At 55.5% G+C, this 105,625-nt stretch overlaps 9 protein-coding genes and 1 long non-coding RNA gene across 22 annotated transcripts; 5 read left to right on the top strand and 5 right to left on the bottom strand.

Moving 5' to 3' along the window:
* Positions 1-542: 542 nt before the first annotated feature.
* On the bottom strand, positions 543-3,296 carry LOC127389667 (uncharacterized). The gene is made up of 2 exons (XR_007890693.1): positions 3,117-3,296; positions 543-2,724 (listed from the first exon to the last, which is right to left on the bottom strand). It is a non-coding gene; the product is annotated as an uncharacterized LOC127389667 (long non-coding RNA).
* Positions 3,297-3,360: 64 nt separating this feature from the next.
* IGBP1 (immunoglobulin binding protein 1) lies at positions 3,361-11,619 on the top strand. Of its 2 annotated transcripts, none has more exons than XM_051630475.1 (6): positions 3,361-3,554; positions 4,066-4,368; positions 7,316-7,511; positions 9,249-9,334; positions 10,727-10,836; positions 11,098-11,619. In XM_051630475.1, exons 1-6 carry the CDS (start codon positions 3,373-3,375, stop codon positions 11,244-11,246), a joined length of 1,026 nt encoding a protein of 341 aa, XP_051486435.1. In that variant the 5' UTR covers positions 3,361-3,372; the 3' UTR covers positions 11,247-11,619. The 2 variants fall into 2 exon arrangements, with proteins under 2 accessions (XP_051486435.1, XP_051486434.1); XM_051630474.1 differs by having other exon boundaries at positions 11,095-11,619.
* A 1,690-nt stretch (positions 11,620-13,309) lies between these two features.
* Positions 13,310-18,379, top strand: LOC127389651 (diacylglycerol O-acyltransferase 2-like). Of its 7 annotated transcripts, none has more exons than XM_051630341.1 (8): positions 13,310-13,405; positions 15,082-15,210; positions 15,284-15,391; positions 15,651-15,721; positions 15,810-16,014; positions 17,047-17,221; positions 17,299-17,501; positions 17,663-18,379. In XM_051630341.1, exons 1-8 carry the CDS (start codon positions 13,366-13,368, stop codon positions 17,815-17,817), a joined length of 1,086 nt encoding a protein of 361 aa, XP_051486301.1. In that variant the 5' UTR covers positions 13,310-13,365; the 3' UTR covers positions 17,818-18,379. The 7 variants fall into 7 exon arrangements, with proteins under 7 accessions (XP_051486301.1, XP_051486305.1, XP_051486307.1 ...); XM_051630345.1 differs by lacking the exons at positions 17,047-17,221; positions 17,299-17,501; positions 17,663-18,379 and adding exons at positions 16,342-16,482; positions 16,546-16,629; positions 16,696-17,040 and having other exon boundaries at positions 15,810-16,054; XM_051630347.1 differs by lacking the exon at positions 17,047-17,221 and having other exon boundaries at positions 15,839-16,014.
* Positions 18,380-19,120: 741 nt separating this feature from the next.
* Positions 19,121-24,581, bottom strand: P2RY4 (pyrimidinergic receptor P2Y4). 2 transcript variants are annotated; one of them, XM_051630339.1, is made up of 2 exons: positions 24,449-24,581; positions 19,121-20,789 (listed from the first exon to the last, which is right to left on the bottom strand). In XM_051630339.1, the coding sequence occupies exon 2, from the start codon at positions 20,771-20,773 to the stop codon at positions 19,649-19,651; it is 1,125 nt and encodes a 374-aa protein (XP_051486299.1). In that variant the 5' UTR covers positions 20,774-20,789; positions 24,449-24,581; the 3' UTR covers positions 19,121-19,648. The 2 variants fall into 2 exon arrangements, 1 of the variants encoding a protein (XP_051486299.1); XR_007890690.1 differs by lacking the exon at positions 19,121-20,789 and adding an exon at positions 22,872-23,335.
* Positions 24,582-26,565: 1,984 nt separating this feature from the next.
* INPPL1 (inositol polyphosphate phosphatase like 1) lies at positions 26,566-36,011 on the bottom strand. Its single transcript, XM_051630632.1, is given in 28 exon segments — positions 26,566-26,676; positions 26,928-27,179; positions 27,181-27,448; positions 27,576-27,657; positions 27,773-27,928; positions 28,099-28,186; positions 28,353-28,441; positions 28,525-28,641; positions 28,741-28,830; positions 28,933-29,014; positions 29,262-29,350; positions 29,692-29,791; positions 29,881-30,019; positions 30,180-30,276; positions 30,384-30,501; positions 30,817-31,013; positions 31,426-31,528; positions 31,723-31,829; positions 32,003-32,117; positions 32,207-32,314; positions 32,535-32,621; positions 32,930-33,017; positions 33,154-33,294; positions 33,372-33,504; positions 33,687-33,708; positions 33,710-33,826; positions 34,731-34,794; positions 35,702-36,011. Coding segments are annotated over 28 exon segments (3,297 nt in total). The 5' UTR covers positions 35,839-36,011.
* A 3,971-nt stretch (positions 36,012-39,982) lies between these two features.
* Positions 39,983-47,391, top strand: ARR3 (arrestin 3). Its single transcript, XM_051630478.1, has 17 exons — positions 39,983-40,178; positions 40,546-40,565; positions 41,554-41,596; positions 42,086-42,116; positions 42,461-42,521; positions 42,901-42,945; positions 43,484-43,683; positions 43,794-43,853; positions 44,104-44,171; positions 44,474-44,609; positions 44,710-44,794; positions 44,923-44,995; positions 45,904-46,041; positions 46,507-46,590; positions 46,864-46,887; positions 46,968-47,020; positions 47,359-47,391. Exons 3-17 carry the CDS (start codon positions 41,583-41,585, stop codon positions 47,370-47,372), a joined length of 1,086 nt encoding a protein of 361 aa, XP_051486438.1. The 5' UTR covers positions 39,983-40,178; positions 40,546-40,565; positions 41,554-41,582; the 3' UTR covers positions 47,373-47,391.
* Positions 47,392-49,127: 1,736 nt separating this feature from the next.
* RAB41 (RAB41, member RAS oncogene family) lies at positions 49,128-65,774 on the top strand. 4 transcript variants are annotated; one of them, XM_051630166.1, is made up of 9 exons: positions 49,206-49,303; positions 50,853-50,911; positions 52,131-52,184; positions 54,237-54,342; positions 57,978-58,083; positions 58,364-58,475; positions 61,127-61,220; positions 62,968-63,034; positions 63,724-65,774. In XM_051630166.1, the coding sequence occupies exons 2-9, from the start codon at positions 50,886-50,888 to the stop codon at positions 63,786-63,788; spliced, it is 630 nt and encodes a 209-aa protein (XP_051486126.1). In that variant the 5' UTR covers positions 49,206-49,303; positions 50,853-50,885; the 3' UTR covers positions 63,789-65,774. The 4 variants fall into 4 exon arrangements, with proteins under 4 accessions (XP_051486123.1, XP_051486122.1, XP_051486126.1 ...); XM_051630165.1 differs by having other exon boundaries at positions 57,975-58,083; XM_051630163.1 differs by lacking the exon at positions 54,237-54,342 and having other exon boundaries at positions 49,128-49,303.
* A 2,301-nt stretch (positions 65,775-68,075) lies between these two features.
* Positions 68,076-71,342, bottom strand: PDZD11 (PDZ domain containing 11). The gene is made up of 6 exons (XM_051630634.1): positions 71,237-71,342; positions 71,037-71,120; positions 70,160-70,216; positions 69,750-69,848; positions 69,558-69,618; positions 68,076-68,804 (listed from the first exon to the last, which is right to left on the bottom strand). Exons 1-6 carry the CDS (start codon positions 71,321-71,323, stop codon positions 68,770-68,772), a joined length of 423 nt encoding a protein of 140 aa, XP_051486594.1. The 5' UTR covers positions 71,324-71,342; the 3' UTR covers positions 68,076-68,769.
* Positions 71,343-72,210: 868 nt separating this feature from the next.
* On the top strand, positions 72,211-94,350 carry KIF4A (kinesin family member 4A). 2 transcript variants are annotated; one of them, XM_051630668.1, is made up of 30 exons: positions 72,211-72,336; positions 72,428-72,542; positions 73,758-73,948; positions 74,243-74,335; positions 75,439-75,605; positions 75,847-75,941; positions 76,133-76,252; positions 77,413-77,588; positions 78,049-78,110; positions 78,772-78,904; positions 79,406-79,464; positions 80,347-80,452; positions 81,035-81,100; positions 81,402-81,587; positions 82,194-82,297; positions 82,565-82,709; positions 83,183-83,293; positions 84,016-84,099; positions 84,661-84,774; positions 85,161-85,316; positions 85,542-85,636; positions 86,052-86,181; positions 87,021-87,191; positions 87,585-87,692; positions 88,601-88,678; positions 88,768-88,869; positions 90,164-90,325; positions 91,607-91,726; positions 92,940-93,062; positions 93,598-94,350. In XM_051630668.1, the coding sequence occupies exons 1-30, from the start codon at positions 72,214-72,216 to the stop codon at positions 93,781-93,783; spliced, it is 3,681 nt and encodes a 1,226-aa protein (XP_051486628.1). In that variant the 5' UTR covers positions 72,211-72,213; the 3' UTR covers positions 93,784-94,350. The 2 variants fall into 2 exon arrangements, with proteins under 2 accessions (XP_051486628.1, XP_051486627.1); XM_051630667.1 differs by having other exon boundaries at positions 78,769-78,904.
* Positions 94,351-95,251: 901 nt separating this feature from the next.
* Positions 95,252-99,897, bottom strand: TAF9B (TATA-box binding protein associated factor 9b). Its single transcript, XM_051630704.1, has 7 exons — positions 99,816-99,897; positions 99,654-99,735; positions 99,341-99,501; positions 98,492-98,626; positions 97,692-97,773; positions 96,463-96,576; positions 95,252-96,148 (listed from the first exon to the last, which is right to left on the bottom strand). The coding sequence occupies exons 1-7, from the start codon at positions 99,864-99,866 to the stop codon at positions 95,982-95,984; spliced, it is 792 nt and encodes a 263-aa protein (XP_051486664.1). The 5' UTR covers positions 99,867-99,897; the 3' UTR covers positions 95,252-95,981.
* Between the last annotated feature and the right edge of the window lie 5,728 nt (positions 99,898-105,625).

Here is a 105,625-nt window from a genome sequence, read left to right as displayed (position 1 = left end):
CACCTCCATAACAACTGTGGCTTTGCAGCCCTTCAGACACTTCCCCACGCCTTTCCCTTGCCCCACTCTCCCGAGGGGTGCTCCCCAGACTGTGGCAGCCTTGCTGTCACTACCCTCTGCCTCCCCAGCCCTCACCAGGCCTGCTGCTAATGTGACAGATCTACCTCTTTGACTTCCCTGTCATTAGCCATTTTCCCCCCGGGTCTTGTGGCTTTTTGTTGATCTGTCTCTCTGGAAACAAGACTCCCTGGAGCTGAACTCTCCGTGGCCGTGGCCAGAAGTCTTTCCCTTTCTGGTGCTGTGAGCAGACCTGGGAGACACAGCTCTGAAAATGGCTTGTGCCCAGAAGAAAACCATCCCTCTGTGTGAAATGTGGTGAGAAGCAGGCAAAGGTTTCGCTCTGAAAAGCCTCCTCTCAGATCCTGCTTGATTTTAATTTAGGTTTGAAAGGAGAAAGGCTGGTATGAATGTGATGGATCCCTGCTGGTCATGCTTGTGCAGACAATGAAGTCTGGAAAAAGAAGAGAAATTTTCATGGACTCTTTTGACTTGGTTGCTAAAGCATGGGTTGATTTTATTATTTTTTTTTCCTCTTTATTCATTGAGGGATGCTGCATAACTTATTCCAGAAGCTGTTGGCAACCAGGGAAGCATTTTGGAGGAAGAAGGACTCTGTGTTCAAGAACATTCTGGGTTGTTTCTTCCCTCCAGCCCTGGACTGGGGGGCAGGACCTGTGTCCAGTTCTGGTGCCCTCAGCACAAGAATGATCTAGAGACAGTCCAGAGGAGGCCACAGGGATGATCCAGGGGCTGGAGCAGCTCTGCTCTGGAGCCAGGCTGGGAGAGTTGGGGTGTTCAGCCTGGAGAAGAGAAGGCTCCAGGGAGACCTTAGAGCAGCTTCCAGTGCCTGAAGGGGCTCCAGGAAAGCTGGGGAGGGGCTTTTCATCAGAGAAGACAGTGATAGGACAAGGGGTGATGGTTTTAAACTGAGAGAGGGGAGATTTAGGTTGGATATTAGGAAGAAATTCTTCACTCTCAGGGTGGTGAGGAACTGGAATGGGTTGCCCAGGGAGGCTGTTGATGCCCCATCCCTGGAGGTTTTTAAGGCCAGGCTGGATGAGGTTTTGTGCAGCCTGGTCTAGTGGTTCCCTGCTCATGGCAGGGGGGCTGGAACTTGATGGTCTTGAAGGTCCCTCCCAACCTTAATGATTCTAGGACCTCCACATACTTTTTGCTTGTGCTCTCCACAGAGAAAGCTGAGCCAGGAGACATGGGATGGGGCTGCTGCCTTTGGGCTCAGCTGCTGATCAACATCTGCACTGCAGTGAGTATTTTGGGGGATGTTGCTTTGACCTTTGGGACAGCTGGTGTCAACATGAGGGCACCACAAGACACTGACATGAGGAAACACTTGTTCTCCAGGAAAAACCCTTGCATCTCTGTTCTTTATTTCTGTGGTGTTCAGCAATGTCACGATGCCCTAAGGATGACAAATAGTAATTAGGGATTGTCCTTATGGGGATCTTCAGCTGAGGGGCAGGGAAAAGGCAGCAGAGGTAACAGCCCTAAGATGGGAGGGGGAGCTGGGCTGCAGACTGAGGGTCCTTGGGCACAGAATCATGGAATCCCAGACTGGTTGAGGTTGGAAGGCACCTTAAAGATCATCTCATTCCAACCCCCCTGCATGGTTCCCACCCCACATGCAATGCCAGACTAGACCAGGTTGCTGATTCCTGTTGTGAACCCTTCCAAAGCTCTTCACACAAACGCTTGGAAGCAGGGAGGGAGCTGCAGAACACAGAGCAGAAGCTGATGTGGGCCCACCAGCCACCCTGGGGCTGCCATCCTGCTGGGCTTTTCCAGGAGCATCCTCCCACCAGCCCAGGACTGGGGCTGTGCAGATTTTGAGGACTCTGTCAGCTGTGAGCACTGTGTCCCTGCTGTGGAGCAAAGGGTTGCCAGGCAGGCTTCCCCCTGGCTGGAGCAGCACTTGTGTGCTGGAGGACAACCTGCAGAAGCTCTGAGACCTTCCAGGAAGGCTGAACATGGGTGTGATGTGCTGGGAAGCACAGGACAGGCCTCCTGGATCTGCACAGTCAGATGTTCCACACGTGTGCTGAGTGCAAGACACCACGAGGGTGGGAGTGGGAATGCAAGAACCCTCCTGAAGCTGAGGAGGATCCCTAGACTTTATGCTGAAAACCTACAGAACAGAGACACTGGACAGAACTGGGAGACACTGGGATAGGTTGATCCCCCGTTGGCCAAAGCCTGGGAGCTCCCCCTTTTCACATGCAGTGGGACTAATCACAGCAACTAGTCCTGGAGTCTCCAGCTTGAGGCTCCTTGTGGTGTAAACTGGGGCTTGCTGGGTATTTATGCCCTCCAACATTGCCTCTCTGGTGAGAAGGGGCAGCCCAAAAAGCCAGGCAGGAAGAGAACACACATGGGCACGTGCAGGTTGATATCCTGGAGCTGATGAGCAGACTGTGGGTGATCCTGCCCACTACCACTGATTTCATGCTCCCACAGTGTCAGTGAAACCTACTCTTGACCAGCTGAGACAGCAGATTTAAAACAAGGCTCATTCACGTCTAGGAAGGAGATTCAGGAGCTTCCAAGCAGCTAACCCACTTGTCTCTTAGAGGCAAAGCTTTCTGCAGCTCAAAACCAAGAGGGCCTCATCTGGATTTCCCCATCTCCTGGTCTAGTTTGCCTGGTGACCTGGGATAATCACAGAACAGGACAATGAGATCGTTTTGGCTGGGAAAGACCTTTAAGGTCACCAAGACCAACTGTTCCCCCAGCCCTGCCAAGGCCACCACTAACCCGTGTCCCTCCACATACTTGGAGAGACATCTCAGCTCCACACCTCAAGGGCTTTTAAACACATCCAGGGATGGGGACTCCCCGCCTGCCCTGGGCAGCCTGGGCCAGGGCCTGACAGCCCTTTTGGGGAAGAGATTTCTCCCAAGATATCCAACCTCAACCTCCCCTGGCAACAACCTGAGCCCGTTTCCTCTCGTCCTTCCGCCTGTTCCTGGGGAGCAGAGCCCGGCCTCCCCTCACCCCCAGCCCCCCTCAGGCCGGGGCAGCGCCAGCAGCTCTCCCCTCACCTGGGTGGCGGGACCCCCGCAGCTCCCTCAGCCGCTCGGCGCTCTCCAGCCCCCGCAGGGCCGTCCCGGCGGTGTGGGGGGTGCTGCAGGGACCGGCTGCCGCCGGGTTTCCCCACCCCAGGGCCCGGCGGGACGCGCGGGAAGCGCCGAGGCCGCCGCTCGCCCGCCCCGCCAAGATGGCGGCTGGGGGGGGAGGTGGGTCCGCGTCACTTCCGGCCGCCCCGGCGGCGCTTCCGGCGGCGCGTGCCGGCCCAGCATGGCGGCGGGGCCCGGGCCGCGGCTGCCCGAGCTGCTGGCGGCGGGACGGCGGCTCTGCGAGGAGCTGGAGGCCGGCCACGAGCCCTCCTCGGGGGCCCCGGCCGTGCAGGAGAAGGTGCGGCAGGGGCTGGACGCCTTGCGGCGAGCGGCCGCCATGGTGGCGGAGCTGGACCTGTTCAGGTGAGGGACGGGGCCTGGGCCTGGGCCGGGGCAGGCCCAGAGAGGGTCCCCTGGGTGTGGGGAGGGTCCCGTGGGTGTTGGGAGGCCCAGAGAGGGTCCCCCCGGGAGTGGGGAGGGCTCAGAGAGGGTCCCCTGGGAACGGGGAGGCCCAGCGAGGGTCCCCCCGGGAATGGGGAGGCCCAGAGAGGGTCCCTTGGGAATGGGGAGGGCTCAGAGAGGGTCCCCTGGGTGTGGGGAGGGTCCCTTGGGAATGGGGAGGGCCCAGCGAGGGTCCCCCCGGGAATGGGGAGGCCCAGAGAGGGTCCCTTGTGAATGGGGAGGGTCCCCCCTGGTGTGGAGAGGCCCAGAGAGGGTCCCCCCGGGAGTGGGGAGGCCCAGAGAGGGTCCCCCGGGCGTGGGGAGGGTCCCCCCGGGCCTTCCCCGCCTCCAGACACGCCGCGGCAGGGCGGGCCGGGTCTGGCCGGAGCGGAGCAGGAACGGGAGGGCTCGGTCTGGTCTCTCCCCCTGGCAGCGAGAACGAGGAGCTGGAGGAGATCGCCTCCACCGACCTGCAGTACCTGGTGCTGCCCGCTCTGCTGGGCGCCCTGACGCTGAAGCAGGTGGACCTGAGCAAGAGGCTGGAGCACCTGGAGAGCGCCCGGGCCCATTTCTGGGCCTTCCTGAAGCTCTGCAAGAGCTACGGGCTGGGCAGCTTCCAGCTGCCCCCTGCCAGCCCCAGCCCCCCGGGAGAGGAAGGTGCTGGCAGCCAGACCCCCCGGGGACCCCAGGCCAGCCTGGTGGCCATGGCCTCCAGCAGGCAGGCCAAGATCGAGAGGTGAGTGCTGCCTTCATCTCTCAACTATACAGCTTTAAGAACTTTATCTTCCTTTCCAAGGAAACCTCAACCCGGGTGCTTAGCACTCTTGTGTCCTAACAAAAACCAGGTGTAGGCATGGTTTGAAATCCACCAACTTCCAAACCTTTCACCAAAAACAATAATAAATGAAAAAAAAACCCACCAGAAGGTAAACAGTGCTTGGAAGGTTTTGTGGTTCATGAACAAAACACTGCATGATGCACATCACCATATCCCTTTTCAAACCCTGAAGAGCAGCCACACAAGTTAACTGAGAGAATGGAAATAACCTTTAAAGTTTGAAAAATCCACTTGCAGAAGCCAGTGGAACTAATCAGGTGTAGGAACTTTCTACCTGGAAGTCCCAGCTGGAATAATCACAGGAATATGGCCCTGATGGAAGTTCCATAAAGTATCCTCATTCTTGCAGAGAAATGCTGACAAAGCCCCACTTGCTTTGTAATTCCAAATTTGTGTTTCCAAAATTCATTGCAGATCTGAGAAACCAAAATGGAAATAAATTACCACAGTCTGACACCAGCTCCTTCATCCCAGGAATTCCAGATGTCAGTTTAAAAGCCATTACTTGACTTGCACGTGATCATTTACAGACTCTTTTACACAGTAATTTTGATCCAAGAAAAGATGCATTTTCCTTTTATAATTATCTTGTGTCCAAGTCTTTAACCTGTTCACCTGAAAAGCTAGAGCTGGTTTCCTTCTGGAAAGGCATTCCCAGAGCTCTGCCCACCAGGAAGGCTGGATGTCACCAGACATTGAGTCTCCATTGATTTGTATAAATTATGGAAAGCAAGTAGCATTTGTGCCCTGCTGTCCTGGGTGTGAGGAAAGGGGAGACCCTCAGGCAGCACCAGGTGGGACAGACAAGGACTGGCAGGAAAGTCCTGGTTCCCTGGGCAGTGGAATAATCAGGAGCTGTTCCTTTTAAGACAGGTGCCAGATTTTTTTAGTGGCACTGCACACAGGTTGGGGAGATTTAGTTTCTGGTCTTTGAAGAGCTACAGAAAAGCTCTTAGGATGGGTTCTTTAATCACCACTAGCAGTGTAAAGCCACCCAGGATGGAGGTTTCCTACCCACCTGCTTATTAGATCTTCAAAACAAAGAGGTAGTTGGTGCCTCTTTTTGCCCTGCTTTAGTTGGGGGGGTTTAACAATCAAGTTGTTGCTTGTGGTAGCACTGGGAGGCCCAAACTGGGCTGAAGAGCTGTTTAAATGGTGTTTGGGGTTTGTGTTTCAGTGAGTAACCCAGCTGAGAGGGGTTTGGGATAAGAGGAGACAGCAGGGCCTGGGGTTTCAGCACAGCAAAGCCTCTGCAGCCCGGGCTGGGCTCAGGGCTGCACATCATCTGGGGGTGGGCACTGAGGGCCTGTCAGCTCCTCTCACAGGGGCTCCTGCCTGTGCCCCCTCCCCAGCTGCTGCCCCCTCCCCAAGCTCCTGCCCCCTCCCCAGCTGCTGCCCCCTCCCCCAGCTCCTGCCCCCTCCCCCAGCTCCTGCCCCCTCCCCAGCTGCTGCCCCCTCCCCCAGCTCCTGCCCCCTCCCCCAGCTCCTGCCCCCTCCCCCAGCTGCTGCCCCCTTCCCCAGCTCCTGCCCCCTCCCCAGCTCCTGCCCCCTCCCCAGCTGCTGCCCCCTCCCCAGCTGCTGCTCCCTCCCCCAGCTGCTGCCCCCTCCCCCAGCTGCTGCCCCCTCCCCAGCTGCTGCCCCCTCCCCAGCTCCTGCCCCCTCCCCAGCTCCTGCTCCCTCCCCCAGCTCCTGCCCCCTCCCCAGCTGCTGCCTGTGCCCCCTCCCCAGCTGCTGCCCCCTCCCCAGCTCCTGCCCCAGGCAGACAGAAGGACCTGCCTGGTGAGCTCTGTCACCAACAGGTTAGGACTTGACCAGGACCAGACTTTGCAGTTACATTTGCTGTCATGGATTGCAAGAACAAACTTGTGGGTGGGGTTGTTTTTCAGAACAGCTCTTGTATGGTCCTTGTCCTTTCAGCTCCCATAGGTTTCTGTTCCTTGGCTCTTCCTCTGTGTCCCTCAGCTAGCACTGCAGCTGAAGGAAGTGGGACACCAGGATTTAGCCTGCAGGTTGTGCTGCTTCAATAACTGATTCCTGAAAAGGGGGAAAAAAAAACAGCCAGAAAACCAAAATTCTATTAAAGAACAACCCACCCACCCACACTAAACCACCTGAGGTGGAAACTGAAGAGTGTTTGAATCCACCTTATAAGCAGCTTCATGGGTATCTTTGTGTCATATAGAAGCAGCACAAAATCAGTATTTTTCCAGTGAAGGAGCCAGTGAGATGAAGTCCTGTTTTCTCCAGGAGATTAATTTTGCCAGGCTTGCCTAATTTTCCCTGGGAGGCTTCATTCCCAAGGACTGCTCAACTTTTAGGAGAAGGAAAAACTCATGGAGAGGGGCGCCTATAAATTTAACCTGTTTCAAGGCTGCTTTTAGCAGTCAGGAGATAACTTCCATTACAGCAGGAAACCATCACAACCTCCCTTTTTTTGTACCATTTTCTTCTGAAATGCAGAAGATCCTGTTCAAGCTGTTAAGAGCAGTAAAGGTTCTGAGTGGTGTCTGAACTGGAGTTGACAGGTGGAAGTGATGGGGAAGGTGAGAGGAAGAGATGTTGGTGTTGCTTGTTGTGTGAATAACTGCATTTCCAAAGCCTTCTTGAAGCAGATTGGGATTCTTCTGGGAAAAGAGGATTGGGATAAGGAGGTGGTTTGATGGTATTTCATGGAATGGTGGAGGTTGGAAGGGACCTTGAAGATCATCAGGTTCCAACCCCCCTGCCACGAGCAGGGGCACCTCCCATTAGGAAAGAGGGAATTGTTTACTTCAGGTGACACTGTATCTGAGCTGTGTTGGAGGAAGGTGCCTGAAATGGTCTCGTGTTGTTCTGTTTGAGACAGATACAAGCAGAGGAAGGAGCTGGAGAACAGGTTGGCCTCCATGAGAACCTGCGTGGAGAGCGGGCAAGCGGACGAGGCCCAGACACGGGAGTTTTACATCCTGCAAACCCAGAGATGGATCAGCACCAGCCTGGAGGAGATTGAGAGCATTGACCAAGAGATGGTCATCCTGAGGAGCAGAGGTACAGCCAAGCAGGTACGAGAGCTTTTCTGCACTGCAGGTGCTGTGGGTAGTTAGAGGCAGTGATAGACATTGTTGTGGGTAAACAGACCTCAGAGGAGTTCAACAGCAGTTTCAGAAGCTTTATTCTGTGAGTTGTTGGTTGAAATTGAGCTCAATGGCTTCAAGCTACACCAGGGCAGGTTCAGACTGGACATTAGGAAGGATTTTTTCACAGCAAGAGTGGTCAGACACTGGAACAGGCTGCCCAGGGAGGTGGTGGAGTCACCATCCCTGGGTGTGCTGAAGGGTGGTTTGGATGTGGTGTTGGTGGATGTGGCTTAGGGGAGACCTTTGTAGAGCAGGGATGATGGTTGGACTGGGTGATCCCAAGGGGCTTCTCCAACCTGAATGGTTCTGTGACTCAATCACAGCACAAGTGGGTGGGATTTGGTCTAAACCTGACCAGGCAGTGGGGTGGTTTTTGTCTGGTGCTGGCAGATGTTCTAGAGACAGTGGTGGCTTGTGAGGTGCAGAGTGCTGAGCCTTGGAGCTGAACCAGTCTGCCTGCAGTGCCTTTCCTCCACTTGGCTGGCTTCTGCCAGACCCTTCACTCTGAAGAACTAAGGACATTTTTAAATTGAATTTGGAAACCTCAATACAAGAAGGACATCGAGGTGCTGGAGTGGGTGCAGAGAAGAGCAACTAGGCTGGTGAGAGGCCTGGAGCACAAGTCTTATGAGGAGCAGCTGAGGGAGCTGGGGCTGTTTAGTCTGAGGAGCAAGAGGCTGAGGGGAGACCTCATTGCCCTCTGTAAGTGCCTGAAAGGATGTTGCAGAGAAGTGGGTGCTGGTCTCTTCTCATAGCTAAGTAGTGATAGGACAAGAGGGAACAGCCTGAAGCTCCACCAGGGGAAGTTTAGGCTGGACATTAGGAAAAATACTTTCTCTAGAGGGTTTGTCAGACATTGGAACAAGCTGCCCAGGAAGGTGGTTGAACCACCAGCCCTGGGTGTGTTTAAAAGTTGTCTAGATGTGGTGCTTGGGGATACAGTTTAATGGTGAACGTGGTAGAGTAGGGCTGAAGGTTGGACTTGATGATCTTAAAGGTCTTTTCCAACCTAAATGATTCTGTGGTTAAAAGATCCTGGTGATTTCTTCCAAGCCTGTGCAAGTCTGCAAAATGTCCAGATGTTACCAAAGCAATGCCAGTTCTGAATGCTGAAAGCTTCTCCTAGACCTGCAATTCCCATGTAGAATAGTTTTTTTTCCTGGGCTTTATGTTACTCACAGAAAGCATCTGTCTAAAAATAAAAGCTCATGATGTGCTGACACAAACCACAGTCCAGCTTTGTTGGCACAGCTGGTTTGTGCAGCTCATTACTGGTGTTGCAGAACTGTGCTCTTCTGAAGTGCCCTGGGTGATCTCATCAGGACTGATGAGCTCTACTTGCTTCAGAATGGACTGGTTTGATCCCGGGGAAAAATGAGCCATATTTCATGCTTTGATCTGAGCTGATCTGGTTTAGCTCTGGCAGCTTTCTGCTCTGAGCAGGGTGGGTGTAACAAAGGCACAAAGAGAAGTGATTTGTCGAAACTCCCAGATGGAGCCCGTGATTTAAACTGGATTAAGGCCTGAATTGTCCATCTTGGGGTGTTGCTCTGACAGCAGAGGCATTTCTCTTTGGCGAGACCTTTCGTGACTTGTGTGTGGGGTGGGAAGGGGGGGCTCTCACCCACACGATTCTCTGGTGACTGTTGTTTGCATCTCCAGCCTCCAGCTCCACCCCACGGCGCTGCTCGGCCAGCCAGGCCCCCACTGAAACCTTTCCTCCTTACCCGGGATGCTGCTCAGGCCAAGTATGTTGCTTTGTGATGATTTTAGACACAGTGTGAGGCTGTGCTCTGTTCTCAGGTCAAGCCTGAAAACTCTTCAAATGCAGAAAGCCAGTTCTTACCTTCAGGCAGCAGGTTGCATCAAGGTGGGACCTGCTGTGCATCTGGGCAGGGGATGGGGGAGCATCTGGTGCATTTCACAGGAACACAGAATGTTTGGAGTTGGAAGGGACTTTAAAGACCATGGGGTTCCAACCCCCCTGCATGGGCAGGGACACCTCCCACTAGAACAGGCTGCTCAGAGCCCCGTCCAACCTGCCCTGGAACATCTCCAGGGATGGAGCCCCCACATCATCTCTGGGCAGCCTGTTCCAGTGTCTCACCACCCTCACGCTGAAGAATTTACACCTGATCTCTAACCTAAATCTCTCTTCTTTCAGTTTAAAACCATTCCCCCTCGTCCTCTCACTGCAAGCCCCTGTAAAAAGTCCTTCCCCAGCTTTCCTGTAGGCCCCCTTAGTTTCTCCCACTTTTCCTGATCTTCTCCATCCCTAGCATGCTGCAGTGCCCTCCCTAACCCTTTTTCCTCCTGTCAGGATGGCAGAAGAGGAGACTGTATTAAGCAAATACCCCTGTGTTAGTTCCCAGGCCACGTGCTTGCTGGTTGGTAAGCTGTGGAGAGGCTTATCTGCCCCTCCAACCTCTCTGTGATACAACAGGGTTGTCCTTCACTGTTAAAACAAAGAGCCTGGTGCTGAAAAAGAGCATGTGGGCTTTTAATCTCATGTACACTCAGGAAGATTTCAGTGAATTCAAGTCAGTGATCCCTGGGGAGATGCCATACCTGCTGGAGAGTCACCAGTCACAGCAATACAGGTTTGAACTGTAAGGCTTTCCCCAGGGTATCCAGGTCTTGACACCTGAGGGCACCATGAGATTCTTGCAAGGAGCATGGCAGCTAAAGCACAAAATGGGATAGAAAACAGGTTTCTTGTCATGCTTTTGGCATGATTTGCCCTCAGCCTGTCATGTATCTGGGCAAGCTGTGCCTCGTTCAGTTCCCAGGGCTCTCCTTGGCAAGCTGTGTGAGCACAGTGTTCCCCTTTGGGCTGGGGAAGTGATCCAGGGTCTTTGGACTAGAGCAGTCCTCTAAACAAGCAGGATGAACTCTTCAGAGCCCTTGTGGCTGGTGTGCCAGGCTGTAGATCCAGCTTTGCTCCCAAGCCCCCCTTGATGCTCCAGGGGAGCACAGAGGTTCTGTGTGAGGCTCGTGGCTGAGCATCGTCCTGGGGAGCAGGTGAGAGGTCTGACTCCATGATCTTTAAGGTCCTTCCCAACCAAAGCAATGAATGGTTCTGTGTTTCTGCTCATCCATAGCCATGTTGAAGTGCTTTGACTGTCTCTGCCTCCCCACAGAGTGTTTGGTGTGGGATACCCTGGGCTGCCCACCATGACAGTGGATGACTGGTACGAGCAGCGCAGGAGGCAAGGACTGTCTGAGCAGAGCACAGCACAGAGGGCACCAGGTACTGAGAGGGAAGGCAAAGACTAGGGCAGGGAATTGGGGAAGCCTCTCCAGGGGGAGGGTGAACGGGGCTGTTCTCAGGGTGTAAAACACCCACTGACTGGGGAAAGGTAAGAACAGACTTAATGAGGCTGTGGGAATATCTGGGTTGCTCGAGAAAGTTCCAGCTTTGTCTCCCAGCCAGCTCCTGGCAGGGCTTCACTTCTGAGAACTTGCCTTCACTGTCTCACTGCCCCTCACTCCTCTTCTTGACCTTCAGCAGGTGTAGCTGATGAAGAGCAGCAAAAGCAGGAGCAGGAGAAAAAAGAAGAGGAGGATGATGATGAGGAAGCTCTTCAGAAAGCTCGGAGCTGGGATGACTGGAAAGACACACACCCCAGAGGCTACGGCAACCGGCAGAACATGGGCTGATGCCCCCACTGCAGAGGGAGTGGAAATCCTGTAAGAGTTGCCTGTGTCCTGGAGATACAGGAATAAATACACTGTACATATGCAGAGGGATCCATGGCTTCTCTGGGAGACACTGGAGTCCAAGGAGGAAACGTGACAGCTTGCTTTGGTGTACATTAAATGTCAGCTGAGGGCACTGGTTGTGTACAGTGACAGCACAGAGCTCCTGGTCAGTGGAGCTCTTTCTGAGGGGTCTGACTGCCTCTGCTCTCCCTGGCAGAGGAGGTCCTTGAAAGAAAAGTACATTGATTTGGAAACTGCTCTTTGTATTGTGGGTGGATGTATTTATTTTTTCTCTATCTTTTAAGCAAAATAAAATCTCTTGTGCTGCCTAGTTCCTGAAAATCCCTGGCTCCTTGTTGTGGGCTCTGCCAGAGCAAGTCTTTGCAGAAACCCAGGCTGGTCACCAGGGCGCTGGGGATGGGAAGCAGGCAGTGTCAGACTTTTTCAGCCACAGCTTCCCAGCTCACAGCACAGCCTGGGCAGGGAGGTCTGTGTGCAGCTGGGTGTCCAGTGGCCTTTCCACAGGCTCATCCCACCGCTCCTCCCCGAGCGGGCAGCCTGAAGTGCTTGGGATATTTGCTTTATTAAGTAGATCAGATGTTTGGAGGGTGAAGTCTTGAAAGGCTGATGCTACACATAGTACAAATTCCTTAGTGGAAATGTTTGTGCTTTTGCTCAGTGTGATGTGTCTGTGGGGCTGTAGCACACCTGACTTGGTGCCCGACCTGTGTGCCCACAGGGGCCAACGTGGACAAATGGTGCCACGTTCAAAAGCAAAGCAGTGTCCTGGTTGTCACTGTGCTTTGAAATCTCCTTACAGAATAACCCTGAAGGGGTGAAAGCCTTGTCTGGATTCTTCTGAAGGTGAGGAGTTGTTGGCACTAATCCTGCAGAGGAGAGGGCATGACTGCCCTGCTGTACCTGGCACTGATCTGGAGCAGGGCAGGCACATTCCTGGGCAGGAAAGCGCGGAGCCTGGAAGCTCTGGAGTCACCCAGCATGGCTGTAGTTGTTCAAATGTTGGGATAAAAAAACAAGCCAAGCATGGCTGCTGCTTGCACACGGGCAATGTGCCACCTGCAGCAGGGCAGGAGGCACTGACTGTGATTTGGTGCAGTTGGGCCCATCAGCAGAGAGCTCCCTTACCTTGGAGGACAGCAGGATTCTGAATTAATCCGGGGTTTTGCCTTCCCACTGGCACGACTCGAGCACCCCTGAGGGGCCAGCAAAGCTGTGGAAGAGCTTTGATGTTTTCTCTGTAGCAGTCTCAGCTCCTCTCAGCTAATCTACCCCTGTGGATGCTGCTGCACCCTTTTTTCCAGGTAGTCTCTACAAAAGCAGATGATGGGTTTTTGTGAGTTCCTGGGTTCCAAACCTCTCTCCTGAAACGTATTTCTTGCTTCCACACCACCTGAAATCTGCTACATATGTTTATCCCTTTCCTACACTTGATGTTACCTGGCTTCTCCTGGCAGGGGCTTCTGGAGAGGCAGATCCTAAGCAGTAGCTCCTCAGCTGCTTTTGTTTCTTCTTTTTTCCCCGAGATCTGTCCAGGCAGCACCAGCCTCCCTGGGCTGGCAGGCAGCGCTTGGCCGGCCCCGCAGCAGAGCAGGGGATGGAGCTGGAGGCTGGGGCTGAGGGTCAGGGCCTGTCTGGTGGGCCCTGTTCCCATGTTGTGGAGCAGGATGACGTTTTTGGGTGGCCCTGGAGGGGTCACAGCAGTGGAGCATGGCAGTGGTTTGTGAAATACCCAGCACAGGAAGGTACCATTCCCGGGGGCCGGCGGCCGGGACCGGCACCTTCCCGAGGAGCGGAGACTTCCCGAGGAGCAGCACCTGCCTTTCCCCACAGCAGCTCCTCACTGCTCAGCAGGACTCCTCATCCTCCCAAGGACCACCAGGTCTTCTCCTCACCCCACAAGCCATGGCTGGAGTGGGTCTGCTCCCCTCTGCAGCGCGGGGTTTACCTTGGGTCAGCTGGTTAAATCAGCTGGACACACAATCAATCGCCCTTCGGTATTTCCCAACTCACCTTCTAACCTGCAGGACCAGGCTCTGGAGTGGGACACCCTGCCACCATGAAAACCATCATTGCAGCCTGTTCCCAAAACCTGAGTGGTAAGAGACTTCCAAAGTGTGCTGGAATGGTTTGGGATGCCAAGGCAAGGAGCTGGTCAGGCAACTGGTGTTTCTTGTCACCGTTGCCTCTTTGCTTTAGGCAGCCTGGGGGGAAAGGGAGGTGTTTGGGGCAGTTTGGGGTTGACAGCACCAGGGGAAACAGGGGGTTGCTCCACAGGAATGACATTTCTGACAGTGCATTTGGTAAAGTTACTGCTGCAAGATGCTCCTGCAAATTCCCTTTTGACTTTCCTCGCTGCTCTGAGCTTTGGAACCCAAATTTCTGGGTTTGAAGAGAATTCTGTCACCGTGGATGGGGTTGTCAGTGGAGCCTGTGGGGTTTCCCCTTTTTCTGTCTGTAGTCTGGACATTCACGGAGTGTTTTGGGGGAGAAGGTAGAAAAAGGAACTAAAAAAAAAGCAACGGTTTGGTAGCCACGGGTTTTCTTGGCAGAGCTTTGCATCTTCCCTGGAAAAAAAGCCAAGGGCTTTGGGAAGCTCTGCAGTGACAGGGCTGGGGGAGTGGGGGAGATTGCTCAAAGCATGGCAGCCTGCTCGGGGGGAGGGGAAGAACCCTCCATGCTGGTGGTGGCTCCAGTGTTTGACATTTCAGTTGTCCTGGTCGTGGTTTGGGTTGAGCTGGGAAGAGCTGAACCACTACCAGCCACCCAGGCTGGGGTTTGGTTGTTCTCCTCCAACCCAAGGGTCTCTTGGCTGGGGTGTCACGGGGACAGATCTGCTGTTGTCTGAGCATCTCTAGCTGACCAGCATGCTGAATTTGGATTGTTTTCCCAAGAAAACAAGGCTTTTGTGACACAGGAGCTGATGGGGTCTGTTTGGCTTTATCAGTGTTGGGGAAAAAACTTCATCTCCTGATCTAACTGAAGATGTCCCTGCTCACTGCAGCAGGGTCAGACTGGATAACCTCTAGAGGTCTCTGCCAACCCAAACCATTCCATGATTCTATAGCTCACAGTTGTGGCCAGACCAGGTGGTCTCAGCCACAGCAGACCTTTGGCCAGGAGCAGTGTGCTGGAAGGACTCCTGCCCCTGTTTTGGGCAGGAGGGATGGGGCTGCACATGGAGTTTGGATCCTGGCACCCAGCCCGGGGTGGTTAATGGTTGGCCAGGGTTGGCTGGAAGGGGTGGGGGGGGGGAGTGGAGTGGCTGCTGGACTGTCCCCCGTGGGAGACAAGGCTCAATGTGGGCAGCCACCCTGCCTGCTGGCTTTGGGGGGTGGCTGGGGTGTGGGTCAAGGCAGCTTGCTGGCTGAGGAAGCCCTGAATCCTCTTCTGAGCCTGAGCATCCCAAGGAGGGCACAGGAGAGGCCTGGGATGTGTCACTGTGCTCAGCTCCACTGGTGCACACAGGCTCAGGGATGTGTTTGGGCTGGGGATGCCCAGCCTGCCAGCTGCCCCTGCCTGGGGCCGCCCAGGGTCACCTCCTGGCACGGTCCAGAGCTCCCTGGGGCTGAGCACCCCCCATCCCACCCCATCCATCCCTTCCTCACCCAAACTGCTTCATCCTTCCCATCCTCCCTTCCCACCTCACCTCTGTACCCCAACCCGAGCAGCCGTGGGTCCCACCAGACCCCAGACCCCACCAGCTTGCTGGGAAGGGGTCTGTGCACCCCGTGGTGGCTTTGGGCTGGGTGTCATGTCCCCCCCCCCCGAACAGGCAGCCGTGCCAGCATCCAGACCGCCCTGCGCACCCTGCTGGTGTCCCCCTGGCCCTCGCGGTGGGACGTCCGCTCCTGGCTCCAGCTCCTCTCCGTCCTGCAGTGGGTGCTCAGCTTCCTGCTGCTGGGTGAGCTTGGGGGGACTTTGGGGGGGTCCTGGTGGGGCAGGGGGACAGCCGCTCACCCCCTCTGATGCCACAGGAGCCGTCAGCCTGCTGCTCCTCATCTACCTGGTGTTCACCAGCTTCTGGCCCATCTCTGCGCTCTACCTGGCCTGGATCATCTTTGACTGGGACACGCCAGAGAAAGGTGGGGATGGGCAGAATCCCCCCCTCTCCCCCCCCAGCTCTTCAGAGGGACGTGGGGCAGGGGGTTGCCCCTTTCTCTGGGTCCATCCCAGGGCAACTGGGGGGCCCCACATCCCGCCTGCTCTTTCCCTCCTCTCCCTGCCCCATCATCACCCCGGCGGGAGCAGGGACAGGGCGGGTCCCCCGGGGCAGCGTTTCCCGTGGGTCCCGCTGCCCGGGGGGGTGCCCGTCCCCTCCTGCCAGCCCTCCTTGCTCCGCAGGTGGCAGGAGGCTGCCGTGCCTGCGGCGATGGCCCGTCTGGCGGCACTTTCGGGATTATTTCCCCGTGAAGGTAGAGCGCGGCGGGCCGGGCTGCGGGGCTGTTGGCTCGGGTGGTGGTACCGCACAAACGGACCTGCCCCCCCCTGACGTCCCCGCAGCTGGTGAAGACGCACGACCTGTCCCCCAGCCACAACTACATCATCGGCTCCCACCCCCACGGCATCCTCTGCGTCGGCGCCTTCTGCAACTTCATCACCGGCTCCACGGGCTTCGGGGGGATGTTCCCGGGCATCCGGCCCTACCTCACCACCCTGGCCGGCAACTTCCGCCTGCCCGTCTTCAGGGAGTACCTGATGAGCGGGGGTGAGAGGCTGCGGGCGCTGCCTGCACCCTGCCCTGCACCCTGCCCTGCCCTGCACCCTGCACCCTGCACCTGCACCCTGCCTGCACCCTGCCTGCACCCTGCACCCTGCCCTGCACCCTGCACTGCTCTGCACCCTGCCTGCACCCTGCACTGCACCCTGCACTGCTCTGCACCCTGCCTGCACCCTGCCTGCACCCTGCCCGCTGCCTGCACCCTGCCTGCACCCTGCACCTGCACCCTGCACTGCACTGCACCCTGCCCTGCACTGCACCCTGCCTGCACCCTGCACTGCTCTGCACTGCTCTGCACTGCTCTGCACCCTGCACCTGCACCCTGCCTGCACCCTGCCTGCACCCTGCACTGCTCTGCCCTGCACTGCACCCTGCACCTGCACCCTGCCTGCACCCTGCCTGCACCCTGCCTGCACCCTGCACCTGCACCCTGCACCTGCACCCTGCACCCTGCACCTGCACCCTGCACCCTGCACTGCACCCTGCCTGCACCCTGCACCTGCACCCTGCACCCTGCACTGCACCCTGCCCTGCACCCTGCACTGCACTGGCCCCTGCACTGCTCCCTGCCTGCACTGCCCCTACACTGCACCCTCACCCTGCCTGAACTGCACCCTCACCCTGCTACCACCCTGCCCACACCCTGTCTGCACCCTGCCTGCACACTACCTGCACTGCACCCTCACCCTGCCAGCACCCTAACTCTATCCTCACCCTGCCCACGCCCTGCCTGCCCCCTGCCTGAACTGCACCCTCACTTTGCTAGCACCCAGTCTGCACCCTGCCTGTGCCCCACCTGCACCCTTGCCTGATCTCCACCCTCCCCCTGCCAGCTCCCTGCCCACGCCCTGTCTGCGCCCTGCCTGATCTCCACCCTCCCCCTGCCAGCTCCCTGCCCGCACCTCCTCTGCTCCCTCCCTGCACCCCACTCTGTCCCTTGCATGGACCCCCAGGCCCGGTCCCACGGGGGGTCCCTGGGTGTCCCCTGCCCCCTGGCACAGACGGTGTGTCCCGCCGCAGGCCTGTGCCCGGTGACACGCCGTGCCATCGGGTACCTGCTCTCCAAGAACGGCACCGGCAACGCGGTGGCCATCGTCATCGGCGGCGCGGCCGAGTCGCTCTCCTGCCGTCCTGGTGTCACCACCCTCGTCCTCAGGAAGCGCAAGGGCTTCGTCCGCATGGCCCTGCAGCACGGGTGGGTCCCCGGCCCTGCCGCCGCGGGGGTCTCGGGGTCCCGGTGCCCCATCTCCACTCGCTGTGTCCTCTCCGCAGGGCACACCTGGTCCCCTCCTTCTCCTTCGGGGAGAACGACCTCTTTCGCCAGGTGGTCTTTGAGGAGGGCAGCTGGATGAGGAGCATCCAACAGCGCTTCCAGAAGATTATGGGCTTTGCTCCTTGTGTCTTCTACGGCCGGGGTCTCACCTCCGTCCAGTCCTGGGGCTTCCTCCCCTACCCCAGACCCATCACCACCGTGGGTGAGTATCCGCTGGGGCAGCAGGGACCTCTAGGAGGTGGAGGAGTGGAGGAAGAGGACAACCCGTGGTGGATGGCATTGGAAGGCGATGCTCAGCTCTTGTTCCTGATGAGCTGAGCACGTCTCCACACCACCAGCCTGACCTTCCTCCCCTCCTGGCAGTGGGGGAGCCAGTGATGGTGCCCAAGATCGAGAACCCAAGCCCTGAGGTGGTGGACATGTACCATGAGATGTACATCAGCTCCCTGCTCAAGCTCTTCCACGAGAACAAGACCAAGTACGGGCTGTCAGAGACGGACGAGCTGCACATCCTCTGAGCACGGCCGGCGCCAGCAGCCAGATCCTGACTCACAGGGCTGGCTGGCTCCTGGGGGTGGGGGTTCTGGCTGGCTTGGCCCAAGAGACACCTGGGGGACAGTCCCCGCTCTGGCCCTCTGCTCCTCTGGCCAACAACCTGAGCAGGAGGTGGGAGGAGAGGAGGACGTGAAGGGGAGGTTGAGAAAGGGTCCGCCTTGAAAGGGATTCAGGGGGGCTACAGGTGACGCAGCCATCCCCCAAGGACATGGGGCTGATGTGGGGGGGGTGGCATGAGGCTGGGGGGCCAGGGGTGGGTGCAGTCCCACCAAGAAAACCAGGAGACCATGAGCTGAGGGAGGAGGGAATGGGACGGACTCTTTGGGGTGGCATCCTGATGCCAAGTGGGATCAGGCTGGGGACACATTCCCCAGGGGCGGGGGGGGACACTCTCCTGGACTTGGGGACCCTTGGAAGTGGCCTCAGCTGGGACCATGGAGCTCTGGGTGGGGGTGGGTGCTGCCCTGGCCCCAGGTGGGCTTTTCCCCCCACCTCTGTACCCAATACAGATTTCCAACTCCCCCACTGCTGCCTGTGTGTGCTGGGGGGCTGGATGGGCTGTGCCCCTCAGCTCCCTGCCTGGGGGACATGCCACCCACCTGTGTCCTCTCCTTGTCAGTCCCATCTCTGGGGCCATGCTTGGTGGGGACCTTTGCATCACTCAGGTGCAACCAAGCAGCTCCCGGCTCCTCCTGGGCCAGGTGGGATATAATGGGATCTCACTGGGTTAACTGGGCTGAGGAGGGATGTCTTTCCTCTGCTCTAGGCTCAGCAGTGAGTGAGGGTGTCTGGTGGGATGGGGACATGGGGCTGGGACATGGCAGCCCTGGGGTCCTCTCCCTCCCCAGGTCACCTGGGCAGCTCCTGGTGGGATGTGACTGTGTGGGGTCACTGGCTGGGGGGGACACCCCGATGATGTTGTGTCCTTCCCTTCCCTAGGGAGGGGCTGGCAGGACCTGTTGGGGACAACGGGTCCAGCCCCTCCTGGGGCTGCTGGTGGGGAGGGCAGCCCTGTCCCATCCCTGCCCGGGGTGACGTGGGAGTGGTGACATTGCTGATAGGCATCTCTGCTCCTCTCTGCGCAGGCACTTGGGCAAACACCAGGGCTGGGTAAACATTTGGAAAGCAAACACCCACCAGGGCAGATTCCCCAGGACTCTCCCGTCACCGCGGGTGCCACCGACGTGGCCACTGGCCTTTCTCTGCTCTCCAGGGCTGTCTGGGGTGGGCGCCTCGTCCCCCCTGCTGTGGGGAGAAAGAGGTCTGTTTGTACAGAAAGGGGAAGGGGCTTTATTGGGGGGGGTGATGGGCAGCGGGTGCCCCGTGCTGAGTCCCTCCCCACCTCTCCCAAGGCCAGCAGTGTGATGGGGACATCTCTGAGGGCTTCTGCCAGGCACACACGGGGCCTGGTGTCACCTCTGTGCCTGGGTTCAGTCCAGTCCCCTCAGGTGGCTGCTGAGAGGGCAGTGCCTGGGGAGTGTCCCTCCTCTGTAGTGACCTGCCAGCCCCCAGGTGTCCCCAGGGAGCACCCCGGGATGGGACGTGTGCTGCGGGCCAGCCTGCTATCCCAGGGCGGCTTTCTCAGTGTCCTTCCCACTCCCATGGGAAGGTGGCTGTCCTGCCCCGGCACTACTGACACCCTTCTCCCACGGCAGGGCTGGAACAAGACCCACAGCCACCCATCCTCAGCCCCACGGTGCCTGCCCTGCCAGGGACAGGTTTGGGGGTGCCGCGACAAGGGGGTGCACTGATGGAGACCAGGGGTGAGGTTCCTGTAACCCCTCTGTGGGCCCCTCAGCAGCCACCTCTGCTCCGTGCCGTCCCTGTCCCTCGGGTGTCACTGGCAGTGTGGCTGCCTCCCGTGACATTGTCTGTAGAGGGGGACACCAGGGCCAGGTCGTAGGTGGGCACGGGCCGGAGCCGATGGGCCGGCCCCCGGCGCAGCCGCCCCCGGTACTTGTCCCCGGCAATGAAGTACAAGATGGGGTCGAGGCAGCTGTTGATGCTGGCCAGGGGCCTCGTGATCTTGTAGCTGAAGTTGATGATGTTGAGGGTCTGGCAGTTGGCTTGGAAGTAGCGGGAGGTGTAGTAGATGGTCCGGGTGACGTGGAAGGGCACGAAGCAGACGGCAAAGACGGCGAGCACGATGACGATCATCTTGACGGAGCGCTTCTTGTAGGAGGGCATTCGGGAGACGGGGCTGGAGAAGCTGGACTTGCAAAGCCTCTTGGCCATCAGGCAGTAGCACAGGACGATGACCAGGAAGGGGACCCCGAAGAGGAGGGCCATGACAGAAGAGCTGTAGTGCACGTAATGGTCAAACTCCTCGGGCTTGGTGGTGTCATGGCACAGGGTGCTGTTGTCCTTGGAGCTGGTGGTGACAAAGATGAGGTTGGGGATGAGGCAGATGGTGACAACGAGCCAGGCGCCCACGCAGATGATGCGGGCTTTCTTGGTCTTCACCCACTTGAGGGAGCGGATGGGGTGGCAGATGCCCATGTAGCGGTGAACGCTGATGCAGGTGAGGAGGAGGATGCTGCTGTAGAGGTTGGCGTAGAAGAGGAAGCGCACGAACTTGCAGAGCCCTTTCCCGAAGGGCCAGTTGTTGCGGTCGGCGTAATAGTAGACCAGGGTGGGGAGGGAGAGGACGTAGAGCGTGTCGGAGACCGCCAGGTTGAACATGTAGATGGTGGTGGCGTTCCAGGGCCTCATCCTGCAGGTGAACATCCACAGGGCCCAGGAGTTGAGGGGCAGCCCCACCACGAAGACGATGCCGTAGGACACGGGCAGCAGGATGAACTTGAACTCCTCGTCAAAGACGCACTTCTCCTCTGGCGCCCCGGTGGTGTTTCCTCCCGGCCAGGGCGCCGGCGTCGGTGCCCACAGGCCGAGGGGGAAGGTCCTCACTGAAGTGGCCATGTTCTCCCAGCCAGATCTAGGGGAGCAGTTAACAGAAGCGCGTTAGTCGCCGATCCCGAGCGTTGCGGGGCGCAAAGCCTGGGAAGGAGCCAAAGATGCCAGGTTTTTTGCCCTCCCTCCCCCCCCAGCTCAGGGAGCTCGGGCCACTCTGACTGCTCTCTGCTTTTCCTCAGCTGGCGCGCTGGGGCCTGGCGGGGAGCCCAGGGGGGCTTGGCGAGTCCTCCCCCTGGCCAGCCCCCGCAGCGACACCCGTTAATCACCCCTCGGAGCCCCGCGCGGGGACTCCAGCGCCGCGTGGAGCCAGGAAGCGTGCCTGGGACACAGGGCCGTGCCGGCCCCGCCGGGCAGCAGCCCCACGGCGCGCCGAACAATGAGGCCTTGATGAGCAACAGCAGCCCCGGCCGGTGCCAGCCCAGCCTCTTGGAAGCCAGCTCAGCCTAATTGGCACCATCCTGACAATGCTGCTCGTCCCAGAGGGGCTCCTTGACAGAAGAAAGGCAGGAGGAGAAGAAAGGCTTGTCTGGGGGAATATTATGGCCCAGAGAAATCCTTGGGGGGCTGTTAAAGGAGCAACTGGGAGAGAGTGTCCCTGGACGGCAAGGGGCCTCCAGCTGCCGGGTATTCTCCGTAGGAGAGGGATGAGCTAAGCCCCATGGAGAGGAGCTGAGCCAGAGCCAAGTCCCAGCCCAAGACCGTGCAAGTTCACAAGGCAGGCAGGACATATCCCCCCCCCCTGCAGCGTTTGGGATGAAAGGCTGGGATCTGCATCCTCCTGGACAACCGGGCTCCAGGGCTGAGGCGTGAGGGCCAGCTGGAAAAGGGTTGTGTTTGCCTCTCAGGGTGCCCGAAGCTCAGAGCCCACTCCTCCAAAAGGAAGAAGGAGCTTCTGCCACCATCATGGAGTCCAGCAAAGGACCGGTGAAGGCTGCCCATGCCCTCGCCCCTCCACACCTGGCAGAGAGATTTCAGAGCAGCTTCTGCTGGCCAGGAATAGATGCTGGGATGAGTAACCTGGGAGCAGGAGCACCTGCCATGCTGCCAGCAGAGATAAGGGCATAGCCAAAACTGTATGTGACGGAGGGAAAGCTGCGGCATCTCCAGTTGCTCTTGGTCCAAAACTCATTCAGGCCAGAGGAGGACTCAGGGAGATGATGCACACTGGTGGGATACTGGTGTTGGTGGCACGAGGTGGAAGGCAGAGTCCTCCCAGGCTCCTTGGCTGCCTCCCCATCCATCTCCCATTCGCCCCTCGCCAGCGAGCCACGCAGCCTGGCGTGGTGTGTACGTGGCTGTGCTGCCTGCCCAGGGGCTGAGCTGAGCTCTGATGCATCTTCTCCCTGCAAAGCTTCACCAGGAGAGACACCTCCGAGTTTACAGGGATGATCATAAACGCAGCAGCAGGCAGATGGGCTGCAGGACTGGCCCCTCGGGGCTGCCTGTTTGAGTTGTGGGCTGAGCTGCAGCCTGGGGCTCCCATCAAACACCCTGCAAACACCCTGCCTGCCCGCAGCGCCTGGCACGGGCAGCTGCCTGGCTTTATTGCAAGGATGAGTTCAGAGAGCAACAGGCAGGTCCTGATCAAACATTAACAGTGGGAAGAACTTGCTCTGTTTTTCCCAGAACCGGGAGGGAAAACCAGCTGGTAACCTCGGGGTGCTGGTGCCAGCTGTAGTCCCAAGGGCTGCTGGTCGTGCTGGTCCCAGCCCAGCAGCTGCATCTCCCCAAGCCACCACGCTGCTGAGGACACGAGGCACCAGGAGATTTGTTTTCCTCTTCTAACCTCTGAGTGCAAACGAGCATGAAGCCTTGAGCTCGGTCGGACTGGAGGTGCTGCCAGGTTCAGTGACCAAAGCCAGTGCCTGTGATATATGTCAACAGACAACCAAGATAGGATGAAGTCAATAAATAAAAAGTAATAACCTGGTTTGAGAAAGAGATAAGGAAGAAGCCTGAGCAGCTGAATGGTGCTGGGCTGCTCAGAGGAGAGTGCAGGTACTTGGCTTCTGGCAGCTGCTTCTGCTCAGCAGCAGGATTTAACTGCTCCATTGCAAGGTTCCTTTGGGGGGGAACCACCAAAAAATCAGAACACAGAAGGTGATGGTGTTTGGCAGGTTTTATCTCAACAGCTTCTCTGCTTCCTCATCTGTAGTCAAGATCAAAATCAGTGGCTTAAGTTACTGATTCACGTCAGTCCACCCCGAGGACACGTCACCATCAGGCCTGTTCCTGCTCCTTGCTGCTGTCTCCAGCAAGGCTCTCCCTGGCCATGGCCTCTCCAGCACGGGCTTCTCAAGGAGGCACTGATCACAGCTCTGGTGAGGTCTGAGCCAAGTGGTCAGGCTTGCTGCTGGAGTTGGAGACAGAAGGAATCTCCCACCTTTTCCCATTGCAGCAAAAGGGTTGGAGCTGGGGAGGTGATGCCTGCTCCTGCCCTGCCCGTTTTCTGGGTGCACAAGGGCTGTGATGCTGGAAAATCTCTTGCTCATGGCAAGAACATCCCTCTGGAATGGGCCAGTGTCCCGGGAAGCAGCGAGGGGTCCTGCAAATCACTCTCATGACCACCTGCCAGCGGAAAGGGACAGAGACTGGACCGTGCATCGGGGGGCAGGTGCTGCCCTTGGCCCTTTGCTGCAGGATCAGGAGCTCTGAACCAGCCTGAACGCATCCTTCAGCTCCAGTGGCCGCCCCCAGCCCCAGGTGACCCCAACGTGGGGTATCCCAGCAGCTGGCCAAGGCTTCCTGCCTTGGGGATTTACAGGAGAGCTGGAAAGATGCCGCTGAATGAATGAGTGGGGCAGCACTGCAGGCAGACTCTGCCCAGGCGCCAAAGTCCTGCCTGCTGGCGGGATGGGACTCAGGGATCCTGGTGGAGCAGGTAGGACCTTCAGAGAGGGGATGGGAGAGCAGATATCCGAGGGGAGCCAAGGGATGTGGGGCTGGGTGAGCCTGGAGCACGGGGAAAAATGAGGCTTTTCTTCTCGCCTAAGCTTTTGGGTATTGCAAAACAAGGGGAAGTTATGCAAAAACATCCTGCAGAAGGACCCTTGTCCCTAATCACCACTTGGTTTGTGCAGCCAAAGCCCCGGCACAAGGGGAGCTTGACCTCATTTCTTTCCAATCCTTCCCTTTGACTGCAAGAGCAGCCAAAGCACGATCTGCCAGCGCTGCCCGGGCACTGGTGCCTCCTCCCTGGGGACACTGGTGGGGTCGGGTGCTGCCCTGCTCTGAGGTGACCCCCTTCCTCAGCGGGGTGGGAGGTGAGGGTTTTCTTTCACCTTGGGTAGGCTTTCCCTGTCCCTCCAGCTCCCTGGGTGAAGTTGCAGGAGCTCGAGGGCAGCTTTGCCCTGCGAGGAGACAGAGATGTAGGGGATAAGGAGCAAAATGAAGGAGAGGAGGTGGCCACATTGGGAAGGATGAAGGCCCTTGGTGATGGAGGAAGGCAGTGGCATGATGGGGAGGAGGATGCATGGAGGGATTTGGGGATGGGGGAGAACTGGTTGACCCCCCCACACACACACCCCCATCCAGCCCTGGGGGGTCCCACCTCTGTCCTACATGAGGCCAGCCCCAGAGCCCAGCTGGGTTGGTGGGGTGGTCGTGGGTTGGTGGGGCTGTCCCTGCTGGGGGGGTGTCCCTGCTGCTGCTCTCCACCAAGCGTGGGCTGTCCCGGCTCACCTGCAGTTCCTGGGCTGGGGTCTCAGGAGCAGGGCACCCTCGGGGCACCCCTGTCCCCCGCGGGGCTGGTGGCCATGCTGGCGGGGCTGGTGGCTGCGTGTCACCGCGCTGAGCTGTGCGTGCCCGCTCCCGCTCTCCCAGGGCTGGGAGCAAAGTGCCCCGGAGAGGCAGGGCTGGAGGCGGGCAGAGGCGTGGGCAGGAACCCGCAGCATTCCTGCCCGGTCCCTGCCCGCGTTCCTGCACATGTCCCTGCCCGCCCCAGGGGCTGCCCACGGGGCTCAGCCCCGTTCTGCTCCCGTCCCGTCCCGTCCATCACCCTGGCAGGCTCTGGGCTCCCTGCGGTCCCCGCAGCAGCCCCCAGACGTGCGGGGTCTCACCCGTGGTCCCTCAGCCCTTTCCCCGTGGGGGGACACAGACATGGTGACCACCGCCCCTCACTCACACGGACCACGGCCCCTCGACCACGGGGGTCACAGCCTTTTCCCCGTGGGCACCGCAGCAACACCCCTCGCCCACCCCGGGGGATCCTCCCCGCCCCAGCGGGAGCAGGCGGGTCCCGGCGGTGCCGCCCCCCGGGGTGCTGCCCTGCTGGCACCCCAACCCTGCGGGCAGTCCTGGGGACAAAGGGGGCCACTGCCACCTTGAGGCCAGCCTGGGCGTAGTGTCCCCAAAACCGGGGCCACCGCGGCTGCCGCAGAGGCCGGGGTCCTGCGGGCTGCGGGTGTTCTGGGGGGCAGCCCGCGCCCACCAGCCCCGCAGCTGCTCCGGGGGGACTGAACGCGTTTGGGGGTGCGCAGGGGGGTGGGGGGTGCTGTGAGAACGGGGGTGCCCCGAGATGCGGGGACTGTGGCCAAGAGCGGGCGGTTCGGGGGGAGCTGGGTGCGGGGGCACCTGGGGACGCTCGGCTGCACAGGGCGAGCGCGGGGGGGTTCCCCGGGGTGCGGGGCCGGGGTGTGCGGGGGGAGCCGTGTCACCGCGGGCACCCGCGGAGGGCAGAGCCAGCACCGCCCCTGTGCGGGAGAGGACTGCAGGGTTGGGAATGTGCAGGGTCCCCGGTTAAACCGGGGGGCAGCGCCCCGGGAGCAGCAGGCGCTCTCCCCGCCCTGGCCCGGCTCAGCAGGGACCCTCCTTGCCATGCGGGCACTGCAGACGCACCTTCCAGGGTCCCTGAGACTTTATTCTGGATGGGGACAGCAAGGGGCAGCTCGGAAGGGAAGGGTGCTACAGCCTCGGGAGCTGGAGGAGAAACCCACTGGGAATGTCGCCCGACCCTGGGGAGCAGGGAGGGGCCACTGAGGCCGAAGGTACGAGGGTGTGCAGGGCTGGGCTGGCCATGGATGCCCCTGTGCCCTCACAGGCTGCACGGTGGCCACCTCGAGGGGTTGAGCCTAGAGGTCCAAAGCACCTGGCAGTCCCTGCTTCCCAAGCGGCCTCCCACCTCCCCTGTTCCCTGTCCCTCCTCGCTGGTGGGGCTCAGCCTGGTTCTTCCTGGGAAGGGAGGATGGAGACAGGCAGCCAAACCCAGGCAGTGTCCACCTCAATGGACACAGGAGCTCCCTGAGACTTTCCAACTGAGCTGCTTGCTGGTGAGGTCAGAGAAGTTGGGAGTGTGGCCAGTATGTCCAGCCACGGGTGCCTGCCTGCTTGGTCCTCATCAGCAACTCTCTGCCCATCCTGGGAGCTCCATAGAGGTGAGCACACGTGGGTGCTGGGGTGGCAGTGGTCCAGGCTAGGTGCTGGGTCTGAGGCTGGGTCTCCATGGCAGGCTCACCGTGGTGTCCTCACCAAGCCTGCTGGGGATGAGCTGGGGATGGATTGGGCTGAGCACCCCGGATTCCAGCAGGTCCCTCTCCGTGATGTCTCTGTGTGTTGGACAAGGAGGAAAAAGTGCTGAGGGAGTCACCAAGAGGGAGTGGGGATCTGGCATGGCCCTGGGGCACCCATGGAGATGTAGGGACTTGATGTCCTCCTGCCTTTGCCTTGCCATATCCCCAACCCAGGGCTCACCTCTCCTCCCACCTGGGGCACACAGCTCTACCAGGGACCCTGGGGCCACAGGAGCTGGCTTGCATAGTGCCTCCCTCTCCGAGCTCTAGGACCTGAGGGTACCTGAAGACCTACAGGTGGTCCCAGCCATGCTCCTGCAGCCCTTTTGCCTCCTGCTGCAAGCCCAGATGACCCAGGCGTTCACTGACACCATGGGACTGCTCACCCCTGTCACAAGACCACTGGGGAAAGAACAAGGACACATGCCAGCTGTGTCACACCAGGACCATGAAGTCCCCACCATCACTTCCTCACCCCACATGAACTGGGAGCATTGCTGCTCCTCCACCTTTCTCCATACCCCACTCCCTGTCCTGCAATGACTCCACCAGGTAGACCACTGCTGTGGGGATGGAACATCAACGGGTCCCCTCCCTGATCTCCCCAAGCCCCTCAGCTGAGCTCCAGAGCCCTGTGGGGACCACAGTGGTACCTCTCCAGGGTGGCCATGCTGGTGAGCATCCTGTGTGCACCTCGGCACCTCCCGGCAGGGCCGTGGGGGCAGCTCCATGGTGCTGTGGGTCTGGTGCAGCAGGGTCCTCTGGCTGTCCCCTCTGCACTCGGGGGACAGCTGGTCCAGCTGGCTCAGGCAGGTGGCCATATGCAGTGCTGTCAGCGAGCAGTCACCCAGCCCTGCTGTGTCCCTGGCCAGGACAGCTGATTTGGGTCTCTTCTGCTGGCCCAGGCTGGGGGGGGCTGAGTGGGTGCCCAGGGGATGGACCCCTCGGCGTGCAGTGGGACCGGCCACCCCGCTGCTCCTCCTCGGAGGGAGAAGGGACCCATGTCCTGAGGGGGCTCCAGTGCTGCTGACCCTGCTCTGGACTCTCTGCCTGCTTCTCATGGGCTTCACCAGCACTGGGGGCTGGTACCCATGTGTTGGGAACCCCCTCGAAGATGAAGTAGGCTGGGTTGGTGTAGCTGGCAGCTGGCTCTGGGAAGCTGTGGGGCCGGCTCCTGCTGAGCAGAGAGGAGAGGGCTCAGCATCCCCCAAGGGGGAGGGCTCAGCATCACCCCACAGGAGAAGCTTCAGCATCACCCCAGGGCTGGGGCTTCTGGTGGGGCTGAGCCTAGTGAGGGTTACCTGAGGCACTGTGGGGGCGGCTTGGGGCACACCTCGGTGTCTGCCCCTGGCTCAGCATCCTCCTCCTCGAAGCTGATCCACTCTGCAAAGGCACCAAAGTCTGGTCTCTCCCCACTGGGCACCGTGGGTAGAGGCAGCTCTCAAGCAGGCTGAGCCCCGAGCCCCCTGCCCAGGGTGACAGGGGGGCTGGCACCTACCGTAGAGCCTCTCCCGGGTGCTGCGCCTGTCCTTGGGAACCTGGACCTTCATCCAGCCCCTCATGGAGCCCGTCTCCTCTCCACGGTGGAAGAGGAAGGTCTCAAACTGCTGGGCTGTGCTGCTGATCAAGGGCCTCAAGGCGATGCAGCACTCTCCTGCGGGCGCCGCGCACGTCAGCGTGGGCCCCTCCATGGCAGGTGAGCCCCCCGAATGCAGCAGCACCCCAGAGCGGGGTGGGTGTCGGGCTCCCTCCTGCCAAGTTCCAGCTACAAAACCTCTACGCCCGAGCCCTGCAGGGGACATGGTGCCACCCTCCCCTACGCACCGTAGGACTCACAGCTCTCCACACCCTTGACGCTGAGGAGCAGATGTTGGTCCCCCAGGTACTCCAGGTCCGGCAGGATGGGGCTCAGCTGCAGGTGGAGAGAGGGGTGCTGAGGGGAATGCCAGGGGGAAAGGTGGCAGCCCCTGGTGCCTCTTGGGGCTGAGGGTGCAGGGCTGGTGGGAGGGATGGGGAAGAGGAGGGAGGAGGATGCTCGAGGGCTGGGGGGCAGGCTGTGCCCCCTCCCCAGTGCGTACCACTGGCAGATTCTTGGCAGCCCAGCCCAGCTTGAGGAAGCCAGGGCTGTCGCAGCTCTGGGAGGTGTTCTCCCCGCTCCACTGGGCCTCTGCCAAGGGACAGCAGGGACACAGCTCCAGCAGGGCTAGCTCGACCCCCTCGCCCACCCCCGCCCCCTCCAGGCCACCTCACCCTCCAGGCAGTAGGAGTGAAACTCGATGTAGCACTTGCTGCGGCTGGAGGTTTTGATGATCACCTCGATGCTCTCCCACTCGATGCAGGCCAGGGCCTCGGGGACAGACCCGGGTGCTGGGGGCAGGCACCAGCAGGTCAGTGTGTGCCAGCTGAGCACCCGCAGCCAGGGCTCACCCCAAACTGGGGAAGGGGGGATAGACCCAAACCCCTTACCCCTCTTGGGCACAAACTGCGACGTCACTCCCACCTCGAAGGTGGCAAAGACAGGCGAGTGGTCACTGGTCACGATGTCATCTGTGCAGCCTGGGTGATGGGAGAGGGCAGTGATGGTCCCTGAGCCACAGGGTTCTGGGCAGTGCTGACCTCCATGGGGTGTCCCCCCCCCAGCCCCAGGGTCTCACTCACCATAGGATTTACAGACCACATGGGTCTCTGGGTGTGACTTCCACAGGATGCGATCACACCAGGAGGGGACATTGATCCGCACCTAAAAACGGAGCAAGCAGGTGGCTTCAGTGTCCCCACAGGTCTGGCCCTCCCCCCACCCCCCAGAAAATCATCCCTGCACCCCAAAAAGTGAGCTCCCTCCTGCCCAAACCCCCCTTTGGGTATGGAAAGGGCTGGCAGAGGTGTGGGTGCTGAGCATCACAACACAGCATCCCCCAGCACCACCCGAGCCCGCTGTCCCCAACCCCCGATGATGTCCACCTTGGCAGGAGGCTCTGGAAACTCACCCCCGTGGGCTTGAACTTCTGCCACACGTAGCTGTCCCGGGAGCCCCGCTCATACCGGTACGTGGGTGGGAAGGAGATGTCACCCTCACCTGGGAACCAAGACACAGAGGTGACACGGGGTCCGTGTCCCTGTCCCCACAGCTGCAACTGGCCAGGGAGAGTCCCCATGGGGTGTCACGGTCCCCATCTGGGGCTCACACTGACAGCACCCCTGGCCCTTCTGACTGTCCCCATGCTTGCAGGCTCTCAGGACACAGGTCCCAGGGACCTGCCGTGGAGGGGCAGGTTGCACGTTGATGTCCCCCCAGCGTTGGCACCTCAAGTGGAGCTGTGCTGGGACGGGGCAGCGTCGTGTGCCAGAGCTCTGTGGGGACACTGGGGGACATTATCTTGGTATGGGGGGGAGCAACACCCTTGCCCCCTCACTCACTGAATCGCAGGAACACCTTGTTCTTCTCCCGCTCCAGGTTGAGCTGGTCGACAGCCAGCAGGGTTTCAAACTCCCTCTTGGTGACGTGAGCCAGGACGTCCTGCTCCGTGGGAGGAAGGCACAGTGAGCCCCCCAGCTCCTCTCACCCCTGCTCCAGCACCACCACCATCCCCCGCCACGAGGTCCCACCTGCACGTCCATGTCCAGGCGGTAGTTGAGGTCCCCGAACCAGAAGAGGTGGGTGAAGCGCAGGGTGAGGTCGAAGGCGCTGAGCCGCTTGTCGCCCAGCGCCAGGGAGCGCAGGATGTCGCTGTAGCTCTGGTTGCGCCTGCAGAGGGGACGGCAGCACCGCATCAGCTTCCCCGGGGACACCTCAGCCTCATCCTTCCCCTGCCAGGTGGGGACAGGGGCAGTGTCACAGCTCCTCCAGCCCCCTGAGACACCCACCTGCCCCCAAGCAGCCCCATTCCCCTGCACCCCTTGGTCACCTCTGGGTCTTCTCACTGCCGGAGGCCAGGTGGCAGTTGACGAAGCCAAAGGAGGTCCCGTTGAAAAGGAAGGAGACACCCACAGCTCCCTTGTTCCCTGCAGGGACGTGCCAGGCACTGAGCTCTGGGGCAGGGGGGGGGTGTGTGGTGGCAGAGGTCCTGGGATGGTCCCTGGGGAACCCTCCACCCCATCCCCATCCCTACCCAGCGTGTTGGCGATCCCAGTCTTCACGCTGGAGGTGTGGACGTGGCTGATGCGCCGCTCGTGCTCCGGCTTCACCAGCACCACCATCTTGATGCTCCAGAGGCACTGCAGGGCCACCTGTGAGGGGCACAGGGGGGTGAGCCTGCCCGCTCCCCCCCACACTGCCCCACAGCCGAGTGGTGGGGACAGAGAAGCAGCAAGGTCAGCCAAGCCAGCCCTGAAAGGGGGCTCCTGGGGAGGACACTCCCTGCCTGGGATCCGTGGGGTGTAGGAGGTTCCCTGTGTTGCATGCGGGGTGGGAGGAGGACCCTGTGCATGGGGGGTAAGAGCCCTGGGATGATGGCTACTGGAAACCAGTTCCCTTTAGCCTGCTCAGCACTGGGTGCCCCCCCAGGCAGGGCCAGAGGGGGCCAGGCTGTGCCCGGCCGTTACCAAGCGGTAGTCGATGGCCATCAGGGTCTTCAGAGAGGTGCGGAGGAACTCGACCCACTCGCGGTCACCCAGGGAGTTCTCCTGGGTACCAATCACATAGATGTCGTGGGGGATGCAGGCGGTGGTCTCATCCTGGGTGTGCCCCAAGCCCCTGGAGGTCAGCCAGGAGGCCAGGGAGCGGGGTGGTGGCGTGCTGCCTGTGGGCAGGGGACAGCTGGTCAGCGGGGAAGGACACAGCATGCCGTTCTCCTCCAGCTCCTCTCCAACCCCAGGCCCTCCCTTCCGGAGCCACCAGTGCTGGGAAGCATCATGCCAGCCCCATGGCTCACATCCTAGACTGATGCTGGGATTTACTGCTGCCTCCCGAAAGCACCCCAGTACCCCAGCTCCTCCATTTTCCTGGCAGCCACCAGGTGAGTGGATCACGAAGGGACAGCCATACCCAGAAGCAGCTAGGTCGGGGTCTTCTCCAGCCTCCTCTTCCCACTAAAGACCAGCTCAGGTTTCCTGGGTTAGCTCCCTGCAGCCCTCACCTCCCAAAACCCACCCAAGCTGATGATGAGCCGTGACAACCTCGCAGGACAATGCCACCTTGTCCTGGCCCCTTACCCATGTTCCATGTCCCAACGTACACCGAGATGAGGTCAGGCTCATCCAGGTTGGAGTGTTGGATCTTCATCAGCTGCAGCAGCTGGCAAAAGGCCTCTCGCTTCTGCAGGATGATACAGGTGCCTCAGGGTCCCAGAGGGGAGCTGGGAGCCACAGCACCCCAGAAGATGCTGGTGGTGGGCTCAGGGGGACATCACCCCCAGATGTAGGAGCTGGTTTGCAGGGGTGGTCTCAGGGTTGAGACCCTGGTGCTGCCTCACTAGGTAACAGCTTTCCCCCCCACCACAGGGAGCTTACCCGTGCGCTGGGGAAGACAAAGTCTCTGCTCAGGCTCTTCTGCAGCTCCTTGTCATACACCAGCCTCACCTTGCTCTGCACGCTCAGGTACTTGATCAGCTGCAGGACTGAACAGGCGTGAGGGCAGCTATGGTGGTACCCACACCCATGGGAACTGCAGGCAGCATGGGGTGGGGGCTTGGGGTGTGACAGGGGTCTGCAGCCCATCACCCCGGCGTCAGGTGGGGAGTCCTACAGCCCCGCAGTGCTGCAGGGGGTGGGGGGGTCAGCAGCCCCTTACTTCTGTCCTGTGGGATGGTCTCCTCCGGGGATCCACTGCCCCTCTTGGTGATGGTGACCGTGCCCAGCTCCACGTCCACCGTCAGCACCGCCCGCTGTGACTTGCCCACCTTCACCTGCAGATGGGGACACGGCTCCTGGTCAGCCCCGTGCCTGCCCTGCCCCAGCAGTGATGCCGGGGTCCCACCCTGCCCCCCGCCCTCACCTCAAAGCTCTGCACGGCCAGGGGCTTGGCAGCCATCGGGGGGGCTGCCACCAAGCTGGGCAGTGCCAGGTTGTGCCTTGACACCCTCTCCTTCAGCGACTTCAGCACCTGCCGGGGAGATGGGCACTGGACTGGGGGCACTGGGCTGACTGGGAGCCCTGGGCACCCTGCACCAGCGCATCCCCCCCCAAGGGGCACCCTGGGGCTGTGCCACCCCTGCCAGCTTGCTTGCTGGAGGGTTTAATTTGGGTGAAGGCTTTGCTGGAGCAGAGAGGGGTTAGCAGCAGCCACGCTTCCCCAGCCTGGCATGGTGGGGCAGAGCAGGCACCTTCTTCTCCAGGGAAGAGAGGAGGTGGTTGACGGTTGATATCTTGTTGAGGAGCAGCTCAAGGTCTGGATCGCTGGTCAGGAGACTCTGAGGGGAGGGATGGACACGTTTGGAGCAGTGCAGTGGCACAGGACTGCTGCATTCCTACCCGTAGGTTTAGGCTGCACCCCAAGATGTGGAGGTCCCTGGGGTCTGAGGGCAGAAGCAGCTTTCCCCCCCCCCCCGCTGCATCCTGGATCAGGTACAGGAATGAGTCCCTGCTTGTCCCCAGGCCACGGGCAGCCAGGTCGCTCAGCAGGCTGTGGGCACCCTGGCACACACAGCACCCAGAGACCATCAGCAGCACCCCGGGGCAGGCAGGCTGGGGGCTGGGGTAGCCCAGGAAAGGGGCTCACCTGCTCCCTGGCGGGGCTGCGAGGGGATGTGGGGGGGTCAAACACCCCGGCCAGCATCTCCAGACCTGCCAGCGTGAAGTCGATCTCACTGCAGAGGAGAGGAGCGGGTGAGAGCCAGCTCTGGCACCTCCCGAGCTCGGGTGGTGACCCTCAGCCCCCACGGGGAGGCTGGGGCCGGGCGGGTGTCCCCAGGGCCCAGGGAGGGGACCCGCGGGGCCACTCGCCTGTGCAGCGCCCGGCAGGCAGTGGCGAGCGCCGTGCTGAGGTGGCGGAGCTGCGGGTGCCCGTGGCGAAGGGCTTCCAGGTCCAGCTGCAGGTGGTGGTTCAGATACTCGGCCATGAAGCCCGTGAAGTCGCTGGCCGGGCTGCAAGGGTGGGTGGTCTCGGGTGAGCTCCCTCCCGCCAAGGCGGGTCCCCGTGGGGAGGGAGGGGTGGTCGTTACCTGCTGTGGACCTGCTCCTGCAGCCTCTGCTGGAGCCGCTGCGAGATGTGGGTGCGGGCGGCGATGGCAGCGCTGGGTCCGGCCCCCCCGGGCCCCCCGGCCCCGAGCCCACCGCCCCAGCCCTCCTCCCCATCTGCGGGCACAGGGCGGGCAGCTCAGCAACCCGCGTCCCTGCCCCGCGGCCGGGGGGGGGGGGGCGGGGATGGGAACGGGATGAGCCTTAAGGTCCCTTCCCACCCAAAACGTCGGGTCAGTCCGTGACCCCCTCCCCACGCACAGCCCGGTGCGGCCCCCGCCGCCCCCTCCCCAGCTCACCCGAGTCCTCGTCGGGCCCCCCCCCTGTGCCGGGGCACGGGGTAGAGCAGGGGTGTCACCAGCCCGTGGTTGGGGTGCTGGTAGGCAGCGATCAGGGCAGGGAGGGTGCGGAAGCACTTGGCCTGGATGCCCTGGATGGTCTGGGGAGGCAGAGGGGGGGCAAGGGCTGTCACATCCCCCCCTCTGCCAGCTCCGTGTCAAGTGGGTCTGTCCCCCAAAACGTGGCTGTGGCCAGCTGGACACCAGCCCCATGGGGAGCTCAGCCTGGCCCCGGGCAGGGCAGCAGAGAGAGGAGCAGGGCACGGAGACATTGGCCTGGGGCAGCAGATGGGGATGCCCCCCGGGGAATCTTGGGGTGCTCTTTTTAAGGTGTTAGAAAGGGGGGCTGCAGAGAGCCAGGGACGGGAGAAGCTGTAAAGTGACACTCTGAGGGTGGTGAGAGCCTGGCCCAGGTTGCCCAGGGAAGCTGTGGCTGCCCCATCCCTGGCAGTGTTGAAGGGCAGGTTGGATGGGGCTTGGAGCAGCCTGGGCTGGTGGGAGGTGTCCCTGCCCATGGCAGGAGGCTGGACTGGGTGATCTTTAAGGTCCCTTCCAACCCAAACCAGCTGGGGATGCTGTGACTCCAAAGAGGTAAAGCGAGGCCAAGCTGGGTGGCCAGGACAGACATAATGGGAAACGGGGCTGCATGGCCAGGCTGGGGCAGGGGACAGTGGCAGGAAGAGAAGTGTTTTGCTGTGCTGTGGGGAAGCAACCTTCAAAGTGGTGGCTGCAAAGCAGTCACATCCTGCCCTGCGCTGCAGACACCTCGTGCAAAAACCAAACCGCACCGATCGCTCACTGTGCCGGGGAGCACGGGCAGGGCAGGCAGGGCAGGGCAGGTAGGGCAGGGCAGGCAGGGTAGGCAGGCAGCACCTCTGCGGGTGAGGCAGCAAGCACCCCACCCCTTCCCGCCAGCATCCTGCCCGCAGCCCAGCTCGCAGCGGGTGACCCCCTGGCACGGCACCCTGCAGCATCCAGCCTCTGAGCACCCACTGCTGCACCCACCTGGACAGAGAGCCGCCCCTCGTCATCGGGGAGGATGCGGTAGGTGTGGACGTGCCGCTGGAACCTGGCAGAGAGCAGACAAGGGTCCCCCACGGTGCCCCCCAAGCGCACCAGGGGCATGTGGCAGAGCTGGGGGGTGCCTGGCACCCAGCCCGGCTGCAGAGAGGGGAACTGAGCTGCTGCTTCTGGAAAACAAAGCACCACCTGCAGCTCTGCACATGCACCCGTTGGCGGGGGGTGTGCAGAGCACCCAAACAGCTGCCCAGCCAGGGGTGCAGCGGCTGGGACCCCAGCGTGCCCTGGGACCCCAGCACCCTGGGTTTGCAATTTATCCAGCCAGGCTGGCTGTCAGGAAGGGGGTGGCGTTCGGCCAAAGCCACCAGGAACCCACCCTGCGTGCTCCCCAATGGAGACGTGTCACTGGGGCGCAGGCAGGGCGCAGGCAGGGCACAGGCAGGGCGCAGGCAGTGCTCAGAGGGGCTGCAAGCACCATCCCAGGCCTGGGGATGGCAAGAGGCCCCATGGGGGGCAGGGGAGGCAGCCCACAAGCCCCGGCATCGGAGACATTAACGTCATGGTCCGGATGCGGCTGCTTTGCGGGTTGGAGGGAGAGGGAATGTTTGTTCCTGCAGCCTGTCCTGCTCCTGCATGTGGGGCCAGGCCAGTGGGCAGATCCAAAGGGCTCAGGGTGCCCTGGATTTTGGGTCGTGCCTTCAGCAACCGTGTCACAGCAGGGCGCTGCTGGCCCAGGCTTCTGCCTGCTCCCCAGGACGCGGGTTTTCCCCCTGGTCTGACTTGGGGATCACCCAAAAAAAAACCCCGTGCCAGAGGGAGGTGGCACCACCCCAGCATCCCTGCAGAAGGCTTTTCCATCAGGTTTTTGGCCGTGCCAGGAGCAACGTGCCCGGAGTGGGGAGAGTGACAAAGGGACAAGAGAGAAGCCACAAGCAGAAGCCGGGCAGGATACTCACAGGAGGCACAGGGCGTACGCCCCCGAGACAGACTCACTGTCCCGCACCAGGAAGGAGCCGTCCCGCCCCGCCTTGGCCAGCAGCTCCTCTGCCACCACCCGGCTGATGTCCCGGTGGTACCAGCTCGCTGCCGCCATCCTCTGAAGCGGTGGGACACCAGCTGTGCTGTGTCCCTGTGGCAGCTCCTCATCGGGGCTCAGCAGCAGATGCTGGCCATCGGCTTGTCCTCAGGGCGGGCTGGTGAAGCTGAAGGTGAAGGTGGGGGTGAGGGACCAGCTCCCAGAACCCCAGCGAGTTGCTGGCGGTGCCAGTGGGTGCCAGTCAGACACCGAGGGGATGCTCGCAGGGATGGGGTGCCCCGTGGCCAGGCAGCCCGGCAGGAGCAGGGCTGGGGGGGCAGCTGGGGGAGGCTTGGGGGTCCAGACGCTCCTCACCGTGGGGGTCTCCAGCCTGCGGGGTGCAGGGAGGCAGAGAGAGGCAGATCAGTGAACAGACCCCCCTGTGCTGCTGCTGCCGCCCCAGCCCCGGAGCCACCATCCCGCCCCAGTTGCTCAGGGAGGACAGGCCACGCCAGCATCCTGGCAGCACACGGGGCGCCCAGACCTTGCCCCCCACACTCACCCTCCCTCGCAGACGCGGCGCGGGGCTCCTGCACCTCTCGCGGGGTGCTGGGGGCAGCGAGCTGAGCTGGCGGGGTGCAGCCCAAGCTGGAGCGGAGCCGCGACGATGCACCGGCCGCCCCGGGGCCCCTCCAGCGGGGGTCCCGGCACACGCCGCGGGGGTCTGAGGGTCCGGCAGCCCCACTTGCCCCCCGCTTCCCGTCCCCCCAGGCTGGGCCCGCTCGCTCGCTCCGCGGCAGCGCCTGCCCTGCTCTTCCTCCTTCTCGGCTCCGCTCTCCCCGCTGCCGGGACCAGCCTCCTCGCTCCTCCTCCCGCTGCGGCGGGAGCCCGTGCGGGGCTGAGCGGGCAGGCTGCGGGCAGCAGCGGGGCTCTGCCTGCACCCCCCGCCGCCCCTTCTCCCCAGGGGTGATGATGGGGGAGGGAGGGAACTGAACCTCGTGCAGGACGCCGAGAAAGGGCTGGTGTGGGGCAGCAGCTGCCCCTGAAACGTGCGCGGGGTGGTGGGCAAGTGGGCAGCCTGCGGGTGGTGACGGGGCTGCCTGCTCGCAAAGGTTTGCTGCCTGCTCCCGAGGGTTTGCTGCCTGCTCCCGAGGGTTTGCTGCCTGCACCAGGGATGAGATTTGCTGCCCACTGCCTGGAGAGGGAGATGCTGCAGGTGTGGGGCAGCTGAGCGAGCTGGGCACCCCTAATCCCATTCATGTCAGCCCATCCGTGGGTGCCCTGCCATCGGGCAGAGGGGACGCGGGGTCCAGGGACTCCCAGGAAGGGTTTGGGAGGTTTGTTTTTTTTTTTCCAGGCTGCAAATAGCAGCAGGGTTCCTGCAGCTCCCGGGTGCAGACCCAGAGGTTTTGCTCCTGGTGGCAAGCAGCGAGATGGCCGTGCATGTGCCCATGGCTCCCGGGGCAAGTGGCTGCCCTAGGGTGGCTAGCACCGAGTAATGATAGCCACCATCTGCTGCTGCAGTGCCCGGGAGCACCAGAGCTGCTCTGGAGGCAGATGAGACAGCGGGTTGCTGCCAGAGGAGGATGAGGACAGAGAGCCATCCTAAGCCTTCTGCTGCCCTTGGCATCATGAAGTTGTCTCCTGCAGCCATGAGCCCGAGGCAAAGGGACAGACCCCACACTGCCTCCCCAGCCCCCTGGCACAGATGTGCCAGAAGCCCCTTCCCAGACTTCTCCCTGGGCCCCTGGCCTCGAGAGGAACCTGTGGCCGAGCTCACCAAGAAGTCAAACAGCCTGCTTGATTTTGGGCTGGCAGCTCCAGGCCACACAACATCTCTCACCCGTGCCCACCACGGGACCACATAGTAATGAGGGGCTCTGGAAACCCTCATCCTGCCAGAGCCCCCCTCTCACCGGCGCTGCTCCTTCCTGTTACTTAAGAGGCAGCAGTAATTCCCCGCGGCCGCAGAGGCGCCTGCCTTCAGATTAGCGCCGTCCGCGACGCTTAATCCAGATCAGAGGAGGAAGACCTGGAGCTCCGAGGGGCTTTGAGCCATCAGTGGCACTGGCTGCTGCTGTTTACATAAGGCTGTGGTGCCTGGTGCCAGGGGCTGAGCTAGGACAGTGCCAGGACAACTGGTACCAGCACTCAGGGAGCTCTACCAGCACCCGGGACTGCTGCGTTTGGGGAGGTGATGTGGGGTCACCAGTGCCTGCTGGCTGGGTGGCTCCAGCTCTACCTGGGGCTCCTTTTGGAGGGGAGACCCCACAGGTGAGGGCACCAAAGCCCTGCAGGCATCCCCCAGGGCTCTGTCCCAGTGCCAGCACCAGCCAGGGATGAATCCAGGCCCCCACGCTCTCTGCCAGCCCCACATCTGCAGAGGTTTCTCCAGCACGTCCTGCCCTGCTGGAAGGGGCTGACTGAGCTGTGCCTCACACAGCACAAGGGCCTGGAGGGTTGGGTGGGATGTGTCAGATGAGAGGAGCCTTTGGCCATTTATTAAACAGGAAAAAGGAAGAAACCCTCTCTCATTTCCCTATTATTTTTAACACAGTGCTGCATCCCCCAGCTTCCTTCCCCAGCACTTGGTTGACAACACAGCTTGAGTGCGGGAAAGGATGTGGTCTCTCCATCTCACCACTGTTTTGAGGGGGAAATATCTGCTCCCCTACTTGGGAAAGGTCTCCCAGGCTGAATCCACCCAACTGGGATTAAACTGAGTTGAAGCTACACGTAATGAATCTGCTCTCCATCCTTGCCTTGGATCCTTGTGAATGGCACTAGTCTCAGAGGCCTCATTAAGAGCCTAATGAAGAACCACAAACAGAGAGCTTGGGATTAGGTCTCCTGGGCATGGCACTGGAGGTGGCTGCTCTGCCATCCCCCCTGACTGGGCAGTGGGTATCCAGGTGGGACTACATCCTCCTCTTCTGCCCTCCAGAGGGAAGGTCACAGTTCACGTGTCCCCCCCAACCCTGGCAGAAATAGCACCAGCTAATCTGCAAACTAATCAGCTCCCCCGGGTGCAATTAAAGAGATCACAAGTCCAAGGCAACACGTGCTGCCAGCTAAAGCCCTGGGCAGCAGGGCTGGTGGGGCTGTGGTGGCTCCCAGAGGCCCACGGGCACAGGTGGGCTGCATTTGGGAGGGGTTGGTACCCAGGTGATAAAGGTGGTTGAGCTGATTGAGGATGCTGGGTTGATGCTGCTGGCAGCTCTGGGATGGAGGTGCAGCAGTGAGCAGGGACATCCCACCCTTGGTGCTCAGCCAGAACCAAGTGTGTGCTCAAAGCAAAGGGTCTGGTGAGCACATGAGGGCTTGAGGGATGCTGGAGGTGAGAAGGGTGAGTGGGGCCTTACTGGAGCAGCTTGCCCTGGGCTGTCCTTGGGGTCTGTGCCCTGCTCCCAGGGGCAGCACCCATGGGAGCATCCCCAGCCACTCCTGCAGAATGGGATCCCACACTCCAGCTGCTGCCTAGAAGGACAGCAGTAGGGAGTGCTTCTCTCCCACCAGCCATAAGGCAAATCCACTCTGTGCTTTCAACAGTTTTCTATTTGCAGCAGCAAACCTTGAATTAATGATGTGCTAACCAGGTCAGGTGAGGCCAGCCAGTGGTGTTATGAAATGAGGTGGGGCTGAGCAGATTGCCCAGCGGTGCTGAGGGACAGTGGCAGGCCAGTGTCCCACCACCAAGGGGTGGCCAGCCCTTCCTTGCTGCTTCAGGAGGAGTGAAGCTTGATGTGGGACCTGCTGCTGCAGCCCCAATTCTTGCCTGCACCTTTGCCCCCCTGTCTTGTACATCAGCATCCCTGTGGCAAGGGTGTCTCCTGGGCCACAGCAGGTCACCTCGAGGTGACCAGCCAGCTGGGCACCTTGGCTGTGCAAGGAGCTGCCTGCACCTCCTGCCCGTCTGTTGACCACCCAGCAAAGTGTGTAAGGGAGGGACAAAACCCAGCAGGTCCCTCTCTCTCTCCTCTGCCATCTCCATCCAGCTCCCCTTGCCACGGGAGCCGCTGCTGAGAGCCCCCGCGGGAGCCCACCCTGCCGCCCGTGCCCCTGCCCACCCAGCACTAGAGCTTCCACCTCAATTACCATCACCTCGCCCCTAAGCCTGCTTTGCCAATCTCCTTAAGCTGCTTTCTCAGGGTTCCAGCAGCAGCCTTATTTATAGCTCACTCTTACTCCTGAAGCGTCTCCCCAGTTAATAAACTAAGAGGATTCCTCCCGCAAGCGCCTCTCCCGCGGCGCCCACTGCCCAGCCCAGCCCTGCCTGCCAGAGCAGATCCCAGGGGAGGGACCACTGGTGGGGGGTATAAGAAGCTACAGGTCTGGGAGCAACCCTGTAGTGACTGGGTGGCACTGGGAGGTGCTGGGAGAGGAAGAAGAGAGTGTCTGTCTGTCCGTCCAGCTGCCAGGTGAGTGCTGCCTGCTCTGCCGCCTGGGTCCTGCCAGTGCCTTGGGACACGGGTTCTGCTGTTCTGTGGGACACTCGGGATGTTGGTGCCAGGCAGTGGGTGGAGGGAGGGTGGCTGGGGGCTGGAAGGGGAAAGATGTGGCCAGAAGGATTTCAGCATGGCTAAGCCAGAGGGCAGGGCTGGAGGGCCTGGGGAGCTTAGCCAAGCCAGGAGGGGTCCAAGTCCCTTCTCTGGGCCTTGGGAGACCCAGAGGAGGGGTCCAGCTTTTCTCCACCTTCCACTGTCTTGTCTCCAATTCCTGGGCTGTGGAGAGGGACAAGCCTGCAGCACTGCTCTGCTCCTATTCCCTTTGCACCTTCTCTTGCAGCTGCCCAAGAAACCCTGCAGGTGAGGATGCCTGAGCTCCACATCCCACAGCACCTGAAGGCACCAAAGATCTTGTGCTCGGGACTAATCCCTTGTTTTTCTGTGGGGAAGAGGATCATCTCCTCCCCCTGTGGCAATTTTTTCTTTCTCCCCAGCATCCCTGTTGCATGAAGAGGCAACTCTGCCCCACGTGCACCTGGGGCTTAAAATCCTGCCTGGGCTTAAGCTCTGCTTATATCAGAGCTGCCTAAATTTAAGAAGCTGAGCTCATCCCATCTAATCTCCCTGTGAATCAGATGATGATCAGCGTGATATTTACCGTTTAATTCTGGACTCCAAGGCTTGGGGAAGCAAAACACAGGCAGCATGGTTGGGCAGGGCTGGGCAGCCCTGGCTGGGCTCTGGGGGTGAGGAACCCAGTGATGGGGATGGAGGGGCCATGGGCTGGGGCCATGCACCCCAAACCCCCCTGCCCACAGAGCAGTTCAGCTGCCCTCGACCTTTCTACGTGTGGTTTCTTCACTCTTCCATGGAGGATGGGACAAAATGAGCCCATTTCTGCCATTAAGCCATGACAGCCCATTTCCTGCAGGCAAGAAAAAGTCATTAATTGAAATTCCATAAGCCCTTTTGTTCATTTTCTCACCTTTCCCAGCCTTCAACTCACTTCCTTGGGAGCCACCCCTATTTAAGCCTGCTTACCTGGGGCATCACTCTCCCTTTTTCCCTTCCTCCTCCTCTTCACCACATTTTCAGCCAGGGCTGAGGGCTTTACAGGGCTTGGCTGTTCCACCAGGTCTCCAGCCACCACTGTGTCCCTTCTGTGTGTCCAGGAGCTGGGCAGCCCCAGCTGGACCCCAAGCACCTGAGCTCAGCAGCACCAAATCCTGTGGGCTCTGCAGTTCCTTGGGATGAATCCAGAGGGATTCTGTCACACTGGCTGGAAATGGCCACAGCTGCCCCTTCCCCACCACCTCACTCAGCACCTCCCCTTCATCTCTTCCCACAGATCCTTGCCTGCGTGGCCGCTGACTTAAAATGGCAGAAGGAAAGTAAGTGGCCTTTTCTCCCTATTTTTATTCCTTTCTCTTTGGTTGGGATGGAGCAGGGGGCTGTGAGGCAGAGCCCTGCAGCTCCCCCCACCTGCTGCCCCCACGGGAGGGTTGATGTGCCCACTGCAGCCACCACAGGGCCAGCAAAGCACCTTCTCTTTTCTTCTGCATGTTGTTGCTTTCTCACTTGCCCACGAGACACAGCTGCCAGTGCACACCCTCCTCCATGGTCACACGCTGAGCTCAGGATCATGGCACCCCCTGGGGCTCACCAGGGCAGGTCCAGGCTCCCAGTTTGCAGGACACTGAATTCCCCAAGGCCAGGACACCCTGTGCACACTCTGGCGTAGCTGTTGGAGATGCATCGTGGTCACAAGGAAGCCCTCACCTCCTTGCCCCTTCTCTCCCTCCCTGCCCTGGGAGCTGACTGTGCCCCATCCAGCCTCACCCAGGGCGTTCCCAACCCACCTATCTGTGTTTCCTCCACAGGGTGTTCAAGAAGACCAGCCCCAATGGCAAGGTAAGTCCATGCCCGCAGAGACAGGACCGCGCGCCCCGTCCCCATGGTGTGGGCTGTGCTGGGGCTTCAATGTGGTGGCTCTGCCCACGGGATGGGACACAGGCTGGGTTTTCCTTCCCTTTGGCATCTCCTGCTTGACTCCTGCCACGCCACTGTAGGGCTTACGTTTCAGAAACAGAAATAAACCACACCCTACCTGAACCCTCCAGCGCGGCGCCTTGCCCGACGCACCAGCGGCAGGATTAACGAGCCCCACCACACCCCCCAGCCTTGAAAGCTCTGGTGGGTCCAGTGGCAAAGTCTAACCCATCCCCTTCTCTCCTTTTGCTATGTGCTGCCTCCAGCTATCCCTTTACCTGGGGAAAAGGGATTTTGTGGATCATGTGGACAAGGTGGACTCTGTAGGTGAGTGGGGTCATGCCATGGAAGCAAGAGCAGCAAGTGGCACGGGAGACCTGTCCCTGTGCCAGTGGTTGCCTACCTCTGCTTCCTGCTGGAGCTGGAGGAGCAAGGGCAGCTCTAGAGGAGCAAATCCCCTGTTTTCCTGCAAATACCCTTACAGAAAAATGGTGGGGAAAGGGACAAAGCCCCTTTTGCAAAATGAGCTGGCCGTGCTGCTGGTGGGGATGCTGGAGGAGGCATCACCATCCCCCTGACCAGCAGTTTCCCTTGGTCGTCTCCCCAGCTGATGAGCATCCTATTTGACTTTAAAAAGCTCTGCATTTTTACAAGGATCTTCCCAGGCAGCCAAGCTCACCAGCCCTTCTTCTCTGGTTCTTTGCAGATGGCATCTGCCTGATCGACCCGGAGTACCTAGAGGACAGAAAAGGTATTAAGACACAAACCCCCACGTTATGAGGGGAAGGGATGGAAACCAGTGCAAAGCTCACAAGCAACCTGGGCCTGTAGTCAGGTTAAACCTGCAGTGGGTCATCTACAGCTCGGTGTACATCAGGGCCACAGCAGCTGACCTGGAGGGGAAGGCTGTTTCTTTCTTCTCATCTCTTCTGCCTGGGGCACCAGCTCTCAAGCTCCCTGTGCCTTGCAGAAAGCAGTGATGGATCTTGTTGACTTTATACTTAGTGTTTGAGGTCCAGGCCCTGGTAACAGAGTCATACTTCTCCTAAAGTGTTACTAGTTTGTCATTGAATTGTTTTGGTTGGAAAAGACCTTTAAGACCATCACGTCCAACCGTTCCTCCAGCCCTGCCAAGGCCACCACTAACCTGTGTCCCTCAGCACCACATCTTTGAAATCCCTTCAAGGATGGTGACTCCACCTTCTTTCCTTCCTCCTCATGCAACCCTTTCCCACCTCTGCCTTCCCTTCCCCTCACCCTTCCCCTCACCCCACCCCTCTCCCTTCCAGTATACGTGACGCTGACTTGCGCCTTTCGCTACGGCCGGGACGACCTCGACGTTATCGGCTTGTCCTTCAGGAAGGACATCTATGTTGTGACCACCCAGCTCTACCCACCAGTGCCGGACCAGACACCCAAAACCCTCACTCCCTTGCAGGATAAGCTGATGAAGAAGCTTGGGGAGAATGCCTACCCTTTCACTTTTGAGGTAGGGGCTGCTCAGCCTTTCCCAGCCGCGCACCTCCACGGCGTGCACCAGGGCTCGGCTCTGGGCACTCTCTTTATCCACATTTTCCTCTCTTTCCCTCTTCTACCCAGATTGCCACCAACCTGCCCTGCTCAGTCACCCTCCAGCCAGGACCAGATGATGTGGGAAAGGTGAGCTGCTGTCCCCAGCCCACGTCCCCTGGGTCCATTCCCCCTGGCAGGGGGTTAAGTTGTGGGGTGCCAGAACCACGAGCAGCTTCTCTTTCATGGGGACGTGGCTACGGGGTGAGGGCTGGGGAGGAAGGATGGTTGGAGTTGGGACCAGGATCTCTGCGGATGCACTGGAGGAAGAAGGGGAATGAATTTAAACCTCAGGCAGCTCTGAGCCCCTCCTGTTTAGTGACCATGCATGTACCCCCAGGCCTGCGGCGTGGACTTCGAGGTGAAAGGATTTTGTGCTGAAAATCTGGAGGAGAAAATTCACAAGAGGTACTTGCTGGGGATCTCCTTCCTGCCCCCAGGCCCTAAAACTGAACCACCAGATGGTTTTGGGGTGGCCAGCTCAGGGGGCAGGCTGAGGATCTGCTGTCAGCCTGGGCCGTGCTTGGAGGGGGTACTTTGCCCAAGGACAGGCAGCTGTCCCATGTCAGTCCCCACCACCTCCTGCAGCTTGCATCCCTTGGCTGGAGACACCATGATGTCCCCAGAGACAGCCAGTGTGTCCCCCTGGAAGGCCATGACGACACCTCCCTGCTGGGGAGGGCCGGGGGTGACAGCTTCTCACCCCACAGGAACTCGGTGCGTCTCATCATCCGCAAGATCCAGTTTGCACCCGTGACCACGGGGCCAGGCCCCAAGGCAGAGACCACCCGGCAGTTCATGATGTCTGACAAGCCCCTGCACCTCGAAGCCTCCCTGGAGAAAGAGGTGAGCGTGGAGGCTGCGCCCTGCCTTGTGCCACCAGGTGCATCCCCAGGGACGGTGACCGGGATGCCCGCTCATCTAACCCAGCCTCTGCCCCCTGCAGATCTTCTACCACGGAGACCCCATCAACGTGAACGTCAACATCAACAACACCACCAACAAGATCGTGAAAAAGGTGAAGATTTCAGGTGAGAAGGGGGCAGGAGGGACACGCCCTGGGGGCCACCGCATCCCAGCCTCCCTGGCAGGGGTGGGGATGGCGTGTCTGTGGCTCTGCTGCCTCACCAACGCTGCTCCCCCCCTGGTCTCTCCTCAGTTGAGCAGACCACAGACGTGGTCCTCTATTCGCTGGATAAATATGCAAAGACCGTGTGCGTCGAGGAGTTCATGTGAGCAAAGAGGGGCTGGGGGAGGTGCGGGACGGCGGCGAGAGGGAGGAAGAGAAAGGAGGAGGAGGGGGAGAAGGGGTGAGGAAGACGGTTTTACAGCAGGCAGCAAAAATAGCAGAAGAGCAGATGCAAAGGAAGCAGAAGAGAGGGAAGGTTGTGGACACCGTCGTCGTCCCCCCCGGGTGCAAACCGGTGTCTGCTGGGGAAGCCCCTGGGGAAGGTGCAGAGCGGCCCCAGCTGCCTGCTCGCCTCGCTTTGCATCTCTGAGGCTCTGCCCTGAGGGCGGAGGCGGGGGCAGAAAAAAGAAGTGGTTGTAGATGGGAATGAAAGGAGGAAACGAGCCCAGGCAGCTGTGAGGAGAGGGCCGGGGTCGCTGGTGTGGTGCTGAGCATCCCCGGAGGGGTCTGAGCATCCCTGGAGGGGGCTGAGCCATCCCCAGAGGGGGCTGAGCATCCCCGGAGGGGTCTGAGCATCCCCGGAGGGGTCTGAGCATCCCTGGAGGGGGCTGAGCCATCCCCAGAGGGGGCTGAGCATCCCCGGAGGGGTCTGAGCATCCCCGGAAGGGTCTGAGCATCCCCGGAGGGGTCTGAGCCATCCCCAGAGGGGTCTGAGCATCCCCAGAGGGGGCTGAGCCATCCCCAGAGGGGGCTGAGCCATCCCCGGAGGGGGCTGAGCCATCCCCGGAGGGGTCTGAGCATCCCCGGAGGGGGCTGAGCCATCCCCAGAGGGGTCTGAGCATCCCCGGAGGGGTCTGAGCATCCCCGGAGGGGGCTGAGCATCCCCGGAGGGGGCTGAGCATCCCCAGAGGGGGCTGAGCATTCCCGGAGGGGGCTGAGCCATCCCCGGAGGGAGCTGAGCGCCCACCAGGCTGGTGCTGCCTCTGAGCTCTCCTCTCCCACCCCTTCCAGTGAGAACGTGCCAGCCAACTCCACCTTCTCCAAAACATACTCCGTCACCCCCCTGCTCTCAGCCAACCGTGAGAAGCGAGGCCTGGCTCTGGATGGCAAGCTGAAGCACGAGGACACCAACCTGGCCTCTACCACCGTGTAAGAGCTGGGCAGGCTTCCCCACCACAGCCAGATCCAGACCTTCCTCCCTCTCCCACAGCACAGGGTGCTCTGGGTTCCTGTGCCTGAGCCCACCCTATCCAGCTGGAAAACGTAGGGGTTTTGTGACACGGGCACAGAGCCACCTCTCCACCTGGTAGGATCCGTAGCTTCCCAGTCCCAACCACCACCAAAGCCTCAGCATCCCCCTGCAGAGCTGCACTGGGCCGTGCCTGGGGAGCCAATCCCACCTCAGGCTGCTCCAGTGGCCTCCAAAAACTGCTCCACGGCTTCAGCCAAGCATCCTGCCCTCCCCCCTCTCTCACTGGCACGTCGTGTTGTCCTCTCCTGCCAACCCCCAGTCTGCCCCCCATGAAAAGGGGGCCTGGAGACAGCCCTGGGTGCAGCAGTGGGGTCTGCCAGCAGCACTGCCCACCCCACCACTCCCCTCTGCCTTTCTCCTAGGCTGAGACCCGGCATGGACAAGGAGGTGCTGGGCATCCTGGTGTCCTACAAAGTGAAGGTCAACCTGATGGTGTCCCGAGGAGGGTGAGGCTCTGTGGGCATTATGGGGCAGGGACCACCCCCTGGGGCTGTGCTGTGGGATCCCCTACCAGAGGGGAGGTGATGAAGGGACTCAGCCCACAGACCCCTCATCCCTGCCCCCAGGCTGTGGGGCAGCCAGGCTGCTCTCTGCCTCCTCCCACCCCATCACCCTTCATCCCTATTATAAATCATCTTCTACCTTCTTAGAAAGCAAAGTCTAACACCTCCCCTCCTCTGCCTTGGCTGATTTCTGTCCCTTCTCTCCCTCTGCTGCAGCATCCTGGGGGATCTCACTGCCAGGTAAGGGGGGAGCTGGCCAGGGAGCTGAGCCCCTACGGGGGGCAGGGTGGGTGTGTTGAGATAAGTGCTCTTCCTTCCAGTGACGTTGGCGTGGAGATGCCTGTCACCCTGATGCACCCGAAGCCTCCAGAAGGTGAGTAGCACCTGGGATGATGGCAAAATGTTGGGAGGGGAACTGGTAAAACAAGGCTTGTGCAGCCACCTCCCTGCAAAGGGCCCTGCTCTGCCCAGGACCAGCATGGGGGCAGCTCTCCCCCCCCACAGCACCCCAGCTGCTGCCTGTCCCAACATCTCCTTCTGGGAAAAACATCTGAGCATGAATCACAGAATCATAGAATGGTTTGGGTGGGAAGGGACCTTAAAGGTCATTAAGAGGAGCTGTTGTTTGCAGTATCCTTTCTGTACTAACCTACACGTCTGTCTCTCTCCCCATCCTTGCCTCCCTGTGCTCTGCTTATCAATGGACTCCAGACAAGGCCAGGTAAAGAGACATTTCCTTCTAGTTCCAGCCAGCGCTTCCTCTTAACACATAAACCCCACAGCTCCATGGGGGATGGATGTGACAGATCCATCACGGGTGGACGTGATGCCCCATTCCAGCCCGAGGTTACCTCCTCAGATTAAATCCCCCAGGCCTCAAAGTCCTGAGCCCCTGTGTGGCACCCCCAGAGTGGCACGGGCAGCAGGAGCACCATCCCGGGCTGGGAGGACTCCAGTGCTTGGCTCAGCACGTGCTCTGCAAGCTTCCAGGCCTGCGTTTTACAACTCCCCTTGCTGCAGGGCCAGCTGCTCCCAGACCTCTCCTTGTCCCTCAGCCACAGCCAGCAGTCTCTGTCTCCCAGCCACAAGTCACTGCTGGACATCATGTCCCCTTGGCCCCGTGCTGAGGTCCCTCAGTCACCAGAAGCCCCTGCCCCCGTTGCCTCTTCTGCTCCCACCACACGAGCTCCTTCCAGCTGAAGCCACAGTTGGAATTGCTTCCCTCTGGGAAGCCTCAGCCTGTCAAACCCATGCCTGGCAGCCCTGCCTGGCAGCCCTGGGTGGTTTGGTGTGGGTTACACCCTGCAACAGGACACGAGCACCTGGATTTGGAGCCTGGAACCTCAGGCTGCAACTGCAGAGCTTTCCCACCCCAGCCCATCAGGTTCCTAGCTCAGCAATGATCTTTAAACTTCCAGAGGAGGAAATCTCTTGGCCCACCCCCACCCCTTCTCCCTGTAGGTTTCACCAAGTCGTTTCACATCCACAGGCTTTTGGCAGCAGTTTTGCTGACTCTTTTCCATTTTCTTCCCCCATTTTTCATTTGGTGCCTCTCCCTTGATGCCATCTACTCCTCGCCTTTTGCAACAAGGTAACTAATCTCATTGTCTCCACTGTAAGGTCCTTTCCTTGTTGTTTTGTTTTTTCCCCCTTGACAAGGCAAAGCATTGTCTTACCAAACAAAAAAAATAATAATAGGCTGGAAGTTGCAGTTGGGTTTGGTCAGACACACATTAGCAACTGGGCTGGCTCTGTCCCAGATTTGTGTGCTCAGAGGGACCCTGGGCTGGGCAGGGGTGACCCCTGGCTTGTCGTCCCCCAGGGGGAGGAGGGTTTGGGTGTCTCTTTGCATGCCAGGGCGGGTTCCTCACCTGGCTCCTCTCCCCCTCTCCAGCGCGGAGGATATTGTCATCGAGGAATTCGCTCGCCATAAACTCAAGGGAGGCAAAGATGACGAAGAAAAGGAGGAGGAGGGTGACAAATAGAGCTAATCTGCTGCCTGCTCACCGGGGAACATCCCCCCCCGCTCCCCCACGGCCCGGGTTGGGCCGTAGATGCCCGTAGCTGTGCTTCCCACCCACACAGACACCTCAGGACCCATCCCCGTAGCTACACCCTCCACCCCCGGGGGCTCCTGGCACCGACTGGCGCTGGAAAGCCGGGCAACAACGCAACCTACAAGACGGTGCCCTCCCACCTCCCTGGCACCCAACGCGAGGACGGGGCGGGGGGGGGATAAGGCCTGGGGAGGGGTCGCCACGGGAGCGCCATTGCTCTGTGATCAATAAAGACGCGCCAGTGGGACCGCTGAAGGCTGCGTGTCGTGGTGAGGGGGTTGGGAGAAGCGCTGGAGGACCCGTTGGCGGCCGCTCCCCCCCGCCCCGGGTCGGGCCTACCTGTCGGTAACAGGCCTGTACAGGGGGGTAGGCCCAACCCGGGGCGGGGGGGAGCGGCCGGTTGCCGTGGCAACGCGCCGCCCCGGCGGAAGTGACGCAGCGGCGCCGTTGTGCGCGCGCGCGCGCGGCGGCGTCTCCTCCTTCTCCCTCAGTCACGGCTCGGCCTCCCCGCGCCGCCATGTCCGGCCCCGGCAGCGGCAGCGGCGAGTTCGGGAACCCGCTCAGGAAATTCAAGCTCGTCTTCCTGGGCGAGCAGAGCGGTGAGAGGGACCGAGCGGCGGCGGGGGGCGCGATGAGGAGGGGTGCGGGGGGGTGGGGGGGGGGGGTGTGCGGGTGAGGGGCCGTCGCGGGCCTCTCGCTGAGGCGGGGGCCCTGAGGAGACGAGGAGGGGTTTTTCCTCCCCCCGCCCCAGGCTGGGTTGTCCGCCCTGCGGGTATGAGGTGGTGGGAGACGCGGGCTTGGCCTAAGCCGTGCCAGGCCCCGCTGCCAGGGCCTCCTCCCGGGGTCCGGGCCTTGCTCGGCGCCTGGAGCAGCGCGGTGGTTCTGGGGCTGCTGCTCCGCCCTGCGTCTGCTGGCTGCGGCCGTGCCCGCACCGAGCCCTCGGCATCTTCCACCCCATAAGGAGGAAATTCTTCCCTGCGAGGGTGGGGAGAGCCTGGCCCAGGTTGCCCAGGGAAGCTGTGGCTGCCCCATCCCTGGCAGTGTTGAAGGGCAGGTTGGATGGGGCTTGGAGCAGCCTGGGCTGGTGGGAGGTGTCCCTGTCCATGCAGGGGGGTTGGAACTAGATGATCTTTAAGGTCCCTTCCCACCCAAACCATTCCATGATTTTCTGATACACTGGAGAGAGAAAATGAATGGGAAAGCAGTGCTGGTTGTGTGGTGTGGCTGGTGCCTGCCTTACCTCTTTGTTTTCTTGTTTTGCCTGGAAGCTGCCTCCCTCTTCTACCCCTTCCCTCATTCTGAATGGATGAGTTGTGTCTTTTTTCTTGAGATTGTGGTGTTCCTGGCTGGATTACTCTCTTACTGCTTAGCTCCACCTCAATCCCAGAACTGTGGGTCTTGAAGGGATTTCCAGAAGTTATCTAATTCCCCTGCCTTACCACAGCAGGGTCAGTGTTGCTGCTGACAGACATTTGTTTAACCTGGTTTTACTCTTCACAATTTCACAGTCTCTCTAAGCAGCATATGCCTTTTCCCTCTTCTCTTCCATCCACACCCTTTGAATTTTCCTTGGCTTCCTCCAGCTTCCTGAGAGAGAATCAAAGACCTTATCTTTGCTTCTTATCACTGAGTTTCTTGACAAGATTTGCAAACCTTAGGGTTTTTAAGCAAGCCACCCGAGTTTACTCTGTATCTAAAATCTTGGTGTGAGGAAAGGATGGAAGTCTTGAATGTTGCTCATCTCTCCATCCAGAGGCAGCCACACAGCACCCAGGACATCACTGTGGCTTGTTTTGGTGTTTGTGTCTAGAAGTCCAAACCTTGGTGATTACATAAGTAGCAAATTACGAGTAATAAAGCAGATTTATTGCCTGCTTAAAGCAAACAAATTAATAATCCTTTGTCATCTCCATCACAGTGTGCCGAATTTTCAGGCCTGGTTTTCACTGTGATTAATTTTTGACCTACTGAGATGGATTTGGCTTAACATCCCTTGGTCATTTGGTAAATGAGTTCCTTAGCTGTCTTTTTGCTGGGAAATATCCTTAGGTTGGCAACTTCCTTCTGATCCTGTCACTCTCAAAGCAGCAGTTACTTTGGTTTTTTTCCCCACTGCTGCTTGAAAGTTATTTTTCTCTTCTTTTATAGTTGGGAAGACCTCTCTGATCACCAGGTTTATGTATGACAGTTTTGACAATACTTACCAGGTATGTGGTAGTGGGTTTTATTTTTAATATATATATGTATCTGGGTAAATCTGTTCCCTGCTGCTACGTTTCTCCAGGAGGTGTCAGGTCAATATCATGTGTGAGGTTGTCCAGGAGCCTTGCAGTGGAGATGAGACTTCATGGTGAAGCCCAACATCTGGTGTGATGTCAGGAATTAAGAGTATACAGGAAAGAAGCCAGGTTTAGATCCTGCCTGGGTACGTGAGGAGCTTCAAGGAATGGGAAGAGATATTGGTTTATGGTGTTGGCTGCCAGAGAAAGGTGATGATCAGGATGGGCATGGAAGTCTCAAGAAAGAAAGAATAAGACCTGAACATACTTGTGGTAGTTCTTGGTCTCTACCATCTGAGTCCAGAGTGTATAGGTGGATCTGCAAGAAGTCACCATGGTTTATTCTCTCAAGTAATTTGGTTTAGTACTATTTTTTATTTAAAGCAAAAGGCTAGAAAAAGCCAGGGAAATCTTGGCAGGGACAGAGTAGGGTAGGGATGAAGAAGCTGCAGATGGGAAGCTGAAGATGTGCAGGAGGCCTGAAGATAGCAGGAGGAGCTAGGTGCCTCAAAAGCACTTAGCAGTATTCCAAGGGAATATCTGCTTAAGGAAGATGAGATTGTGGTGTTCTCTTTGAATTCAGGCCAGAAAGAGATACTGGTTTCTTCTGGAGTAATTTTAAGCTGGAAAAGAAAGAGAAGAAATTGCTGTCCAGGAGTGGAAAGAGGCTGAGAGAAAGAACTGCCTGGACATGAAGCTTCTGCTTGTCACTGGAGAGGGAACACACTCTGGAATGAAAGCCCCGAATACAAACATGGCTTTTTAGCTTTCAGCACAATTGCCTGTCATCTGTATTTGTAGTTTGCTCCACCTCTCATTATTTCTAATGAGGTAACTCCTACCAGAGGGAGTTGCAGTAGACCAGGAGGAGATGCCTGTTCAGATAGGATCTGTGTTGGGATGTGGGAATGCCTGAGGGTAGAATCCAGACTCCAGGTTCTTGTGCAGTTGAGCAGTGTGGGAAGAGCTCTGTGAAACCAAGGCGGTGCAGATACAGACTGCTTTGCTTTTATCGGCTGCATTGGAGGCAAAAGTCTTCAACAGCTTAACTCTAAGTTTCTGAGAGCTTGTGGAGAAAGGTCTGATGTGCAGGTGCTGGAAGGGGGGGGGGGAGGGTTGCAGTTACTGATGCTTTTCTTCTTTCCAGGCGACCATTGGAATTGATTTCCTGTCCAAAACGATGTATCTTGAAGACCGCACGGTAAGTGAGGCAGCTGCGTGGTGGTGTGTCAGCTGCAGGGGGGAGCACTGCCTGCTCCTGCCCCTGCCTCCTCCAGTGGCTGCTGCAATCCCACAGGATTGGAATCAAACCACTGACCCACTCTCCTGTTTCTGGTGCTTCTTAAGATCTGGTACCTATCTGGTGGAATGAAGTCAAAATCTTTTCATTCCAGACTGGGGCAAGCTAATGTCTGTATGCCAGGCAGTGCCTGCTCTGTGTACTCTAGGCATGGTTTGCTCCCAGAATTTGCAGCTCTGCCTTTGGGATTGTCAGTATAAATGGGTCTGAGCAGACTGCATGTATTTCCAACCCTTGAAGTTATTCACAGTTACCACTGGTGCCATAGATCCTCCCCATAGAGAGGCTCCTCTAGTAACACAGGTCTCTTAAGAAAGCAGTTTTGCATTTAGCTTGCATGGGATTCCTTTTCTACATAAAGAGATCCCTCTCATCCCTCTCCTGTCTTTCAATATTTGTCTTTTCATTAGTTCACATACTGCTACTGCTTGCCTTTTTGCTAGTTTTACTGCTGGTTGAGGAGTGTGAAACTGCTGGGGGCAGGAAGGGGCCAGAGGCACGATGGAAATCCTTTGTGTTGCTTTGGGTCTGGTGCTTCTGAAGAAGTCTCAGCCCAGTGTGTGTGCTGAGTTTCCTGAGTGCTTCTCTGCCATCTCAGCAGTGATTCACTGTTAGAAAAGACATGGCTTAGTCTTTGGGAGAAACTACTAGGATAAAATTCTTCAGTAGTGCTGGCAGAGGCAGAAGGAGAGAAAAGTCTTGGGAATGCAGGTTGACACCTGTGAAGGCAGGTTGGAGTGCCTGGGTGCTGTTTTCAGCAGTGGTGTCTTGATTTCTTGTGATCGTGTGGGTCAGGATGTCCTTCACCTGCTGGCCTGCTATCCAGAAGACACCATTTTCCTTCCCGTGCTGGATATACTGTTAGCTCTCCTGGTTATCTAAGTGGTCCACAAAGCCCATGAAGCCTGTTTAAATAACAGAGAGGTGTTTGATGTGGGTAAAGGGAAGGAGAAGTACAAGCACATGAGCTCAGAAAACTCAGGCAGAATTTCTCAGCTATAGCCAATGCTGTGTTTTGCAGCAGCTTTGACTGCTGAGCCTCTCACTGCAGTTTGTGCTTTGGAATATGTGACATGTCCTTACACCAGATGATAGATCCTGAAGTTATATCTGTGCCAGGTCACTCCGCTCTAAACGTGGTCTGGGTAGCACGCAGTAGCCAGCAGAAGGCACAAACACACATGGAGTTATGTTCTTCAGAACCATCTCCAGTGGCCTCCCACAGAGGGCAGCTGAGGGTGGGTAATTTCCAGCATGTTGCCCTCACACTGGGAGCTGTGGCACTACCTGAGCTGGAGCCACCAGAAGCCCCATCCTTGTTCCCACCCACCAGGCTGACAGTCCTGTACAGTGACAGCCCCATTCTTGAAAGACCCATGAGTATTTCCATAACTATGTCTAGGTACCTTCCCAGGCTTGGAATTTAAGCCCAGGATAAGCCAGTCTGGAGGGTGCCTGCTGCTGTGGCTTGGTGCCTGACACCAGTGGGTCCCCAGGAGCAGGGTGATGTCCTTGGGGTCAGGAGTGGGCACTCCCAGCTAGCTGGAGGCTGCAGGGGCTTGTGTGGTTGTTCCAGCCAGAGGCCCCAGGCAGGATGCTCAGCTGTGTGTGCTTATTGCCCTGCTTAGCAGGTGGTGTGGGAAGGTTTTTTTAAGTATGTCTTGGTTTTATGGTTAAATGGAAGAAAATGTTCCTGTGTGAGAGGTCCTGAGGGGTCTGTGGTGGGAGGAAGGTCTTTCAGAGGTGCTGGGCTGAGGTTACAAGAACACCAGTGCTGTTGGCTCTTTGCCCATTTCTGTTCCATTTCAAGTTTCCTTTTGTTGCGTTGTTTGTTTTTTTTTTCCCCTGCGATATATTTTCTTTTAATTTTCATTTCACTTGAGTTTTGGTTTTGTTCTCCATTTTCCTGCTCTCCCCTTTTCCCCTCTTCCCCTACACTTCTCCATTTCCCAGATCAGGCTGCAGCTGTGGGACACAGCCGGCCAGGAGAGGTTCCGCAGCCTCATTCCCAGCTACATCCGTGACTCTGCTGTGGCTGTCATTGTCTTTGACATCACAAGTAGGTATTGAGCCCAAGGGTCTGCAGGGACCTTGCCTTTAACACATCCCTTTTGTGCACTGGGAGAGGTGGTGGTGTGTGAAAGAAGTCCTGTCAGCCTGAGGACTGTGGGTGTGCTGTGGGCAGAGGTGGAGTAGCCGAGCATCTTCCCCCACAACCAGTGGTAGCTCCATCCCATAATTCAGAAATTGGGGGAATTTTTTAACCCTGGTCTACTCAAAGCTCCAACAATGGAAGTGGTACACAGAGGGGTTGGCAGGTAGGTGACAGGGGTGGTGCCTTCCCGTGTGCCTGTGCTGGTTGCAGTGAGAGGTGATTGGTTGCCTTTGGAAAGCATTTTACTTTGTCTGGTTTGGGTGGGTTTTTTGTTTTTTCTTAAAACCTCAACATGAAATTTTTCTCTCTGCATAACTAGAGGGATAATACTAGTAACAGCTTCAGATGTCAAAACAAAGGAACACTGTCAGGGTAGGTGAAACAATCCAACACCCATGTAAATAAAACCTCTGTAGGAATTTGTGTGGAATCAAGACTTCTGTTTCACTGAAGGTGAGAGCTGGTGGTTCATGTGAGAGAGCTTTTGAAAGAGGAGAGGTACCACTACCATCATTTCTAAAGAATGAACAAGTTTATGGGGAAATTCTCTACAACTTGGCATAAATATTTTAGTATAAGATACAAATGCAATTATTTCATTGTAAATCCTTATTATTGGTTCCTTTTTAACGAAGCTACAGCATCAGCAAAGATATCTAGGCAGGATTTATACCAGAGAGCCAGCACCATGTGGACAAAGTCTGAGTAAAGAATGTAGCACAGATGAAGAACCTCTTGCCCACCTTTTATTCTGTCACAAAGTCTGGATTATAGTGAAGCTTTGTGGACTATGGATTTTTTTGCTTTGGTTCACTGAAGTGCTTAAGAAATAGTAGAGTTCTGTTATGATTTATCCTAAGTGTTAAGGGCAAGCAATTACCTGGTCTTTCCTGTAGCAGAAGTAGCTGACTCTGGGAGGATTTCTGGTTTGGTGCAAACAGGTATAAAGCTGAAGTGATCTGTTTGGTGTTTGAGGAGTGCTGAGATGTGCAGGTGATGGGCACACAGCTGGGTGAGGCAGCCTGGCCAGGCTCCATAGTTTGTCATCTCTTCTCCCCCATGTTGTGGAAGGTACAGGACACTGATTATCCAGGCAGGTGGAAGAGTCTTGCCACATTCTAGGATATTCTTAATAGCTTCCAGATGTGTAAAAAATAGTTGAGCAATAGCTGATGTCATCATGCCTTGGTAAGGGTCTGATCTTTTCAGGTAATTTCATTTTTTCTTGCTGTTGTTCCTAGTAACTGAAAGACTTTTGGTTTCCTTGTGTTATTGAAGCAACATGCCCATGTACTTCTGAGAGCACGGTGGTGAGCACTGGTTCCTTTACCACTCTGAAGAGCTGCATATTTGTGTTATCTTCAGTGGTAACTGTGTTTGGGAACCTCAGATGGTCTCCTGTAAGTTAATGCTGCTCATTGTAGTGTAAAATAGGGACAGTCCCATAGGACATATTTAAGTACCAGCCAAGATGCTCTTAAACTAGTAGAGGAAAAACTGTTAGCTAATGTGTGGGGAGCTGAGAAGAGCAAGAGAAATTGCTCAGTTATTGTTACCTGCTGGGCAAGAAATGCAAGTGGCCTGTGGAGAGATCTATGGTGACAGTCCCTACTGCAACTCAGGGCCCTCTCTGAACAAGTTACCCCGTTTCTGAGGCAGGCTGGGTTAGTGTTTGGTTGAGGACCTTTCTCTGCAGACCAGTTGGGTCATGAGCCTGCTCTCATGTTTGAGTGGGTTATTTATATTCCCTCTTCCCCTCCAAAATGGGCACACACAGACTGGGATTTGTATAAAGGAGAAGCCTCAGGAACACATTCCTGTGTGATCTGCCCCAGGTGTTGCTGCTGCAGCGGGGGGGGGTTGGACTTGATGATCTTCAGAGGTCTCTTCTAACCCCTATGATTCCATGAACACTGCAGCTGGCTCCCTCAGCTCACTTCAGGGGTGCCTGCACGTGGTGCCCACACACTAGCTGAAACCTTCCCTCAATTCGTGTCACACTTCACTACAATAAGCTTAGTGGGACCAGTTCTTTCCCCAGACTGTGGTGCTTCCTTTAGTTATCTTTTGGATGGTGAGTCTGAAAGTTGGAGTGTTTGAATCACCACCCTGGTAAAATTCCTGGTGTAGCAGCAATGTCTTGGGGACCATGTGGAAGCTTGTTGTGAAGTCCAACAGCAAGAGCCCAAACCTGTCATTATCAATCTGACCTGCTGGCACCAGAGGGATATTGTCCAGGTGCTTGGAGTTTTATCACCCTGAGTTTCCTGGGGTAATGGGGAGCCCTGACTTTTGCTGCTGTACTCAAGGCTGCCTTCAGAACGAACCAGGAGCTAATTGCTTTGACTGTAAGCCCTAATCTTCCTTAAGCCTCAGGGCATCAGATCTACGTAGGCTGATGCAGATATGATGTTGTTTTGAATCTGCCTGTAACAAGGCACTCTGCAGACCTGTGCTCTGTCCAGCTCCTGTTCCTCTTCTAAACAAGCCAATTACTGGTCCTTCTGCAGCTGCTTTCTGCCTTGCAGCCAGTCTCCTGCAAGCTGCCTTATTAACTGCTGCTCTGTGCACCAACAACTGCTCTCCCTGCCTGCTGAGCAAGTGGCTTTGTGAGCACAGCTAACCAATTCATGTCCTTGGGCTGGGAACCAGTCTGTGCCCTCCTGTGACACTCGTGCCTGCTGGGAATGCCAGTTGGCATCCTGTTTTCTGGCAGTGCAGCACTGCTTGTACCACTCACCGCATGGGGCAGGAGCTTGGAAAGAAACGGGGTCACTCCCAGTTGTGAAGAGCTTTTCTTTGGTGTTCACTGGGGTAGCTGGGCATGTTTTTGAATTGCTATTTCAAACAGACAGGTCCCAGACCTTGGAGCTGTCACATAAAATAGGTCAGTTTGTGTTAGGGCACAGTTCTGGAGATCACACTGTACCTCATGTGCTTCTTTCTGACTCTTGTTTTTCTGAAGGAGGGAACCTGCTGCCCTGTGTCACGTGAAGCCCACAGGTGCAGCATTTGCTTTTGTTTCTGCTGGAGCTTGTTACTGATTGCTTTAATCTTGCCTAGAAATCCCCATTCCTATCTTCTGGATGCTTGGTGCTGGAGAGTGAAAGCTGTTTTACTACCTGGGCTGGGGGAATTGAATGTCTGTCACATGGGAATTGCCCAGAAAGCTTTGATCTGAGATGCTCTAGGCCAGGAGTCCTGCAGAGGGCCCCATGCAGAGTGCTGAGTAGACCAGGAAGACCAGTTCTGTGTGACTTGTGAGCTACTGCTGGGAGCAGTGATGTAGGAGCCAGAACCCAGAGCTGTTGGGAGCAGCAGGATCTCTGGTCAGGCAGAGGAGGTGACCAAGGCGCAGTACCTAGAGTGGGAAGAACCGTCATCTGTGGTGTGGGGCGAGTTTACAGTTAACCTCAGCTTCTCAGACTGAGCTGCACACAGTTCATTGTAGAAATGGCCTTTTCTCTAAAGGACAGTTTCCTCCTGTTTTCTCTCTCTTGCTCTCTCCCCCTCTGCTCTCCCTGGCCTGGTACCAGCAGGTTCGGCTGCAGCTCTGGGACACAGCCGGCCAGGAGCGGTTCCGCAGCCTCATTCCCAGCTACATCCGCGACTCCACTATTGCTGTGGTGGTCTATGACATTACAAGTGAGTGCTGCTTTGCTGTCTCCTTATTTGAAACCTTACATGTCAGCAGAACTAATAAGTTGCAACCAGAAGTTCTGCAAAAAAAAAGATGATTAACATTAGAAATGTTTTTGTTTTTTGCCCCTGCCTTGTTTTTCTGTGTGAGCAGAAAACAGTTTATGGGTTGTTTTTTTACGTGGTGTGGGAGATTTGGAGAAGCACCTGAGTACAAGCATAGCATTATTCCTCTCTCTGAAAAGAAGCTTTGTCCTGAGCACTCCCATTTGCTTCTTCCCCACAGACTTGAATTCTTTCCAGCAAACCTCCAAGTGGATTGATGATGTCCGGACAGAGAGAGGAAGCGATGTCATCATCATGTTGGTGGGGAACAAAACTGACCTGGCAGACAAGAGGTAATGGAGGGGACCTGGTGGCCTTGCTGCCCTGACCAGTCAAAGCAGGGGACAGGCTGACTAGTCTGTCTTCAGAACAATCCTTGGCTTTAAATGAAGCATAAATAGCTTGTCAAGAAAATCACATTTCTGTTTCAGTATATGCAAAGTTACTCCCCTTTGCTAGTCTACGAATAGTTTCAGATAAAGCAAATGCCCCTAAAAGAATTCCTGTTACTTAAGTATCCCTGGACCATGTTTCTCAATAGTGTATTGTCTGATTTTTCCTTTTGTGCTGAGATAAAGCCACAAATATGTCCTGCAAAAGCAAGGAAATCTGCCTTCTTATTATTCTTATTATTTACATGACTCTTGCTGCATGTGCAAGTAAGTTCATAGTAAAGTTTCCTCTTGTTACAAGATGCAGCATGAGATTTTACAGCATCAGCCAATCCTTACAGTGCCAATACTTGAAACTGAAACATCTTCACAGACACCAGGCATTCTAAACTGTGCTCTCTGTGTGTCATGGCACATGTGGAGTATTGAAGTGATGGGGAATTTGTATCTGATGCAAAAGGAAGCATCTCGGAAGGGCAGAACTGGGAAGCACCTGGATCTCACAGCAAAATGAGGTGTTATCAAACCCTTATCCTTTAGCAGTTCATAAGACACTTCTGATCAGAAGGTAACAGCTTGACAAGCCTAACAGGTAGAACATAATGTTTTCTCAGAAAATCTTCTCCTGATAACTAAACTGCCTGTAGTTTGCTCTGTTTCTTGGGATGATGTGCCTGGTAGGGATCTGACTGTTTCACTGTTGGATGCTCTCCCATTTGAAATTCTAAACCTTGCTTTACTCACTCCTGCAGTGTACATGTGAATGTTTTGTGAAGTGGTTTCTCCTTGTGGCTTTGGTGTTGTCCAGATGCTCATGTGAGACAAGAGCCAGTATCCCTGGCTGCACAGACTGGTGTCAGGAGATCCTTTTTGCCCTTTGTCCCTGTAGAAGTCTGTTAGTTCTTATTTGTCATGCCTGGCAGGAAAAGCACAGACAGTTCTAATACCAGCAGGTGGTTTGAGTCAGTGGACAAAAGGATCAAGTCAGGCACCAGCTGGTGCTGTGTGGGTTTTATGCTGATGGTTCTCACAGAAATGTGTTCTGTGTCCTCCACACAGACAACCTTTCAACAGGAGGCCATTCTAAGTGTCCTGTGCCTTGCTCTTTGGAAAAGTTGGTAAAACTTGGTGGTCAGAGCTCCAGAAATATGATAAAAATGTGTATAGCTGATTTGGATTAAGAATTCCAGGTGGCAGGACCTCAGATCAGACTGGTCTCTAAAATCAGCTTACAAAAGCAACTGAGCAAAATCCGAGATGTTCTGCTTGAGCCAGTTCTGGATGTTGAGTATTTTTACACCCTCCTGGGAGCTAGAAATAACTGCAGCTCCCTGACTGAACAACCTGGTGTTTAGATTTGAGGCTTTCTGATTTCTATCAAAATCCAATTTCATGTGGAACTGGGAAGCTCAATGGGATGATTTCTGCCTTGGATTATTTCCTGATAGTGCATAGGGAAAGTGCAGAGTATGTGTGCAGGACAGCTCACCCAGCACTGCCATAAAAGTTAAAAATACTAGAAAGATGTTTGAAACAGGGCTACAGCTGAAGTTCATGTAGGAACCAGAAATTCTTATTTTAGAAGTGACAGTTGTCCTGGTCAAGGCTAGAATTTGGAATGATGATGTTACCCAGGTAGCAGTAAAAGAAGCTGCCTTGCCTTTCTTCTGAAGGGAAGTTAGATCTTTGTGAGGCTGGACAAAGCCACAGTGTCACTGTGAGCTGGGTCACATTTTTTGAAATATAACACAGCCATTCATCCTGTGGGAAAAAAAACAAGTGATGCTGCAAGTTAAGTTCTGAGGCCAAAAAACTGAACTAAAAATAGCATTTTTCTTATTTGCTGCAGGTTTTATTTTCTGTTAATGTTGCTTCAGTTGGTGGATGGGGTTTTTTTTCTTTTTTTTTTTTCTTTTGATCATTTTTTGTCTATTTTTCTTTGTGTTGGTTTTTCTTTTCTGTGATTTGTTCTCATTGCTGTAGACAGGTTTCTATAGAGGAGGGTGAGAGAAAAGCCCAAGAACTGAATATGATGTATATTGAAACCAGTGCTAAAGCAGGATGTAATGTGAAACAGGTATGTACAGGGTGTTGATCAGAGGTGCATTTGCAGGTGCTCACTCACAGGCAGCAGCCTGGCCCTTGCTGCTGGGTTGCACTTGCTGCTGGAGCCTTTCTGGAATCTTCCTATAACCTTCTGGTGGCTTTGGGGAAACTGCTTTTTGGAGCAGGTGCAGCATGTGGGGATTCTTCCCTTGAGGATGCTGTGAGTGAGGCTCAGCTGTAAAACTTCATCCTGTGCTGATCATCTGTTAATAGCCATAAGTTCAAGTGTTCCCTGGGGAACTTCCTTGGGGATATTTTGTTCTTAGCTGGAGGACCTGGGGGTCTGAAAGACTGAGAGGTCCTGAGGTCTCCATTGATGGACTCTGCACTCTTGTAGGGGGTGGTGAAGTGACCCGCTGCTGAAGAGCATCTCACTCACAGACACCTCTAACTCCCTGTCTATTCTTCCTTTCTGTCTTTCTGCTTCTGTTTGCATCTTTGTGCAGGCAAATCACCACGGAAGAAGGTGAACAGAGAGCCAAAGAGCTGAATGTGATGTTCATTGAGACCAGCGCAAAGACTGGATACAATGTGAAACAGGTAGATACGTGTTCTGTTCCAGAGGCAGGAAATCTGAACTGTGCTGCCTTGTGTGTCTATGCTTCTGCCTGGGGTTCATGTTCCATCATGGATTTGCTTGTGTGGTTTAATGTCACCCCCTGAAATGCTTCTTGCCCAGTGGTCACTGCTGCTTTATCTAGGGGGAGCTTCTTTCCTGTCGAGCCTTCTTAAAGCTAAGCAAACCCTTAGCCTGAAAGAGCAGAGAATCTAAAACCAGAATGTGCTGAGGGGTAGGAATCCAAATATTTCGTGCAGCCAAAAAAGAAAATCCCTTTGCCACAATCAATTAACACAGTTTTCTCAAATCAGTGTTGACGTTCATTGGGGTGATGGGATATGCTCATGCACTAGAGCAGAATTCCTGCAGAGGCAGGAATAGTTGAGGTTGGAAGGGATCTCTGGAGATCATCTAGTCAAGCCCTTGTGCTCAGAGCAGGCTGCCCAGAACTGACTCCAGTTGGGCTTTGATTATCTTAAAGGATAGAGACCCCATCTCCCCAGGGCACTGTCCATGCAGTAAAAACAAATTTCAAACATTTTTTCTTACATTTAAACAGAACATCTTGTATTTCAGCTTGTGCCTGTTGCCTCTTGCAGTAAAGCTTGTGGTTCCTCTCTGCACTAGTCCAGGAATAATTCTGAAGCATGGCAGAGCTTGGGGATTAAGGCAGCTGTGTAAGGTCCAGGGCTTTGCAGGGAGCATGAGGACTGGGACATGTCAGCTGGGAAACACAGCAACTTACTGCACACCAGCTGGTTTGGAGAACCTCCCGATGGGATTAGGAGATTTTGGCTTTGTTTCTTTTGACTATTATGGATTGAATCCACTTCAGTCCTTGGTTCTAACTAACTTGCTTCATTTGCCAAGCGGGTGTTGGCAGTGAGAGCTCCTGTGACAATCAGGATGCTATAGCCACCTAGCTGCTCCCTCAGTGCCTTGATTTTCCAAGGAACACAACTGGGAGGGGTGGGGAGAAGTCCTTGCCAAGATACTGAGAAAGAAATCCATCTTTGGTGACTCTTCTAGTTCTTGGTGCAGCAGTTCCCCCTGCCTGGCAGTGTCTGTGTTGTGTCAGCAGCTGCATCAGTGTCAGCAGGAGGAGCTCTAAGCATTCATTTGGACAATTACACAAAACCATTTTCTGATTTTTTTTTTTTTTTTTTAATGGGGATATGATAGTCCTTCCCAGCTCTAGCACATATTTAATGCAGCTCACTTGAGTCAGCTGCTTAGCTGAGAAATGGTTGTTTTGCAGCAGGGCTGAACTGAAAGAACAGGCTGTAAAACCTCAGTTATTCCATAGACTTTTTAAACCTTTGGTCTCTTGGGAGGTCACTCCTAAGTCCTGAGTTGTGTGCTGAAACATTGCTGTGTGCCAGGGTAGTTGAGGCTGGAAATGGTGGGTGATGTGTACTGGGTGCAGGAGGGAATTGATCTGTGTATCCTGGAAGAACTGTAACTAATTAATTCCATGTTCTGTTCAAGTAGAAACGGGTAAAATGAAGCTGCCTGTTTTGTGGGTAGTCAGTAACTTCTTTTAATAAAACTTGTTACATTTCTTAGGTAAAATTCTTTTGGAATTTGTTGATAATTGCTCTGTTTGCTAAAGCATCCCCATAACTAGTTTCTGCGATGTGGACTCAGAAGATCTGCTGTAAATCAGGGGTTTTTACCCTGCATTTTTTTCCTGACAAGCCTTCAGCTTTACCTGTTGCTGCTTTTCAGCTTTTCCGCCGCGTGGCTGCTGCCTTACCTGGGATGGACAGCACACCAGAGAAGAGCAAAGAAGACAGTATCCTTGCTTTCTCATCAGTAACTTGTCCTGTTCTCACAGAATTTGGCCATTCTCATGCTAGGTTGGGTTTCCTGATGTCTGGGCACCTTGTGGGGATGGGTCTTGTGGGGCTTTGCAGAGACAGGGCTGGACCAGTCAGTGTAGCGTGGTGCTTGCCTAGGGTGTCAATTGAGGACCCTGCTTGTGGGTTGTGTATAAATGTGCCCAGCTCCTTACAATGACAATCACAAGTTTTGCTTCCTCTGCTTAAGCTTATGATAAAATTTGCCTAGTTTAAAAATACCATACTGCTTTCCTCTTTAGCACAGGGTGCCTTGTGTGCAGACCTGTCTGACTGGGCTCTGTCCTCTAAGTGGTCTTGATCCAGGGAAGCTGTGGCTGCCCCACCCCTGGCAGTGTTGAAGGGCAGGTTGGATGGGGCTTGGAGCAACCTGGGCTGGTGGGAGGTGTCCCTGCCCATGGGTTTGGAACTGGATGATTTTTAAGGGGCCTTCCAGCCCAAACCAGTCTATGATTCTATGATACACCAAGTCCCCTGGTGTTGCAGTTCATCCTGCTCATGCAGAGTATGCTCTGCCAACACACCTGCCCCTCTCAAGAAGGGACTCTTCAGATCCTGATCCCATTCTGGGCTTCCTCCTTGTTTTCCCTTCAGCCAGGTGATCTCCTTAACTTGTCTCCTGCAGTGATCGACATCAAACTAGAGAAGCCTCCTGAGCAGCCAGTCACGGAGAGCGGGTGCTCTTGCTAACAGGCCTGTTCTCTAGCAGCACATTCCCAACCCGGCCAGTCTCACTGAAGAACATCACAGCTCATTGGCTAGGCAACCCTACTTTGGGGGCTGAACAACCAATCTACTAAGCGAGCAAACTCCCTGTTTACGGGTGGGGAGCAGCCCCTCTTACTGCATGGTATGAGCCCTGAGTGCAGAATGAGTGTCCTGTCTTTTCTTTTTTTATGTTGTTGCACTTTGGCACTGTGGTGGTGCCCTTTACACTCTCTCTCTTCCTCTCCTCCTCCCCCTCTTCCCTACCTGGAGCCTGTCCTCTCAGATGTATCTTGTGAATGCAATGGAAAAGCCACCAAGTTAGGGAAGACAAAAAAAATTAAGCTTGGGGGTGGGCTTTCCACCTTTCTTACTGCCTTGCATCTTAACTAGTTCCCTGTCCACTCCAGCCCTGTCTTTGTCCTGCATCCCCACTTTCTCTGTGGAAAGGCTGCTCCTTTTGAACCAGTCAGTTTGACTCGGCCTTGCCTTTTTTGGACAATACAGGTTATCTGTTTCTAAGCTTTTGCTTCCTGCAGGGCACACACAATATTAGCTCTTCAATTTCTCCTCTCTGTGGATGATCTTGGCTAATTCTTGCTCACGACTTCTGAGTTTTGCCCCCTCGTGTTACACACAGCACTTGGAAACCCCCAAACTCTGATAGCTTTGGCCTTGTTGCTCCCATTTGTGTAGCAGAGACATCCAACAGACTGCTCTCCTCAATTGGAATACCTTCCCATCCAGAGGGTGTTGGTGCTGGGTGAGGGGTGCCTGTCAGCTCTGGGGAAGGAAGAGGGCACAGAGGCTTTGCAGCATGAACCTGGGTGGGGAGAGACCCTCAGGGTGGTTTGTAGGCCTGGGTCCTATCAACAGGAAAAGCAAGCAGTTCCCTGGAATCCATCATCACTACGGGGCAATCCCTGCCCTGGGAGTCAGGGATGCTGTGCAGGCTCTTCTCCCAGTCACTGTTCTCCTGGTCCTTGTCACGTAGACTGGGAGCTTCTTCACAAGGAGCAGGGGAGCTTCAGCAGGTGGCAGGGCAGTGAGTGCAGCTCTGCTCTCCTGCCTAGGTTGCTGCTGCATGAAATTGTACCCAGCTGCTTCTGCCTCTCTAGGAGACTTCTGGGGGATGGAGCTGGGAGCCATTTCACTTTTGGGGTAGTTTCAGCATTGCCAAAGCAGAGATGAGCAGTGCAGGAATTTGTCAGACCTGGGTAGAGGAGAAACAGCTGAAGTGACTCCTGGTGTCACTTCCTCACCTCGCTAGCTGGGCACTGTCCTCTGCCCCTGGGTCCTGATGACATCAGTAGAGCTTCTCAGAGACTTGCTGGGGGTTGTTCATCCATCTGTGCTAACCAGAAGTCTGCAGGCTTGTTGAGAGCAAGGGGAATAAAGCCATGGATGGCTCCAAGCCCCTCACTGCTCTGTTCATCACCTGGCCTGTGTCTCGCTGGCGGGCAGGAGCATGACTGACCGTGGTGTGACAGGTGGGGACAACAGTGTCTGGTGGTGGGTGACACCCCTGGCAGGATGGCTGTGGTCACTGGCACAGCCTGTAGGTGTCGAGGGTGGGAAGGGGCAGCCAAGGGCCGGGAGCTGGCAGTCCCCCAGGGAGCTGGCAGTCCCCTGGCAGCAAGTCACCCATCTGCTGGTGACTGACCTTTTGTTCCCCAGAGCCCTGCCCCTTCCCCTCGGGCCGAGCTGGCCTGCAGGAGGAAGCAGGGATGTTGTTGCCCATTTCACTCTGGAGTGTCCCCCCTTTTCCTACAGTCCCAGCTGGCAGAGCTGGGTCCCAGTGCCAGCAGGAAGCTCAGCCCCCTCCTCTGTACATAGCCCTGTTGTGTGGGAATTGCTGATGTTTGTCGGTGTGTCCGTGTCTGCTGTAGAACAGGTTTTGCTGTCCCCTTCTCACAGGCAGGTGTGAGCTGCTCTGCTGTCGTGTTGTTCTGAGTCACGGACCGGGGGGGAGGGAGGGGGGAGACCCTAAGTAATGGGGGGGGAGGGGGGGTAACTAGTGAAATAAAATAGTTCACTTCCCACTGTCTTCTCTATGGATGTGTATAATATTGAGTGTGTGTCTGGCCCTGCTGTCTCCTAGCTGTTAGCAGAGTGTGACTATTACTATGAGTATGGACTGTCTGACCACAGCTGTGTATCACACTAAATAAAGTTATTTCACCAACACCTCTGCTGTCCTGCTGCCCAGAGGGTCCTGGGGCTGCCTGTGCTTCTTTTTCTTCTAGTCTGTCCTGCACAGGGTGGGGTTGGGCCCCAAGGGTGATGGGGGGGCCAGGCCAGGCCCACCTCCCCATGGCGCTGGCCTTCCTTGGCAGTGCTGTCCTGCTCCTGCAGGCTGAGGGATGTCACCACCCTGGTGGCCCTACTGTGTGAGGTGCTGTGACAGGAGCCCCTTCCTCCCCTGGGGATGTGAGGCATTTTAAAGGTGGTGTCCAGCCTTGCTGGGTGCAGGTTTTGGGGTGCAGAGCCTGTCCTTGGCCACCAGTGCTCCCCACAGTGCCACATCCTGGCTGTGCTGGTGCAGGGATGTAGGATGAGTTGCACAACATCCAGGATTGAGGGAGGTGGGACACTGACATCATCCACATGCATGACATCACCTGGCTGGGGACAAGGCTGAGGTGGGCTACTGCACCTGTGGGGGACAGGGGGTGAGACTGACACCCAAGTCCTGGCTTGTGTCAGAGGGGCACCTTATTTGCAGCAGTATCAGCTTCATCCAACACCTGGGGAGCGAGCATGCTGGGCTAGGAGACCCTCCTGTTGAGATCTCAGGGGCTGGAGGGTCTTGTTAGGGGCAAAACGCTGCCCTAGGGCTGGTCAGCTGCAGGAGTCAGGGCCAGTCCCTTGGGCAGGACGTGGTGCTGGCTCCCTTACAGCTGAGGTGCAGGCAGTGCCAGCCTCCAGAGTGCAGCAGCCTGTCCAGACAGCAAAACCCTCCAGTGCCTGGGATAACTGGAATGCCAGAGCCCACGGCATCCTGGAGCTCAGGAGCTTTAGGAGATTCCAAGCTGAGTGGCAGAGCTGTGCTGGAGGGGTCTTTGGTGTCTGAGTGGAACGAGGACAAAGGGTTTCAATAGAGGAAGTTTATTTTCACAGTCCTGGCACCACCAGGAGATCTGGGCAAAGAGAAGATGGTCCCAAGGAGTTAAATCAACCTCCTGCCTTTCTCTCTGAGGGGCCCTGAGCCCCTTCTTCAGCAGCCAGAAGAGAAATGGAGTAGGTGTTAGTGGTGGTTAGATGAGAAATGAGACCTTCCTAAGTTTCCATGATTGCTTCCCTGCTCCTGATGAGATGTTGAAGGACCCAGGCAAGGACCTGGCAGCAGCAGCACCAGGCACTCACAGATCCCTGGGTGGATCCCTGGGTGGATCCCTGGCTGTGCCCCCAGCAGAACCAGCTTCCCCTCCTGGTGCTGCAGCCAACTGCTCCTGGCTGGAGCCAAGGACAGAGGACACGACACTGGGGGTATCACTGCAGGGGGGCAGGGTCCTCAGTGGGTTACAGTAAGGGGGTGGAAAGGGGCTTTTAAAGACAATCTCAGGGTTTGAAGCCTTTTCTCTCAGGAGGTGACTGTGTGGATCCAAGCACACCAGCTGGTGGTGGCCCAGGCCTGGGGTGAGCTGTGCTCAGTCACCTGCCAGTGTCACCTGCTGTGCCTCACACAGTTGGCTCTGGAGCTGTTACCATCACTCCAAAAGGCCAAGTTTCCTGCACCACCCCTGCCAGTCTGCTTCCCCAGCCAGGGAGCTTCTCATTGGCAAACCACAGCTGCTCCAATGCTCCTGACTCTTGGCCTTTTTGCAAGGTGCTAAAAAAAAATTAATCCAATGTTGCTGGACCTTTCCCAGCTGGAATTGGTAACCACCCCTGTTTGTCCTTTCAGTTCTGAAGGATGGACTGTGGTGGCCAGTAAAAACCCTGGCAATTAAAATACCCAAGACATGAATGTGGGTTGGGGAAAGAATCCTCTCTTTCCTGTTATCCCAGAGCCAGTGTCAGCACGATGGCTGCCAAGGCTCCCACTAATTACCTGAGTCATGGCAGGGAGGCAGCTGCCCTCAGCAGGAACATCTTCCTGGAGCTCCTGCAGGAGGAAGACTGAACGTTGGGTTCCACACTTCCCACCCTGCAAAGACAACTGGAGCCAAGGCCTGTCCCAGCCACCCGCCCAGCCCGTCCTCAGGGCAGTGCTGAGGTGGTGACGAACAACCCTCCCCAGAGACTCCCTGAGTGGGAACACGATGCAGGCTGGTTGCTGTGCTCCTTTATTGTTTCATTTGTTACAGAGAAGCAGAAAACAGGGCCCAGAGCCCAGAGCAAGGGCTGTCCTGGTGCCACTGCCAATGTCGTTGAGCAGCAAGAGGGACACGCACGGCTCGGCAAGACTAGAGGCTGGAGATGTGCACAGAGTGTGGGTGGGTGTCACCCCTGTCCCCCCAGACCCCAGCACACCCAGCACTGCAGAGCAGAGGTAGGACAGCAGACAAGGAGAGAATGTCAAGTCACCAGAGAACTGAACAGGTCGATGTCTTGGCAGAACCAAGGCTGTGCTCTGCTCAAGCACGTTCAGACCCTCCTGGCCTTACATCTGGCAACAAGGTTGGGTCCAGCACCAAAGCACTCATTTAAGTCCTACAAGAACAGAAGCACAGACCTTGCTGGAGAAGATGCTCTCCAGGACCCACTTCCACATCAGCACCCTCAGGTTGTTTCAACACCCAGTTCAAGGAGTACAGACTAAAGCCCCATCCATCTTCCAGCTAAAGAAGACTCTACTGGTGTCCCTCCAGGCAGGAAGCAGAGCTGATGCTGTGCAGCCAACAGGACAGTGGTACCTCCAGTGACAGCTGAAACTTGGTGTGTCATCTCACGTGTTGAGGAGAAGTAGTAGAGAGTTTTTGGCGAGGATGGCCACTCTGGAGACCTGGCAGAGAGCTGCTGACTAGTGAACAGTTCGTTCCTTCTGCCTCTGGTAATCTGGGAAGGAAAGGGAAGGCCAGGCTGAAAGGGCAGGAATGGCAGTGGTTGATGACAAGGGGGAATGAGCCACAATATTAAAGGGAAACATGTTCTGTTCATACCTCACTAAGCAGGGGCAGTGTTTGCTGCCATCCTGAGTAGCAGCTGCCCATAAAACAGCACCTTTGCACCCCGGGTGGTCATTTGAAGTTATTTCAGGCCATTTAGAACAGATGTTTGTTTAAAGTTCTCTCTTCCCCTCGTTCCTATTTTCCTTCTTTCTTCACTTGTGAAAAATTTCATTTTATGAGGAATCCTTGTCTGGCCTGATTTGACCTCCATTTACCCCCTACTTATACCTATTAACTTTATGGGTGCAGAAACTGAGAGTTAATACAATCTTTACCCTCACTCAGAATTTAAACCTTCTTGGGGAGGGATAAACACCATGGGAACAGGCCCACGAGTGACAGAACTAATTCCTGTGTTATTCAAGGATAAGTAGCATCTTCTACAGCTCTGAAGTTAGCACTTCCACCCAACAATCATTTAGCACCCTGTTGCTAAACCCTGCACTACAAGTTTTTCTTTGTGGACAGCTGAAGCCAGTCCTTGCTGTTTTGACTTGGTAGCTGTCCTGATCTCAACTCAAAGCCCAGTGTGAAGCTCCTAACTGCTAAGCTCAGCTGGAACCAGCAGGGATGCAGAGCAGTTTGCTTCCCAAGGAGAAAAGCTGCCAGGTGACTGGGCTGGGAGCTGGTGGGCACTTACTGTAGGGGAAGTAACGCACACGCATGGTGATTTCACGGGCTGTCTTCAGGATCTCCACAGCCTGCAAGCAGAAAGAGCTGCTGAGGGACCAGGCTGGGCTGGAGGACAGGACAGAGGAATGCCTCAGTCACAGGAGGCTGGAAGGAGATGGTGTTTGTAGGGACTCACTGTCCTCACCACGGACGTGCTCACCTTGCTGTGCTCAATGTCCTGGAAATCCACGTCATTCACCGAGAGCACCTGGTCCCCTTCCTGCAGCCCAGCTCTGTGAGCATCTGAGTCAGGGATCACCTGGGGAGGCAGGAGCAGGGAGAGGAGCCCTGTGCTGCTGCTGCAGCTCTGCTCCCGCAGCCCAGCCCCACAGCCCCCCAGAGAGGATGGGGAGCAGGGACTGCAGCACACAGCAACGCTCCCTGGGCTGGCAGGGAGCACGAGGTGGTGTGGGACTGTCTGATGGCTGCTTGGTGCCTGGTGAACGACAGTGGTGAGGGGGGAGACACGTCCAAGCGAGCACACGAGTCTCCTTGCACACCCAGCTGGCTCAGCAGCACCCAAGGGAACAGGCAGAGCACAGGGAGGGAATGGCAGGAGGACAAACACACCTTGGAGATGAAGATCCCCAGCTGCGAGGCTTTTCCTCCCCGGATGTTGAAGCCCAGCTGTGAGAGGAACCAGCAGGGAAATGCAGTCACTTCGGGTCCTCCAGCCCAGGACCCTCCCCACTGGATACATGTATCTTCCCGATGGAGCAAAGCTGTTGGTGCTGCCGTGTTCAGCCAGGCAGCAGCAAGCTCCAGTGCCCCTCTGCTATCTTCCCTGGCCATCTCACCTTGGACGCCCCAGGGGCTCCTTGTCCTTTATCAGTTCCACATCACGTTGGACTTCACCCACAAAGATTTCTTCTCCCTCCGTGGCACAGCCCTTCCCGGCAGGGCAGGAGCAGTGCCTCCCTTCTCCCCACCCATCCTCCCAAGACCCTGCCAGAGGGAAGCACCAGGAACCTGTCTGGCCTCCAGCCCAGCACCTTATCTTGCTGGGAAGTATCTTCCCCCGGCAGCTCTGGGGCCTCTGCAGCAGCTCAGTGCTGCCAGGAAAGGTGTTGGGAAAGACAAGTGTGGATCCAGTATGGAAAATGATGATGGGAAGGGAAGGGAAAGAGGATGGGAAGGGAAAGAGGAAGGGAAGGGAAAGAGGAAGGGAAGGGAAGGGAAGGGAAGGGAAGGGAAGGGAAAGAGGAAGGGAAGGGAAAGAGGAAGGGAAGGGAAGGGAGGAAGGGAGGAAGGGAGGAAGGGAGGAAGGGAGGAAGGAAGGAAGGAAGGAAGGAAGGAAGGAAGGAAGGAAGGAAGGAAGGAAGGAAGGAAGGAAGGAAACAGGAAAGAAAAAATGCCAGGAAAGAAGGAAACAAAGAAGGAAACAAGGAAACAAGGAAGGAAGGAGCAGGCAGGGAGCGAGGCCTCGGGGCCCAGCGCGGGGTCTCACCTGAGCCCCGGGCGGCTTCTTCAGGACGATGGTGCGGGGCAGGAACTGGGTCAGCTCGTTGTTGTAGTCGGGGTGGAAAACCCTCTGCAAGGCAACGCGCGTCAGGGCGGCGGCACCGGCCGAACCCCCCCGGGCCGGGCCGGGCCGGACCGATCCCAGCCGTGCCGCGGCTCCCCCGCCGCCCCCAGCCCCGTCCCCACCTCGTGCGGCGGAACCCAGGCGGGCGGGCTCTCGTAGGGCGGCAGGAACACCACCGGGAAGTCGTCGTAGGGCAGCCGGGCCTCCATGCTGCCGCGCCGGGGGAGGGAGGGCAGGGCCGGGCGGTCCCGGTCCCGGTCCCGGTCCCGCCCCGTCCCGCCCCGTCCCGCCATTGGCGCCCGGCCCCGCGCGGCTCCGTTTGAATCTCGGCGGTTGCGGCGCCGCCATCGCAACGGTCACCGGCGGGTGCAGGTGGGTCCGGCCCCGTCCTCACCCCCAACCCTCCCCTCCCCTCCCCGCCCCGCGGGGCCGGGGCCGCGCTGGGCGAGGCCGGGCGGGAGGTGGGTAGCGGGGCCTTGAGGGGCTCCCCGGGGCTGCGGGCCCCGCCTGGGCCTTCGCGGGTTCTTCACGGGCCTTCAGGTCCCTCCGGGCCCCTCAGGAGCCTCTCCCGGGCTCCCCCCGGGCCTTCAGGTCCCCTCACCGGTTCCTCTCAGGGTCTCCCCGGGCCTTCAGGTCCCTCCTGGCCCCTCCCGGGTTCTTCACGGGCCCCTCCCGGGTTCCCTGGGCCCATCACGGGCTCCCAGGGCCTTCAGGCCCCTCCCGGGCCTTGGCGGGCCCCTCACGGTCTCCTCAGGGTCTCCCCGGGCCTTCACGTCCCTCCCGGGCCTTCAGGTCCCCTCACGGGTTCCTCTCAGGGTCTCCCCGGGCTTTCAGGTCCCTCCTGGCCCCTCAGGGGTCCCTCCCGGGCCTCCAGGTCCCTCCCGGGCCTTCACGGGTTCCTCTCAGGGTCTCCCCGGGCCCCTCACGGGCTCCCCGGCCTTCAGGTTCCTCCTGGGCCTTCACGGCTCCTCAAGGGTTCTTCATGGTCTCCCCAGGCCCCTCAGCGGGTTCTTCGCGGGTTCTTCACGGGCTCCCGGGCCCCCCCCCCCCGGGCTGTCTCTCCTGACCCGGCCCCGCTCCCCCGCAGGGCGGCCGCGAGATGGTGCGGGAAGAGGAGAAGGGGATCCCGGTGCGCGTGGCGCTGCGCTGCCGGCCGCTGGTGCCCAAGGAGACGAGCGAAGGCTGCCAGACCTGCCTGTCCTTCGTGCCGGGGGAGCCGCAGGTGAGCGCCGGGCCGGCCGGGCCGCGGGGCTGGCTGCCCGGGCGCGCTGGGCAGCGCTGTCCCTCCTCCTCCTCCTCCTCCTCCTCCACAGGTGGTGGTGGGTCACGAGAAGTCCTTCACCTACGACTACGTGTTCGACCCTTCGGTGGAGCAGGAGGAGGTGTTCAGCACGGCCGTCGCCCCCCTGGTCCAAGGCGTCTTCAAAGGTTGGTGCTGCCTCGGGATGGGGCCTGTTGGATGATCCTGGGGGCTCCGGTGGGCTCAGCCGTGGGGGGGAAGGTGCTGCCCTGGTGCGTGGTCAGTTTAACAACTCGTGGTCAGTTTAACAACTCGTGGTCAGTTTAACAACTCGTGGTCAGTTTAACAACTCGTTTCTTCTTGCACCTTCTCAGAAAATCACATCCTGAGCACTGGAACAGGCTGCCCAGGGAGGTTGTGGAGTCTCCTTCACTGGAGACATTCAAAACCCACCTGGATGCCTTCCTGTGTGATGTACTCTAGGTGACCCTGCTCTAGCAGGGGGGGTTGGACTAGATGATCTTTCGAGGTCCCTTCCAACCCCTAAGATTCTATGATTCTGTGATTCTATGATCCTGTGCTGGCGAGGCAGCTCCGGAGAGAAGGACCAGAGCCTGCCTTTGTACAGCCTGTTGTGCTCCACAGGGCCAGCCACTCACCTTGTGTGCATTCACTGCATCCCTTTGGTTCCTGAAGCTGTTTCTATAAGGCCAAATATTTGTATCAAGAATTAAAGGATGAGTTGATAAGCATCCTGTACTGGAAGCTGTTATTGATGCTGCAGCAGAGCTGGAATGAGAGACAGCTCATCCTGTGTTTCTATGACTAGTTAGTAGAGCACCAGTGCAGACTTGAAAAAGAACTGGAATAATAATTTTATCTGTGCTTTGGGGAGCTTTCCATTGATTAATCATAGAGTGGTTTGGGTTGGAAGGGACCTTCAAGATCATCCAGTCCCAACCCCCTGCATGGGCAGAGACACCTCCCACCAGCCCAGGTTGCTCCAAGCCCCATCCGACCTGCCCTTCAACACTGCCAGGGATGGGGCAGCCACAGCTTCCCTGGGCAACCTGGGCCAGGCTCTCACCACCCTCACAGGGAAGAATTTCCTCCTCATGTCTCACCTCAATCTCCCTCTTCCAGTTTTCATCCATCCCCCCTTGTCCTCTCCCTCCCTGCCCTTGTCCCAAGCCCCTCCCCAGCTTTCCTGGAGCCCCTTCAGGCATTGGGATCCTTTTTCCCCTCTATGTTGCTCACTGTGATCTGTGCTGTAGGTTGTGTAAAGTGGCAGTGAGGGACAGTGCTTTTTGGAAGGGCGTCCTTACTGGAATGGAGCTTTGCTCATCAAAGCTTCCTCTGGTTCCCACATGCCTGTCTGATCTGGCTGCCCTTTGTTCCCCCAGGGTACAATGCTACTGTGTTAGCCTATGGACAGACAGGATCTGGGAAAACCTACTCTATGGGAGGGACCTACACTGCCAATCAAGAGGATGAGCCCAGTGTGGGGGTCATCCCAAGGGTGATCAAGCTGCTGTTTAAGGAGAAGGAGCAACGGCAGGATTGGGAATTCATCCTCAAAGTTTCTTACCTGGAGGTAAAAGTCATTTTTTGATTTTTTTCCAACCCTTACAAAGTTAGGAATTGCAGATAAAGTGAGCTTTAATAAGGCCACCTCCTTCAAGCCATAGGTGTTTATTAAAACCTAAAACCACATTAACATTTTGTCAGGAACTGGGTTCTGAGTCCTAGGAATCTTGCCCTAAAGGTAAAAATGGATGGGGTTTCGTGCAGCCCTAGCCCCAGTTTCAGTGTCATTGTACATCCTCCTTTGTGGGAAGTGCTCTCTTGCAAGGCTGCAGACTCTGAGCTGCTGTTCTGATGCTTTCAGATCTACAATGAGGATATTCTGGACCTGCTGTGCCCGTCAAGAGAACGGTCTTCTCAGATCAGTATACGAGAGGATCCGAAAGAGGGCATCAAGGTCTGTTCTGTCAGACATGGGAACATCAGGGGGCAACACTGCTCAGGACTGATGAAACAGCTTTGCCTCCTTGAGCACTGCTTTATGTTGGTGCACCTGAAATCATCACAGCTACTCATTCCCCTCCAGCTGAGCTCTGGGTGACCCTTAAGTTTGCTCAGAGTGGCACCAAGAGGGTTAGACATTCACAACAAAGCCACTTTCAAGTCCTATTCTGATTTGGGTTTTTTTTATTTATTTTGAAGGCTGATTTAGATGAATATCTGAGAATGTTGTACTTCAGGTCCCTCTATACTCTGTTGCAATTGTACCCTGCAGTTTGGCAGAAGTGATGTGCAACAAAGGGATTCTGAGGGGAAGCAAAGTGCCCAAAGTTCTGTACAGGTGTGGGGTTACACTGCAGCACAGTGTGCTGCTTGCTGTGGGTGCCTGTTTTGTGGTTAACCCTCCACCCATAGCTGTGCTGCTCCAGTGTGCAGGCTGCTGCCTGCCAGACACAGCTTAGCTTGGTTCTGGTTCTGGTCTCTGCAGACTGGTGCTGCTCCCTGTCTGCACTGGGTTGCCCTGTGATCCAGGGAGACAGGCCCCTCAGGAAAAGATCAGGCTTGCTAAGGAACACCAGCAGTCCCTGCTACTTAGTCCCCTCTGTCCTTTATGCCCCTAATACCTGCCTCCCCTCTGCTCACACAAACACCCCACTCCCACACCTTTCTCTGCCTGGGACTGACTTTCAGCTCCCAGCTCGGCCAGGAATACCAGAGGGCAGCTGTGGATTTCTCCACAGGGTTCTGAGAAGTTCTGTCTCCATCCCATGGCTCAGCTGGCTCATAGCTCAAGATCCATCCCATTAGCTCAAGCAGGCAGAGAGGAATTTGGTGTGTGCACGTAGGAGCAGGGTGAGGGAGAGGTGATGTGATTTGGTTACTGGTGTGGAGTTTGGAACAAATGTTTGCTGGGGGAATCCAGCAAAGTGGGACTGACTGTTGGGAATGAAGATTTACACAGAGACTTCACTTCCTCTGCTGTACCTAAGGCAGGATCACTTTTCTGAGGTCAATGGAGGTGAAAAGAGAGGATCAGTAATGCTTTCTTCCTGGGTGCAGATTGTAGGGCTAACAGAAAGAAATGTCACCTGTGCCCAAGACACTGTGTCCTGCCTAGAGCAAGGGAACAACTCCAGAACTGTGGCCTCCACAGCAATGAACTCCCAGTCCTCCCGGTCCCACGCCATCTTCACCATTTGCATTGACCAGAAAAAGAAAAGTGACAAGTAAGTGTGAGCACACAGCCACTCCTAGCAGCTGTTAGGAGTCAGGCTTCCTCAAAACTGTATAGTGTTGTCATTCTCTCTTGGTCCTGGGTGAACTCAGCTGACCTGCTCTTGAGGTAGCTCCTTTGTTTGTCTGTCTTGGGTATGAAATCTATTTTTTTCAACTGTAGTAACCACTGGGCTGCTCCTTTCCTAACTGCATGTTTACTTGGGAGAGTAAACCAGTCTATTTCTGCCATAGGAACAACAGTTTTCACTCCAAGCTACACCTGGTTGATCTTGCTGGCTCTGAGAGACAAAAGAAGACCAAGGCTGAGGGAGACAGACTAAAAGAAGGTTTGTAGGAGAAAGACTGGCTGGTATAGCTTGGATTTCTTATCATTTGGGTTAATAAATTAAGTCCTTGTCAGGAAAAGCAAAGCAATTATTTAAAAAAATCCCATTTTAAAGGTTAATTAATTGTTTAAAAGGACAGGAAATGACTAACTGCTGAGGTAGCTCTCCTGACCATCATCTGTCTGTTGCAGGCATCAACATAAACCGAGGTCTCCTCTGCCTGGGGAATGTGATTAGTGCTCTTGGTGATGAAAATAAAAAGGGTGGGTTTGTTCCCTACAGAGACTCCAAGCTAACCAGACTGCTGCAAGGTAAGAGGCAGGTGATGGTAAATCTAGAGATGCACATTAAATGACAAAGTAGCCAAAAAACCCCCAGAGCCATACAGCTACAGTTCAGTGTAGGAGCTGCAGTTGACAAAGGGGTGGTTTTTATTGGTTTAGTTCCTTTGCTCACTGAAGCTAAACCTTTTCTGTACTCCTTATTTCTAGGTTAGAAATGCACTGCCCTTTTGCAGGCTCTATGTGATGGGAGAAAACTAGACAAACCCAGAGCATTTTTTTTTGGGCAGGGGGAGAAGGAAGACAAGAAGCTAAGCCTGGAAGCAGAGATCTATTATTATACCCTGATTATAGCTGCTTCCTGTGATATAAGCTTCCTGCTTATATCACAACCAGGGTGAAGCTCAAGCTGCTTGTGGCCTCACTGCACATCATGTTTATTTTGTTTTCTTAGTCAGAATACTGGTCTTCTAATCCATTTTATCTAATATGCCTTTAATATGGGCATAGCTATAGTAATGCCATTTACTGGCTTCTTTTTGTTAGTTAAATTATTTGTTACAAGAAGTTATGCTCTTCAGTATTTTCCATATCTGAAAATATCAAATAACAAAAAGAAACTCTTAGGATGCAGAGCTGGATGTTGGGCCCTTTGTTGTTGTGGTTTTTTTTTTCAGATCAGAGGTTTTATGTAGCCAGTGTGTGTAAAAGCAAAGGCTAAAATGCCATGAATCTTGATGATCTGAACAAATATGTTCTTAGCCAGTAATTCTTTACACTGGAGATAGTGTGATCTGTGCTGTCTGGATATCCATGGAGGTCTTGAGTATTATCATGTGGTAAAAGGAGGGGAAAACCTGAGAGAACTAATCCAGAAATGGCATACAGAAATTCCAGTAATTACTCAGCAGGACAACAGAATTACTGGGGATGCTGATGTGAAATCATCACTACTTAGAGCTGAGGCATAACTTTGGGATTTCAGCTTTCAGAAGAAGCTCTTTAGTATCATAATGAGCAGGGCAGGGGAGCAAAGTGACAATGACACATACAGCAAGTTATTTTCTGTACCCAGAGCTAGATGTTTTCTAGTGTGGAGATGCATTCATGGTCTTGGATGTCTTAGTGATGATTTCTTACTAGTCACTCTTGCTCTCAAAGCACTGATCATGCCTTGTTTTTCTTCTCAGATTCTCTGGGTGGCAACAGCCACACTCTGATGATTGCCTGTGTGAGCCCAGCAGATTCCAACCTAGAGGAAACTCTCAATACTCTGCGTTATGCTGACAGAGCAAGGAAGATAAAAAACAAACCCATTGTCAACCGTGACCCCCAGGCAGCTGAGCTGCACCATCTGAAGCAGCAGGTACTGGGAGCTTGCTTCGTGGGAGGAGTGAATTTTGGTAGTTTGTTAAGTTAGTGGTTGAGCTTGATCTTCAATGTCTTTAAAAACAAAATGATCCTTTGATTCTAGATCTGTCCTTTTGGTACTTAAGCTCAGTTAAATGGCAATTAAAGACAATGGCTACACAAAATATGCAAAAGGCATTTCTGATGTGTTTCCTTCTTGAGCTGGCTGTGTGAGGGCTGTGAAGGGAATACATCAGTATTTTGTAAGACTACAGCAGCTCCTCAATGTCATAGAAGAATGGTAGTGTCAGTGTGAGTTACATTTCCCTTCCACTGAACAAATCATTGGCTGCTGATGAGGCTACAAGGGGAAAAGGACAACTGGGGAGCAAGTGTAGAGACTAAGGATCTTAACAGTGTTCCATCCAGTGACTGTAGGGCAGAGATTTACAGGTAGTGATTGTTTGTCTTTCTAGGTACAACAGCTGCAGGTGTTACTGCTGCAGGCCCATGGAGGGACCCTCCCAATGTCTATCAAGTAAGGTTTCTAGATTCTCTATGCTCTGTGTATCTGGCCATCACACACCATCAAAGACTCTAGATCCATTTTGCTCCAGGTGCTGCTCTAGAGTGAGGGGAGATAAAAACAGGTGCTTTCTAAGAGGATCTGGACATGTTTTTCTTTTGTTCTGTGGATGGGTCAGTTAGTTTTGCAGCAAGCCCCTTCAGATTGCAAAAGTCAGTTGCAGGAAATAAGAGAGGCACTGGCAGTGCCTCTTAAGTACCTGTTTCTCAGGCCCATCCCTCCCTCTTTCTCAGCCCTTGGAAGGCAGGCTACCTCCATCTCCCTTGCTCTTAAAAGCACAAAATGGAGAGAAGAGTTGGATCATGTAGGTGTTTGTCTTCTGAGGTTGTTTCCAAACCCAGACAGGTGCAGTTTGCAGACCTGACACAGTAGCACTGCTTAACCAGTGGCAAAAGAGTTTTCTTCTCTTGCCAACATCTATTTTTGGTGTGCTGTATCACTTAGATTTTTTTTTTTTTAATTCAGATTAGACTTCCTCCAGTTATTTCTGTTCATCTGCTCCAGCCTATATTTATTGTACGTTATCTAGGAAACGTGGAGGTGATGTCAGTGCTGTTACAGACCTCTAGTGAAGTCCTGTTCACAGGCAAACTGGTCCTTAATGTTTCAGCAGTATGGCACCATCTGAGAATCTGCAGTCCCTGATGGAGAAGAACCAGTTGCTGATGGAGGAGAACCAAAAACTGAGCCAAGGCCTGAGCGAGGCTGCTGGTCAGACAGCACAGATGTTGGAGAGGATCATTCTGGTAAGACTCAGTTACCCAGGAAGAGCTTGAACTTGGATGTCTTTCCCTTTTAACTGATGATTAATCAACAGCAGCTTGTCTACAAATGGCACGTTAGGAATCTAATGTTCCTTTCACATTTATTTCAAACCTCCAGCTCTCAGGCAGGACCAAAAGTCTTCCAGAGCCTGTCAGAGCCTATAGATGTGGTGATTTATGTGGGGAAAAATAGACCTGAATCTTTCAGCTTTTCTGTTGCTTTAATGTTTTAAATACCAGCACTTGTGGATGTGTTCTCCCTCTTCCCCACCCTGTTCTGCTTCCTTTTGATTCACTGCAGTGTATATTCCTTGGAAAAAGGTTGTTAAGAGTAACAAACTGTTGGTGATGATCATTCAAGATCTTTCAGTACATTGTTTTGCCACAGACTGACAACATCTCTTTTGCTACAAATAAATTAGCTGCTTCCTGGAGTCTCCTCTTGGTATTCCTGAAATTCAGTATCATTCTGATTTCCCTTAGACAGAACAAGAAAATGAGAAGATGAGTGCCAAGCTAGAGCAACTTCAGCAACATGCTGTGTAAGTCTGTTTCCACTCCCTACTCATGTTGAGGAAATGTCTTTCAGTATTTTGTTGTTGTTGGGATAAACTGGATACAGTCAATTTGTATTGGTTCCAGAATTCATTTGTCTGGTCAGTGGGGAAAGCTGTTCCTCATTGGCATGTGTGACACAAACATGGTGTGTAATCATGGAATCATAGGATGTGTTGTGTTGGGAGGCACCTTAAAGACCTTCTAGATCCAACCCCCCTGCATGGGCAGGGACACCTCCCACCAGCCCAGGCTGCTCCAAGCCCCATCCAACCTGCCCTTCAACACTGCCAGGGATGGGGCAGCCACAGCTCCCCTGGGCAACCTGGGCCAGGCTCTCCCCACCCTCACAGCAAAGAATTTCCTCCTCATGTCTCACCTCAATCTCCCTCTTCCAGTTTTAATCCACTCCTCCTTGTCCTCTCCCTCCCTGCCCTTGTCCCAAGTCCCTCCCCAGCTTTCCTGGAGCCCCTTCAGGCACTGGAAGCTGCTCTCAGGTCTCCCTGGAGCCTTCTCTTCTCCAGGCTGAACACCCCAACTTTCCCAGCCTGTCTCCAGAGCAGAGCTGCTCCAGCCCTCCCATCATCTCTGTGGCCTCCTCTGGACTGGCTCCAACAGCTCCATGTCCTTCTTATGTTGGGGGCTCCAAAACTGGCCACAGTTCTCAAGGGAGGTGTCACGAGAGTGGAGGGGACAATCCCCTCCCTGGCCCTGTTGACACAGCCCAGGACACGGGTGGTTTCTGGGCTCTGCCACCTGGTCCTGGCCCGTGTTTAGCTTCTCATCCACCATCACCCCCAAGTCCTTCTCCTCCAGACTATTTTCTACCCATTCTCCACCCTGGACTTATTCCCATGTTTACATTGAAGGTGCAAGCTTGATCTGCAGAAACTGGTAGAGACTGTGGAGGATGAGGAACTAAAGGACAACGTAGAGGTGATTCGTGATCTGCAGCAAGTGTTGGCTCAGTTGCAGGTAAGACTGAATCCAGGGAGAGAAGATCTTGTGCCAAGTGAGTTTCCTAATGGAACCTAAGGTTCTGATTCCACTCTGCTGAAACCTTGCCTCAGAAGCCCAGGAATTCCAAGGGGGTGGGAGGAAAGGAAGAGTCTTCATAATGGAATCTGATCTTGGGAGATCAGGAGGGATTTACAACCTGAAAGTTGGAATGAGAGTTATAAACCTCATTATTATTGAATTATATTGAATTCAATATAATTTTATTATTGAAACCTGAGCTTGTTAATTAGAAGTTGCCAGTCTTTGTCTAAGTGAAGAACTTCATTCTCCCTTGCTAGACAATCCCCCTGTTCCCAGACTCCTGGTGAGGCTGCCAGTGCTGGAGTTCAGGGAAGACTAGAAAGGCTGCTTTGTCCAGCTAGTCTAAAAGCTGTATCCTCACTTTACTAAAGGAGGAAGACAATGGCATCATCTTTCCAGAGAGAGCTTTCTGGTCGTAGAATAACATCCTGCTTTGTCACTGAAGGCCAACAGACCATTAGTAACATCATTTTGCTTCATCTTTCACCAGAATTTTCTTCTCTTTGTCCTATACAGAGTGCAAATGCTGCTACAACAGATGCTGCTGCAGAGATATCAAACTCTGAGCAAGATGCTACAGCTGTAAGTGAGCAGAATCCAGCAGTGCAGATCTCAACAGGGGCATGTTTTTATCCCCCCATCCCTCTTCCTCTGCATCCCTCTGCAAGCTTCCTAATCCAAATGTGTGGTAACTGGTGTGTGTCACATCTGCACGACCTGCCTTTCTACACCCTGGTTTGCTTGATGTGTTCAAGATCAAGAACCTGTTCTCCTTTCTAAACCTCTATTTTTTTAATGTAAAAAATGAGTCTGCAAAAGCTGTGATCACCTGGTTAAAGAGCTTTTGACTGGCCTCTCCAGTTCACTGCTGTGTCTCCTCCAGGAAGCAGAATTGGGCCAGGACACCAAGAGATCCTCAGGTGACTTCACCACTCAACATGCCCTCCGTCAGGCACAGATGTCCAAAGAGCTGCTTGAATTGAATAAAGCCCTGGTTCTGAAAGAGGCACTTGCCAAAAAAATGACAGAGAATGATAGTCAGCTGGAGCCCATTCAGTCCCAGTACCAGGTAGACTCTTCTGAAACAGTTCTTTCAAGGCCATGTTGTTTCTTTTTCCCAATCCATGCAGTGACTGCATGCTGAGGAAGGAAGGGAGAAGATCTGTCCTCTCATGAGCATGTTTTTATTGGGTCTCTTTCCTTAAGCTGGACCACTCCCCCCCTGGGCATAGGGGGGAGTTAACTACAGGTGTCAGCAGAGCTCCACCACCAGAAGATGGTCTATCCAGCCACTTCCCATCCAGCCACTAGCTGTTCTGTGTGAAATGGGCTTCTCTGCTTTTATTTCTCTGTGGTTTGCTTGACCACACCAATCCAAAATGTAACTTGTTAACTCTCAGGTACAGTCAGCTGATCTGGCTTCCCCTGTTCCCTACCTGTGCTGGCATCTCTCATCTGAAATGAGGCAGTTGGAACTTCTGAGCTTGTTACAATGGTTGGATGGACTAAGATTTCAGTGCTTGGAGTTCTAACTCTTTTGGCTGCTTTTGGACAAAGTGGTTTGCAGCCTGTTGGAAAAGAATGTGGTTTCTTAAGGCCTTTTGTCTTACAGCTTTGTCTCAGGGTGGAGTTTCAAGGTTTTTATTTGGAGACTTACTACTCTTGTCTTTCCTAGACTAACATAAAGGATCTGGAATTGGAGGTCAGCAGCCTGCAAAAAGAAAAGGAGGAGCTGATCCTTGCTCTGCATTTGGCAAAGAAGGATGTCAACCAAGCCAAGTAAGAGTGACTATGCAAGCTTAGAGCACTGAAAACTGTGTTAAAGCACCTGGGAAAATTCATTGTCTTGCACTTTTATTTGTAAAAGCTCTTTTTTTTTGCTGCCAGTGCACCCCTTTCATGTGCCATGTGGGCTTCCATCCGTGAGGAAGCTGAGAACACACAATTGCTTCAGTTTTCAAAAGACATCTCTGAAGTTGGAGAGAACTTGTTTGAGGAGAAGAGTTATTTGTGGGGGAGTGTTCTTAAAATGTGATTTCTTTACAGACTGAGTGAAAGGCGTCGGAAAAGACTTCAGGAGCTGGAAGGGCAAATTAATGAGCTGAAGAAAAAGCTGAATGAACAGTCCAAGCTCTTAAAGCTGAAGGAATCTACAGAACGCACGGTCTCCAAACTGAACCAGGAGATCAGGGTAACTAACTCTAACAGTCCTCAGGCTTGTTCTAGTGTAGACAAAGCAGCTTCCAGACAGAAGGCACTTGCTTTCTGTTCTGCTAGACTGAAACACCAGTTTTTGGCAAGATGCCTTTGGTTTTGTGGCCAGAATTGCTGGTGTAATAACAGGCTGGTGATGACTGAGACTAGAAAGAATAAAAGAAGTACAAAGTGCCTTCTGGCTATTCTGATAATCTAGTGCCTTAGTCAAATCACTTGACTTCACTTTGATTTCCATGTGTATTCTGTTTGTCTGCCCTCTATGCCTTTAAAAAAAATTACCTCCTGCCCCTTAGCACTTTGAGAGTGTCCTTGGGTGTCTGCTCTGAGGGGGCAGCACACTTAATATTTCCCACCTGCCGCTCCCTGCCAGACACACAAGAGGATGTAGGTTGAAAGTACCCAGAGTCCATGTACTGGACAATTCTTCCAGTCTTTTCTGTTTTTCAGGAAATGAAAAATCAAAGGGTTCAGCTGATGCGTCAAATGAAGGAGGATGCTGAGAAATTCCGGCAGTGGAAGCAACAGAAGGACAAGGAAGTGATCCAGCTGAAGGAAAGGGTGAGCAAACAATAAGCCCCCAAACTGTACCCCTCTCCAGAGAGTGAACCAAACCATTAAAGTGTTTGCTGCAAGGCTTTGTTTAACTTGCAAGCATCTGAAAAACATCTGGGGAATGCTTTGAAGATACCCTGGGTGCATATGGTTGCCACCTCTCACCAGTTGTCGTAAATGGACTCTCTTGCTTGTGTCTGGCAACCTTCAAGCCATCAACACAGTTGTCATGATTCAGCACTAAAGCTGGAGGCAAATAGAATGAATCCTTTTAATTATTCAGAGTTGTGGGGTTTGGCCAGAGAATGGGAGGTATTTGAACTTTCAAAGGAATGTTGGATCTGCAGGTAAACAGACTTGTTAATGAAATCCAGCTGGCTTGCAGCATCCAAGTGTGCTGGAGAGCAAACATCTGCAGCTCCTGAGTTCTTCTCTCACAGGATTCTAGCTGTGAGAAGTTTGCTCCCCAATCCTTTGGGACACTCTCCAACTTTTGCTCTGCAGTCTCTTTAAGCTTTTTTGATGGGAAGTGTGGAGCTCCTTCAAGCCACTTTCAGCCTGACAGCCATTTGTTCTCACAGGCTCCACGTGGCTGTAGCTTGTAACGCTCACTGAAATTATCACCATGAAGCATTTGCATTGCAGAGCAGTGTCATGATTCTGTTCCAGCAAGTGTGACACTGGCCACAGGTATTAATATGACATGATTTTTTTTCCCCTCTGTGCAGGATCGCAAGAGGCAATATGAGCTCCTGAAGCTAGAAAGAGACTTCCAGAAGCAGACCAACGTGCTCCGGCGCAAAACAGAGGAGGTAAGGAGCTGACATCTGCTGGAAACTGCTGACCAGTTCCTGAAGGTCTGCAAAGTCTGGTTGGAGGCTGCAACAGCATATGCAGAGACTTCATAAAATCAGTTTGAGGGTCTAAAAATAGGTGGTTTTCACTCCGTAGAAAAAGGCCACATTCCTGTTGCCTTTGAGGGCTTCTAGTTAAATCTGCTCCTTAAAGAGGAAATTACCCCTGAGCATCAAGCTGCTGAGGCAAATCTGTTACAGATACCCAAGCTAGAAAGTGTGAAGTGAGTTTGGGTGGTAGATATGCTAGATTGCAACTCGAAATGGTTTCAGGATGGCTGCATGGAAGAAATGCATCTTGAAACCATTTTGGGTGCTTTCTCTTCTACCCTTTGGCCTAGAATCCGATTCCCTTTCAGCTGGGAATCCCAGCAAAGGAAATCAAGTCAAGGACTCCAGTCTTCACTTCATCGTAAAGCTGTTTGGGTTTTGTGACCCTCCTGCTCTCTTCTTGTCTCCATGTCTGCAGCCCTTGCAGAGGAGGTGAGGTAACTGGTGTCTGTCTGTGCTGTTCTCCAGGCAGCAGCCGCCAACAAGCGCCTGAAGGACGCGCTGCAGAAGCGGCAGGAGGCTGCGGAGAAGAGGAAGGAGACCCAGAGTCGGGGCATGGAAGGAATTGCTGCACGAGTCAAAGTGGGTGACACTGGGTTGTACCTTCCAGTCAAACTTAGCTTTCTTACCTTAGAATCTGCTGAGTTGGAAGGGACCCATCGGGATCCTCCACTCCCAACTCCTGGCCCTGTGTAGGGCACCCCAAGAATCGCACCACGTGCCTGAGAGCATCATCCAAACACTTCCTTAACTCAGGCAGGCTTGGTGCTTGGAACCAGCTCCCCAGGGCAGTGGTCCCGTGCTCAACCACCCTTTGAGCAGCAGTAGGTGCTGCTGGAGTTGGTGGCTGGAGAGCAGAGGGAGGAATGTGGTGTTACATGTTAAGGGAGGTGGGGTGGTCATTCGGTGCTGAGACTACAGTGAACCACTGCGTGGAGTTGTTGAGTTTTGGTGGTGTCTTTCTCCAGAGCTGGCTTGCAAACGAAGTAGAGGTTCTTGTTAGTACTGAAGAGGCCCGACAGCACCTTGCAGACCTCCTGGAGGACAGGAAGATCTTGGCACAGGATATCCTTCAGCTTAAAGAGAAGAAAGAGCCTAAAGAAAACCAACCCCTCAAGCTCCGAGTAAGAAAGAGGGCAATGCCATCTTCCCTGTCCTGTTGCTTAACCCAGTGCATCTGATGGGTGCAAGTGGGACACATCCCTTATCAAAGGCTTGATGCTTTTAATGGAATTTAAGCTATGGAGAGATACTGGGAGGCTTGTATGATGGTGGGGCTCCTTGCTGGCAGGCCTGTGGATGAGAGCCCAGCCCTGTGTGCACTTCCTCACCTATTGCTCACTCCACAGAGACGCACCTACTTCCTGGCAGACCTGCAGGTACCAGAGACAGACCTGTCCTTGACAAAGCAGATTGAAAGCCTGGAGACTGAGATGGAGCTCAGGTAAGCTCTATGACCAAGCTGCTCTGCACAGCCTTGCCTCTCTTCTCATTCCTCTAGTTACAGCTCCTCTGTGAAACAGAGGAGAAAGTCAAATAACTTATACGCTGACACTAAAAATGATAAGATTGTGGTTTTGTACTGTGGTGACATGAGGACACTGCTGGGTCTCTAAGACTGCTTTTTCAGCTGTTTGTGAGCATCTCTGCCTGAGGGCAACACTGCACTTCTAACTGGAAGTGTGGAGGGAAGGAGAAACTCCCTGGTATAGCACTGCAGACCCCAGCTGTCATGTTAAGCTGTCAAAATTTTAACTTGAGCTATTTGGTCTGATACTGTGATAACAGCAACTGTAGCCCAGACACTAGCCCAGGTTTTCTCCTGTGTTGTAACCTCAGCTGCATGCTTCCTTCCAAAGGAGTGCCCAGATAGCAGATCTGCAGCAGAAACTCTTGGATGCAGACAATGGAGATCGTGCAAAGCAACGCTGGGACAACATTGCCACAATCCTAGAGGCTAAATGTGCTTTGAAGTATCTCCTTGGAGAGGTAAATTCTGAATCTTCTCATTTTATCACTTAAAAACAAAGGTTCTAAGTCTGCTTAGCCAGGAGTGAAAGGAAGTGACCAACAGGCTGACAGCAGAGATGAACTCCAGCAAAGCACTTGTACTGGATGAGGTTTATTTCCCTCACATCTTCTGATCAAAACATTATCCTGCATTGTAGGTCATTTTGGGGAGTGAAATCCCAAAAACAGGGAAGGAGGAAATGGAATAGACATGATTGTGGAGGTGTCAGCTGAGGGCTTACATGGGCTTACATAAGGCTTGCATGGGAAGAGTAAAAGGGAAGAGACAAATTGCAGAAGTGGAAGAGAATAAATATTCTTTATAAATGAAAGTAGTTCCTGAACAAGTAGGCAATCTTCAGGGAAGCAGGGGGAGTACTCTCAGAGTGGGATGTTGAGATGGGAGAAGCTTGAACAAGACAAGGAGGGAAGAACTGGGCTAGTGTGGAATCAAGGAAGGAGCAGCTGGATGACAATGATGTGACAGTCCCTGGTGCTTGGAAATTGAAGGAAAAGAATGAAGGAGTTGATGTGGTAAAGCATTCATGTTTGGGGTTCCCCCAATGCTCAGATCTGAAGTGTTGCAGGAAAGAGATAAACCTAGAGCTGCTAACAAGACCTGTCTGTTCTGCTCTCCTCCCTGGCTGTCAGGTTCCCTGTCTCTCATCTGGTCTCCTTGCTGGCCAGTCCAGTTCAGGGGGTGGCTGGAAGTTAACCAGGAATGCTTCACCTTCAGATTGTAGCACACCTGACCCAACAGCCATTACAAACCATGGAACTCCTTGACCCAAGTGATCCTCTTGCTTTGTGTCTTTCAGCTGGTGTCTTCAAAGGTGCAGGAAAGCAAGCTGGAGAGCAGCCTCCAGCAGAGCAAAGCCACCTGCTCAGACATCCAGAAGATGCTGATGGAAGAGAGGAACCACCTAACAGACATGGAGGCTGAGTTCCAAAACCAGCTTGTGGTGCAGGAACAGCAGCACCAGGAGAAGGTAGAACCTAAGTGATAGACATCTTGAGCCCCTGTGGCTTGGGATTCCCAGATCTGCTCAGACATAAAAGCAAAGGGGATGTGTTGAAACCACTCTGTTGCTGTGCAGCTGAGCAAGATTTGTTAGAATCTTGCAGGATAAATTAACAAAAGCCCAAGAAATCTCCCTAATACATCTTCTGTACCATGCAAGTTGTGTTATTCAATAACTTCTCACAATGTCCTAAGTGAGGATGTTATACCTGAGCACAAGATAACTTTTCAAGTAGATCAGCTCAGAATCATGCTGGAAGTGACAGAAAGAATCTTTCTGACATTGTCAGGGCTTTTAATGCCTGAACTGAGACATCTCTCTGGGAATTCACTCCTGTTTGCTGTATTTAACCCCCTGTAGGTTCTGTACCTGCTCAGCCAATTTCAGCAAAAAGAAGCAGCAGAGAAGAAACTGGAAGATTCACTAAGTGAGCAAGAGAAGCAGCTGCAAGAAAGACTCAAGTTCCAGGTGGAGTGTCTGGGTGTGGCTTGGGGGGGAGGGTTGGTGCTCACGAGGGCTTCCTGTTACCTGGAATAGTGGCTTTGGAGAGAGGAAGGTGCAGAAAGATTGAGAGCACTTCCATTTGTAGCTGAGATTGCTCAGTTGGTCCCAGGGGACAGTTGTGATACAGGTTTGAATAAGCTTGGTGGGTTTCTCTTACTTCACTTCTTCCATTAAATAAATATAAATGCAGCAATGAGTCCTACCACAATCTGACCATCTCATGCAAACTTCTTCCATCCTTAGAATAACCTTTAATTAGGATATTCAACATTCCCCATCCCTGGAGGTTTTTAAGGCCAGGTTGGATGAGGTTTTGTGCAACCTGGTCTAGTGGGAGGGTTCCCTGCTCATGGCAGGGGGGTTGGAACTTGATGATCTTTAAGATCCTTTCCAACCTTCATGATTCTATGATTCTGTTACTGAACCTTTGCTGAGCACAGCTCTGTGCTATCAGCAAAGGGAGAACTTGACCTTGACCATGTTAATGTTTTAGAAGCTGCACTTTGTCTTAATTCTCTTACAAACAAGTGTAGCCAGCTCCTGTGGAAGGACATGTTCAGTGCTGTAGTAAAGCAAAATCAGTCCTAATAGTCCCTAATTCAGAGACAAGCCTTCAAGAGAGGGAGGTTTAGATCTCCAGGGGTCACCCTAAGAGGCTCACACTCCCTGTTGGGTTGGCAATGTTCTGCATAAAAAAGGTGGTGGGACTAATGACTTTCCTGATCTAGAAGTCAGAGCTGATCTCCTTGATGGAGGCTACAAAGAAATATCTCTGGGGTTGCAAGAAAGAGCCAAATAGAAAAATCTGTCCCAACCAACTCCTTGTGCTACCCCCACATCATCCCACAGATTTCATCTTGTCTTGCCCACAGGAGGAAGAACTGGAGAAAATGAGGGAGATGTGTGAGAAGAACCAAGAACTTCTCCAGGAAAACGACACTCTTAAACAGGTAGAGATCAGGACAGACATCAGTCATGAGAGCTTCTTGGCAGTTGGGCTACTGGATTTTGCAGAGCTGACTTGTGTTCTTCTCCACAGAAACTCCTGCTCCTCCAAGTTGCCAGTGGACAGAAGCTCCGTCACATTCGGCAAACGTCCCAAGAGTCCCCAGATTCTTCTTTTGATTATATTCCACCCAAAGTAATGATTCTGTACATCAGTTTCCATGCTTGTGTTGTACTTGGGTTCTCTTTCAAAAGTTTAGTGTTGGCTGTTAAAGTCTTGGTTTCTTCCTCCCTACTTGCTTTTTACAAAGAGGGGAGATTTTTTAGACATGAGGAAAAATTCTTCCCTGTGAGGGTGGTGAGAGCCTGGCCCAGGTTGCCCAGGGAAGCTGTGGCTGCCCCATCCCTGGCAGTGTTGAAGGGCAGGTTGGATGGGGCTTGGAGCAGCCTGGGCTGGTGGGAGGTGTCCCTGCCCATGCAGGGGGGTTGGATCTAAATGGTCTTTAAGGTCCCTTCCAACCCAAACCATTCCATGATTCTATAATCTTATTCTGCATATTGAAGTAGGCCTATTCTGCTTCAAACAGTTCTTGAGGCTTCTGGTTTTGTTTTCAGCATATTTCTGGATCTACCTTGTACTAGTTAGGATCTTAAAAAAAAAAAATCCCAAGGAAACCCCAGGCCTGTTTCCTCAGTCTGTCAGACCCTGTCCTCCTTGCTAATCCAGGTGTTGTCTCTGAATCATGGAGCAAAGCATCTGTCATTGAAAATTTAATTTTAATTGTCTTGTAAAAGAGTAAAATCTTAGTGCTGGGAGGAAAAAATGATGTGCAACTGATGTACAGGCTGGGAGAGTTGGGGTTGTTCAGCCTGGAGAAGAGAAGGCTCCAGGGAGACCTGAGAGCACCTTCCAGTGCCTGAAGGGGCTCCAGGAAAGCTGGGGAGGGGCTTGGGACAAGGGCAGGGAGGGAGAGGACAAGGGGGAAGGGATGAAAACTGGAAGAGGGAGATTGAGGTGAGACATGAGGAGGGAATTCTTTGCTGTGAGGGTGGTGAGAGCCTGGCCCAGGTTGCCCAGGGAAGCTGTGGCTGCCCCATCCCTGGCAGTGTTGAAGGGCAGGTTGGATGGGGCTTGGAGCAACCTGGGCTGGTGGGAGGTGTCCCTGCCCATGCAGGGGGGTTGGGACTGGGTGATCTTTCAGGTCCCTTCCCACCTTCACCCTTCTATGAGCTGCTTTGCCAAGACTGACACAAAGCCATCAATGTTCCCAGCATTTATCAACTATATTTCTTTACCAACATCAGCAGTTTCAACCGACTGCTTGAATTTTTGACAGCAGGATCTTTTGTCTCCTCCCTAACCCCTCCAGCCTTTTTGGCTGTGTGACAGGAGTTGGGGCTATGGTGGTGGGACTCTGAAGTGCCTTCATACAATGTCAACCCACTGTTGTTTCTTCTGGAGCCTTAACCCTTGGAATTTCTGTGTGTAGCCCAAGACTCGCCGGCAAACAACGGCCAAACCCCGGGCACCCACCCCAGAGATGCATGTGGAAGAGCTCTTCTCTGATTCAGGGGAGTCTGAAGGGGAGGCAGAGGATGCAGACTGGGTTCCAGTAAAACCAGTCAAAGGGACAAAGAAAAACATGATGAAGGTAAGATCCAGTTATCTTTGCCTTCTTACAAGGGACTCGCTTGCCTGTATCCCTAAGGATCTGCTAGAGAGAGCAGGGAGATGGTGGTGCCTCCACTGTTGTTCTGAACAGCCTCAGTGCTGCTGGCACTGATTGTCATATTCTGCTGAAAAAGCAAAAGTTGTCTACTTTCAGCAGTGCCTTCCTGAGTAGCTTTTCATTGGACAGGTCATCTGCTGGGAGAGGCATGTTCTGTCCTGCTGCTTGTGCCTCAACTGGCCTGGGTGTTTCAGCAGCAAAACAGCCCTAACTGCAGCTTGATTCCTTCATGGAGCCTGTTTTAGGGAAGGAAAGGGATGGGATGTCATGCACCCCTGGGTGCTGCAGCTCCCAGTCCTGCCAGAAGCCTTAGCTCCCATCTTTGCTTTGTATCAGTCTGCTGGGCTGGAAGCTTTGGCCTGATCCCAGCTAATTCCTGATGGGATGGAGGAGGGGTTGTCAACGTGCTGAACACCAGTCACTGTGAGCCTCTGGGCTGAACTGCTGTGGAGCTGAACCCCTCTGTGAGGGTGGCTCTTATGCCCCTGCCACCAAGGGGGGGAGTTACATTTTTCACCACCAGGACATTGAAAATGTCAGTAACCACCACAGAAAAAGCTTCTGAATTTTAAGGTCTAGCTGTAGTTCCTTCCACTGGAGCTTCCCAACCTGGCAGGTTCTGAACTACAGAACTACAGCTGGTTTGGGTTTAGGGGAGTTCTTGAGGGCCATGTTGCAGGAAGGGGGGTTTGTGCTTGACATGGACTTGGAAGAGCCAAATTTGTGTAGCCCAGTGGAAACCACTGCTGAGTCCAGAAGTGTAGGTTGGAGCAGCTGGGCTGTGCAAGCTGCTGCTGCTGCACGTTCCTGGACTAGCAGGTTCATTGCTCTGACAGGCCATGAAGTAGCTCAGTTGTCACCTCCATCTAGATGGAGATGCCCCAGATACGGGGGACTCAGGTTGGTCTCCAGTTCTCACATGTTGGCTTGTCTGACACTGCAGCTGGTGTCCTTTTGGATGTCTTAGGGACTGAGTGATTGAAGGTGCTTCTCTTGGGGATGCTGAAGCAAGAGATGGCTCTGTAGGTGGGAAGACCTGGTTTCTTTTCCTGGGATGCAGGACTGGCAGTGAAACCAGGATTGATGGCAGCCTGGGGACGTTCCTGTCCCTCAGATTGCCTCAGGCACTGGCAGCAGTGACAATCTGGCTGCAGTCCATAAAACACTGAAGCTCTTTCTGCACAGAACTCTTCCCTTCCCTAGTGCTCCTGCAAGGGCTGCTGTGGCAACAGGCAGTGTGGCTGCAGGAAGCAGAAGGTGGGCTGCACTGAAGGCTGCAGCTGTGACTCTGCAAAGTGCAGGAACAGAGATCCCAACTTCCAGGTGAGTAGCACTGCAGCTGGAGGAGGCTGAGGGGATGGGAGCAGTCACAGAACCAATCAGGCTGGAGAAGCCCCTTGGGATCACCCAGTCCAACCATCATCCCTGCTCTACAAAGGTCTCCCCTAAACCACATCCACCAACACCACATCCAAACCACCCTTCAGCACACCCAGGGATGGTGACTCCACCACCTCCCTGGGCAGCCTGTTCCAGTGTCTGACCACTCTTGCTGTGAAAAAATCCTTCCTAATGTCCAGTCTGACCCTGCCCTGGTGCAGCTTGAAGCCCTTCCCTCTTGTTCTGTCACTAATGACCTGTGAGAAGAGACCAGCACCAACCTCTACAATGACCTTTCAGGCAGTTGCAGAGACAGATGAGGTCTCCCCTCAGCCTCCTCTTCCTCAGACTAAACATTCCCAGCTCCCTCAAGCTCCATGGTTATGCTGTGTCTCCTCATGCCCCTCTCTGGAACACTTGTACATGTCACTGTAACTCAGTGTTGAGCTGTGGGAACTGCACACAGAGCTTTCCAGGACAGCACCAAGAACTTGCACTGAGTGTAGAAACTTGAATGATGTCCCAGGCCAGACAGCTTTACCCACTGCCCTGCTCTGAAGGCAAACAATTTAAGTCTGTCTTTTACACCAAGTAAATAAATGTTTTTAGCTTCAGATGGCACAAAATTCTTTGCTGTGAGGGTGGTGAGACCCTGGCCCAGGTTGCCCAGGGAAGCTGTGGCTGCCCCATCCCTGGCAGTGTTGAAGGGCAGGTTGGATGGGGCTTGGAGCAGCCTGGGCTGGTGGGAGGTGTCCCTGCCCATGCAGGGGGGTTGGTTCTAGATGATGTTTCAGGTCCCTTCCAACCCAAAACAATTTAAAAAAAACTGAACTCCTTAGATCCTTTTTTTTTTTTTAATGAAAATGATAAATTTGGGAAGGGCTGTAGCATCAAGGAAGTTCATGAGCAGCTGATCTTCATTAGAAGTCCTGCTAGAAATGTCTGCCTTCCTGCCAGATCTTAGATTTGAAGCAGAAACACCTCCCATAGCAGTTCTTTAATCATTTGAGGAAACCTGGCAGGGCACCCAGCACTCTGGGCTGTGAGTTGCTTCACAACTGGGGAGGAGGTGCCTTAGGGACCCCTACTCCAGCTGTTGGTGGGGAAGGAAGGGGTGGATGTTGGAGAAGTGCTTCAAACCAGTCCTGCCCCTCAGGATGCCACCCTGGGTGAGGACCAAACGAGGGACTCTGAAGGCTCCTTCAAACTTGAAGACCCCACTGAAGTGACTGCAGGAGAGACCTTCTTTGAGCCTGTGTGTGTCACACCAACTGCAAAGGTACTGGCCCAGCTCTGGAATGGTGGCTCTGATGTGTGTGCACCTTCTTTACAGCTAGTGATGAAAAACCCCCCAATGGCAGGCTGCTGCTAGGGAATTCTGGACAGAACAGCTGTCAAGGCAGCTTGTGTTCAAGTTTTGAGTCTGAATTCTGAAGTTTTCCCAGGAAAACTTTGCTACACAGGCTTCCCATGTTCTCCTGCTGCACCTTCCAGCAGTAGCAGATGTCACTGAGGAGCTCATAGGATAAAATCATACCTGTCTGTGTCCAGACTCCCTGTTCTGAAGCAATTGTCCCCTCTGGCAGCTGTAATTTGGCTGTGGGTGATCAAATCCACTGACCCCACGTGTGCCCCCTGTCTCCTCAGCCCTTGAATTTATCTTTAGACTTCTGACTTGGGTAAAAAAATCAAGCAGCTCTTCATGTTGGCCTGGCAACTTCTCCTTGTGCTGCCTTCAGGCTCCAGTCTGAGCAGACTGGCTGCTCCAAGGCCAGTGACCAACTCCCAAATTGTCTTCCTTGCTTTTCTGGTAGGTCCTGAAGGATATCACAGACCAAGGTGTTTTCCTGAAGAAGCCCAACAGTGCTGCTTCCCTGCTGGTGGGAGATGAGGAGTCCCAAGAGAACCAAATCCCATTTGTAAAGAGGAAGAAGAGAATGCTGAGTAGCAACACCAGCTTCTTCTCAGGCTGCACCCCTATCAAAGAGGAGCTGTACTGAGGAGCCCAGCAAGTGCCCCATGACTGGGTTCTCCTTAGACCATGTAGCTGGTGACTTTTTAAGATGTGGTGGGATCTCTTGCTGCAACAGCAGCCTGGTGACTGTCATGCCTGGCAGCTCCTGCCCTCAGCAGGGGAATTAAACACCAGTAGGTCTAGATTGTGTCCAGTTCTTTGTAAATATTTACATGTGTGGGACTTGGGCCCATGGTAGAAACCTCTCCTCTGGAACTTCTGTGGTGAGTGGAGATGATTGATCCAGGTTGCTCATTCCAGCTGCTGCCTGAGCTGTGAACACGTTGGGTACAGTTTGATCCATAATCTTAAAAGAACTTGGCCTTTGCACTGGACATCTGGGCACTGAGGAGCTGTTCCAAGCTGCCCTGGGAGCTCTGCTGGTGCTTGGCCCTGAGGAGACACTGGCTGTAGTCTTAAAAGAGCAAGGAGCCATGAAATGGTCACTTTCTGTACCCTGTGGGGTGCTGCTCTGCCCTTGTTCAACCACATTAGAGATGTGAACTTTTTAGTCATTTTGTTTGTAGCTCTTAATAAAATAAATATTAAAACCCCTGACTTTTTATGGTTTTGGATATAGACACTGGAGTATCTGCAAAGCAAATAGCTCTCAGCCCCTTTCCTGGGCAGGGTGCTGCTGCTTTCCTCTCCTCCTCTCCCTGTTTTTGAGTCACAGGATGAAATAAAAAAGAGACCTCAGGTTCAAATGTAATTTTTGTTTCTCCTCCAGTGGAATAATGACCTAAATGTGCAGAAGGATGGTGCCTTGGGGCTGTAGGAGCCCTTGGTGTTGATCTTGCCCTTGGTGGAGAGTATAAATGTGTGTGTAAACTAAATCCACCTGCCTATGGATGTCAAAATACACAAGTATATTCTGTGCTCTTTTAAAGGGGGGTGTGAGAGGACAACGTGGTTTGGTTATACATGTCTGTACTTGATCAGTGTGTAAGTAGAAACTCTTTGTGAGTGGATGTGTATAAAAATCACAGATGACATTAAATCCCCTGTCAAGCCCTGCCCAGCCCAGCTCTCCCATCCCAGCTCTCCGAGCCCAGCCCAGCTCTCCTATCCCAGCCCAGCTCACCCAGTCCAGCCCAGCTTGCCCAGCCCAGCCCTCCCATCCCAGCTCTTCCATCCCATCCCAGCTCTTCCAGCCCAGCTTGCCCAGCCCAGCTCTCCCATCCCAGCTCACCCAGTCCAGCCCAGCTTGCCCAGCCCAGCCCAGTTCTCCCAGCCCAGCCCAGCTCACCCAGTCCAGCCCAGCTCAGTTCTCCCATCTCAGCTCTTCCATCCCATCCCAGCTCTCCCATCCCAGCTCTCCCAGCCCAGCTCAGTTCTCCCATCCCAGCTCTTCCATCCCATCCCAGCTCTCCCATCCCAGCTCTCCCATCCCATCCCAGCTCTCCCAGCCCAGCCTTTCCCAGCAGACACTGCACACACACACACCCCTTGGGTCCTTGGTTAATAGAAAAACCCACTTTTACTCAGTCTTTTCATTCCAGTCCCAGCCCAGCACAAGCTGAAGGTGCAGCTCTTTGGAAGCAAATACAGAACAAAAATCATGGCTGGGCTTTTACCCATGGAGCTCTGGGGGGGTGTTCATCCCAGCAGGAAGGCTGCCCTGAGGAGAAGGTCTCCAGCAACCCCCTCCTCTGCCTCTTCTCTGCATCACTACCCTGAAGAGCCACCCTTCCCACCCACTGGAACGAGGAGCCACCAACACCACCTGGAAGCAGCAAATCTAGCTGGGGGTCAAACAGGTGCTGGGTCAGGCCTGATCTTCCCCAGCCACATCCCACCTCTCCCAGGGTTGTTCTCCATGTTCTCAGAGAGCAAGGAGCTCCATGTCACACCAACCCCCCAGTCTGATGTTTCCTTGGCAGGGAGCAGCTCCCCCAGTGCCTGGGGACAGTGACAGGGACACTGCTGGGAAGCAGGGGAGGAGAGGCAGGAAGGCTCCTGTGCCACAGTGAGCAGAGCCAGCCCTGCTGCTGAGGCTCCAAGGACACCACAACCCACAGGACCCACTTTTTCCCTCTTCCCACCACCCATCATCTCCCTGACTCCCCAGCCAGCTGCATCTTGGCAGGATATTTACACACTCTCACACAGTTTACAAAGGATTCTTGGCATAAAAAAAACCTCCTCAGCCCCTGAAGAGCAGAAGGGGATGGGACAGTCTGGTCACAGGTTGTCATAGTCATCATCATCTTCATGTTTCCTCTTCAAGGGATTTGATTCAGCAGCTGCATTCTGGGAGGACACCATGTTTGTCGTGATGAGAATGTTCTTTGGTCCAATTAAGGAGGGATTAATTAGAACATTCTGAACTGTTGGAGTTGTTGGTGTGGCTGTGAAAGGAACAGATCATTGAATGAAAAGCCTGGACAAATGACAGGGAATTTTCCCACTGAACTTCCAACCCAATAAACAGGGTGTTCCTAGAACATTCCAGGGTGAAAACCTTGGAAGGATCCAGAGGTTCCAGGTCCCTTCCAGAGAGGGAAGCAGGGAGGAGGGGAGAACATCAGTGGGGAAGGGAGAACTGGCTGGAACCCCCCCCTGCTCCAAACTGGAATGAAACCCCAGATTTCCCACATGTTTTGGATGGCTTGATCTTGGTCCTGGTCCAAAGGAGAAGCCCAGTGCTGCTGGGCTGTGGTACCTGACTTGACTGCAGCCTGGGAAGAGGGGATCTGGACAGTGAACCTCTGGCCAGTCAGCGACACCGGGGCGCCCACCTTGGCGGAGACAGACACGGCCTGTGCAGAGGGGGTGCCTGGAACACAGGGCAGGAGGCAACGTCAGAGATTTGGGCTTCCCAAGGGCAAGAGGAGGTTGCTCCATCTGGGAAAGAACAACCCAGCTTGGGGACCTGACCTGGGGAGCAGCTCCGTGGGAAAGGAGCTGGAGTCCCCGCGGGATGAACGTGAGGGAACAATGTGGCCCAGGAGGACAGTTGGGGTCCTGGGGTGCACTGAGGGTGGGCAGCAGGTGAAGGGAGGTTCTGCTCCTTCTCTGCCCTGGGGAGGCCTCACCTGGAGCCCTAGGGGCAGTTCTGGGCTCCCCAGCTCCAGAGGGACAAGGAGCTACTGGAGAGGGTCCATCCCAGGGCACTGAGGTGCTGAAGGGGCTGGAGCATCTGCCTGTGAGGAAAGGCTGGGAGAGCTGGGGCTGCTCAGCTGGAGAGGAGGAGGCTGAGGGGGGATCTGATCAGTGCTGGGCAATATCTGCAGGGGGTGTCAGGAGGATGGGCCAGACTCTGCTCAGGGGTGTCCAGGGACAGGACCAGGGGCAATGGGCACAAGCTGGAGCACAGGAGGTTGAACCTGGAGATGAGAAAATACTTCTTGACTCTGAGGATCTGCTCTAGGGGATCCTGCTCTGGAAGGAGGTTGGACTAGATGATCTCCAGAGGTCCCTTCCAACCCCACCACTCTGGGATCCTGTGACTTCCAAAGCAGTGGGAACAGAACACACTGCTGGACACAGAGGAGCTGGATTTCCAGGCAGAGCTGTCCCTGCCACTTCAGGCTGCAGACACACCCCTGGGGCAGGTGCCCAGGCCTGGCTGTTGTGAACCTTTTACCCAAGTGTTCCTGGTATTTCAGTTTGGTGCCTTCACTGGGGAAAACCCTCCCAACTCCTGTGAGCTCCAGCCCCTTCCCATGCAGAAATGCTCCCAAAAGCAGGAAGAGAAGCCCAGGAGCTCAGTCCCCTCTGCCCACACCCCAGGGAACAACCCCCTTTCCTGCTCTGAGGTTCCCTGCTGCTGTGAGTTGAGCTGCCAGGTGATGCTGAGGGCAGGGGGAACCAGCAGGTCTGCAGGGGTTGGTTTCAGTGGTTTAAATGAGGATGAAATGAATGATGAAAGCAAGGTGGGCAAGTCCCTACCCAGAGTGGGGGTGCTGGGCCTGCTGCTGACTGCCCCGACGCTCAGGCGAGGGACCGTGATCCTCCCTGCAGAGGAGGAGACCTGGGAGAGAGAAGGATCAGCTCAGCATCCCATGGGAAACCAACAGCCCTGGAGAGGGGGCCAAAGAGGAGATGGTTCCTCCTGCAGAAGGCCCAGAGCCCACCCCACAGCAACACCACAGGCTTGGCTGCCCACGGGGAGGGTTCTCAGAGCCCCCCGGGTGAGGTTTGGCAGCAGCTCCTGGGGAGCAGGTGGTGCCAGAGCTCAGGGAACAGCCCCCCTGCCACTTGGGTCCATCAGGTGGTTTCAACCAGAAGGAAGTCACCAGAGGGTTTCCAGCAGGTCCCAGCACCTGGGGTCCAGCCTTCAGGGTGGCTTTTAAACCCCTTTCTTTAAAGTGAGGGCAGCAAACCTGAAGCCCTGCCCCCTGAGACACCCACCCACACAGGAAACCTGATTTTCTCACCTCCAAAGCAGAAACAACTGAGGTTCAGGCACCAAACACCCTTAAAATATCCATCCTGAAGCTTTTCACAGCCTGATACTCAACTCACCAACTTTGCTCTAACACCAAGAAGATTCACAGGTGCATTTCCAGGACCCTTTGCTCCTGGAACTAACACCCAGGGGAAGGGTTTGCAAAGGGAACAACAACTGGGCTCATTGCAAAGGCTCTTTGGATGCCCCCCCAGGCACCCTGTGCCCACCCCTCAGAGCTGGGGAACACTCTGAATCCAAGAACATTCCTGCCAAACCATTAGGAGAATCCTGCCCTTACCTTCTTCTGCAAGGACTTCAGTCTGTAGTTGGGGGCTGTCAAGCAGTACCTGTCAGGTGGGAGCCTGGGCCCAGAATAAGGCTTGATCAGGGGCAGGGGGGTCTGGTTCTTCTGCCTTGCAATGTCTAACAAGAACTGGAGAGACAGGGTTATGTTCCCACTGCTTCCTTTGGTCCTGCTGTAACCACTGACAGCCCTGAGGGGAAGGACTTGGGGGTGATGGTGGAGGAGAAGCTAAACACGGGCCAGGACCAGGTGCTGGAGCCCAGAAACCACCCGTGTCCTGGGCTGTGTCACCAGGGCCAGGGAGGGGATTGTCCCCTCTGCTCTTGTGAGACCTCCCTTGAGAACTGTGGCCAGTTCTGGAGCCCCCAACATAAGAAGGACATGGAGCTGTTGGAGTGAGTCCAGAACAGGGCTATGAAGATGATGGGAAGGCTGGAGCAGCTCTGCTCTGGAGCCAGGCTGAGACAGTTGGGGTGTTCAGCCTGGAGAAGAGAAGGCTCCAGGGAGACCTGAGAGCACCTTCCAGTACCTGAAGGGGCTCCAGGAAAGCTGGGGAGGGGCTTGGGACAAGGGCAGGGAGGGAGAGGACAAGGGGGGACGGATTAAAACTGGAAGAGGGAGATTGAGGTGAGACATGAGGAGGAAATTCTTTGCTGTGAGGGTGGTGAGAGCCTGGCCCAGGTTGCCCAGGGAAGCTGTGGCTGCCCCATCCCTGGCAGTGTTGAAGGGCAGGTTGGATGGGGCTTGGAGCAGCCTGGGCTGGTGGGAGGTGTCCCTGCCCATGGCAGGGGGTTGGGACTGGATGATCTTTCAGGTCCCTTCCCACCCGACCCAGCCCGTGACCCCACGAATCCAGCCTGACTCACATCCCGGGGGGGGGGGCGATGTGAAGGACTGGTCCGTCCGGCACTGGATGGCCAACCTCACATCATCTGCATCCACGCTGGACTTCTTGGCGTGGCTCGAGTAAATTTTGGCATCTTCCAGGATGGTGGTCACGTACCCTTGGGAAGGGGGGGGGGGGTGTGTCTCACTCAGGCTGCACCCACAGAAGGGAACCTCCCCCTCCCCACCCCGCTTAGAGACCGGGCAGGGACCCCCGCCCCGGGCTGGAGGCAGCACCTCGGCCTCCCCCCCCCCCCGGGGCCCCGCTCACTGTAGGCGAACTCCAGCATCTGGTTGATGACCCGCGGCTCGTACTCGGTGATGCCCATGTCCTTCAGGATCTGCGCCATCACCTGCAGGGCCGACAGGCACCGCTGAGCCCCGCTCGGGCCCGGCCCGGCCCCCCCGGGCCCCCCGGGCCCCCCCGCGCTACCTGCGCGTCTTTGGGCGCGCTCTTGGGGGACGCCATCTTGGCCGGCTCCATCGCTTCCGCCCGCCCGGGGCCGCCCGCTTCCGGTCACGTGACGGAGGCGAAGGGGAAGATGGGGGGGAGGGAGGCGGTTGCCATGGAGACGCGGCCTGGTCGCGGCCTGGTCCCGGCGGCCGCGGGTCCCGCCGCTTCTCTGCGCCCAAACAAACGGATCCTCCGCCCTTCCCGCCCGCTCGGCGCCTCCTCCGGGCACGCCGGGACCCGCCCCCGCCGGCCCCTGCCGTGAGGAACGTTCTGTGGCGCCGGGGAACGGGCCCCGAGGGCTCCTGCAGCCAGGCACAGGTTATTGACCCTCCGGCAGGCATGGGTGACCCAAACAAGCAGGCACGCCCGTGGTCAGGTGAAGAACGGTTTATATTCCCTATGCACAAGGTTCCCCGTTTCCCCCCTGCCCGGGCACTCCAGGGTTTCCAGCCCATCCCACGCTTCTGATGATCCTATAAGTTCCCCCCCCTGTTCACACATCCCATTCCTGCAGGTCACTTTGTACCTTTCAAGGTCTAATTCTGACCTTTCTTGCTGCCTTCCCAGTCACCACAACGATCTGCACCCCCTGGTGCCCTCCTGCCCCGGGGAGCAGGGCAGAAGGGGCTTCGTTGGGTCTGATCTTGCCCATCGATCCTGCTCCATGTTGGGATCCCCCAGATGGAGCCCAGTTCAGCCCCTCACCTTCTTGGCCCATAAACCCCCCCCCCCCCAGGTATCATTGGAAGGTGCAGAGATCTCCCTTCTCTCAAACAAATGATGATATTCCTACCACGAGGGTATAGATATAAAAAAAACCCCAACCCCAACACTGTGCTGCTAACACTAGGATGCAAAAACACCACTAACCCCAACCCTGCTTCTAGCACAGGATGCAAAACCAGCACCACCTCGCATTCCTAACGGGTAGGTGGGGACTGACCCTGCTTTCTGGCTTTAAAAAGCAAAACAAACCCACCTTCCTGCGGGGCAGCGATTTAGCAGTGGCTAAAATATTTGTGGAGACCAAAGGCCAAGGGTGATGGGAGCAGGGGCCCTGTTAGAAGTGAAAGGCTGGGAAGGGAAGGGAAGGGAATGGCTGCCCCGGGGAGAAGAGGCTTCGTGGTGAGGGGAGAGAGAAGGAGCCATTTGGGGCAGCCCGGGGACACGGAGGTGGTGGATGGGGCAGGAGGCTGAGGGGCTTGTGCTGCACCTGGGGGGGCTGAGGCACCTGGGGGGGCTGAGGCACCTGTGAGGAACGTCTGTCTTGCCAATGACAGCCCCACACGGATCCTGCAGCCAAGCACAGGTTATTTACATCCTGGCAAGAAGGGGTGACCTAAGCAAGCAGGCACACCCATAGCCAGGTGAATAAGGGTTTATATTCCCTATTCCCCACGCAAAATTCCCTCCCTTGTTTCCCCCCTGGCTGGGCACTCCAGGGTTTACAGCCCATCCCACGCTTCAAATTATAGAATCATAGAATCATAGAATCTTAGGGGTTGGAAGGGACCTCGAAAGATCATCTAAGATTATCCTGTAAGTTTCCCGCCCCTATTTACACATCCCATTCTAGCAGGTCACTTTTTACCTTTTAAGGTAAAATTTTGACCTTTCTTGCCCCCTTGGCTGCCTTCCCAATTAACAATCTCCTGGTGTCATCCTGCCCTGAGGAGCAGCATAGAAGTAGCTTTGTTCATCCTTATCTTGGGCCATCAATCCTTCTCCATGTCCAGATCCCCCAGATGGAGCCCAATTCAGTCCCTCAGTTTCTTGGACCCATAAACCCCTCCAGGTGTCACTGGAATGTGCAGATATCTCTCAAACAAACAATTATATCCCTAACACTAAAACATACCTCAAACAAACTACATATTCCTCTATGTGGTCCTAATATAAATGTGATAAATGTGCTCAAACAAACTATATGTTCCTAACACTAAAATATATAGATGTGAACCAAACCAAACACTACGTTTCTAACACTGGAATGCAAAATCAACACCACCATTCATTTCTAACACACCTGAGCGTGGCTGGGGACACGGCCAAGCCCCCCCCTGTGCTGCCTGTGGCACCAGGTGAAGAACAGTTTCCATTCCCTGTTCCCAAAGCTCCCTCTCCTGTTTCCCCCCCTGGCTGGGCACTCCAGGGTTTCCAGCCTCTCTGATGCTTCTCGTGATCCTCTAAGTTTCCCGCCCCTGTTCACACGTTCCCTTCTAGCAGGTCACTTTGTACCTTTTCAGGTCTAATTCTGACCTTTCTTGCTGCCTTCCCAATTAACACACCTGCTGGTGTCACCCTGCCCTGAGGAGCAAGACAGAAGTGGCTTCGTTGGGTCTGATCTTGGGCCATCAATCCTTCCTCCCCAGATGGAGCCCGATTCAGTCCCTCAGTTCCTTGGGCCATAAACCCCTCCTGGTGTCCTTGGAATGTGCAGAGAATCTCACCTATCTCAAACAAACTCTTCTGTTCCTAACACTAGGAGATAGAGATATGGGAATGGCAGCAGGGCTCTGGGAATGGCAGCAGGGAATGGCAGCAGAACCTTGGGAATGGCAGCAGAACCTTGGGAATGGCAGCAGGACCCTGGGAATGGCAGCAGGAGCCTGGGAATGGCAGCAGAACCTTGGGAATGGCAGCAGGAGCTTGGGAATGGCAGCAGAACCTTGGGAATGGCAGCAGGAGCCTGGGAATGGCAGCAGGGCCCTGGGAATGGCAGCAGGGCTCTGGGAATGGCAGCAGGAGCCTGGGAATGGCAGCAGGAGCCTGGGAATGGCAGCAGGGCTCTGGGAATGGCAGCAGGAGCCTGGGAATGGCAGCAGGAGCCTGGGAATGGCAGCAGGAGCCAGGGAATGGCAGCAGGAGCTTGGGAATGGCAGCAGAACTCTTGGGAATGGCAGCAGGAGCTTGGGAATGGCAGCAGGAGCCTGGGAATGGCAGCAGGGCTCTGGGAATGGCAGCAGGGCCCTGGGAATGGCAGCAGGAGCCTGGGAATGGCAGCAGAACCTTGGGAATGGCAGCAGAACCTTGGGAATGGCTGCAGGGCTCTGGGAATGGCAGCAGGAGCCTGGGAATGGCAGCAGGGCTCTGGGAATGGCAGCAGGAGCCTGGGAATGGCAGCAGAACCTTGGGAATGGCAGCAGAACCTTGGGAATGGCTGCAGGGCTCTGGGAATGGCAGCAGGAGCCTGGGAATGGCAGCAGGGCTCTGGGAATGGCAGCAGGAGCCTGGGAATGGCAGCAGAACCTTGGGAATGGCAGCAGGAGCTTGGGAATGGCAGCAGGGCCCTGGGAATGGCAGCAGGAGCCTGGGAATGGCAGCAGGAGCTTGGGAATGGCAGCAGGGCCCTGGGAATGGCAGCAGGACCCTGGAAATGGCAGCAGGAGCTTGGGAATGGCAGCAGGAGCTTGGGAATGGCAGCAGGACCTTGGGAATGGCAGCAGGGCTCTGGGAATGGCAGCAGAACCTTGGGAATGGCAGCAGAACCTTGGAAATGGCAGCAGGACCTGGGAATGGCAGCAGGACCTGGGAATGGCAGCAGGAGCTTGGGAATGGCAGCAGGGCTCTGGGAATGGCAGCAGGGCTCTGGGAATGGCAGCAGGAGCCTGGGAATGGCAGCAGGGCTCTGGGAATGGCAGCAGGAGCCTGGGAATGGCAGCAGGGCTCTGGGAATGGCAGCAGGAGCTTGGGAATGGCAGCAGGAGCTTGGGAATGGCAGCAGGGCTCTGGGAATGGCAGCAGAACCTTGGGAATGGCAGCAGAACCTTGGAAGTGGCAGCAGGACCTGGGAATGGCAGCAGGACCTGGGAATGGCAGCAGGACCTTGGGAATGGCAGCAGGACCTGGGAATGGCAGCAGGACCTGGGAATGGCAGCAGGAGCTTGGGAATGGCAGCAGGGCTCTGGGAATGGCAGCAGGAGCTTGGGAATGGCAGCAGGGCTCTGGGAATGGCAGCAGAACCTTGGGAATGGCAGCAGAACCTTGGAAATGGCAGCAGGACCTGGGAATGGCAGCAGGACCTGGGAATGGCAGCAGGACCTTGGGAATGGCAGCAGGACCTGGGAATGGCAGCAGGACCTGGGAATGGCAGCAGGACCTGGGAATGGCAGCAGGGCTCTGGGAATGGCAGCAGGGCTCTGGGAATGGCAGCAGGACCTGGGAATGGCAGCAGGACCTGGGAATGGCAGCAGGGCTCTGGGAATGGCAGCAGGACCTGGGAATGGCAGCAGGACCTGGGAATGGCAGCAGGGCTCTGGGAATGGCAGCAGGAGCTTGGGAATGGCTGCAGAACCTTGGGAATGGCAGCAGGAGCTTGGGAATGGCTGCAGAACCTTGGGAATGGCAGCAGGGCTCTGGGAATGGCAGCAGGGCTCTGGGAATGGCAGCAGGAGCCTGGGAATGGCAGCAGGGCTCTCCATGTTGTCACCTGTCAACAGCAGGTGGTGACTCCTCAGTGTTGACCTTTCCAGCCCCAATCCCAGCCGGTCTGTCCATGCAAAGCTCTGCCTTGGGCTGGTCCTTCAGCAGGGCAGGGAGCAGATCCCTGAGGGGAACAGGAGGGATTTCACCCAGTTCCCTCCTCACTCCTGCCCAGTTCCCTGCTCATGGAGCCGTTTCTGAGGAGCCTTCCTGGGCACATCCCACTGCTGAGCAGCAGAGCAGCCTGTCCAGCCCCAGGGCTCCTGCTGCCTCCAGGTCACCTCCAGCTTCCAGAGCCTTCCCTGTCCCTGCTCCTGCCCCCTCTTCTCCTCACCCTCCACCACCTTGGCAATTTCCAGCTCATCATCCCTGATCTTTTCTGAAGTGGAAAGCAAACCAGGGCTAAGTGTCCACCTGTCTCATTTTGAAGACTGATGGTCACCCAGAAGCTCTCCCACCCTCTCCTAACAACCTCCTGAAAGCCCTGGCAGGAGAAACTCCTCCCTGGGTGGCAAATGCCAGCGAGGAGCTCATGTGGGAAAAGCCCTAAAAGTAAACACCCAAGGATGGAAAATCATCTGAGGGGTTGATGAGATGTCAGAGTGTCCCAAGAGCTCTTCTGCCCTGCCTGGAAACTGCAGCTGCTTCTTGCAGGAGCTCGGGAGGAGAACGTGGCTGGTGAGACTCCATCCGACGTGCGTGGGTGGGAGGGGGAGGATGGATGAGCCCAGGATGGGCAGCAAGTCAGGTGGCCCCAGAGATTGTGCCACGTGCCCGGGGGATCTCCTGGCACCCCAGGGATCTCCTGGCACCCCAGGGAACTCCTGGCACCCCAGGGATCTGCTGGCACCCCAGGGAACTCCTGGCACCCCAGGGATTTCTGGCACCCCAGGGAACTCCTGGCACCCCAGGGATTTCTGGCACCCCAGGGATCTCCTGGCACCCCAGGGAACTCCTGGCACCCCGGGGACTTCTCAGCACAACCAGCACTGGCATCATGGGCAGCAGGGAACCCGTCCTGCAGGTGAAGCAGCTGCCAGGAGTGGGGATGTTCTGCCAGGTGTGGGGACAACCTGCCAGGTGTGGGGACAGCCTGCCAGGTGTGGGGACAGCTTGCCAGGTGTAGGGACATTCTGTCAGGTGTGGGGACAACCCACCAGGTGTAGGGACATTCTGTCAGGTGTGGGGACAACCTGCCAGGTGTGGGGACATTCTGCCAGGTGTGGGGACATCCTGCCAGGTGTGGGGACATTCTGCCAGGTGTGGGGACATTCTGTCAGGTGTGGGGACAGCCTGCCAGGTGTGGGGACAACCTGCCAGGTGTGGGGACATTCTGTCAGGTGTGGGGACAACCTGCTAGGTGTGGG

Source organism: Apus apus, chromosome 12 (genome assembly GCF_020740795.1).
Source record: "Apus apus isolate bApuApu2 chromosome 12, bApuApu2.pri.cur, whole genome shotgun sequence".
In the NCBI taxonomy this organism is placed as follows: Eukaryota; Metazoa; Chordata; class Aves; order Apodiformes; family Apodidae; genus Apus; species Apus apus.
The sequence above is the reverse complement of the archived record's forward strand: the minus strand, read 5'-3'. Positions and strand labels throughout refer to the sequence as shown.

What these genes read in the sequence shown, in the direction of transcription:
- ARR3 (XM_051630478.1), top strand. An exon ending in GGACAAGGTGGACTCTGTAG is followed by an intron (nt 42,522 to 42,900) that starts GTGAGTGGGGTC and finishes GGTTCTTTGCAG; the next exon opens with ATGGCATCTGCCTGATCGAC. An exon ending in GTGTGCGTCGAGGAGTTCAT is followed by an intron (nt 44,996 to 45,903) that starts GTGAGCAAAGAG and finishes CACCCCTTCCAG; the next exon opens with TGAGAACGTGCCAGCCAACT.
- P2RY4 (XM_051630339.1), bottom strand. Translation starts at nt 20,773, where the DNA reads ATGGCCACTTCAGTGAGGACCTTCCCCCTCGGCCTGTGGGCACCGACG.
- RAB41 (XM_051630162.1), top strand. Translation starts at nt 49,222, where the DNA reads ATGTCCGGCCCCGGCAGCGGCAGCGGCGAGTTCGGGAACCCGCTCAGG. An exon ending in CTTCCTGGGCGAGCAGAGCG is followed by an intron (nt 49,304 to 50,852) that starts GTGAGAGGGACC and finishes CTTCTTTTATAG; the next exon opens with TTGGGAAGACCTCTCTGATC. An exon ending in ACTGACCTGGCAGACAAGAG is followed by an intron (nt 58,476 to 61,126) that starts GTAATGGAGGGG and finishes ATCTTTGTGCAG; the next exon opens with GCAAATCACCACGGAAGAAG.
- TAF9B (XM_051630704.1), bottom strand. Translation starts at nt 99,866, where the DNA reads ATGGAGCCGGCCAAGATGGCGTCCCCCAAGAGCGCGCCCAAAGACGCG. An exon ending in GATGCTGGAGTTCGCCTACA is followed by an intron (nt 99,502 to 99,653) that starts GTGAGCGGGGCC and finishes CCCCTTCCCAAG; the next exon opens with GGTACGTGACCACCATCCTG. An exon ending in AGTCAGGCTGGATTCGTGGG is followed by an intron (nt 98,627 to 99,340) that starts GTCACGGGCTGG and finishes CTGTCTCTCCAG; the next exon opens with TTCTTGTTAGACATTGCAAG.
- KIF4A (XM_051630667.1), top strand. Translation starts at nt 72,214, where the DNA reads ATGGTGCGGGAAGAGGAGAAGGGGATCCCGGTGCGCGTGGCGCTGCGC. An exon ending in TGATCCAGCTGAAGGAAAGG is followed by an intron (nt 83,294 to 84,015) that starts GTGAGCAAACAA and finishes CCCTCTGTGCAG; the next exon opens with GATCGCAAGAGGCAATATGA. An exon ending in TTGATTATATTCCACCCAAA is followed by an intron (nt 88,870 to 90,163) that starts GTAATGATTCTG and finishes TTCTGTGTGTAG; the next exon opens with CCCAAGACTCGCCGGCAAAC.
- IGBP1 (XM_051630474.1), top strand. Translation starts at nt 3,373, where the DNA reads ATGGCGGCGGGGCCCGGGCCGCGGCTGCCCGAGCTGCTGGCGGCGGGA. An exon ending in AGGCAGGCCAAGATCGAGAG is followed by an intron (nt 4,369 to 7,315) that starts GTGAGTGCTGCC and finishes TGTTTGAGACAG; the next exon opens with ATACAAGCAGAGGAAGGAGC. An exon ending in GCAGAGGTACAGCCAAGCAG is followed by an intron (nt 7,512 to 9,248) that starts GTACGAGAGCTT and finishes TTGCATCTCCAG; the next exon opens with CCTCCAGCTCCACCCCACGG.
- PDZD11 (XM_051630634.1), bottom strand. Translation starts at nt 71,323, where the DNA reads ATGGAGGCCCGGCTGCCCTACGACGACTTCCCGGTGGTGTTCCTGCCG. An exon ending in TGGGGATCTTCATCTCCAAG is followed by an intron (nt 69,849 to 70,159) that starts GTGTGTTTGTCC and finishes CTGCCTCCCCAG; the next exon opens with GTGATCCCTGACTCAGATGC. An exon ending in TGTGCGTTACTTCCCCTACA is followed by an intron (nt 68,805 to 69,557) that starts GTAAGTGCCCAC and finishes TTTCCTTCCCAG; the next exon opens with ATTACCAGAGGCAGAAGGAA.
- LOC127389651 (XM_051630341.1), top strand. Translation starts at nt 13,366, where the DNA reads ATGAAAACCATCATTGCAGCCTGTTCCCAAAACCTGAGTG. An exon ending in GCTCAGCTTCCTGCTGCTGG is followed by an intron (nt 15,211 to 15,283) that starts GTGAGCTTGGGG and finishes CTGATGCCACAG; the next exon opens with GAGCCGTCAGCCTGCTGCTC. An exon ending in CGCATGGCCCTGCAGCACGG is followed by an intron (nt 17,222 to 17,298) that starts GTGGGTCCCCGG and finishes TCCTCTCCGCAG; the next exon opens with GGCACACCTGGTCCCCTCCT.